The sequence below is a fragment of the Eimeria tenella genome, genomic scaffold, assembly GCF_000499545.2.
Source record: "Eimeria tenella Houghton genomic scaffold, Eth_scaff15, whole genome shotgun sequence".
In the NCBI taxonomy this organism is placed as follows: domain Eukaryota; phylum Apicomplexa; class Conoidasida; order Eucoccidiorida; family Eimeriidae; genus Eimeria; species Eimeria tenella.
The window spans coordinates 8647-139553 of NW_013541522.1; the positions used below are offsets into that span (position 1 = coordinate 8647).

Below are 130907 nucleotides of genomic sequence, written 5' to 3' on the forward strand. Positions count from 1 at the left end.
TATCCCACGCATTCGCCGACTCCTTCTCGCAACCAAATGCCGCATCACCCAACACCAAAACCGACTCCACAACATCAATTACTCAGACAGCGTCGTTAAAGCAAATGCACCTCCTCCAACTGCAATAATACCCTCGCCAGTCTCTCCGTCCTCTCTTCCCTGCGCTTCTCTCATGACACTTCCGCCGCCGCTTTGCAACCACCAATGCACCGCAGCACAGCAGAAGTCGCGTTACTCCAAACACCCACGCGCCTCCTCCCAGGTCTACCCTTCTATCCATCAACTGCATCTGCGACGTCTCAAACGCCATGTCGACGCACCCATCCTTTGACAACCTGCCCTGCCACTTTCCTCCAGCGTCTACCGCTACAGTCTCATCACACCCCAACAAAAATCACTGCACCCACATCCCACATACCAACCATTCAACATCTGAAACAGCCCTCATATCCCACGCATTCGCCGACTCCTTCTCGCAACCAAATGCCACATCACTCAACTCCAAAACCGACTCCACAACATCAATTACCCAGACAGCGTCATTAAAGCAAATGCACCTCCTCCAACTGCAATAATACCCTCGACAGTCTCTGCCGCTTTGCAACCACCAATGCACCGCAGCACAGCAGAAATCGCGTTACTCCAAACACCCACGCGCCTCCTCCCAGGTCTACCCTTCTATCCATCAACCGCATCTACGACGTCTCAAACGCCATGTCGAAGCACCCATCCTTTGACAACCTGCCCTGCCACTTTCCTCCAGCGTCTACCGCTACAGTCTCATCACACCCCAACAAAAATCACTGCACCCGCATCCCACATACCAACCATTCAACATCTGCAACAGCCCTCATATCCCACGCATTCGCCGACTCCTTCTCGCAACCAAATGCCGCATCACTCAACTCCAAAACCGACTCCACAACATCAATTACCCAGACAGCGTCATTCGAGAAAACGCACCTCCTTCATTTGCTACAATAACCTTGAGGTTCTCTCCGTCCTCTCTTCCCTGCGCTTCTCTCATGACACTTCCGCCGCCGCTTTGCAACCACCAATGCACCGCAGCACAGCAGAAGTCGCGTTACTCCAAACACCCACGCGCCTCCTCCCAGGTCTACCCTTCTATCCATCAACTGCATCTGCGACGTCTCAAACGCCATGTCGACGCACCCATCCTTTGACAACCTGCCCTGCCACTTTCCTCCAGCGTCTACCGCTACAGTCTCATCACACCCCAACAAAAATCACTGCACCCGCATCCCACATACCAACCATTCAACATCTGAAACAGCCCTCATATCCCACGCATTCGCCGACTCCTTCTCGCAACCAAATGCCACATCACTCAACTCCAAAACCGACTCCACAACATCAATTACCCAGACAGCGTCATTAAAGCAAATGCACCTCCTCCAACTGCAATAATACCCTCGACAGTCTCTCCGTCCTCTCTTCCCTGCGCTTCTCTCATGACACTTCCGCCGCCGCTTTGCAACCACCAATGCACCGCAGCACAGCAGAAGTCGCGTTACTCCAAACACCCACGCGCCTCCTCCCAGGTCTACCCTTCTATCAATCAACCGCATCTACGACGTCTCAAACGCCATGTCGACGCACCCATCCTTTGACAACCTGCCCTGCCACTTTCCTCCAGCGTCTACCGCTACAGTCTCATCACACCCCAACAAAAATCACTGCACCCGCATCCCACATACCAACCACTCAACATCTGCAACAGCCCTCACTTCCCACGCATTCGCCGACTCCTTCTCGCAACCAAATGCCGCATCACTCAACACCAAAACCGACTCCACAACATCAATTACCCAGACAGCGTCATTAAAGTAAGTGCATCTCCTTCAACTGCAATAATACCCTCGTAGGTAAGAACTCCACATCTCTGGTGTTCAATGTCAGCTGAGTTTCCATTTGCTGGTTTCGCATGTTATCCCTTCAAGCTGCAAAGACCATCAAACCGTCCAGACGTTCCGCGACACTCAATGTTGTCACAAAACACCCCCCAAGGCGAGTGTACGAACAGCCCCCATGCTGTTGCTTCCTCATGTGCTCCTTCCAGGCATTTTTCGAAGGATTTTGTTAATGAGCTGCCCTGTTGACAAAGGAATATCAGCTGACCGAATCTGTGCCTCTAAAAACAGCATGCAGTATCAATGTTTGGCTACTGCTGATGCAAGCAAGCATAGCGCTGCACTCCTTTTTTCTGAATGTACAATATCGGATGTGGCAGACATCTGCGGAATTCCCAACGGAGACGCGCATTCTAAAGCGTGGCAGAGGTCGTGAGAAAAATAAAACTGCCTGGCCCCGTGTGACGCCCAACAGTAGAAAAGAAGTCTCGCGTTTGTCCCTATTTGTCCCCAAGTGAGGGCAGGTACGGCGGCAATCACTAGCATCCTCTAACAATCCAAGGCTACCCATTTCGTGTTCGTAATATGCAGCGTCACATCGCAATGTGCAGTGCATGTCAAGGCAACGCAAAATGTATTTCAATAGGAAACGCTCTCTGCCAAGTTAATCGAATCGACACAGCTTACGAGGACGACTTCCCCCTAACAAAAAACCATTCTTCTAGCTTCTAAATCGCACAACACATCAGCAATGATGAAAGCTTCACGTCATCACTGCACAAACAGCTCCTCTTTAGCGAGCTAGTGCAGAAAACGTTATCCCACTTCGAAGTAAGGCGGTACTAATTGCCATACACAATATTCCCCCCTTCTGTGCGTTTCAATCGAAAGCGTCACTCTGAAAGCTAGCCGGTTTTCCACTCATAATTGCTGCAGTGAAAGTTAGTAAATATGACAAGCAGCTCTGTTTTGTTTAGCTGATAGCCCGCTACAACTCAGAAGTGGCGGTACTGAAATGCCCACCCAAGCCATGCATTTTGAATGTAGATTGTGAATGATGCTGTGGACGATAGGGCAGGACAAAGAAAGCGCCGTGACATGACAAAAATGCAAGTGATTTTCGAGCTGCTAGTGCTACCCAAGGGGCCAAAACTACGGGCAAAGGCGCAGTGCTCATGACAAGCAACTGCACGTTTCTATGCCGAAGCTAATGGGCACTGTACTACCGTAGAGCAAATAGATTCACTCAGGCTGACTAAGCCAGCAGCCGTGCTCCACTCCTCCACTCATTGTGTGGAAAATACCAGTGTCCACCCTTTTCCCGTTTCTCTCCCTATTTCGCCTTCCATAGCATGGGCAAAGAAACATACTAAGCAATAGTGTCTCTGTTCCCTCGCTAGTCGCCGACTCTTTGGCCCGCCCTCATCTTGTAACCTGGAATTCAGCGCCTTGAAGCATTGTAGAAGAACAAAGGCGATCGACGCTGCGGCAGCCAGTGTGGAGACAATGATAAGCAGCTGTGAGGAGCGCCTATGTATGTACTTTTTCGGAAAGACACTTTTACAGCGCGTAAAGACTTCACCACGCTGAGTCACTACATCAGCCTGAGAAGCCGAAACGCAACCGTCCGTTTGTGAATTCGTCGCAGCCGGTAGCACCGTCATCAACACGAAAAACCATAACCAAGAGCTCGATATTCGATAGGCAAGCATTATGGTGTTGGCACTGAGCGTATGACGAAATTCGAACATGGCCAGAACGGGGATTCAAGATTGAGATGGCTGCTCTCGCGGGAGTGTGTTGTCACGCTTCGGTTGACTTTGTCAGGTGAAAATAATGAAGTAATCCGGGTAAGTGTTTAAATTTTCAACTGTGATTCATGCCAATGTGACGTTGGGCACCCGCAGAACTTGTCTCGCAGCCACTATGATTCTGTCTTCGGCAGCCGCTCAATGTGTGTTGCGGAGCTGAACTTCCACCATCATTGAAGAGTACCACGCCAATGCAGCCCGTTTCTTAGCTGTCTGTAGCACTGGTCTCGTAACTGTTTATGATTCTAAACTCGTAATTGTTTATGATTCTAAAAGCCTTTGGGGTTTTCTCTCAAAGGTAACGACAGTTTAACTGATGATTGTTCTTGTGTAATGCAAATCCAATGTACCCAGAGAATTGAAGCCACATTGAGGGATGGCATACAAGTTAAGGTCATAAGGTCTGCCTTTTAATTGATCTTCACTTTTGTTGACTAAAGAGAAGAAAATGTGTAATAGCTGTAGCATCCATAGGCGTAGGTCTCGTATTAATAGCTTGCATTTACCGGCTCGCACAGAGTCACGTTCAACTAGACTGCTCCAAATCAATTCTGTTGATGCCATAAAATCGGCCAGCAGTACTACCCGATCATCCATGTGTACATGTTATTTGACAACTGAAGAAATGAACTGGGAAATGAACGGTTTTACCTCCAGTGCGACGGTTTGTATGTTTTTTGTAATCAGTGGTCACCGTAACCCTTCGGAGCTCCAGTTGTGCGCACTGATCTCCTACAACGAAAGCGCATTTCGTTACATGCGTCCGTTAATAATGAAATGTATTGATTTTAACAGCGTTAAGCGATTTTGTGTGGATGTAACTGTAAAATTTGGTCGTTAAAAAAAGGGCAGTAGGAAATCTGAATTTTTTGGCTGCCTGTTTTGCGTGTACAATTCCGTTGTTGTTGTTGTTGGAATCTTGATGTGTACGGAGCTTCTCCTCTTCTACTGAATGATCTTGATAAATAAAACTGTTTCATGACATATTCGCGGCAGTCAGAAAACGTAGCACGGTCCACAGTGCCTCAGGTCCCAAAATCTGTGTTAGCTGCAGCGCGAAATCACCCAATAATCTGACTCATACTGGAGAACGTTGCGCTTCTGAAAGAGCTTTGAGAGTGGTAACTGAGCCTTACATTGCCTCCTTTTGAAGATTTTACTGCTTTTTCCCCATAGTGCATGTTAGAACTGCACAATTGCAGCTACGGCAACCACCTGTACAGAGTAACGCAGGACCCAACCTTGGTACCGGAATCCCCGAGCAAAACGAGGCTCAGATACACTTCAAAAAGTAACAAACCACAAAAGTGTCTCAGTAACGCAATTAGGAGATCCTTTTCAATAAAATATCGGCACTTCACGGGTCGCAATATTCGTAACTTCGTCAAACACCACTACAAGATACCATAATTGCAAGGGTCACTAGACTTGATCGCCCGAAGAATAAGACCCTTTGCGTGTTTACCTTCTAATTACTACGTCAACCTACACATTCTGAATTGTATGACCCTAAAGAAAATATCCGAGCGGTTACGCGGTAGCGTAGTATATAAAAGGTGGTGCATCTGTTCTACGAATCTACGCAAAGATTCAGGCAACGGAAATGTGGAGTTGGGCAGGAGCAAAGTGTGATGCTTCTGCGTTCTTACAGTATTGACTGCGCGGCCTTATTTGACAGAGTGCAATTAAACAGCGGGCGAGGGACCACGCTAAGAGTACTCGGTTAAACTTTGCGACTATCGTTTCATGAGAGAAGCAGATGCCTGCGGCAAAGTTCGTGGCTTAGCGCTTGGCTAAGCCACAACTTAAGCTTTCCAGAGTCGTAACGGAAGGACCAAACACCAAGTTTTCAGGGCTCAACAGACAGAAACGGCAACAGAACTGGCAGCGATGCAAGACCCACTGGACGCACTTATTAAGTCCACATTATTAGCCTCTCGTCATGTTTCAAGTTCGTTTTACTATGACAAATAGACAAGAAAAGATCTGCCGTCGGACACGGGACCTGTAGGGTGGGTCAGCGTCTCGGAATCTTAGCCAGCCCTGATAAGCGTTTGGCGCTGCTAGCTGGTTGGCTCTCCTAGCCTGTAGTACACTGCGTTCTCTACAGCGACTACGATGCTGCACGACCCACAACTCGGGCGCTCTATGAAATCTTCTCAGCGACCGATGCATCGGTCGCTTAGCGTCTACCAATTTATTAAAAAGACCTTTTTTGGCTCAAGTTCTCAAAACCATATTTCCTGAAAGTCACTCCTCATAGCTTTTGCTTTGTTGGCCCGGTGAAGGTGTGAATCCTAGGGCATTCGCAGGCAATTATAGTTTATACATGTTAATTTGCTAATCAACTGCTTTTCTATTTCACTAGTAAGAGGCTACAGCGCTCAATCCGCGCCTCAACCTTTTAACCGGTTATAGGTCATCAGTCAGCTATCCTCTATAGCTCACCAGCAAGCCCTACTGTAGTGCATGCACACTACAGGTTGTGACCCCCACGGCTGCCGGCGTTGTCAGCAGTCTTAATCTTAAAGCGTTCGTAGATATTTCTACTTTATACATGTCATGTTGCTAATAAATTGCCTTTCTATTTTACTAGTAAGAAGTTGCAGCACCCAATCCGCGTCTCAAGCTCTGCTTATAAGTCATCAGTCAGCTATCCTCTATAGGTCACGAGCAAGCCCTATTGTAGTGTCTGCGCACCACACCTCCTCCCCGTAGGGCCAAGGAAGCAAGAACCCCTGAGCTGGGGGACTTTTCGGGAAAATGGATTTCAGAAGTTGAGACGATGACTACATTTAGTGATTACCTGGTATTTGTTTCATGAGGGATGCGTCGAAGGCAGAAGGCTTTTCATAGGCGCCCTATTCGTGGGCAAGGTAGTAGCGCAGTCGCGGCCGTAGGCGCTGTGCACTACATTAAGAGGGTAACTAGCGTTAGACATATAAGAGGTTGAGACGCTGAAAGTGCGCAGATTCGTCTTTCTGGTAACGAAGTATGGCAATTTATCGGCAAGCTAGCATGTGTAAACTGGATGGATAGGCCGGTTCAGTCCGGCAAGGGGGAAAGTTGTAGTGAGCACGCACTACAATAGGGCTTGCTGGTGACCTATTGTAGTGCACAGGCACTACAACAGGGCTTGCTGGTGACCTATAGAAGATAGCTAGCTACCGACCTACAAGGGGTCGCAACACTGGAGGAGGACAGGACCCTCCTACTAGGATCAAAGTAAGGCAATTTTTCTGCGAATTAACATGTATACACTAGAGGTGCCTGAAAATGCGTGGAGACTAGGGCTGGCGATAGCGCTGGCACCAGTGCAGGCCTCTTCCCCACAGGGCCTAGGAGGCGAGCACCCCGAGTGAGGCGGATTTGAGAATAACAGATTTTGGAAAACTAAGAATAAGTGTATTTCGATATACACAGGCTACTGTTTCAAGGAAATGGGCCAACGTTAGGTGCCGATCATAGGCCCCTTCTCGAGGGGGCAGGTGGCAGCGTAGTCGCAGCAGTAGGCGCTAAGCACTACATTTGGGGGCTGTTCCGGGACTGAAATCTTTGTTCTTTCCGGACTTGGGAGTGGAAATACTATGTTTTAATGATTCAGGCCTAGAAATGTTCGCTCGGTAAGGGATGCATCTCCGCAACGGACGCGTTATCGGCCCCACAGCGCGGGGGACTTCTACAATGTCAGTGAGCAAAATGGCGAGCGGGACGCCGGCCCATCATCGCCATGCTACTCCGAAGCCCACCGTGGCAGAGCGGCCGCATGGGCATAAGGAGGCGCCCCTGCAGGTGATACCTATGACCAATTTTATGCCAGGGGACAGTCCCTTCGCCACGTGGGACCAATTTCAGTCCGCTATGAGTGTAATAAGAACTGTTATAGGGCGAACCGTGCAATCGGGCGCAACGATTCCCATACTACCAGCAGACAGCAGCACTATACAGGCCTTTTTGCTGCGCATCGAGCGCCGGTACACCCAGATGGGATTGGAGCCGCGCGAGTGGGGAAATGCACTTATTGACCACCTTGTGGGCCCGGCTCTAACGTATTGGATGTATTTATGGAGAACTATCGACCTAAGCGACTGGGCGACGGTACAGCGCAGGCTTTTGGAGCGGTTTGACAAAACAATGTCGCAGAGTCAATTGTTAACGGAGTTGGCTAAAGTACGGTGGAATGGTAACCCGAAGGAAAACACGGACCGGTTTGTGGCTGTAGCGGAGCGTGGTTTGGGTCTTGCCCCCGACGAACTCGCTGATTATTAGTGCACCGGGCTACCTACAGACCTCCATCTTCTATAAGCAGTAACGGACAGGTGAAATATCAGTCGTGGGAACAAGCGGCGACAGCCCCAGCACGGCTCTACGAGTCCAAGCAGAGTGTGATGGAACTCCGAGAAAGGACCAGTCGAGCCATTAGGGCTGCTATCCAAGCTAATGGACCCCGTGGGCGCCAGGAAATTGAAAATTGACCTGGGGGAACTCAAGCGAACTGCTTTGAGTGTCAGGGTCGCGGACATCCGGCACGTGTCTGCCCCAGCAAAGGGGAACGTACAAGACGTCCGGGGGAAATATGCAAGAAGTGTGGCGGTGTGAGACACTATGCTCGGGACCGTCCTACGTATGAACGAGGCCAGCCCGAGCCGGCGGACAAGAGCAGTAGGGAGCCCACCCGTCCTAGCACTGAGAAGATGGAACAATTAAACGTGCGGGCCCAGGCGTGGTTGGAGACGAGCGTTCTAGGCCGCGTAGCCATGGCAAAGGGATGATGTGTCCGATAGCGACAGGCTCTAATGCCATTCCAGTCTCTCTTGAGTGGGAAACCAACTCCTCAGCACTGCGGAAAGAACTAATACGAGCGATGGGCACGCGGAAGGGACTCAGCCGCTTTCGAAAACGCGGCGGGAGTCTGGGTCGGCGTCGATCCTGAGTGAAGAGGCTCCGGAAGCGACGAAGGATAGCAGCAGGACGTCTGCAGAAGCAACAGAAGATGGCTATAGGTCAGACACCACAGATATTGTGCCACACTGGCGGAGGGAAACTTGCACGAAAGAGTCTTACGACCAAGAGGGAGCATTGTGTTATGTGGGTGCGACGACGGTACTTCGCGTTGAGCTCGCAGGGAGTCCCTGTGAGGCCCTGTTGGACACTGGGGCTTCGAGAAGTTTCATTAGTCCTAAAACAGTCGAACGGCTGCAGCTGAAGGTGCGGAGATGTCCAGAAGAGCATAGGTTCGCCGTAGCTACAGGTGAACAACTACGCATTGATCGGGTTGTGACGGGATTGACGATGTCGTGCGGACATGCACGTTTTTCCGGAGACCTTTTAGTGGGACCCGTTCCCTATGACTGTCTTGGGTTTGGATTGGCTGACGGAACACAAGGTGGCCTGGTATTTCCAGTCCGACAAACTCCGAACCTCTGAATGGGCAGTGGTGCGAGTTACCGGTCGTTCGGACTGGTGAAGCAAAGCTGCAAGGTGACAGTCCCACCGTAGTCCACCCAAGGACCCCAGCAGAGCAAGCATATGAGATATTGGCCAAACAAGTGGCGGGTATGTCAGCCGAGGAGGCAGCTATATTCCTACGCTCGCCTCCAAGGAGGTATAAGTCCCACGCGAAGACTAAGGCGAAGGCGCGGATAACGTCGCTCGTTCGTCAGGCGGTGGCTGACACAAAGAGTCGCAGGGCTCCACTGCACAGTTTACATCTCATACTGGCTTTGCTCGAAGCCGGTTACGCGGTGCTCCTAAGGTTTTTGGATGATTGGCAAGGCGCGCTTTGCTGCGCGTTAATTGGGAATCAACCCACGTCCTCCGGCTGGGTAGTCCTTTGGCCTCAACCGCCTTGGCGGCAGCGGAGAGTGACGAGGAGTCTCCCTGGCCTATGGCAAAACTCGAGCACACTCTATTCGACGAATGGATAAATTCGACAGAGGCGCAGGATATTCCGTGTGAGATTGTCCAGGTGTTGCAGGAGTATCGAACGGTCTTTCCTGATAACTTACCTAAGGGATTACCGCTCAAGCGCCCTCATGATCACCATATTCTACTTGTGCCTGGAAAACTTCCAGCGAAATCTGCAATATGCCGTATGACCCCAGATCAGCTCACATTCCACAAACAGGAGATAGCTAAATTTTCGGACAAGGTTGGATCGGACCGACCTATTCGCCTATTTACTCTCCTACGATCATGGTGGACAAGCGTGACGATGACTCCGGGGAGCGGAAGATGCGTATGGTTGTTAATTACCAGGCTCTAAATGCCCTTACGATAGCCCCTGATTTTCCACTGCCTCCCATTCAAACCATTCTAGGAATTCTGCGAGGCGCCAAGTATTTTTCCACCTTGGATCTTGAAGCAGGATTCCATCAAATACGTATGGCTAAGGAAGACCGGTGGAAGACGGCTTTCCGGTCCGTTCTCGGACTATTCGAGTACCGAGTAATGCCCTTTGGCCTTAAGGGTGCTCCCGCTACGTTCCAGGCCAGTCTTAATGCCTATCTACAACCTTCGTTGGGACAGGGCGTTATTGCGTACCTAGATGATGTACTTATTTATAGTCCCTGTCGCGCCGGGCAAGTTTCTCTCCTGCGACAAGTCTTAAGTATTTTTCTTAGACATCAATTCTGTAGTGCACAGCGCCTACTGCTGCGTCTACGCTGCCACCTGCCCCGTCGAGAAGGGGCCTATGATCGGCACCTAACGTTGGCCCACTTCCTTGAAACAGTAGCCCATATATAACGAAATACAGTTATTCTTAGTTTTCCAAAATCTGTTATCGTCCAATTCGCCCCACTCAGGGTGCCCGCCTCCTAGGCCCTGTGGGGAGGAGGCCACTGGTGCCAGCGCTATCGCCAGCCCTAGTCTCCACGCATTTTCAGGCACCTCTAGTGTATGCATGTTAATTCGCAGAAAAATTGCCTTACTTTGATCCTAGTAGGAGGGTCCTCTCCTCCTCCAGTGTTGCGACCCCTTGTAGGTCGGTAGCTAGGTATCTTCTATAGGTCACCAGCAAGCCCTGTTGTAGTGCCTGTGCACTACAACTTCCCGCCTTGCCGGACTGAAGAGACCTACCCCAAAAAATATTTTTTTTTGCCTTTTCAATATCTATGCTCTTCTAAAGCTAACGCCATGAGCGCACGCGGTGCGCAGCGCTCCCTCCCCTCCTCCTCATTGAAGGGTGTCCGTCCTGCAGGCGGCGGAGTGTGACGGACCCAAACCTCTACGCCTTGAAAGGACCAATGTTATTTCGAGCCTGAAGACGGAAACTAGACCAATGAGCGAAGAACACAGTACTCATCCGCTTCATCATGGCGTTCTGTTCGTACACCAATCATACACCTAAACCACACTTCCCCACCAGAGCCGCTTCCTTCGGGAAGCCAGTGCGGCCGCTGGAAATAATACATTCTCTTATTATCTCGTGAAAACTCCAAAACTCCATAATAATGCCAGTACTACTTGGTTATGTTAAATCGTGTCCAAGCGGTACATGCTTTAGATGAATCTCTGGGTGCAGCCCCGGAAAACCCCTAACTCCTAGAAAACCCCAGACTCTAAAGCATTTAACCCTCGGGCCTGAACCCTAGAAAAGTCTAAACTCTGAAAACTCAAAAAAAGACATGGACCGTAATATGTGAAACCTCAACGCTGTTGCTCATATTTTCCTGGCGTAAGTTAGTCATGTATACTTCAGAACAAAGCAGGTTGTTGCGTATTGCGGCGCGGTTGACCACAAAAAGCTAATTACCCGCGTGAATGTTCGAGCTGGTAAAAACAGGGGCCTTCTTACTTACTGCAAAGAATCTGCCAATTGTTTAATTAAAAAAAAAAATTGCCTCGAGATATGTCGAGGCTAACTTAGCACGAGTAGCTCTTGAAGTTCCTCTTTGAATGCTGCAAGCCAGCAATAAAGGAAGACGCGACTAAAGCATCCGGCTTACTGGCTGAAGGGAAACGTGAATGGTTGCCTATTGGCCGGAAACTGGGATGCATAAATCTCACAATTCTCTATATTAGACTCAACTAGAGCAGAAATAATGAACGACATTGACAAAGTAGTCACTGGCTGAGTGGACCCGTGACACGTTGCCAATTGTCCAGCCATTGGGGTAACTAAATCTGACAACTCCCACACGCTAGACTCAACCAAGGCAGAAATTATGAACTACATAGCCAACATATGTATTCCACAGGCTGAACGGACACGTGAATCGTTGCCAGCTGCCCAGAAATTAGGGTACCTAAATCTGAAGGCTTCCACATGCTAGACTCAGCTACAGCAGCAATAGAGAAGGCCACGATTAAAGCATTCAGCTTACTGGCTGAAGGGGCCCGTGAATCTTTGCCAGCTGCCCAGAAATTCTGGTGCCTAAATCTCACAGCTCCCACATGCTAAACTCATCTACAACAGCAATAAAGGCTGACACGCTTAGAGCACCCAGCTAAGTGCCTGAAGGGACGCCTGAATCTTTGCAACTGGACAGAAATCAGGGTACCTGAATCGGACAATTCCACGTGGTAAACTCAAATAGAACAGTAATAAATAACGGCACGGCTAAAATATCCAGCTCACTGGCTGAAGAGACCCGTGAAACTTTGGCAGTTTGCCAGAACTTGGGGAACACAAATCTGCGAATTCTGCGCCGGCCAAAGAACGTCAGAGTTATCAGGAGCAACAGTGGGAATGTGGATTACGAGACGAAATCGCTGCAAACACTCTCACTCGCCAACATGTTTCCGGCGTCTCCTTTATCCAATCAAGTAAAGGTTCGAATGTGTGCTTTTGCGTGAGCAATTTTTATCACGCGAAAGGGTGACCCCGCACGCGAAAAGCTGACCCCAAGCGACGAACGCAAAGCGCTTGAAGATGAAGCGCTCATTTGTAGAGATCTGGCAGGAAGCGTGAGCAATGGTGCATGCAGATGTAAGAATCCCGCAAAGCGGATGAAACACCGTTGATTCGAAGTTTCTCCCAGAGAGCTAAGCTTGCCATCGCTACTGAGGGTGACAGGAGCCATGCTCGGAAATGCATTACGTGATTCGCAACGTTCGTACGTCATGCTTGGGACTGCTTTCAACGCTACGGGCGGACTAGGAGTAGCACCGTTGGCCCAGTTCTGTTCTCGCGGCCGTAATAACGATGCTGCAGCAGTTGTTGTCCAGCGCGAACGGAGCTGTAGACAAGCCAGAAAGTCATTTCTAATTCCAAAACACTTCCTCTCATATCACTAGCTGCGAGTATAGCCATTTGAATTATCTTCAGTAGAAAGATACGTTTCATCTCCTGCCCAATTTTGCTACTCACGATCACCGCAACACACATGCATAGCTGGCTGGCTTTGTTTCGCCTGGACAACAAGGAGCCACCTGGCATTTTTCCATCCATAGCAAATAACAGCAACACAGCAACAGGTAAACCCAGAAGGTAGAATGTTGATGAGTAGCGCTGAGAGCGCCCTATGCATGACACAAATTACTGAAATAGACTACAAGCGAGTACAGTCGCGCTGTGCATTTAAATGTGCTAGCAGAGTGTATTTGGTAGGTTTCTGTACACGGCCACGCATTACAAGCAGAGCATGGGCGGCCTGTGAGACAAACGTCAGATACAGTGGACACACGAGCAAGTTCGCCAACACTATTTACCGCTGCTGCACAAAGGCTGTGGAAAAATCGCACTTTCTCGATGTGGTGTGAAGTCCAAAGGATAATGGAGGCAGGGTCAGAAAAACGAGGGCTCTGCGCTTTCCAACGATAACCTGCACGTTGCCAACCCCGCCAACTGCTGCTGAAGCATTGAGATAGATATGACCTAAGACTTGTCTGTAATCACAGATATAGAAACAGTTTGCCTTTGTATGTGGGCGTTCACAGAAAACACGCCCGATATTGCCTGCACGGCCGGGCTATCACAGGGCCTCAAAATTGTTGAAGACGCATCAATCTCTTGAGACCGTATGAACCCACAGGAACATAGGGATGGTGTGCAACACACAACTAAATATACCCGTCTCCAACTTAGCTTAGGAGGGTCTGTGCAGTGCGCGGGAACAGGATGCACACCCCGGCTCGTGATGCGGGTAGCCACGTAGAATCGTTTCCATCCAAAAATATGAATTAACAAGAACTGATGCGAGCAGCACGTGAGTTGGGCACTACGAAATGCACTACGTCCTAGATGTAGCTAACCGTGACGCATGACGCGTGGTTCGCTTCATGCGGCACTTCACCGGACGTGTCATGCTACACCTGTCACGTATAACAATACAGAATGTACATGCAGTTTGAAGGGCCTACCAGGCGTGGACTTTATGGGATACATGCAAAAATGCGCCAAGGTACCATATCAAGCACTGCTGTGCGAGCAGCAGGAAAATTGCAATTAAATGCGCAAATGTGGGGCTTCCTCAATGTGGAACGCACAAATGTCATCGCAAGGGACCTCAAGGTGCTTGACTTGTTTGTCTAAAGCGTGGGCCGCCAAGCAAACCGCTTATGGAGTACCCAAGGTATGTCGTTGGGTATTCCAAAAAATTCCAGAATGCATATAGCTTCGACAGTGTGTGGAAACTGCAATCCTGAAACGCGCGCTGTAAAGGCACCCATGACTCGGTTATCTATGCCATCCAAGACCCCGTTCAAAACTTAACGTGCTTGAAGGTCCACTTCAGTTAGCGAGTGAATCTCGTTCTGTAAATATCTCAGACGTGCACGCTTTGGCGAGCATGCTAACAAATGCGTATGAGACGCTCAAAGATTGAGCTGATCGTAGACAAAGCTCGGTTTTTAAAACAAGACTGTCGCTAGCACGGTGACGCATGTGCTGCAAAATTGCTGCAAATGAAGTTACAGAAAGTAACAAGAATGCGCAGCTTGTAGGATTACGGCCAAAGACGATTCTTCGTAATTTTGCTTTTAGTCGAAACACCTTTGCGTATGACAAATGCGTAGAGCCCCATACGCGCACGATGCGCAAACTAGAAGGGACAAACCTTTAAAGTGCAATCGGTCTTAATGATACGAGTAGCCGTGTGTAAGCTGTGAGCGACAGCGCAGTGACGGAAAAACCGCCCATATTGGAAGTGTTCCAAATAGTGGCCGCTGCTCCCAACCTAGAGCCCCGAGATGCAGTTCTAAACCTACTGAAATTATGAACACCCACAGGCATGCATTCACAGCCAGGCATATCCATGCCATCAGAATCGATTATGCTGCAGGAAAAGGCGCCGTCCACAATTCAACGTTGCTACGAGCTAAACCGTTAGACTTCACTGTTCCCTAGGACAACTTTGAATTCACGCCAGCTAGCCATGAGATTGCGAAGATTCCAAGTTTTAACCGCACGGAAAGGTAGGCGCGCAAACGACCGGACAACAAATCCGCTTACTTCCTACGCCATAGACAATCTTTCCCATGCACGTGTGTGCTTCCAGCTCCACTTTATGCAAGTTGCAAAGCACATTTTGGGCGATGGTAACAAACCTGTCAAGTCCAAGCGCCTCATGGACAACAGGTAGTGATGTGTGCAATAATAAGCCAGCAGGCTACAGATACAGTTGCCTTCATCACAATGCACAACTGAGCTTGAGTGAAGCAGGAGTTAAAATGGGCAACAATAAATTTACGAAAAATACGTCTTGAACTAGAGCTCAGAACTCACTGTGTGTATTCCACTATTTGACTTGCATCTTTTGGAACAGTCAACCTTTCGGAACAGTCAAGAGAATGCTCGTGAAGAAACGAATGCAATGCAAATTTCGGGATAAAAAGTTGAAAAAAATCGAATTGAAGGTTAAGATGCGTTTGCTGTTTTCTTAGGACCTACTTGGAAGTAGAAAGAAACACTAGATCGTCAATTCAAAATCACCATCCTAACAAATAGATGCGACATCATCGAAAGTGATAGTATGAATGACCTGACATCTGGCAAAGGCATGAACTAAAAGTTCTCCCGTGTCTGACACAAATGGTGTGTCATCCAAAAAACGTATGCCTCCAGTACACTTTCATTCTTTACGTTATCAATGCGAGAAATCGTGCGATGTGCACGTTCTGTGAAATGGCCAACTCCTTCCAAGTTGTTTCTGTTTGTGCCATCCCTTTCAGCAAGCCCGCATCGATTTTGTCTTTGTCAAATAAATTTGCCTCGTCTTTTACAACACGATTACCCTGTTGCAAAACGCAACTACAGAGAGGTCTTTACACTTAGAAGAATCCACTGAGGCATCATGGACTGTGCATGATCCTCACCAGAAGCTTTCCGTTGACTCATAAATTGTGAAAACAGGCTTCGCACTATCGCATTTACATATTCAAGGAAACAGCGGGTACATGCTAACATGCTCTCACCTATTAGTTCGGTAGTCATGTGAGGAAAACGCTGTTAACCAGTTAGAAAAGGAGCCCTTGTGTAAAGAGGGGTCTTGATAAGAACAAATTCAAGCTCTCCAAGACACTGGTACCATCCCATCAAACACGGCTTGCGTTTTACCGAACTCGTAATGTTGCATGGACACTCCTCGACGGACATCTCCTTTGTGGCTTTGTAGAGCTCGTCATTTGCGTTCTCTAGCTCGGCCGAACTCCGTCTGCCTTCAAACGCATGCGTATGTTCCTATGCGATAGAAAATACGGCGAGACAGTTTGTGGACCAGCTGCCGACCTATCCTATTTCTTGATGTTGGGCCTCTATATGGAACTTGCTTTCAACGCAATCTCGATTTGGCATTACGAATTGTGCTATGCTGTGCCATGGCGTTAATGCTTGGGACAGTATATTTCATGGTGTGAAGTATAGTCAAAGAAGGAAAGCGCGCTAGCCGCGCAAAAGTCTCAAAGGCGCATTCAAAGGACCTAAAGCGGAGTTCGCATATTGCCTGGAGCTGCGCATCAAAGTCAAAGGCACATTCAGGAAACCTAAAACGGAGCTCGCATGACGCCTGGAGCTGGAAGTATATGTTTCATCTCATTCCAGTTGCTTTAAAATTATGGGGACACAAATGGCTCCGAAAACATCGAAAATACTGGCACGTGCTGAGTGTGTAAATGCTGGTAAGCTATATGCTATTTCATTACGGCAGCATCCAATTACTTATACCAAGTGAACGCAATGTATGTCAAGTTCGGTTACTTGTGTACACTGACAAGATCTGTTGTAGGGTCCTCTACAGCTGCGCTGTTGTTCCTCAAAAGACGTTGAAACATGCTTATAAAGGACCCCACAAAGAATTCGCCTACTTCCAGAGAATAAGCGAACGTTTCACTCCGATGTTCCATCGCATTTTTGTGTTTTCAGCTCCAATTGATGCACTTTATCCAAACATGAAGACATCTTTTGAATAGAGATGCTGTACCTGTCAATTACAAATGTGTCAGAGACGCCAGGTAGTGGTGTGCATGATAACAAGAGTGGCCTCCATCACAACTTGCAGCTGAGCTCGAGTGACGCACAAGCTAAGATCTACGACAAACAGTTTGCGAAAGTTACAAGTCAAGCAAGCGTAGAGTTCATCGCCCGATTGCGTTTATTCACCATTCAGCTCATACAAGAATTTGAAGTGCAAGTTTCCTAGAGGGAAAATTTAAACAAAATAATATGAGCGACTTGCTGTTTCCTCCGCGTATTCCTTGGATACGAGACACATAGAAGACAAACTTTTGTACTAAAATCCTCGCTTGCTACGAACGCATGAGCAAAAACGACCCGATATACTCTGCCGTCTCTGATGCAAATGGCGTGTCATCCAAAAGGCGTGTGCCCTAGTACATTTACTTCCTTCACGTTGACCATGAGAGAAAACGTGCAATGTGCGCATGCTTGGCCTTGAGAAAGAGTTGAGAGCTGACGTTGCTTTTGAAGCTGCAGTCAGTAACACTCCCTATCATAAAAGCACCCGCTTTCCTATTGACGCCTCCGGAGCATGCATACGGTCGTATACGTGGACACTCAATTTTAGGTTTCCCTATGCATATTGCGTGACACACGTCCCGAAATGTCCAAACCTTTTGAAGCTGCTTCTGTTTTGTGCCATCTCCTTCAACTCAAACAAACCTGGATTGATTTTTCTTGTCAAGGAAATCTGCCTCGTCATCTACGTAACGATTACCCTCTCGTAAAAAAAAAGACTACGGAAGGTTCTTCACGCCTAGGAAAATCCGATGAGTCGCTGTATGGGCTGTGCATAATCCATGTCAGAAGATCTCCAGTGGCTCATAAATTGTGAAAACAGGCATGCATTCGCACTACCACACCACATTTAAAAAATCGACGGGTATAGGTCAGTATAAAATGCAAGCCCTCACCCAGTGGTTCAGTATTCATGCGGGAATAACACTGTGAGCTATTGGGAAAATAGCGCTTTTTGGTGAGGCCCTAAACAAGAATTCATCAGGAGCACATCTGTCACCCCACCAGAGGCATCGTGTGTTTTATCGAACTGGGCGAGTCGCTTGAATACGTCGCGGCGGACAACTCTTTAGTGCCTTTCTAGAGCTCTTGGTTTGCATCATCTAGCAAACGAACAGGCTCCATCTGTCTTCACACGCATGCATATGTTCCCATGCAGTTGGGAGTATGGAGAGGCAGTCTAGAGATCACTGTGTATAGTACGCGTAAAGCAGGTTGTCACCAACGAAGGGAAACAACGCCATGAAACTGATTGCCCTCGGTGTACCGTTCCTCCACCACAGTTCTTACTCAAAAATAACACAGAGTGAAAGGTTCTTTCTGCGTTTCTCATATACTGGTTATTATGCTGAAAATAAACAACCAAAGTACTAGTTGCAGGAAAAATGGGACAGAACGGAACAGGAGATTAGGCGGCCCTAGATGCAAGCACTCACCATGTCGCCTGGAGCTGCTTTTCTACGTTTCGCCGCATGTACCATCTGTGGGAACTCAAGTGATCTATAAAATATCGGGAATGCTGGAGCCTGGCGAGGATGAGTGGCTATAGTCTCAGCAATCAATTCATTACGATTGCATCCAACCGTTTGCAGCGTGTCAACTAGTACATCTAGACCACATTGCGTGCTCTGCGCCCCTCACAGGCTGATCGAAATAACTTTCAGAGAGCAAGATGCCTTCACATCTGCAAACGATTGTTACTAAAATAGTATATGCGAAAGATGATGTGGCGGAGCATGAGAAGGTCCTACTATATTCGATGAATCGTCCTGGTAAACGTGGCAGGGCAGAGACGAATGCTCCTAAACAGCGCATTCCACACTCTGCACACGTTCCAGGACCCCTATACGGTGATAGCTCTATCGTTAACGTGCAGTCGACATCTTCACCTTAGGCTCCAAATTGCAGGTTGAAGCGAGACTGTAGCATCTTGGGCTTGTAACACTGGCATGTAGGAAATCGTAGTGATATCAAATCAGACCTACACTCTGTTTATTGAGCATTCCGGCTGATATGGAAGCTCCAAGTAATGTTAATACTTAGCACTTGACTTAGCGATGATACCTCTGATGAGCGGACACTAGGTTTTACCCAAACTGGACTAAAACGTGAAACGCTAGGTATGTGGGTCACGCAAAGTACATACAGCAACAGCAACTGGTAAGTTACAGTCACGGGCCACATAGGAATACTTCCTCGTTCTCATATGTATCACATCTACACAAAGGAAAGAAGCTGTCCCGTGTTGTAAAGGCGTGGGTTGTTGATCCATTCATTCATGGCCCTTTCGCATTCTTGTGCGTAAGATGCGAACTTCAAAATGTCTCTACTGCTTTAGCTCATAGGCTGCGGAGGTTCATGACCATTCATCAAACTGACAGAAAGGCAGAACTATGCCCACACCTGTCACGACCATTCGACGATTTCAAGACCATTTCATGATTTCAAGAACGTATAGCTCCACCGAACACGATGGGCATTCTTCGAACATAAGAAGTACCAAGCAAAAAACGATTTCTCTCAAAAGGAAACACTACGGTAAACAAGCCAACAATCACTTGCCAATCACCAATTGTGTGGCGCTCTTAGCAATCTGTAACAAGTGCAATCCTCTGCGTACTACGTCTCAGAGCTTTAGTATAACGCAGTTGCCTATGGCGCTGGATCAAATTTATGGCTGGGCACCAGTAAGAAGTGGTCAAATAGAAAATACGTCGACGCATTGACCATTACGCGCCTTATCCCTTAACCCTCAACCCTAAACCCAAAAACGTAAACCCTGAATCCTAAGCTCCAAATTCTAAAACCCTAAACGCAAAACCCTAGTTTCTAAACTCCAAACCCTAAACCCTAAACCCTAGGCCCTAAACCCTAAACCCTGAACACTAAACCCTAAACTCTAAACCCTAAACCCTAAACCCTGAGCCCTAAACTCTAAACCCTAAACCCTAACCCTAAAACTTCAAATTTTATACCCTAAGCCCTACGCCCTAAGCGCTAAACCCTAAACCCTAAGCCCTAAACCCTAAACCCTAAGCCCTAATCCCTAAACCCTAAACCCAGAGCTAAACTGTAAGTCCTAAACTTTCAACAGTAAAATGCACCTAGCACTAAAACCCTCCTGTCTCTGGTCGGCGCGAAAGTACATCGCTTCAGCTAATAGGAAATGCTCGTATCACGTGGTTGCTGACTTTGTAGACCGCAGTATCGCGGTTTCTCACAACAACTTGATAACAAGCGTGAGGCAGTACACAACTGGCACGTTATGCATGAACACTACTGACTTTATGACTACATTTCTGATGAGAGATAGGTTGTTCTTCCAATCATTGTCTCGGCACTTCCATTGATCGCTCCACCGTCTTTTGCACTTAGAACTGGGCTGGGCACCCTGCGAATGCGAGAAACCCCAACTTCGCAGCTAGCAGTTGAGTCAGGAATCTTTAATTTGGCCACGGCTTCACAGAAATTGCTTTTTTTGGCAACTTCTGCGAAAGAATTTCTCAATGAATAGTTTTGGTGGGTTGCCCAAATTTTTCATTCGCTTGTACCGTAATCTATTTGTTGCCTGCAGCAGCCACATTGGCGCTTCTCGGCTGAGCGGCATTTTTTGCGCTGACTTTCTGTGCAGAGGCAGGACTCCTGTTAACGTTGGAGTGACCCTAACATTTGCTAAAAAGCACCGAACGGGAGCGTTACTCAGTGCAAAACTTGTCCATACTCTGTGGAACTGTGGCTGGAGATTAAATCAGCTCTAGAGAGCAAGTATAGCCGTGTTATCTCCAACCACAGTTCCACAGAGTATGGATGAGCTCCTGAAGATCCTTCGGCCAACGTATGCCTGCATGTCACAACGGAAGGGTCCCTCACGAGTTTGGTTATGAATGTTTTGCCACAATGAATACGGGAACATGCCGAAGAACCTTTAGAAGGCAGGGTGTGCTCATATTGCATGCGGGAAAGTCTATACCGGCGAAATCAGGTGAGAATCTTGTATCACATGAGGGGGTCTTCCATTCGACATATCAACACATGCATTCGGCTTTCCCGTTCATAGTGTTGAGGTCCTGTGAGCTATTCTGTCAAACGGCATCACAACTTTGGGTGCACATTGATTTCATTCGTATGTACACTTCACCGAAAAAGCCATACTTACTTTACGGATGACACTTGTTCAGGCGCAGCGTACTGTGCCATGCCTGGATGTCTTTCACAAGCTTTTGCCTTCTTGGAACTTCTAGCATTAACTTTACAACAGTTCTGAACTTGAAAAGGAGTGTTACCACATTAGCATGCGAGCTGCAAGCAACAGTTAATGGGCTGCACAGATTCTTGACAAACTTGGCGAATAGTTCTTACACACACAGCATTCTTTATTCTTTCGGATGCGCGCAGCCTCATGCAGTGGCGTCATGGCTGCTGCACTCCAGTACAGTGGCATATGTCATGCGACATGGCCACCCACTCTTCATCACGCATGGCCGCACCAGCCAACTTTACGTCAGGTTGGCCATATAACCAATTGCTGCCTGCCAGCTAGTGTTACCGCTCGCCTCAACCCAAAACTCCTCACAGCCCGTTTCACGAATAGGCAAACTCAGTGCTTTCCAGACAAACACTGACTAATGTCGTATTAGCATAAGAGAGCACCTAAATTAATTATCTACGTTGACTCAAGCTTCAAGCGTTGTTGAGTTGCGCACATTTCTATCTAGTCGCGAGAGTGTCATTGGAGAATGGCTCACTGAGGGTCTCATAACGGTTGCAGGCTATTGGCATTATCCCAGTGCAAAAGTAACTATGATATACACTGCTTTATTTCTTCCTTGTTAAGTGCTGGTGTCGCAAATCTGTCAGCAGCATATGAATGTTGTCTTGGCTGTTCAATGCAGCAGCGTGGAAGGCCGAACACAGGCTCAGCTGCACCAGCTGCAACAGTAACATGGTGTAAATTTCAAAACAACATTCAAATTCAGAAATGTTTCACAGCTCAGGCATGCTCGTTCATCTTTCAAGTAGCCGTTGGCCTTCAGATGTAGGCGCTTGCAGTAGTGATATGCTCGGGGCTGGGCGTAGGAAGATCACCTACAGCGTGGCCCAACAGGATAACATCCAGCGTAACCGAGTGTTGTTCACGCTTTTGTGACAGTTACTGTGAATGATAGAAGAAATCGTTTTTTTCAGTAGCGACACTGCCCGGCCTCAGGTGGTGGGTGGTCGAGGGATGGTACCAACAGGAGTTGAACGCTTAGGCTAAATGGATGAGTACTTTGTACGTGGATCATTGGCCTCATTTCCTTTTGCTGCATGTGATGCAGCCGATATAGCCCTTAGCTTTCGATCAAATGGAGGCGCCTCCAACGTGGTTCGACTTTTCCACTGAGTGCATCTATACTGCACAGAAGCACAAAAAGAATAAATCATGGAAAGACGGTCTCTGTATATGCTGCTTTGTGAGGGGCTGGGTCATCTTGAGACTTTATCCAGAAGGTGCAAGTAGCGCCAGCGAGCCGCTAGAGGAGTGGCGAATTCCGCCGGATTGCCCCGCATCTGTGGCACAGTGAGTTCTAGAAGACAGACAGCCTCTCTGCAATATTAACAATACTTATGCCATACATTTATCGTTTCTGCCGGACTTACAGGGCTCCGGTCTGTGGACATGGGAGTTGAGTTCTGAGTGTTTGCCTGTACAGGTCGCCGTTTGTGTCTATGCAGCGTATACGTTTTAAGGAATTTTATGAAGTTCCTTTTTTATTTGCTCTGCATCAATTCAACATTCACTTAGCTGAACGTGTGGACGGCGAGAAAGCACTACGACGCACACATTGGCTGACAAGTGCGATGGTTCTTTCGGCTTCCAATAATCACTGATATGTGCTGGAACCAATGCGGACGCAGGAAAGAAATCGAGTTCCAGATCCACCTGGTGCAGCTTCTGGGGAGCCCGCGACCGCTGGGATCGAAGCAGCCATTTTATGAGGCGGAAGAGGTTCAGAAGAGCTCTTTACCATCTCACAGCGTTGCCAGTGGACCGGATTTGCAAGGGCTTGCTCCACGGGGAGGAGCCAAAGCCTTGCCAAAGCGCCGCCTGCCTGGTGGGTTATTTCGGCCGAATGGTGTTTCTCCCACAGGCCCTGTGAAGCAGTCGGCCACTCAAATTCGAGACACAGGTCTTGATTACCCGCCTACTAGGGAGCGTTCATTGAATCATTTCAACAAAGAAAATCGTGAAAACCGCAGTGCAACGGGTTCATATGCCACATTTGTACCTCCCTTCCGTCAACAACCTGAAGAACTGCCATGCGCTCCACAACCACTTTCTTTTGAAAAGGCGTGGATAGTGAACGGAGCGAGAGCCACTCTAAGCAGCACATGCTTTTGCTGTGGCCAATCCCAGTGTCATTACTTGCTTTCTAGGTCAAGTGGCTCTGCCTGCAGTGCCGCAAGCTCTTTTCGTCAACTGTTTGATGGCGCCAGGAGTCCTGGCGTACTGTTACCTGAGCAGGCAGTGGAATGATCACAGGTGCCACAAACGTCCTCAGCGACTTTGATATTGAGACGAGCTGTCATGAGATATTAAACTTCACCCACAACTGCTCTTGCGCTACTTGGTCATTAACTGCTGCCTTATAGCTTCAGTCTAGCACGGTTTTGGTGTCGGCGTAGAGGCAGGCACCAAGATATAACTTTAAGCTGGTCCCAAGCAGCCTGTGCCCCAGGACCGCAGATCAGGTTTCGTGACAAAGGCTTCTAGGGGCGTGGGAGGAGGTAGTCCCATCGGTAGTCGCGCCACTCTTTACCAGAACCGAAGGTCGGCATGGCTTTCTTGTCCCTGGGTCCACTGTTACCCACCAGGGTGCATCGGCCAGCGGCCGTAGCGCAGCGTTTTTTCCCTAGATAACGGCGTCTGTGATTAATAGAGGCTGCGCGCAAGCGGCACGATTTCCGAGGCATTAGGACCATCCGAAATTGGATAGTTTCGTGTCTCACTAAGTGGTAGCAGCCTCAGCGCCGAGCGAGCAGCACCAGCTGCTGACCCAGAGACGCCAGCCTCAACTGCTTACGTTGCAGCATCATTTGATACAAGAAAAGTTAACGATCGTTATAACATCTTAGGCTCATTTTTCATTTGTGCTGTCCGAACAATTGAGCTTAGAGCGATTTGCCAGACTATGCCCCAGCAGCGTTCTGCTCAACAACAAAAGAGACACGTTTCGATGTAGTGCAAGACACTTCCAAGCATTTCTCCCTGGTTCGCAGCAGTTCTGCGTTTAGGTCACAACGCGCGGCAGATGGTTACGACTAGGCTGTCCTCTCGTTGCACTTCCCAACTTGCATATGTCTGTGCTGCTTCCCAGCAGGCATCTTCACTAGTGAGATGTCTTTGCGCTGATGAGCTAGCTATGCAGTATGAGGTATGTGAGCTGCATCGTGGTATCGCCGCAAGCAGCACTGCCAGAGGACGCTTTACGCAATTGCCGGCGTAGTGGCTGTGCGCTAACACACAGAATTGTTTCACATTGACAGTGACGCAGGCTCTGACAAACGTGCAGTTCAGCTTGAAGTTTTGTATTACAGATGTATGATTCACATCTGTCGGTAGCCCTTGCTTTTCGCCCTAGGGACAGTTGTCCCAATAGCGCATAACTTCGTGATATACGTAGAAGTACGCTGTGGTACCGTGAGTTTCTGCCAGCATGTTGCTCGCTCCATCGTCACTAATTTATGATGGCGCGGTGGTGCCATAAAGTTTAACAGAACTTTTCCTTGCGTGGCAGAGCTACCGCTAAACGGGAGCTGTACTACCATTTCGAAGAAGGCCTGTGAATCTGTGGGGTGCAAGCGGGATCCTCTTTATGAGGCGCATCACCAAGGCTTCTGACACTCCAAAGTATCAAGAAAATACATCACTCCTTGGGCGACGAATAAATGTACATTCCCAGCCGGTAGTTACTAAAGCTGGAATGACTGTCGATTTGCCCCTAGTCGTAAAATTGTTGGGTCATCCCTAAGGGAAGTTGTGGGAGTCATCTCGGAGCATGATTCAAAGGCTCCACTAAATCGTTGCCTTCTTTCCATTTCCACACACGCTTGTAAGCCGCTGGCATACGTATGTTGGCTAGGACTGAAAGCAATTCAACAAAAGCCACCTTTTGTACGTGGGCGAATTGACGGCACATTGTCTTTCAGCCTCCTCCGCATTCCGAAACATCAACTTCGTGCGCATGTAATAAATCCGTAACGGAAATCTCGTTATGACACAGTGTAACTTTTTCCGCAAAATGTGGAAGCTGTATCAGTGAACGTCGTGAACACACTGGAATTTAACAGATCTGGCCAAAATAAAAGTTGCAAAGGCAGCATCCCTACTACATCTTAGGGGCATTTCATGTTGGCCTTTGCATCATGTGGGCCTTGGGGAAACCCGGAAACACCCATGAGCTGGGATGCCCTGGAGCTATGCAATCTCGGCAACAGGGCCAAAAGCAATACATGCCCGGAACGACGGCCTTGCAATATGCTGCAAAACAGGAATACAAAAAAGCGACCTACGAACGGTGGAACTGTTAGGCTACGCTGTTGTTCGAGGCCGAACAGCCCTGGGCGCACAGAAGCGTTACCTTGCATTCTAAGGGTTTGTATCACACTCTAAGCAACCCTCTACAATGCAGTCACTATGCACGAGATGTATCTACCACTCCGGTCTAACACCAACCTGCGCCAGGAATGAGGGTTGGTTAGCAACGATAAAGTACAAGTCCGATAGCACTGTAACCGAGAAGCCCGAACAAGGCAGGAACACTCATTGGAGCTGATTACAACTGGCTCATTGCAGCGAGATCCGCACACATATCCTGTTCACTGAAATACTAGGCGAAATAGCAGCACTGCAAGAACTTTGTGCCTTGATGGAGAAAGTCATTTCGACCAAACTCGTCAGAGCGCCACAGACGCAAGCTTCCCTGCAAGTGCATGCATGATTGTAGGTATGTATGACAGTTGCAAAATTTGTCCAGTGGAGCTCAAAAGCGCAACTAGAGTGTCACCATTGACAAAACCAACCACGCCTGATGCAGGAATGAGCCCGTAACAGTTACTGCCCACCTGTTGCAGCTGCTCCCCGCCGAAAATATAAACACACAAGCAAAGCGCAGTCACCACGCCTCCGCCACATATGGCTATTCCCTGACCCTTGTAAGCGCCAGCACATTCGACGACGCCTGCAAAGCATGAACAATCTACGCCGCCGACGCGTTTCCATACCTGGCCAGCTCTGCATAAAACAACTCAAAACACGAAAGCAGTACTTCTAGGAGAAAGAAGCAACCAGACTGACTGTCAAAACGGAAACCACGGTGAGGCAAACGGTGTTGAAACGAGTATTGGTCAACAGGGGTGGTGCGTCCCTACTGTGAGAGCCTCGTTCAAAAGCGCTCTTCAAGGGGATACAATATATTTCGGCAAGTGTATCATTTAATGCAATTCGCCGCCGTTCCTGCGGCCGCATTAAAAAAAGATGTGAGCATTGTAAGCCTCGCATCCGTGTGTACTTCAAGTCAGCCTGGCCGACCGCTTTAAACAGTTGCACGCAAACCACATATATACATGTTATTTTCCGCAAATACAAAGCGGCCTCAAAAGCAGTAGCGGGGAGAGTCTGTTGGTCAACGCGATGTTGATGGGGAAATGTGGGGAGAGTTCGTTAAAACGATTTCTCCTGGGGCGCGATCCCAGCTTAGACAATCCTTTGGGTGTCTGGAATACAAAAGTGAAGGTACTTGAAGGTAATAAAAAAGTGTGGATGGCTCGAAGCGCTCAGAGTCACTCAGATGCGCTGGTCCAGCTAGTTTAGACTTTGGGCTGCGAGCACTTGCTACGACAACAACAGTCCGCGGATAGGTGCAGATCGTATATATCCTCACAAAGTGCAGATGTTACATTGCATAAGCCAGCATGAATTAATTAGGAGAGTTTGAAACACTGAAGACAACTAGATGCGAACACTTCTTTCACTCAAGCTGGCACACTAATAGCAGTCTTCTCCAGCCCCAATCACTGTTTCCTGTGCCTTGTTTGAAAATGCCGAGGAAAACTCCTACAGTTAAAGTCCCTAATGCTCTACTATGCGCTAACTTCAAAATTTACTGCATCTTATAACCTTAGTCTATGAATTCCACGCGTAATCTAATGCCGTGCACTACTCCACCTGAGAGGTCAGGACCGGAGATCATCCCCCTGCTTCACACTGTAACGTAGAAAAGCCCCAATTATGTAAGTCGTATCCCATATGCGTCATTGTGCTAATTTAAGTGCGACAAAACAGGTCTAGTAGCTTTGAACTCTAGAGTTGAATTTTCTGCCGTTGTGCTGCGACCACTGCGTCTCCTAAGCTCTCAGGACACGCGTTTTGGGGGAGGATAAGAAATAATTCTTACTGTGAAAATTTAAATCGTGTTACCATGATATTCTGTCATTATTAATTGTTAAATACGTTTTTGAAACGGAATTCTGGTATGCTTACGCTGCATCCTCCACTCCCCTTCCCCTCGTTCTTGCCCCCCATTACGGCGCCTCCGCACACTCGATGGCGCACAGTGCTGCTTTGGCGTGCTGCCTTCTACAGCAGGTACCACTTTGGGGCCTCTTTCGTATTAAGTGAAACGAATTTGGTTTTTAAATCGGTAATTAGTGCATCTTGTTGGCGTGTTAAGCTGTTTCGCCGTGTTGTGCTCGAATTCAAGCATCTGACTTGGGCCCGTAGTCGCCTCCCCTTCTGCCCCTCCGCATGTCTGCTGGTGACAGCTGCTTCACTTCTTTCTCATCGTCGGGTTCTTGCTTTTGCGTTTCGCGTTTAGTCGTGCTCACGCTTTAAGCAGCGGCAGATATCCTGTGGGCTTTCTCACCGCTGCCCTTCTGTGGGAATATCAGAGCAGCGACCACTTTGGCAGCAGCCTTGCAGCGCAACTGGCTTCCTCCCTCTACAGTGCAGCATTCCGCGGGGGTGCCTTATGGCATTTAAATGCGTCGTTGCTGCCGTGGTTTTAGGCTGAATAGCTCCGCCGCGGTGAAAGTGCAGCTGCGTGGTGTTTCGGAGGGTGGCGTGGCGGCGAGGTGGCTTGGCTCTGTTTGGGATTGCAGTCAGCACATGGGAGAACAGGGCTGAGGATCTGCTGCGTTATTACACAACAGCTGATGCGAGCGGAGGCGGCGTCTCCGCCGTCGCAATTCCTCCCAGTTGCGGAGACCATGTAATCGTCACCTGGGACTGGCTGCACCGTAATGCAGTTTCGTCTTTCCGCCTCAATAAGTCGAATTGAATTGCGCTACGTCGCTGAAAGAACAACAACACAGAAGTGGTGCGCTGCGTGGCGGTGAGGGCAGCGGCTGCTCCCATGCAGCTCTCGGGGAGGCGCGCAGTCCTACGGCTGAGAGTGCCCGTTCAAAGACACACAGCAGTTTCATCGTTCCAGCAAGCATGGAGACTACGCGTGTACCCTTCGCGCCTCAAGGCGAGACGCTGAAGTATGGCTACACGAAAGGCCACCTTGTAATGGAGCAGGAACAGCCGCAGCAATTGCTACAGCAGCAGCGAATGCTGCAACAACAGCAGCAAATGCTGCAGCAGCAGCAGCTGCAGTTTCCGCAACAATCTCAGGAGTATCAAGAAATACGACAACAGGATTCACTGCGGGAACAGCAGTATGAACAGGAACAAAGGCAATGCTCGCAGCAGCAGCGTCAACAACAACAGCAGCAAAGCCAGAAGGGATACTCCACTTGCGGGGGAGACGAGGGCGTGCTGCCTTCGGGACCTCTCTTTGTTGAGAAAATGTCTCTTCTTATGAAGCAGCTTGCCACTTCAGGAGACGAGGCAAGCGGCCGACCGAGTGTGGCGACGCGATTCGACGTACGGTATTCGTGCTGTGCTGCTAAAACTGTTGCCTGACTTGCGGTGGAGAGACGGGCGAAGCTTAGCATTTAGTCTCGACTGTATAGAGGTATGCGAAACATTTTAGTACGCGCGAATACGTGTGTGCATTTTTCAGTCAATATGCCCACCGGCTACGTCCATTGCTGCATACATTCCTCGCCTGTATCGACACTTTCGCTGCTCTGAGGAGGTTTTCGTGTTCGCGCTCATCTACCTTGACCGCGTCATCCGCGCAAACCACATCAGGATCAATGCACTCAATATTCACAGACTCGTGCTTGCTGCCAGCGTTGTCGGAGTTAAGTTTGTAGAGGATGTAAGGTACGTCCGAGATACTGAACGAGCAGCTGCAGCGGCCTTCGCAGCAGCAGCACCGGGTTGCGTGGCTTGGGCCACGTTAGAGTACTCCCCTTTCCTTATCCCCTTGTTTTGTGAAATTATTGTCTCGGGTTTTTTGTGCCGATGTTCGTTTCCGCAGGTACAGCAACAGATACTACGCCAGGGTTGGTGGAGTGAGCCTGACGGAGCTAAACCGTCTGGAGCTCGCGTTTCTCAAGCTGGTCAAGTTCGATTTGATGGTTTCAAAAGAGGAGTATGCAGTTTATCGCAGCACGGTCCTCCTCGCCTGCCCATGGCGGCCTGTATCCAGTGTACCGCAAGTGGAGGCAGAGGAACAGCAGCAACAGCAGCAACACTTTGTGGGGGCAGCTGATACAAGGGTTGGTGGTGTAGACTGCCGCAATTCCCTCATGGGTCCAACGGATCAGCAGAATTATGGAGATGCTCAAATTCCTATGGAGCAGCAAGGGCGGCTGTATGCGCTTGTGCAGCAGCAGCAGCAGCAGCAGCGGGAACAACGGCATCATGAGCAGCAGCAACATTGCTTAAGTGGCGTGGTGGCGACTTCAACAGCTTCTACAGTGTCAACCACACCTGAAGCTGGTCCTCCAAATTTGCCATCGGGCACTTCGTTTGGTTCCAGTGCAGGCGCAGTGGTAGCGGCTGCCGTGGCGGCAGCTGACCTCATCCAGCAACATCAGTTGGATAGGCTGATGGAGAGCTTACAAAGAACCGAAGTCTCTTCACAAGAGGAGGCATTGATGAGATGCCCACTCCAGCAGCAGTGGCAGAGCTGCGGTGTGCAATATGTAGGTGCTTACGAGCAGCAGCACCCGCAGCAGCAGCAGCTGTCGCTGCAGCAGACACGCTTGATGCTGCAGGCCCAGGCACAGCAAGCTCAATCACAACAGCAGCAAAAGGTCTCGAAGCAGCAAGGCCGGTTGTGCAGTCCAGAGCGGCTCCTGGAGCTGCAGCACCAGCACCACCGACAGATGATAGTGCACAGCAGCTGCTGCTGCTGCGGGAGCATCATCATTAGCAGCAGTTGCTGCTGGAGCAGCAGCAGCAACAGCAACTGATGCTGCTGCGCCAACGGCGGAGTTTGCTGCTCGTACACGGTGGGGACCTCATGGTGCACGAGGCCTCGATGTCTCGTAGTTTCGCACCCACGTCTCGTTGCTACAGTGTAGACAGTTTGCCCATGTGCGGCGTGTTTGGGATCGAGGCAGACAAGGTGATTGCAGCAGCTAGCGTGAGGAGCTGCACCTGGAAACCCCGTGAACGGCGTATGGCGTTTTGGCAGCCGAGGTCCCCTCGTTTGTCTCTGTCTTTGTTCCTTATGTCCTGAGGCGCAGTCTCAGTTGGTTTTTGTTGATTATTTTCTTCGGATTCACTGTCTTCTCTATTGAGCCATCTGAGTTGAAGCCAGCAGGGCAAAAGCAAGTTGCGGAGCGCATTCTATCGGCCGCCGCCCTTCTGTTTCTCCACTGCTCGGAGTCGAGTCCGTTTCCTCTCAGAATGCCTTCTGACACTGATTCCACAGCGCTGACTACCGGACGGGCTATGCTGCACGGTCCACACAGCCCATGATTTGCCTCCTCCGATGTTAAGGTGTGTAGGTGGGCGGTGACGCGGCTCCCGTTAGGGGGGGCAACCGTGCCGGTCTTCTCTCTCCCTGATGTGTTGCGGCGGGGTGCGTTGGGTTTAAGGGTTCAATGTTTACTGCGGCGGATATATTTGGGTCGGTGTGCAGTACCTGAATCCCAGCTTCAGTGTTGAGCAGCTGGGACGAGGGCGGCCAAGCTTTGCTTGTGACCCCCTCGCCTGACGCCCCCGTTGCCTCCTCTCGCTCTTCACGGCTTCGCATCCCATTATTCGGATTCGTGCAAGGTGATACGAAGTGGTCGTCTTGCACCGTCTTAGACACGAGTAGTTTGTCCGGTGTTTGTCACTTCGTGGGTGTCAACATTTTTTTTCCTTGCCTTATCCCTCACGCTGTGATTGCTTTTGAAACTGCGCGCCGCAGCTGTACGAACAGCGTGAGGTGCAAGCCTGCTTCTTTCTGGTGTGTGGCCCCTAATCTGCGACCTGTGCGCGCTTGACATGGTCGTCTTCCTGTATGCCAGGCCCGAACGGTATGGCTCACGGGCCTACTCTTGCTGTCGTCTCCCACATTCCATTGCCGCCCTTTCTCTCCCTGGTCTCTTTGCCGCTAGACACTTGCACCCCCACCCAGTTGACCCGATGTTTTTAAAGCCGCACGCCTGAAGACGCAGCCGCCATCTCTGCTCAGACGGCGGCGATGTTCCGTCGCTGTCGGGTATTTTTTTTGGGGGGGGCTAGCTGGAGTCAACAGTGGCCCCCACACACGTTCTTCGTGGTAGTCGCTGTGTTCTGTCTTCAAAGTGGGGCGATGCTGATGGTCAAGGAACCCATAGAGACGTGCGTGGGGCCTCCACAGTTGTGGCGAGCCCCAGGAGGAGCACAGGAGAAAATTGGGGTGAAGAAGAGCTCTTCTGCAGTCTTCCAAAAGTCTACATAGTCCTGCGCTCGGCGTAGGCGAAGCAGCAGCCGGCTGCTATCTGGGCGCTTTTTCTCTTTTAATATTATTTACTGTATTATTGGCATGATAGACACAACTGGCTCAGCAGCAACTACTCGGCGTGTCTACGGTGCCCGTCCCTATTGTTCCTGTTAAGGGCTCCACCGGCTCAGTCTGGCGCCCGACCAACTCACGTGGCAACCGGAAGATATGAGACCTTGCTTCACGCGCGCCGTACCAACAGAAGCCTATTTTGCGGGGTTTCTTCTCCGCTTTTGTTGCTTTCGGCAGTTTTCGTTTCGTTGTCTACCTGGATATTAGCTCCTTTGTTCTGGCTCTCTGTTTCACTAAATCAAGGCTGCGGCAGTAGAGTTTCTCAAGCAAGGCAGCAAGCAGTAAGCAGACTCGGCTAGCTTACAAGCTGTCAATTAGCTGGTTTCTGGACTGAGCAATTTATGTGTTGAGCTGACGGTGAAGGTGTGTGGCGGCAGCTACGCTGCATTGCGGGGTGCTTGTGCGACCCATACAGCTCGAATTTGCTTTGCGATCTGATTCGTTGGTGGTTCGGTGGTTGTGAGAGACAGCACTAGACTGTTCTCTGTGGCGTCAGTGCAGCTTCTGAGGTATGGCTTGACGATGTAGCGGGCGGAGGATGAGCTTTTGACCAAATATCTGAAGGAACTTAGTCGTGGCTTGGCCATGCTGTACTGGGCAGCATTCATTGAATCTTTCACTTGGGCAGGGTTGCCGTTCTCTACCCGTCTAGGTCTAGGGCTCTAGGGTTTATTCGTGTGAATGGTGAAGCGGCGGCAACTGAGGCTAAGTTGGCCCCCAGTCAGAATAGGGTGGTTCTGCATTAATGCATAGGCGAGTAGATAGATGACGTCCGCCAATTATTAAACAAGCGGTACCAAAAGCTGAGTGTTTCATTCCTACTGGGGGTGGGCAGCTCGTGTTCATCGGGCGACAAGGGTACGTGCAGACAAAACGTCTTTAGGATTTGAGATGTATCATTTTCTTGGCACAATAAGCCTAGTGCCACGATTGTTAAGTCGTGTTGGCGCGTAGGTTTTCGATTTTACTTGTGAGGGAGTTCTAACCCTTTTGACTTTGTCCACGTCAGTTCGATGGACAGTGTGGGTTGTGGTGCGCGAGTGTGGGGCACAGGCAAGGGAATGTGGGTACTCAGAGTAATCCCAGCCTTCATGAGAATGTGTGTTTTGGGCGGAATCGTGTTTGGGGCAATTCTGTACGACTGAGCAGGTCAATCCATTCACTGGCATTGATGGGGACTGTGCAGTCAGTCAGTCTTGTGCTATCCTTTTGGAACAAAACAAATATTTGGCTCGATGCTGGTGCAAAGAGACCTTTAACTCAAGGAAGCAGACAGCGCGCAGAGCGCTATGCAGTTTAAATCGTAGGGCAAACACAATCCAGGACGCTATTAGGGCCAAGTAGTAGGGACCCCAGGGGATCTCTGGGGATCAAGAGAGACTAGGTAGGAAAGCTTTAGAGCAGCTTGGTCTGGACGCGAATCTTGTCGTAGAGGTTGTTGCCTTGAAGCAGGTCGATGTAGACATCCTCGGTGTCGTTTTCCTGTATGCAGCGTTTCGTAACTGAGGTGAGCCTATTTAGAACTTTGACTGTTTCCTGCGTGAATCATTTAGAGCTTAATACGCCCATGGTTCGAGTGCTGTACGGGATGTTCGGTGTGTTGAGCTGCCTTCATGGTGAGTATGGTGTGCTGCTCACTGGGGTGATCGTGACTGTCACGCGTTCCACGTAATCTCCCTGTATGGTCACAACGTCTTTCTCTAGCTCTGCTCTGTTCCCTCCTGCTAGGCGGAGATTGAAGGTCTGCGTGCAGTCACTCCACATGGCCTCTGCTACGAAGCTCAGTTTCTTTTTCCGCACGTCAGTAGCGAATCTGGAGTCCCTGAATACAGTGCCTTTCTATGGTACATATAGAATGCGGCTTGATAAACAGAAGCCGTGCGATTACATTTCAACTCAGCAGCTGATTGTGCAGTCTTCCTAACCTGGTCACTTCTGGAGGGATTCACCAACAGCACGCTCTGGTTAAGTGGCTCTTTGCTGTGTGTCTTAACTGTGTAGAACATTGTGGGGAAGATCTGTGCATTTTCTTCCCATCTTGGCGTGGACATCCCCTCTGCCACGGCCGGAAGTGAAGCAGGTGCAGATAATGCAGCAAGAGGCGATGGTGGCTTCATGTATACAACATCTGCGACGATCTGATTCCGCTCCCCTTGAATTGGTTCTTTCTGTTGGTCATACTTTGGAGATTCAGTTTCTCCGCTGGTTTTATAGGGTTTGCTTCCGGCAGGCTCATTCGACTCAGGTCGTTGTTGCTTGGCTGTTGCCACAGTTGGGAGGCTGCATGGTGAGAGGTCACCTTCTACTGCATCATCGCGCTTTTTGCTTTTAGGCGACAGATGTTGCAGGGAACTCTTGATTTTATCTCCGAATTTCTTGAGTGGCATTTTTGCAGAGATATAACGCAGCGTAGTGTGTCCCTATTAACAGCAGGTGTAGCTGCAGAGCTCTGTAATCCTTTTAAGGACAAAAAAACTTGAAACGAACCTATCGGACTCTGATTTCAAGAAATCACGTGAAGAAAGCATACATGATCATGATATTTCAGTGCAGCTGAGCAGAAGGGCACTTATCGATGCCTGGGATCGCACCTAGATGCCCCCGCGCCGACGTGATCCATGGAATGGCACCAGCCAAGAACGTGCGCATGCAGATCACAACCAGCAAGCCAGTCATGAAATAATTCATCAAAATTACATTTATGATTAAAATACTCACAAATGTTGCTTAAAAGTAAAGGTAGCATTCTGGATGTACTCTAACCCTGCTGTTTCAAGCGCTGCAGTTCATTCACCTCAAGTATCGACTTGCTTGCTTAAGTAGCATTGGACAGCGAGTATTACACTTCGCTATCTGAGTGCGACTTCCACTGCGTTAGCGTCAATGCGCCCATACCTCGTCGTTTCTTGCCTTCGTCAACGCGTGCCAAACCCCAACACCTTTGTCCTCTGGGCTCCAACTCGATGCTCACGTCCTCGAATCGGGAATGTTCTCGCTGGATGTTTGCCACCTTCTCAACATATGCATCTAGTTTCCTTATTATTGGCCTCAGTCGTACAAGTTCTTTCCGGGGCGCTCCGACCTGAACTTCACAACAGGTGCTTCCCCTCTGCATCGTGACCAGGCATTGTTGCCGACCACTCGGTTCTTCCACGAGCCTGTCACATTTTGCCTGTACTCTGCACCTTAATAGCTCCTCACAATGTGGCTCTAGTTGGAACGTAACTAGGTCCGCTCGCGTCGGCCCATCATACAGATCTCCTTCTTGAGGGCATGCACCTCTTTGTGAGCCCTAATCAACTCCTTGTGAACCGTAACTAGCTGCTCTTCTAGTTCATTTTGTTGTTGACAGCGCTTGTATCTTCCCATTTCGAAAAGAGATGCGAGCACGTCAGATTTCGACACCTCAGATTCCAATTCGACGCGCAACTGGGCTGTTACTCGTCACTCCCTCATTATATGATGTGTAAGTCTAGAAATCTTCGCTCCGCATCTCTTATGCTCACCTGCAAGAGTCAGGTGGAATGTCGAAAGACACTGACCGTCCCGGCCGGCTACCCCTCTTGCTGAGGTCTGCGATTTCGCACCTGGCTATCCTTCCGATGAAACTGAGTGAAACCACAGCAATGCTCTCCCATATCATTGTCTTCATAATCGTATCTGGTACGACATGAAGACCTCGCTTCTCTGTGTTCAGTACATGCTCTACACAGACTAGATCCTCTACATCAGCTTCATCCTTTTCTGCTCCCTCTACAAATAAAGCGCCATTCACCAGTTCTGCTTCTGGCTTCTTCTCTACACTGGGAGACTGCACGCACGCTCTACTTTCTTTGTCGTCCTCTTCCCCAGTTTCAATCACAGGACCCCATCTTAGGCTTGCAGACGTTTTTCGCCCAACAGTACTAAAGAGGGCCATTGGTTTCTAAGTGATACTCCCCACAGCCGCACCTTCTGTTTCAGTAGCATCAAAGCCTACCACAATGTTCCGCTCTTTTTCTATGCTGACAGCCAAGCCGCCTCGTTCCTTACAGCCTACACCCTCTGCAGCATTCTCCATGGCTTCTGACCCGCCTGACAGAGCGTTGACTGGAGCAAACGCGATGCTACATTCTTCTTGTACAGTACCACGCTGTACTGTGCCCTCCTCTGAACCTTCACTTTCAGTTGCGTTAACACTACCCTGCATCTCAACCGCCGGGTCAAAATCATTTCTCGTCCCACAGCGGGGCGAAACTGACTTTTCCTGCAACCCTGTACCCCGACGAACGTTATTACAATTTTCCTTAACCTCAAAGGCACAAGTAAATACGCCACCACTATGTTTCCCCTGTTGAGTGTCACTTATGAACCCTTCACTTTGCGACCTCATCCCACTTTCCTCTCCCTTTATTCCGTCGAAGACCACATAGTTTGCCCAAGTACCACGAGCGTGTCTCCCTTGTACAATATCTGACAAGTAGTTGTCCCCTGAATTTGTTTTATCATCAGTGGAACTATTATTTTCTTGTCCTGGGCTGGTTAACAGTTTGTAAAATGACCCTCCACCGCGTGCCCCTCGTCCCCTGCGTGATTTGCCTGCATGATTGTTCCTTCTTCAAGTGGCTCAAAGACATGAGAATTTCCCACAAACCAGACACCCGGCTCCTCCTCTGCACTCTGAGGCCGTTGCATCCACTGCCATGCTCCCACAGAACAGAGTCCAGCGATCCAAATCCGACATGCAAGATGCACTGTAGAGACCCAACATGAGAGAATAAAGTTTCAGTCTCCTAACAAACAGCATGCACGTCCGAATCGCCACACACGCCGGCGTCAAACGAGCTCGTCTCAACACACGGCCTGGCTATTCTCCGAAACTCATGCGCGAAATACTTAGAACACTTCAGTAGCTCAATAACAACTCCATCATACACTTGTGCATCTGTCCCAATCGCTGAATAGTAGCAGAGGAGGTTAAGTACACTGTGCCGCGCTGCCGCAAGGCCTTCTTGCGTCGATTGACGGACAGAGCACAAACGAAGAAGGCTAAATATAGATAAATTTGTCAAGCCCTGCCTAAGTTACCTACATGAAAATATGGAATCTTCATCACTGTAAAAACATTCCACGGAAAGCTGCCCTGCAATAATTACAACATGGGCGCACCCACAAGAGTTGGCGCTCGCGCGAGGTGTGTTGCACAGCGCTGCGTTTCGCTCGCAACGCTACTAACCACGGAGTCCACAGGTCAGTCTGTTGAGAATATCAGGTCCTTTTGCTTATTTTTCAAATAAGTGTGAAGCTTTTTAAGAAATAGAGTGGTGGCCGGAGATAATAAAGACAACACGATCGCATCCACAGTCGTTCGCGCTCGTGGGAGGTGTGCAACAGCGCTGCGTCCTGCGCGCAACGGCACTTACCACAGAACGCACCGGTGAGTTTGTGCAAAAAAAAGTCACTTTTCTCTGCTAAATTTTGTAATAAAGGCGCCAGATTCAAAACACATGCACGCTTTCGTACGCTCGCACTCATGTGTAGCATTGCCGCCCCCAGAAGACAGAGTGCCCAGACTGGGGCTCCTCGTCTCACTTTTCAGTGTTACGCGGTGACGTGGTGCGGCGCCGCTCAGGTGGCTGCATGCATTGAAGAAAAATAAGCAAGAAAAACAGGGATATTCACTTTCCATGTATCGCAAGGCATGAAGCGCTTTTTTGCGGTGCACACCACTACTAGATCGTGCTTCGATTCCGAGGCCTACAACGTAGTCCAAGGTGGCTGTAGACTTCAAGGCTTCTTTTCTACGCTCAAAATATCTACTTCACCACTTGTATTGTATTTCAGTTGCAGAAAATTTCGGATGCGTCAAAGAATGAGTGTGACGCGGCACTGCCCATGCCTGAGGCGCCTGAACGGGCGGCCCACCGTCAATGGCAGGAAAAAAGTAACTGCCATCGGCGCACATTCTTCAGATAAACTTGCTACTACATCTTTTGTAAAAGTTTCAAACATACGGAATCTGAACTCAGAACTAAGATTGACTTGCACAAAGTAGACTGACGTTCAGACGCTGGAGCATGCACGCAATGCGGGCAAAAGCAGCACTGAGGAGCACTTTGATATACAAGATTCGTATTTGTTGTGAGCCTTATTTTTTCAAGTGCTCTTTAGGACGAGACAATTGTTTGCACAGTCCAGGGATTACCGACGCGGGCTACGCAGTATATCAGAAGATTACGCACGTTGTTTGGAGCACCGCGACACAAGTAAAACACCTCGGATTCTTGGAGACTACTTGGATGCGCTTCTATTGTCTCATATACACAACTCAGTTCGCTCCGATGACTCTGCCCAGCACTGGTTCCATTAGTGTGCAACTTCGCGTCATGCACGTTAAAGCGTCGAGTACGGTTAAAAAAAGGCCACGACAAAAAATCACTCCCAAAGTTGTTGGGAAAACTCGCATAAAACGAAAACATACTTCATGAGGCAGTATTAAAAAAAGTGCAGGGCACTACTAATGGGCTCCGGTGTGGGCAGCCTTGTGCCACACAACGCGGCAGCTTCACAACGCGGCAGCTTCGTCACCGCATGCGCTTCCGCAGTATACACAGCTGCCTGTCCAAATTATTTAAGTAGAAGCCCAAGGCCACTGAACTGCGATGGGGAAAGTACCTCGATGTGGTAACCAGTCCTCAGCTCGATAGATTAAGTGTCTGTCGTGTGGACCATGCGGCGCTTCCGTCGGCGTCTTCTTTCCTCAAGTGTCTTCTCCAAGTGACACGCTCTGCAAGAACAAAGTGAAATGCTATGCGACCACCTAAAAACTGTGGGTGCCGACAAATCCAACAGGGAAGCAACCCATAGGCACAACCGAGTAGGAAATGCAGGGAACCGCCAGACTTCTTTGTGCCAGCTCCGTTCACACTTCCTCATTTACTGTGAAGCATTATGGAGTTCAGACAATTCTTTCGTATCAAAACGTCCTGAGAACCTGTTCCACTATCCGTGGGAGCGTGCCTAGCCAACTTCTGCCCTCACTTGCAGAGTGTCTGCACAGCATCAACTGTCGCCAGCCCTCCACCCTCCACAACAGGCTGCCTGTGATCGGCCTCCCAGGCACAGCTCGCAGTGAGGACGGATGCTAGTCGTCGGATCAACGTTGGCCACGGACGAAACTGTGAACCCACACAGCGCATTGGGCAACACAAGCCAGCTTGTTTTTCCTTAGCTGGTCACAGCCAGCAACAAGGGAGAACTCATTAATGACAATGACAACACCGTCGTAGGTCGGCCACGGCCTTTCAAATCAGCCTTCGGAACTCCTGATCATGGGCCCTAACCATCAAAATGAACGTTCCACACACCAGGTTCTATTATCACCTGAATATGCACGATGAACACGTCGTTGGCTGCAATGGAACAAACGGCTGCACTGGGATTTTGTCGGCCGCAGTGACCAGTCTTAGCGCTGGCGAAACACAAAAGCAGAACTCACGCTGGGCGCTAGGCGTACAATTTCCTCCTCAAGCCGCCACTGAGGCTCGCCTGCTGCATGCAACATTCTAAGAGCTATGAGCAACTCTCCGCAGTCCAAACCGCACTGACTGCAAACTCCACCGTCATGCCGCTCGACCTGACATACATACCAGCTGCTGCAATCACTCTGCCCTACTAAATGCTAGCCACAATATTTACAGCATTTAGCTGCACGCAAGCAAAGGCCTCACAAAAAAATTCTAACTCAGGGTGCGCAAAGATCTCGGTTCACCTGGCGCCTCAACGCCCGCCTACGTCTTCTTGCGCTGTATGCATCTGCGCAGCGGCCACAGCAGGTGAGGTCCTGTTCACTGCATCGAATCAGCCAGTGCTGCCTGCCGTCGATTGCGAAATTCTGCGGGGCTGTCACAGTCTCAACTCCCGTTTGCAGCCTGGAAGTCTCTGTGTAACTTCTTGCTGTTTGTGGGGGCGCATGTTGTGAACAGGTAAACTGGGAGCTCTGCAGCCGCTCTCTGTTGTTTCGCTCATCTGCGGAGATGCTCTCTGACCCAGCGATCCCGGCATGTGCCCCACCCGGTTGGGGCTGCGACAAAGATACACTCTTCCCACTGCTTTTGTTGAAGTCCTCGAGTTCTCTGACTTGGAGAAAGGTGCGTGTTGTGCTGACGGCTGAAATCGGCTTCATGCAGGAGACACACAGGACCTTTTTCAGCTCCACAGAGAATGGCTGCAGGTGTCTGTAAACTCCACCAGACTGCGAAGCAATCCCAGCTGTTTTATTGGTGCTGAGGATCACAGGAACTAGCACCACACGAGAACAAATGCCTGCATTAACTCCAGACGATGCTGTTTCGCCTGGCAGCCGTGCGCTACCACTCTGGTTTCTTCCGTCTCTCCTAAAAATTTTTTTTGGAAGAGACTTTCCCATTTGCCTACAAAAATACCGTGAAGAGACAATGTCACGCTCTGGGTCATTATCTATCTCCGATGCCATACCACTGCTCTCTGCGCTACCTCGCCTCGCGTTGCAGCTGGCCACAGAGCTTCTGCAGCGTGGTGACGTTTCCACGATACGTTCACTGAAGATCCCATCTCCGCTTCCTTGTATTGAAGCAGGATCTCGCACCCGTTGGTGCTCTTGCTGCTGAGCTGCTGACTGGAGCAGCAACAGAGGATCGGTTGTGTGACGCGGCAACAGTGTTGCAGTGACAAGAACTCCTTCCTGCTGCTGTGGCGATTCGTTGCCCCTCCTTCCAACGTCAGCTTTGTCGAAGCCTACTTCAGAGTCCGCGATTCCTCCGCATTTCTGCTGTATTCGATGGCGACTTTGCAAGTAAACGTGAAGGTCGCGCACCGTCAACGCCATTTCCCTTACTCTTCGCTGCTCAAAAGATGAAAGCAGGCGGAATAGTTCCATATATTGCCGCGCTGCTTCTCTCGCGCATTTCATCGCGTAGTCATTTGTGCAGTCCCCTAGTCTGCCCTGCTGCTGAGGCAGCAGCTGGTGTTGGTCCTGTTTCTGCTCCGTCGGGCAATATATTGTCCTCGAATTCACCAACTCTGCGCGTGAAAACGATACGCCAAGTGGTGAAGAAGTGGCATTTGTAAATGCATGCAAGCGCTGGGTATACTTTGACACACGAAACCGAATGCGTTTGGCAACGTCTGAAGGACCAGGCGGTCCCGACAGACTCTCCAACAGACACTGTGGCCTCTGGAGAGGCTGTGGTAACGAAGACAATGAAACATTGGATGAATTTGCCGTAACTGAATCCACTGAAGCTTCCTGCGGTATGCTATCAGTGGAAAAGTTCAGGCCAGTGGCCATCAGCCCCTCTTGCTCCTGCACCTGGTGATGGCTTGGGTTTTGGCGTTGCTCCTGTTGCTGCTGCTCTCCATCAGCCGTGAGCGAGTGACCTACACGTTCCAAGCGTGGGACCATTTGTCGCCTGCACTGAGGATATTGCCCTTCTTCTTGCTGCGGCTGCTGAGTTTCTTCGAAATGAGACAGCTTTGCAAGGGGACCGTCAATTGTTCGCTGTACCAGCGCAGATTGCTGCCGAATTCTGTGCCACGCTGCCTCCTCTGTGGCTTCTGCCTCTCGCAGGAGCTGCATCACGCATTTCTTTAATTCTTTGCGAAAGCTCTTGCAGGGGGTACGGGTTTTCTGCAATGTTTGCCGGCTGCTCCTGTAACTACTAAAGGGAGTTGTCAATGGACTCTGCAGGTCATCCTGCTGCTCAGCAGAACTCTTCATGTTCGCTTCATCGCATTCAAGCTCTGTCTCACTGTTAGAGATGCCAGATACGGAGCTCCTGGCCAATGCAGAGGCACGGGCAGAGGTAGAAACACCGCAAGTTGCTGCCGCAGACGGGCCACAACGGCTCAACAGAAAGTATGTCGTCACCAACCGGCGCTGCCCGCGCCGGTGCAGCCGCGACTCGGCCTGCAACAACTCGTGCTGCTGGGGTAACAGCTCGAGGAAAACGCAGACAGAGGCACCTGAAAAATCCAACTGCAGCACAAACACGAAGTAACACCACATTTCAGGTGCCAACACTCATTAAAAAACTGATGTAGCATGTGCCTTTTTTCCAGTGCCCCGTGTCTATATGGTTTGTACGCGCCGGCAGCGAAAACGCTCGCAAAAACAGAAGCAGCAGACGAACTTGTCTGGTCATGACAGCTGGCTAAAGGAGTCCAGCATTATGAAGTTGTACTCCAAAGAGAGGATGGGGCTCATGACTACAGTGCCCTAGAATTGCAGGTGTCAACAAGAAATGTTGAGTAAAGCATGAACATAAACATCGCCAGCAGTTACAACTTACCCCATGGGAAGAAGCCGAGATAGAAATGATTGCCAAGTTGCACGCTGGGTCACTTAGGAAAAGTCGACGCCGCCTGTTTCTCTCCTCCTCTGGCACTGACCCGTCGATGCGCACGAAAGCCTGTCGCTTACGAATACCCGAGAGCCCTTGCTCTGATGTGTTCAGACAACCCATCCGGAGCTCCCGCAGCCGGGCTGCCAGTGCGTCCAGCACGCGCCGATGGTGTGCGAACACGACAACCTTCGTCGGGGCCTCTGCAGGAACAGCGCAAGTGCAAACTCTGATTTCCCAACCTTCAGTGGAACTATTACATTCGGTCTTGCAAATCCACAAAACATGACGCAGAAATAGCACTTTCCCAATTCTCTCGCTCTTGCTTCCCATCCTTATCCGTCCCTGCTATCTCAACCTGTCGCAACTACTGAGTTCATTTTGGCTGCCTTGTCACAATCTCAGCGATCATCACAATGCCATTCGTACAACACAGAGTCGACACGATACAGCAAGAGCTCATTAGGGGGCTGCTTATCGATCGAAGAAGATGGTGGATAGCTGGATAGGCCACCTTCTGCGTCATCAAGCCAGGAGACAGAGGCGTCTCTAAAGAATTTTTCAAGCAACCATTCGGCAGCAGGCAAGACCTTGCATAGGCCTGCGCGCTCTGCTGGTGTTGCCGGGGGTTGCTGAAGAAGCTGCGCGGCGACGCCTGCGACGCCGCTAGAGGTGTGGAAGTCCGCGGCTAAGCAAACGACACAAATGGGACCAGGAACGGCAATTTCTAGGCAAGTAAATGCATGCAAACGACTGTAGATATGATGATCTCCGTGCCACTGGCTGCACCCTAAGCGTGACGATGAGGGGCAGCTGTAAGCGCTTGAGACAGCAACAAAACAGTACCATGGTGGAAAACATAAAAAACAAGCCGACAAGAAGCGGAGCAAGAGGAAATGAAAAGAATACAAAACAAGAAGCTGCCAGAGAAAGACGGCAGATGCCACCGAGACGAGACGCAACAGCAAAACTGGTACGCCCTACTGCCAAAGCCGTAGTCGCTGTCGCCACTGCTCGACCTAGAAGTCACCGCTGTCTTTCTCTCTTCTATCCGTATCAATGACTTATAAGCAGGCTTGCGCAACAAAAGTCCCTCTGCCATGGCGGCGACCAGCTTGTTGTTGCAGTGCAGCTGAAGAAGGTGCATAATTCGCGTGCACGGTGGTAGAACTAGAGCGTCACAGTCTTCCGGGGCCTTTGACACCCATGGAATTCCCTCCACAGTGTTTTCTGCTTCTTGCACAAACAGCAGCAAATCAGTAGGTTCCAAAGGAGAAGCTATTTGCTCATCGCCTGCCCTTGCAGCTGCAGGCTCCGTCTCCGTATTTGAAGAAGACACCCTGTGAAAGAAAATCCCGGCGGAGGCCGAGGGTGGAGGCGGTGTACCCGCTTTCATTTCTCCCAGCATATCCTGCGCGCCTAACTGAGTGTTCAATGTGCCTTCAGGAAGCCCTTGTAATGCGGCCTCTGCGGACGCTTGGGATGACATCCGAGGTGACGCTGCCTGAGGAGCCACTTGTGACGGTCTCTGGGAGGTTACTTCCGGGGGCATTCTCAATGTATCTCTAAGCGTCTTTCTTCTGCGTACGAGAACGGCTCGCGTAAGTAGAAGGTGTAGCTCCCAGCTCCTAAGAGAGGCCCCGAATCTCCTCCAAGAGCCAAAAGCCCGTGACGAGCAGCAGTACTCTTCTGAAGTAAAGAAAAATAAGGACATGGGATATCAAACGCAGCTGAGTACTAAACTATGTGTGGAAAAGCCGTGGAAACTACATTGATCAAGATTAGTCACTGGGAGCAGGCACCTAGCAACCACAAAAAACAAAGTCAATGTGCACCAAAGGCCGACTACAGCACAGCCACCAACACGCCACTCAGTTTGGCCCTGCATGCATTGAACATCAGTAGCAGACCCCTCAAAGCCATCGACGGAACTGGCCCTGGTACTAGCAGCCGCTGCAACGAGAACAAGACACGAGTGCAGCAGCATCAACAGAGGAGGACTAAGCAGCAAGCGTAGCAACAAAAGGCGTGTCACAGTAAGGCTGTCACCAGCAAACTGTAGGCGTTCCTCTCTGAGTATATTTCCCACTCGCCGCCTCTCCTGTGCCCGCTCAGTGAAGGAGACGAGCGAACTCTTGTCACATATTTCTGAGGTAGCTCCGGCACTTGAACCTAAGGGCTGTCCATACGTCTCAGGAAGTGCCCCTGTAGCTGCAAATGATCGTGTTGTTGCTGCTGCTGCTGAGGCTGTCCTCCATGCCTCCGTAGCCTCAAACCAGGGCGACCGGACGAGCGCACAAGAAGCCGGCTCCGCTGTTGCTTTGGTGTTCTCAACTCCAATCTCCTCAACCAGCAGGTCCTTTGCATCCGTAGCTGAGACACGGGAGCAGGCAGCAACGGCACCCGCAGCAACAGCCGCAGCCTTAGCAGCGGATACAACAAGCTCATTCCACTGCTGCAGTTGCTGGTGTCTCCTGTCTGCAGCGTCCTGCTGCTCCAAAGGAGGCAACAAAGCATCGACTAGGGGAAACAAATCCGCAGGGAGTTTTACAGATGGAGTGCCTGACAGAAGCAAAGCATGCCTGCTGCTTCTCACGAGGTCAAGCACCTTTTTATTCACTTCGTGGCCACTGCCTTGGGGCTTGCAAATTTTCCGACCTCTGAGAACTCTCCCTTTGGAATTACCAGCGCATCCAGAACTTTGTTGCTCCTTCTGTTGCCGATGCTTTTGCTCCCGTTGCCGTTCATGTGTTGAAAAATACATAGATTTGACGCTGGTTGCTGCATCAGCAGGAGCAGCTTCACTCTCTACTAGCTGTTCTTCTGCTGCTTTTATTGTTGCATCATGCGGTGTTCCAGTTGTTCCAGCAACTGCCGCCGCCGCAGTAGCTGCTGCGACTTCTGAGGACGTGTATGGCGCTGGTCTTGGAATGGCAGGCCCCCTCAGTTTGTGTGCCTCATCTACGACTACAAACTTGTACTGCGTGGCCTTAAGAGTGTCGTACAGTCTGGCAGCCATCTCAAAAGAGGATAGGCAAATCAAATGCTTTTCATCCGGAGAGGGCCGATCTCCGCTGGCAAACAAAACTCGTAATTGAGGGGGACCGCTGTACTCCGGCAGCCACTCCTCCAACGCGTCTGCCCACGCCAGACGCATAGATGCGGGGACCTATGAGAAAGTGCCAGCAGACACAGAGCCAAAATTTTATGAACAATTGGAACTTTACTTCGTGCTCTGAAGGTTGAACCATCGACTTGGCGGCACCCTAGGGTCGAGGCAGCTGCGCCCACGCACCACTATAAGACATGGAAACTGTTTGTAAACAGCAATGCACGAAATCGCCTGCACTGTCTTTCCAAGTCCCATCTCATCCCCTATCAACGCTCGACCTCCCCGCTGCAGTCCGTAAGCCACTCCCTCCCACTGAAAAGGCAGCAAGTGCTGCCGCAGCCGAGATGGCAGCAACCACCACGCAACTCTCAGGGCAATCTGTACACAAAAACACAACCGTCACTAGCAGCGGGGCTGCCTACGCTAACGGCAGTAATAGCAACAGATTCCGCAAAAGTGGCCGCAGCAGCAGTAGCAGCAGCGCGACCTTGTCGCCTTCTTACTTCCTTTGACGTCACAAGAAACTTGCCCGGCCCCCAAGCCTCTTTGAAGAAGCGAAGGGTAAGTGAGGGGATGGGAGTCAACGTTGCCCAGCCACAGACAGCAGCTGCCGCTTGCAAGATATAAGGATAAGCAGATAAGCGGAAAACACAACCATCAGTGTACTTTAGGCCGTCCTTGGGGGATTCAACAGCTCCTTCAGTCCAGTCCTTGAAACGAAAACCTTGACGCTTCCATAAAGCACCTAATTTTGAAGTGCTACCGGTAGGAGCAGCAGGAACAGTAGCAGAAGTTCCATATGACTCCCACTCATGCTCAGAGCACCCTTCAGCTGCAGAAGCGTGAAGAGCAGCTGCGCTACTAAACTGCAACCGAACAGATTCGTCTGACTTTATGCGGTCACTACGCGGCAGCCACGAAAGAGGCCGCAAAAATCCAGGGATGCTCAAACTGTCTTGTTTTTGCTGTTGTTGGTCCTGTCGCTGGTGTCTAGCATAAGCCTTGGCAGCAGTGTCAATGATTCGAGGAAGAGCAGTTGTCAGCATCTCCCCGGTCTCTGTACAGCCGGCTGCATGCAGACGAAAGGCGTGTGGGGTCTCAAACTCGCAGAATATGCGCACTCCATTGCTGCTGTTGCTGTTACCGGTGCAGCAACGCCATTTCTCCACCTTCGAGCCGCTCACTTTTCCACGACAGGTAGGGTACCGAGAGCACCCCAAAAACATGCCTACAGCAAACAAATGCAGTCTGAGTAACAGCAAAGAGCTTCACGAGCGTTTGGAATGTGAAGAAACAGCAGTGATATCAATGCAGAGAACAAAAGACGCCGCCGTGAGTCATACGCGCAATAGTGCGAATCAGACATTGTGTCGTTTGTGGTTAGTGAGTTGGCTTGACACAGTCCATACAACTCATTGCTACTGTCGTTGTTGCAACTGCTGTTACGACTGCTCTTGCTGAGTGTCCTTCCACACGACGCCTTCTGCGCTGCCCTGTTTCTGAGGCTCACCGTAACGGCCCGAGCGGAACTCCATCCCAAACTGGTGACAAAGAGGACAGCGAAAAGAAGCAGCAACCTCAGAGCTGCTGAGGCTTCGTCGTCTCTCTGCCTCAGCCAGCCACTCCAGGGAAAGCCGTACTCCAGGACTCAGTTCAGATTCAGCCTGCAGTTCATACGTGCGCGTGCAGCTGTAGCAGCTGCTGCTGCTCACTCCGCTTACCATGCTGGTTTTGGTACCACTGCAGTCACAGGAGCAGCCATTATTATTGTTGTTGCTCTTGCGACTGGAGGAACTCCCCTTGAGGACGGGAGTGGTGTTGCCGCGCGTGCTGCGAGCCACCACACCTCCCCTCTTCCCCGCCACCACATTTTTCTCGGGAGTTCTCTGTGGACTTTTCGGCGCATCGAATGCAAAGGCGTCGAAGGTGCTTAACAGGTTTTCGGGCGGCCCACGTGGTTCATCAGTGCGAACTGTCCTCAGCCGTTGTTGCTCTGACATTTGAGGTAGTTTCTGAACATTCTGTTGAAGCAACTGCTGCCCTCGCAATTCTTCTGGGCGCACCTGAGGATTCTCCTGAGTCTGTTGCTGCTGAGTCCCCTGCAGTTGCGGGTATAGTTGTCGGTATTGCTGCGCAACCTCTGCCCTGTCAGCTGAGGACGGGCCAACAGACCGCTCTTTACACAATTGCAATCCAGTTAATACAGCTACAGCGACAATATACTGATGTTTATTCCCGTCAACCGCTACGTGAGAGTCCCGCAATGCGTTAACCCACCTGGTAGCATCTGGGGACCTGAGGGGGGCCCCCCAGTCTGCCGGGGGCGGTTCCCGTAAACTAGCCAACGGGCGTTAATTGGAGTGTGTGAAGAGCCTTTAACAAGTCATGTTGGACAAACGTAGTCAATGAAAAGGCGAAGGCATGGGAAGGGCCGAAGACGACAGGCACAGCTGTCACCCATGCCCAACCAAATCCGACACCAAACTTCACGCTGCGATGTGGTGCATGCTCAAGACTTGCTAAATATATTTAGTTTAAATTGTTTCCGTTATTTCCTTGTTGTCTTAGCAATGCATTTGCAGTTTGGACGAAGAAGAATCGAAGGCCCACTCTGAAGGCTGAGGACCAGAGGCAGGGCAGACCGTGGGGAGACGCTGGATGAAAAGCCTCTCAATAGTTTGTCAAGTGTTTAAGGGGACAAACCGAATATTGCTTCTATTTGCGAGCTCCAATTATGACTGTTAGCCTATAAGAAAGCTAACACGACGCCCAGGTGAACATGAATGATAAACATTGTTGCAACTTGTGTCCTTGCTTGTGCTCCAGCTGTTCATTGTTCAGATAGCTCATCATACTGTGGAAATTGGTCAGAATGCACATTCAATTTTTTTAGCCATCTTGTTTCCCCATTAGGTAGCTCAATATGTCGGCTAAAATTCACCTCTTGGCCCTAGAAGCTAAAGTTTTACCAGGGGACGCAAGCTGGCTCTGCAACGAGGAGAAAGCCCCCCATGTCTGAAGCAAGCACAACTGCAGTAAAGCAATGAATATCTTGAAAGTAAAAGCAAAGCCGTAGAAGTAAGGCGAAGCGCCAATCGAGGCAAAACAGATGAACGTCGCCCGCACACGGAAGTATAGTGCTCGATCCAAATATTTACAAGCGTATGCACACGTAACTGTATGAATGAGTATGCAAGCGTATGAATGCAAACGCAAACGTATGAATGCAAGAGTTCGCCTAAAGCCCGCATTCGTCATGGCCTAAACAAAACATTGGTAGAAAACCCGCATTGCTCTCTGGGTGGGTGCTGAATAAAGGAACACGAGTAGAATACGCATAGAAGACTGATGGAACTGCAGAAGGCTACTAAGCGGCTAAGTTCACCAACTGTCTGCGGATGTGCGCGCTGTTCTGTTTGCCTTTTTTGGACGGTCCTTCAATGTGTACTGTTTGAATGCTTCCGCTTTGGCTCAAGCTCAATCGTAGACTCCGTGGTCACTACCTTTTTATCTGTCTCCTTTTTGCCGAATTTATGCAGTTTTTGTGGATTCTGAGCTTTGTTACATTCCTGATTCTATGTTTGTGCTTATATCTATATCCAGCTGTGCTTTGCCTTATGATTACAGGTGCACCCTTATCTGCGCTCTCTGTCTTCATGTATCCTTTCATACCCCTATGCATGCTTCTTTGGCTTGCTTCCTCGGCATGTATGCCTCAGGCAAAAAAAGAACTAGTATTAAATACAGAGATGAACAAAGTTCCATGCCCTTTCATATGCATTTCAAAGCCTGGTTGCTTCGGCTTCTGTATGTTTCAAGGTATGAACCCTTCTTGCGTATGCGCCTTAACCTTTGCCAACGCCATTCTCTATCTTGCATGCTGATAGTATGCCACAGCCCCTCATGAAGAACCAAACTCTGCCTGGTTGCAGAGAACTTTCACTGTGAGCACTCCATAGGTTTAATGACCCTGCCTAGCCAGAACACTTCATGAATATCGGTTGCTCAACATCGGTTATGCGAGTTTGGGCTTTACTGAGAGCGGTAAACGTGCGACTGAAACAGTAGCAGCGAAGCCACTATGTATGCATTGCTGCACTAGCAGCATAAACCGCAGGGTTTCTATGCATGTATAACAATATGTGAGCGCACGTGATCGTAGTACATGCATGTACATATTTAGGAACAGGGGAGAAACGCCCTTAAAGGTATCCACTAGCTGTCTTCTTTTGTCTGTGCATTGTGGGCTGCATCATGATGCGATTTTTTCTTCTCTTTGTCCTTTTTGTCCTTATGTTTTTCAGATTTCTCTGCCTTGTCCCCACGGTCTGCCTTCTCATGTTTGTTTTCTCTTTCTAACTTTGCGTGTTTGTCTCCCCGTTCTGATTTTTCATCCGCTCTCTGTGCGCCACTAAGCAAAGCATCGTTTTCTCTCTTCTCCTGCGCGGCCGCTTGCTTGTCTTTCTCCTCTGCCCGTTGCTGGTCCGCTTCTTCGTGGCCGTAAAGCGGAGCAGCATGGGGCTCGTATCTTACACGTACAGTGGAAGGATGGGGAGGTGCGCATGGTCTAGGATTCTGCTTGAGTTTAAAGACCAAAGCTGGCTGCCTGCTGCTGTGCAGCTCCACCGGCGCAGGTTCTTCTGGTGTCAGTATAGTGCGCTCCCTGTACTCAAGCTCGTAAGGGCTCAAAGGTACCTCTGTCAAGGCCAAAGCCACATCATATAAACCGTATTCATACCACCCGCAGCTAGTTCTTGACAGCGGCGGTCTCCGCACGCTTCGGCCCCGGCTCCGCGAATACAAGTCCTTACAGGAAACAGAGGCTCTTCCTGCTGGTCCCGGCAAAGGGTTACCGGAGTTCGATAATAAGCGGAAATCCGCTGATCCAGAAGTAGGCCTTATCGTCATCAGTACGCAGAAAATATGCTAGCGGAAGAATAAGAGAGAAACTAGAGCAGTGCGAATAGTAGAAAACTGAGCTACTGGCTGCATATGCCTGCTACAGTCCTTGGAGCACTGTAACCCTCCAAAATCACTGGGAGAGCTCTGTGCAATACGGTAAGCATTCCGCGTGTTTCTGTTCTTGGTTTCTTCTGGATGTGGAAGAGAAGAAGGCACTACGGATGCTCATCGATTCACTAAATGACCCAGCGCACCTGGAGTACATAAATACCAGCACCATTTGTTGCTCGAATCGCGCTGATGGTAGCATGAGGTTACACTGGAGATCATAGATGAGCCATAGAGCGCCAAAAAACGCTCCGCGAAGTGGCACTGCGAGTTCCCTTCAGCTTTTATGGCTCAGGCTCCACGCTGGTCTGCAGAGAGCCTAGCATGGCAGCCTGCTGCTATTCTGAACTGCTAAGTCGCCTTAAATGCACATGAGTAGCGTGACTCCACACAGCAGGAGCAACATTGCAGTTCAGAGGCGAGCGTTGTCACGCGTGCAGCAGAACCAGCTGAGCTAATGCGTTGGGTCAAAGATAAATTCCTTCCTTATGAGCCTCTTCCCTTATACTTCTTGGTAGGCTTCACTGTCTGTCATTGTTTGCCACAGTAGTTAACTGCAGTACTTAACGGCGCTGCACCCCCAGCCCAGCCCCAGGTTTATGTTCTTGAAGGAGAGTAGCCGATTCTGCGTTTCGTAATGTTAAGCAGTGTAAGAATAGATCCTATTTAAAAATTTTCCATTCTTCGTAATAATACATGATGTGGTTACGCACTGCCTACTGCAGAAGCTCTCAGGCTGTTGAAACCCTACACATATTCCATCGCAATCTCCCATCGTTATTGGCTACACGTGCCTAGTCGCCGTTGTTTGCGCCCAATCGGTATTTTTCGGGCAGCAAAACAATACTGATCACTAATTTTTGGGGCAGCCTTCTGTCTCTTCTGCGTACACCGCACGAATCCTAGGCCAGGATCACAGTCTGCTGCTGTTGTTTCTGTCTCCTTTGTTGTAGGAATTAGCCCGTGGACATTTCCTTTTCCCCCTTACATGGCATTGAGTGACATTTGGGTGAGTGCGTATGAGTATACTGCATGCTGGGCCCAAGCGCTGGTTCACCCGCTGGAGAAACAACAAACGGATCTCCTGGGGCCTCCACTACAGCAGCAGCTGCTGCAGTCTGCGGGGAAGCAAGCAAAGCATCAGAGAACCTCCGTGTGAAGGGGGGCCTTCATGTTCTGGTCACGGTTGGAACCACTTCGTTCGATGACCTGGTGAAGGCTGTGGATTCTGATGCATTCTTAGATGTGCTTAAGAGTCTAGGAAAAGTCTCTTTGACAGTGCAATTAGGTCGGGGGCAGTATATGCCTTTCGGGATATCTGCAGAAGATCCGGATTTGACTGGTGTTGGGGTGTGGGCACACCGGCAGGGTCTGCAGTGCGTGCGGGTGGTGCGCTACATCCACGGTCTTTCACTTCTCTTGCCTTCCTTCGACCTCGTCGTGTCTCACTGTGGGGCAGGAACGCTTCTCGGTGCTCTGCGGGCGTCCCGGCGGGTTGTGGCTTGTGTCAATCAAAACCTGCAGCAGAACCACCAACTAGAGCTGGCTAGTGTTCTGGCTGGGGCTAATCACTGTGTAGCAGTATTCGACCTCAAAGTGCTGCCGCAGAAGACGGTAGAAGCGTGGAGAAGGCCTTTTTACACCGAAGCAAGAGAAGTGATAGCAGCAGTAGCAGAGGAAGAAGAAAGGGCATCGAAGGAGAGGCAGCAGCACGAGCGGCCGCTGCTACCTCTGCCTTCCCCGAATGTCCATCGCTTCGTTGAAATTATGAATGAAGAAATCGAGGAAGGAATGGAGACGGAAGAAACAGTGGAAGTGCCATATAAGATGTACTCGGAGGCCACACAGGTCAACAGAGACGAATATTGATAGACCAGGGCAAAATACAGAACACGCAACCTGGAATGGGTCTAGGAAGGCATGGTGAGGCCTACAGGAACGGATACGACGGCAGAAACAACGACAGAAACAAAAGAGAAAAATGAGGAATAAAACTGCCCTTGTTTCCCTGTGGTCTCCTGTTTTTCGAGTTGCCCCTCCATCAGCCCGTCAAAGGCATGCACAGACAAAGAGTCAACACTAAATAAGCTGCTGAAAGCAGGAACGGGAGAGCAAAAATAAGAATGGCAATGTAGACAGGGACATAAAAGACTGAAAAACAAGGAAAGGAGTAAGAGGACAAACACGCACAGACGAAAAGACAAGAAGCAGAAGTAAGCATCTACAATAGACAAAACTACAATAACAAAACTACAATAAGGCCAAAAAGAAACGACGGAGAACGGCCAATACGCAGAGATGGCGGACCCCACCCCGTACATGCGCCTGACCAACCCTCTTGGCAATGCCGCGCGCAGCATGCAGTTTGTAGGAGAAGGGGACTCTCTTCTTTTGGGAGACGATGGAGGCCTTTGTTGCCTCTTTGATTTGAAGTCCAGACGGAGCGCGTTTGCCGTATCGCCTTCGAGCCTCACCTGCTTGAAGGCTGATGCTGTTGCTCCGCCCATGGCGGCTGCAAATTTCAGCAGCACCAGCAACAGCCCTGTGCTGCACATAGAGCCGCTTTATTGCACTCGCAGCAGCTGCTGCAGCAGGGTGCTAATACAACAGAAAGACTCGCGAATCTCTGTGTTTGATTTGGAGTCCCAGAGGTTCACTTTGTCCTTCAAGACTGGCTCCTTCTCATTTTGCGAATGCGCATCCCCACAGCCCAAGAGCAGCAAAAGCAGCGATGCGAGGAGCAGCAGTGGCATCAACTGTGTGGGTGAAGAGTGTGTAGCGGCCCCAGTAGCTGAAATTGACACAATCGGTTTGTTTGATGCTAGGGCCTCGACCTCGTGGCATAGAGAAAAGAACCATATGAGCGTAGTGTCGCCTGCGCTTAAGCTTAAGCTACCGCCGAATTCTGCCTCTCGTTTTGCATCACAGGAGCAGAAGCTGCAGGAGCCAGGTAACTGTGGGTCCGTTCAAGGCCTGGGCTTCGCAGCATCCGAATGCCTGCTCCTAGCTGCGTACGAACTGCCACTTCTGGCCCTGTGGGACGTTAGAAACAATGGGCAACCGCTTGCACTTCTGCCTTTGGCGACCACATCTTCTCCCCCCGCTTATGTTGCGACAGTTCGAAACAGAGTATGGACTGGATGCATTGAAGGAGATATCTTCATACATCGCGTGGCAAGCCAGAAAGGAACAGACAGTCAATCATTGGCAACAGCAGCACCAACAGATGAAATAACAGCTGCGTTTCTATCCATGTCCAGCGAGAGGAGGGATGACGCAACAACCATGGCTTGCGGCAGCAGAAGGGATGACGAAGATTGTTTTGGTATCCTTCCTTGCCTAACCGGTGTAGCCCATGTGAATGCAATCGAGTCTGTTCAGAGAAACCGCGTCCCTTCCTACAGCCACTTTGATCTGTTTAACAACGTAAACTACCTAGAGTCAATGGGACCTAGCAGCACACACCTTACTTGTGTCTCCGTGCGTGGAGACGGCCTCCTTGGCGCCTGTGGCACTACTGACGGAGCTGTGTTGTTGCTCGAAGGCAAGCACTTAAAGCCGCTGGGGAGCCTTGGGGCCCACCACTCTGGTGTTTCCGCTGCTGCCTGGTGCAGTCACTCTGGTGGACTAGCCACGGGGGACAAACAAGGGGTTGTTTACCTCTGGAGTGTGTATGCAGATAGTTACACGTCGAGCTTTTAACTAGGCTGCCTCTGTACAAAACATTAATGCCATTTGTCTGTGCTCACGTGCTTATGGTGTACTTGTTCCCCTAAATTCCAAGCGGCCGACGCAGACAAAACAAGAAGCAAACAACCTCCAACCAGCACGCAAACACCTTGCTAGGCTGTCCCACCTCCCCTCCTCCCAATCTGAGAATGGAGACGCGGAGGCACAACCTACACAACGTGTCCTGTCATGCCCTTTCTTGCTCCCCTACATCATTTCTTCCGCAAAAAGCACCAGTACAACACCCACATCGATACACACTCATACGGGTACTAAGCGCCTAACGCGCAACTACGCTCACCGCCACCCGTTCTGTAAAACCACCACTGGTCGTCCCACCTCAGTCCCAAGGATGCCTATACTTAAACATAGCAGGGACGCCTTCGTTTTCCTCGAACACTAGAATGTCAGCAACAAGCCAACGGTGCGCCTGCAGGCGCTGACTCACTGTTTTCTGTTTCCTCGGCACTACAATGTTCCCTACCGGTCAATAGCATGCCTTTCGTTCTTAGCTTAACCCTTTGCCTGCCCCTCAGACCACAGACGCTCGCGCTTGAATTCCACCGAGACGTGTGGAAAACCTATACAAAAGCGTCTCACCTTCTACAGTGCGCCTTAAAACAACGATGCAGTTGCCCAAACGGCGCCAACTGGGGAACTGCGTAACTGCTCTACTCTACGACGTTTCTGCAGTCCTTAACACGCTTGACAAATGGCAGCGCGCGAAAGAAATGGGCATGACTTAATTCCCCAAACAGTCAATGATGTTTTCTTGAAGCCAAGTAAGGGGCCGCTCGCAACCGCACAAAAAATCCCACAAAACGAACAGGCAGGAAAAAAAAGACGGGCACCTGTGCACTGTACGTGTACAGAGAAGTAGGAAGGTTTGCAGAAGCGGGCTTGCCTGTAAATCTTGCTTGTATTCATTTGCTTTCGCAATTTGGAGCAATGGAGGCAACTGTGTGCGCATTCTTTACTCCGTAAACAATACCACTTATAATATATACACTATACTTGCATTATATTCCAACAAAGATACAAGTACTTGCACAATATGAAAAGCACGTCTTCACAGGCGAGGCATTTCCAAGATACTCTGATGTTTGATTATAGCCATGCACCCCAATTGTTTGCAGCTCTATGCAATTATGCTTCTGTTTAACTCTACATAAACAGGAAAAAGCAAGATATAAGAAAATATAAACCAACCAGACCTCTGTCGACACGAGCTATATTGTTTCAGATGTAAACGGATGTGAAAATGAAAAAAATATTCCATTTCCCCTACGTGTATGCAACGAAAATGAACTGCATCACCCACACGACCAGGAAAAATATCTGCAGTTTACTACCATTAAGACACTGTCATGTATTCGAAATGCAGATTGTGCCGAAAATGCAAGAAATAAACATGTGGGTAGTACTTCTGTGTACACCGGCCATGTACGTATAGATACATGAAGCTATATTCGTGAGCATATAAATACTGCACATTCCTGCAAAAAAATGTACGTAGGCATCGCTAGGTGCACTTCTCTGCACCCGAAGCCGAAAATTGGTCGAATTGCGTCAAATATGGAGCAACCAAGAACAGGCTCCACTAAGAAATCACGGCTGATACTCGTCCCAAGAGCGGACCTCCCAAAAGCGCTTCCTTCCCCTTTCCCGCGAGATCTTCTTGGACAGGCTCTCCACAAAAAAGGAAGCCAACTTCAAGTCCGTTAGCAGAGGCACTGCGCATGCAGGAGAATACACACACACAGCAGAAACTGCATCCATACACAAAAGCACGCAAAACTCGAAAATTCAATTGTCATACAGGAAAGCACGAACAACGCATATAAACAACTGTCGTACATATGTTCGTGCTCCCTTGAGAAATCCCTTCACACGAACAAACGCATCTTCAGAAAGAGACATACGCGCCACACTCTATCACCAATCTTCAATCAGCACTTTGTGTTCGACCAGTAACAACACATGAGCACCCAATAGTAAATTGTGATAAGTAAATGCACTGCCACTGGTTGAAACACAAGCGAGAAAAAAAAACACTACAATCTGCATGTACGGATGTAGGAAACAATTCCTACCACATACCACCAGCATCGACGGCCGTTCTTCTAATAATATAACCCGCAGACACGGATCGGTGGTGCGCGCGGCCTGGAACGTTGATAACTAACTCTACAAGACCTTCAAGCAGACAGAAACATACAAGGCCTGGATGTATTCTAAACCCATTGTTAGCACTGCAGAACACAGGCGCTGGAAGCAGCATGCAACCACACGGCCCCATCCTCTATTTCTGCTGCTCATTGATCCTGCGCGTGCTCCACTGACTCTCAGAACTACAGACGAATTCTTTCCCCCCCTTGGCTCTCTCCGTCCACTTCCATCTGCTTTTCTACGCCCTAGGCTCCTGTTCCACTTTGCTCTGTGCGCTTTTGCTCTGCCTGTCCCTTTGCCATTACTCTGTGTTTACCCCCTACCGCACACAACATCTGCCCTGTTCTGCCTGCTGCCTCCCCGCCACACCCTACCACTGCCTCTGCTCTTTCCAGCTGGAAGTTCCCGTGCCTGTTCAGAAATTCCCCCTAATCTCCCCGCCACGCTAGTTTGGTGCCAATATCTCGAAATGCCACGAGACCTCTCATCGTGATGACTCTGCTCACCCCTCTTGATGACATCAGTCGCAGTGAGCAGATCTTGGCCTCCTGCCTCGGCACTGTTCCCGTCTTTGGAGACTGAAATAATCTGTTTTTCTATCTCACTGAGGACCATCTCTCCAGGCGGTGTCTCCAATTCCTCGCCACTCTCTACCGGAGCTGCCAAACTGCTCCATGGCTCCGTATTCCTCTGCGCACTCCCAGTCTCTTCAGAAACCGCTTCCAAGCATCCTCTTAAGCTCTTTCGCAAAAAGTTGTACGTTCCTATGATTGCCAAAAGTCACACTGTAAGACCCCCACCAGTGTGCCGCAAAAATACACGCAACCAGAAGACCAAGTCGAAGGATCAGCAGCCAGCAACAGATAGTTGAACACAATAGATCATTTCGAAAACCGCAATACAAAAATCTGCTGCCATGCCAAAAGATCATGGAACGATAATGAAACACAACGCAACAATAGGATCAACAACGCCAGCAACACTACTCGCAGCACTTGCTACGTTACAAGATGCAGGTAAATTGCCCAGAAGCCACTTGTTTCGTGAGCCCCTCCGTCCTGCTGAAGTGCAGCCAAACAAACCTTCCGTTGCGTAGATTGTGAACCCAAGCTTGACAAGCTTAAGGGCGAAAGGGAAGAAGTCTACCTTGGACCAACGAGGACCTGTGAAGGCGAAGTCAGCGCAAGCAATACATGGTCACCTCTGTCCCACCTACTCCGGATGAGCTCAGATAGTACTTCAGCAAACCATATATTTCCCCCTAACACAAGTTACTGGCTAACAGTTTGCCATCGCAAGCGTTACTCACGAACCTGTTACGAGCATTAAAGAACGCCTCATTAGAGGTAGCCGCAGGCCTGCAGAAACCATTGCTTTCAGAAAGGCCTCGTGCTTGTCTGCCCCGAAACAAGCTACCTGAGAGTACGTACACACACTAGAATACGCGCTCCGCACCGGTGGAATTCCATCCACTCACATTAACATGAGCGAAACGTGCCGGCCATGCAAATGTACGGGGTCGTTGCTGTTGCTTAGCTTAGCTACCTCGCCTGTGCTGCGCATTTCTACACCGAGGAGAGGATCACAGCCTCTAAGTCTGCTGAAGGAGAATACCGGGACCTTCACACAGACAAACTCCAAATCCGTCAGATGAATCGATTCTGCTGTCACCGGCGCTCCCACCATCACCCTAGAATACAAAAACACAAGCGGCCCAACAACCACAATTTACCTTCACCTCATGATCTAATGCCAAAGCTCCTGCTGTAGAATCAACGGCCGCACCAGCTCCAGACGCTGCAGCTGAAGCTAGCTGAACTCGTTGCCTGCCACCAGACAGCCATCGCTGTATTCCGCCCTTCGTTCTTCCCCGTTTCAAAGTGTTCATACAAGCCTGCGCTTACTTTGTGGCTTGTTCAATGAAGTCCACGCCAAAGCACTTGCTGATGAATGGGAAAGTGCGAGACGCCCTCAAGTTGCACTCAATGATTTTCACTTCGTTGTTCTTGCAGATGAACTGGATGTTAAATGGACCTTTGAACCTCACCCACGCCGACAAACATAACCGTACACTTGAAGCGACAAACACAATGTCATCAAATAAAGCTTGACCAGCCGTAAACCCTGACATGCAACCAACAGCCAGCAGCAGAAGCCACCAGACCGAGACCCGTCGTCCAAACAAAAAGGCAACAGCAGCGTGCCCTTCTTACCTGACACACGCAAGGCCCTCGCAAGTTTCTGGGCTATCTTCTTCACTCGCCTGCGAAACGTAGCGGCAGAAGTGCTGCTGCGAACTACCCGGCTGCTGCTCGCGCCTCCCTCATTACAGCAGCAAAGAATAATGTAAAGCTCACCGAATTGTCTCCACATAGAGTGTTTGCGCCGGTAGGATCAAAGTGGCATCTCCCGAATGTGTGCCTGCGAAGCAACGCGAGTTCTCATAAAAACGATAGTACAACATAAATGGTCGTGAACACCAGTTCACTTGAATCTCCTAGTAGTACGAAGTGTTACAGACCCGCATTTTCGACGTGCTCGCTAATAGCGTAATTGAGGATCTCGCCGTTGTTAGCAACGCTATCGAATTCTACCTAAGGAAAGGAAAGCCACAGAGATAGCGCCACCGCGGATTCCAAAAAAAAAGCTACACTGCGGGAGGACTCGGGACCTTCGAGGTATTCAAGACAAGCCAAACTCTAGAAGCTCAGCAAGCTGCACTTCTGCATACCTCTTTTGCGTTGCTGACAAATTTGGATATTACGACCGGATTGTCGCCAGAAACAACAGCTGCGACCTACGCAAAGTAAGGTCCCGCAGAGGTGCTACACAGTAGAAACTCGGGGAGCACCGGACGTGGACCTTAAAGAACAGGGGGTATACGCACCTGCAAGAATTCCCTTAACTGCTGATCGTTCGTAACCACTCGCATCGCCGCACCACTCAAGACATAGGAAGGCCTCACAAGAACAGGGAAGCCCACCTAACACATACATGCATACACAGCTCCAGTACTAGAACTAAAACAATGAAGAGCATGCCACGCAAGCAATGTCACATTGTCGCCGCGGTAAACGTTACAGCAACAGTAAAGACCTATGCGGGTTTACATGTTCCATGATTGCGTATGGAGTGGGGAGAAGCATCACAATGAAAGAATATATATAGAGGAACATCCCACAATCACGCTCCAAGACAAGTCAGTCGTGGCCCAGCAGTAACTACTGTTCTGCATGAAAGTGGTGCCAGCGAGGGACAGCTCAAGCTGTCCCTCGCTGGCACCACGCGCTCTACAGTCACCTTGCGACTCTGCACAAACCTTGTTGCTGAATTCCCTCGCCGCTTCAAGCGACGAAAACTCGCTCCAGCCCGGCTGATCTAGCCGTAACTCGTCACATAGCCTGCTAAACTTGTGTCGGTCTTCACAGCAATCGATGGAGCTGACATTCGTTCCTGGTTAGAAGCAAAGATATCAACACACAACACACAACATGGCTACGGACACACACAAGCGCAGGGCCTGACTGTCTCTGCGGCTCTGTGAGCTGCACCGCCACTTTTAAAACAGGACTGGATGCTGACTTCAACTTAGGTACCTATTATACCAACGCCCCTCCTTTGAAGTGCGCTGCACAAGTTGTTGGCCGTTTGACCTCCAACAGAAATGATCATCCCCCGCGGCTGCTCCAGATCCCTTAAGAGACACAAGAGAAAATGTAATACGCGTCTGAGGAACGGGATAAAATGGTCCTGAGCAGCCTCTTGCGCACGATGTTTCTGCAACTGCGGATGTGACTAAGTAACTGCTGAAGCGTTCACGCCCCACCTCATGGAAAGCTTCCTTCATGTCTACGTTTGCGAAGAACACTTACCAAATGGTGGAGACGGTCTCAAGCGTCAAATCCTCGAAATACAGGCGGTCGCTGACGTCGTAGTCTGTGGACACTGTCTCTGGGTTACAGTTAACCTATAAATACATAACAAAATCTTCTGCCAGTGGCAACACACATACTGATGCGCCTCCTCTGGCCCTGCCTACGCAAGACATCTGGCACCCCTACTGTTAATGGACCTCCCAGAAACCATTTCGCCTCTGTGCGAGCATGGATGCCTCCTTGCTGTTCTGCTTTGCGTCCCGCCTGCTGCCTGCCTGTTCCCTATCTCTGTGCCTCTGTCCCGTCGTCTCTAGGACCCCCCACGCACCACGATGGCCTTATGACCCAACGAACGAAGCGTTGAGATGCAAGACACTGCAGACCAGTCAAACTCCACGCTGCTGCCGATGCAGTAGCAACCGCAACCTGCGCCATATCAAGTAGGAACACAAAGGCCACGAAATACACCGAAGTTGCCACTGCTCCGGAACACCCAACTGCGGCAACGGCGAGTGAATCAGTCACGACAACCTCACCAACAGAACATGAAACGCTGCGCGAAGGGATAACCTGCGCTTTAAGACATACCTAGCACGACGTAACAGCATATGACAGGTCCTTCTACTTGCTTCGTTGTCACCGTCTGTCTTGAGCTGCACAGGCTGCCCAGCACTGAACCCTGCCCGCGCTCTGCTCCGGGCATTAACCTCAGTGTATCCCTAGAAGGCTCAGGAGGCGGAGATTGCAGTGGCTGCTGCGTTTGCTGCCCAAGAGCTCGGGGCAGGTGCCCCCTCAACTCGCGCAGCTCCTGCAGCTGCTCCCGGACTTGCTGCTGAAGTTGCTGCTGGATACCTTGGTGCAACTGTTGATCTAGGTCGTGCCCCTCACGCTGCTGGTCACCAAGCTGTTCAGCTTCACGGAGCTGCTCCACAGGCTGTTCCTCCTTTTTCTCCTCAATCTGCCCATCCTGCCGCCCTGCGTCCCCCTCCCGGCCATCAGGCCGCTGTTCCTGCTGCTGGCTCTGGGGATGAAGCAACTGCTGCTGGCTCTCCAGCTGCTGCTGCCCATGCTGCTGCTGCCACTGCTGCCAGAGCACCTGCTGCTGCTGCCGCCACTGGTATTGCCACTGCTGCTGTGACTGCTGTCGTTGTGCTGAAGGCGCCGTAAATTGTGCGCTTTCTTGGTGGCCTCCACCCCAAGGACCAAGGACTGTGCACACATCGTATGCTTGAGCAGCCTTTTACGCCCCGGATCAGGTGCCAGCTACTCAGAGCGGTGGACGCACAGAACGGGTTTCCCTCGAATACCGCAGGCAGCTGCCCACACATGCAGGCCTGGGCTTACGTGAACCAAGCTTACAAGACTGTATGTACAGCCCGTACGTGCACGAACGCATACAACCCATGCACCCCACATATTTGCATGCGCGTCCACTCATGCTCGCAGAGATGCGCATGAATACGGAAAAGTAACAGCAGGAAAAGTGCAAAATACATAAGCAAAGCATCTGCACTTCTGTGAAGTAGCAAACACAGGGAGGGAAGATCACTACCTATGATTTTGCTGAGCGCCCATCTGGCCTGAGCATACCTGGCGGCAAATCGGTGGTATTCAGGGGCTCCACATCATCCTCAACACCGTGGTAGGTCAAGTAAAGGTAGTTTGTCTGCGCTGGGAACTCTGCAGCCAACGTGTCGATCTGCTTTATATATGGCTCCACCACCAGCGCCTTCCTGTATCTCCACACATCCTCCTCTGTCACCCGCAGGCCCTCCACAGGGCCTCCACCTACATAGGATGCTATTTGGCGGTCGCTAAACCCTGAAGACAGAAGCCGCCCTACCTTCCACAGTACCATTACGTTCCCCCGATGAAGCTTCCGTGTGCTCTTGGCGCATAGAACTTGCAGGCCTGCGATTCTGATAGGTTAACAGGAGGTTCTCGACATACCGTATTTCTTGACATAGAAGAGGTCCGCGCTAGTCAGCTGTGCTAGAGAGACTTTCGATAGGCTTTCCTTTAACTGCTGAATGTGCTCCAGTTTAGAAAGGAACCAAGGGTCTATGTGAGTGAGCTCATGCAGTCGCTCCACACTATAACCTCGCGCTAGCGCTTCTGCCAAAGCCCAAATTCTGCAGACGAACCCAAGTGACCCTCCAGCCAACAGCTCCCCTCATACGGATCTCCCGTCCGTACCCAGTTAGTGTAGATGACCAGAAAGTCACGCGGATACTGGGTCGGGACAGTTAAACCGCGTCTGCAGTACGTGCATGGTGTTCAAGAAAAAGAGCGCACCGATTTGCAGAAGGCCGTGCCAGCTCTTGTTCCAATCTCCCCCTACTCGAAAGCAACTCAGCCCCCTCCTGCAAGCGGCCACACACTCCAAAGAAACGCACAAGTTCCTAAATGACCCGCCAGGTAAATAGGTTCATGGCCATAACAGACTGCGCATGACCCCGACAAACTGAAAACGGGTGACACGTATATGGACAACGACTGCAAAAGATAACACAACTCACCCGACGGGACATATCAGGGCACAACTTCTCGTCAAACCCAGTAGCGTCCCCGCTAACCATCCTGCAGAATAGCAAGGGCAGCACATACAGTGCGGTGCGTTATCTTCCGTGTGCCAACCAAATACAGTACTTTTCTTCCCGTTCGATGTGGCTGTTCTAGTCATGGCTGTATGTCCGCACTAGTGTTTTCGTTGTTGCGGGCACTTGGGCACTAGCCTTCTCGTCCTCGTAATGATGAGGCAGTGTCTACAGTTCACCTCAGCGCTTTCTGCAGCGATTCCTCAAATGTCCGTCCAATCGCCATCACTTCGCCGACGCTCTTCATTGCTGAGCCCATGAAGGGATCTGCGTCGTCAAATTTCTTCATATCCCATCTGTACAACCGCATTTAGACAAAAATGAACTCTGAGCTCTAAGCCCTGGCAAGTAGCAGCGCACTCCACTCGCAAGTCCAACGTACTACGAATGAAGATCCATTCTGCTGCTGATTCATTGGCAAACGTCTGAAGTGGTTTTCCACTCATCATATGCATGCAAACCAACACATGCCTTTTCTCCCCCATCCGTGTTCCTGTATCTGTGCCCTTGTGGTTCAATGTATCTGCATATGCGGGCTGCACTCTTTCACTCTCTACCTAGCTACTTGCGTCTCCACACTCTCCCTTGCCTATCCATTCTGACCTGGGCACTTTTGTTACGATATAGTCAAAAGCGGGCTCGAAACAAGCAGTAGTCCCCTTCGTCACTTCATTTTTGAGTTGGAGCAAATCAAGTCCTGAATAAGCACAACATGGAACAAATGGCAAGCTCTCCCTAGACAGCCTTGCCTCTGCAGTCTATGTGTCGGCGTCTGCAAAACCCGTCCCTTCATCCGCATATGTACGGACAGAAGTGCTCAGGCAAGTCTGCGCTCCAAACCTCCTACCCCATGAGAAGAGGCGTAAGCCCTCATGAACATAATTAAGAATACACACACGTTGCATGTGTACTCAACGTGGCCTCGATTATTGACACAGAGAACTCCATACATAGACGAGCACTAAAGTACATAACGCATATCCTTGTGAGTCAACCAATATATACACCACCCGTGAGAAGGCTTATGCCCAAGATTCAAACGAAATCTAATGCGTATGCAACGGCTACTTAGTACTTCTGCCGCTTCTCACGATATCTGCGAGACCTAAACGCCCTCGTCAAGAGCCAGCATGGTTGCAAGTTGACAATTACCTAGTGCAAGCTTCGCGGCAATGTACGCCAGCGGGTACCCGGAAGCCTTGGAGGCTAGCGCGCTGCTGCGAGACAGTCGCGCGTTCACCTAAGAATACAGTTCCCAGTAACTGGAAAGTCACAATCGCTTGTAGATATCATTTCACCAGACACTGCGGCAGACAGGAGCTTCTCCAGGCAAGCTTATCTATGGTCTACACAAGAATTCTCAGTTCCACACCATAAACCCGTATGACCAGAAAATTCGCTTGTGCATGTACCTCCACTATGTAGAATTTGTCAGACTTCGGGTCCACAGCGTACTGGATGTTGCACTCGCCAACAATGCCAAGATGCCGAATAACCTTTAGGGCGCACTCCCTCAGGCGAAAGAAGTCGTCGTTGCTCAATGTCTAAGCACAGCGGACGCATTTAATACAATGGACACCTAGCTACAACGAGAGCTAACCAGGGCTAACCACGTAAGCACTTCCAACTTGGGGATAGATGGTGTGCAAATAACAGCACAGCACGACCAGGTACGGAATCACCAACGCTCCCAACAACAGCTGTTCGTGAGATATTTGTTCCAGGCCCTTCGTGTCTGGGCACCTGGGAAGGAGCAACAACAATGGAATCGCCTGTATGGATTCCTGCGTAATGATTGCAGCACACGCAAACCGATAAAAAAAATAATGCCGCCGCTTGCGCGCCTGTTACACTCCCTAATGTCCTAGACGTCTACGTACAACGCCGTCGTACGTCTACGCAAACTACCCCTCCAAACAATGTTTTTCAGTATCCACATTTACACCTCATCTTGGCATCTCATCCAGGTTGTGTTGCTCCGCGCGCTTAGCCAGAAATAGCCACAGACTAACATACCTACCGCTCCCCAGGCCCCCTAAGCATTCCCCCGAAAGCCGTAGCCCTTTACTACGGTATAAACCTAACCCCTGTCCTACTAGATGCTGCTCGCCACTATCGCTAGTTTTGAGAGCATCGGCAAAGAAAGTAAGCTGTGAAGCAGCAGCAATAGTCGAATTCACCTAGGGGGTCTAAATTTTCCATGTTGCAGATGGTCACGCAGTTGTCCTTCGCATCCCTAACAACTTCATACTCGATTTCCTTCCAGCCCTTCAGGCTCCTGTCTATGAATACCTGAATGCCAACATTCAAAAATATGCTCCAAACACGAAGCACCTCATCCAGAACACTCAATGAAGAACCCTAAATCCTTCAAAACAAGTATGTGCATTGCGAATCCACACTTGGCTCGAGTGTGCAAAAGCATCCGTGCACAAGCGGCGCAGAGAAGTCTCGTCCTCAGCAAAGCCTGACCCGAGGCCACCTGCAGACACACTGACGCCTCAAGAAGTCGCAGTATTACGCCCCTGGGCTGTGATATGTGCTTACAGCGGCATCTGTCCCGCACGGAACAATAAGGGTGGGGCGTATTTACCAAGTGCGAATGCCGCGCGTATTAGAACTGGGTATCCAAGCTGTTTTGCTGCTGCAACTGCCTCCTCCAAATCCCTAGCTGCTGCTGATGGCGCCACCTCCACCCCTATCTCTTGGAGTTTTCGCGCAAATAGCTCCCGGTCTTCGGTAGCAATAATGGTCTGCACGGGATGAACACAACTGTCTCCCCTCCAGGTACTTCCTCTGCGCCGTTTGTGGTTGCTAAGGTGTTCCTCCTTGTCTCCACTACCGCTCACCTCTATTGGAGTTCCGAGAACTTGGCAGTCGTACTTCGCCAAAATCCCGGAGCGGTACAAATCGACGACACAGTTCAAGGCAGTCTGCAGCAATGTAGGAAGCATTCATGCTAGCCTGGTGAGTGGAAAAAGCTATGGTGCAAGCAAGTGTAGCACCCGCGAGAGCACCGCCCACCTGTCCTCCGAAAGAGCATAGGACTCCTTGCGGTCGTTCCCGGTCAATCACTTCCGTTACGAACTGTGGCGTCACCGGGACAAAATACACCTGAATGAAAATTGGGACCAAAACCAAGATCAAAACGAGAACTATAACAAAGGCGTAATATTGCGGTTGTTGGTGTAGTTGCAGCTTCCGTCCCAGCAGAGGAAGGGACAGCCCCCATAGTCCTACCGGCTCTACGAAAAATCAAGCAAGCCCTAGCCCCCGATGAAGCTGACCCTGTGAGCCATTTGCCTGGAGGTCTGGACTGTGGCGATATTTGGGTTGACTAGCACGACGAACACGTTGTGCTCCTTGAGGGCTTTTATAGCCTGTGATCCCGAGTAGTCGAACTCCCCCGCCTGCCCTATGCTTAGGCCCCCGCTGCCTGTAACACCCATAGCAGTACTCAGTAAGCAAACAATATGCGACAGAAGGAATACCAGGAACCCAACACACAGAACACACACAACCATTTCCGGGCAGCAGCTGGATTTGCTAACGGCTACCCAACTGCACGTTGGAGCACATTTCGCCATGTAACTATTTGGCACTGGCACCATTCCTGAGTGTGCCTGACTAAAGGTATAGGTGCCGTTCTCACCAAGCAGCAAGACCTTCCTAAAGCCACCGGGGAACTGGTATGGTATAGTGTACAGCGACCTTGCAACGATGCGCTGCTGCTGTCTCCGCAAGGAGTCGATGAACTCTTCAAAAAGAAAAAACGTGTCCGTTGGACCCCCTGAAAAAGATCCAAACAGCACAAGAGGTCTGTTGATCCGGCTGCCACTCCACGTCCCCTTTCAACCGCGTTTCTGACGCCTTAGCGGTGATATTACAGCTCCCGGCTCTCCCCCTGGTGCTCAGGGAATCGCGGTGTGAATGCTACAGTTGGAAATCGCAGCTCCAAAGGCCGGTAACCCAATGATTGGGGTCCGGAGCAGGAAGCTCCTGCTCCGTGAAGCACAACGCGATGACTTCACGAAGACCTAGTTCCCAAGCGCTGGCATTGGACGACTGACGTGTCAGCAAAAAAATTCGACACGTTGACGCACGAATTACACCTGCACTTTCGATAAACGACTCTGACACTGTAAAAAGCACTACTGCGCGGTCTAGAAATCGGCCGCCAGAAATTACCGGACGCCTCCGGGTGAAACTGAACAGAGAAGTAAGGCATAAAGCGATGAGAAATTCCTTCGTTGCTTCTGTCGTTCGCGTTTACAAATAGTGGTGTGAAATCTTCGGGGAGAGTCGCTGCGACAAAATGGACAATCACGAATGGAATCAACACATATGAGTAAGCAATATACATAAATTCACGAGCCGGAACACAAAAGATATACGCATACATCCGTTCACACGTACAAGCACACCCACTAGAAATTATCATCAAGAAAAAGCGGAGACACTTAATGCGTCCCATGCAGCAGGAAGAGCCAGAAATGGAGGCAATGTAGAGTCTCCACTCCTGACTGTTCATACAAAAACGAAGACTTACACGCAATCAGAACGCAGTGGAACCAGTTCCGTAACCGCTCATGCACAGGCGAACAGTCACAAAAAAGAACACGTCGCAGCCAACTCCACAATGCTTCCACCGTTTGGACGTAAAAAAGGTCCCGCATTGTAATAACTGCGGAATGAACCGCAGGAAACTGATTGGTACAATTGTGTCCACTGTGCACGGGAAACTCAGGAATGTTAACACTACCTGTATCAACAGCGTAGCCATGATTCTGTGCTGTCATGTAGCAACGCGTCGTGCGCAAGTCGACTACGGGCTGGTTCATGCCTGTGGCAGAAGAAAACAGAAAGCACAGAGTCACATACAAGAAGAAGACAGTGGACCGACACTCAAAGAAACCTCAAAGAACATGCCTGCACAGAAAAAACAATCCGGACTAGAACGCCTAGGTAGGACTTGCGACCACAACGAACCACGGATAACCCGAGAAGTCATGATGATAGACTGCGCCACGAAACGGAAAAGACCAAGAAGAAATCAAAATGAAAACGGGAGTTACTAGATGAAAACAGGAGTCACTACAAGTGGATATTAGCTTCACCCAGTGGCGCCCAGTGCCACCATCTTCACCAGCGACTGCAGTGCTGCAGAGGGCAACTCACCCCTGTTCCCAAACTTCATTTTGTAAGTCTTCGCCCCTGCAGCCAGGGCCAGTAGCTGATTCCCAAGACAAATGCCGAACACAGGCTTCTCCTGGAGCAAAGCCTTCCTGCAAGAACACCAGCTAACAACCTCAGCAAGTAGCAATAACCGGCGTAATAGCAGCAACAAGCAAGAATGCTCAACTGGGCCGAACAAACAGCATCCCTGTAACTCAGCACGTCCGCCGGAGCAGATATTAACACGTCAGCCAAAGAAACCACATGGGGGATGGCATCAAATCGAGAAACCACCAGCAGAGGCAAAATAAGAGGCAAAGCAAACCAATCCATGCACATAAGGTGGCAACGGAAAACAAAACGTGCGAAAACTAGTTAAGTGCGGCCGAACATGCAATACGGAGACTGAAACCGTGAGGCGATACACTTACTCGCAAACACACTCACGTGCGAAAGGCCAAAAGGCGAAGATACAGAGGCACAGTGCATCTTACGCGATGTTATAAATGGTCGGTCGACATAGGGAGGGATCTCCCGGGCCGTTGCTAATAAAAAGGCCGTCGTAGTCATCCGAGGTGAAGTCATAGTCCCATGGGACAACCTGCGTGCAATCCGCGGTAAACGCATACCCGACACTCCGTGGCTGCCTGCGTTGGCAGCACCAAGGATGGTCAAAAAGATACGGCAACTGTACGATGTCGCTTAACATGCTTAACATTGTAGTCAACGACCTCATACAGTAGCAGGGAATGCTGTATCATCAGCAACAGACATCAGCAGACAAATGTAGCTTCAGACACCTTAAGGACAACGTTGCATCCTTTGAAGTCCGTGTACAGGAATTGCCTGTAGATGTTCGTCTTCATACCGCAATCTACAGCCAGAACTTTCACCTGGTGGCACTGTAGCAGCAACACACCCGGAACACCAGCATTATCTACAGTGCACCAAGGCCACTAAAATCACAGTCACTCTAGGATCCACCACAGTGTGCACAATGCACCTACGCAAACAATCGAGGAAGCAGTGACAGCGGTAAAATCCGCAGCAGACCCAACAGCTGGACGCCCTGCCGAAGCGCCTATATCCAGATCCATCGCTTGATGACACTCACGAAGGGGTTCATCGGAGAGACATAGACGCGAGGCTGCCTGCAGGAGACCTCGGCCACCAGGTTTCTGCAGTTGGGATCGTCGAATTCCAGACGATCCCTTGCTGCCTCAAGGGCAGTGACCCATGCCTCCAGTCTTGCTGCTCTTTCCACGCGCTGCTGCAGCAGTGCCATTAGGGCATCCGGTGAGCTGGCACGCGACAGTACAGCCTGTACCGCCTGATGCGCAGTTACTCGTGCCAACAGATCTGCCGCTGACTGCTTCGCAGTGTCAGACCTCAGATATTCCTTCACCGTCCGCTCCTCTGATTCCGTCAACACTACGACCTTGCCTAGCATCGAACCGGACTGCACACGAAAAACAGCATATATAATATGTACCGCACTGCTACTCGTGTTGCATCCGCAGTACTCCTTCAATACACTCATGGACCCAACAATGATAGCCTCATCGTTCAATGGAAGCGCCGTGGCTACTGCACGCCCTGCGCTTCACGAGGCGACATCTCCAGCGTCATATACCACATCCAAAGAGATGTAGCAGCTAGTGAAATACAAAGAGGAGGAGACGGGCAAACCAGGCATGCCAGAGCTACAGACAAAGCAATGCAGCCAGAAACTAGTCACGCCACCTACACGCAATGAATGAGTTCCACGGGGATGAATACCACAAGTGACACGCATCACGCAGTATGACAAACGAGCAAGCGTCCGGGAAGCGGGGCATGCGAACGGCAAGCGCCCTGCGCACGCCACGCCTTCAAAATGCCAAAACCACAAAGAACCAAGAAACACTGCGTACCTTCGTGCGAGGAACACGCTGCAAAGAGCATTATACAAACATTCAAAGCAGGAAGGTGCTGCAACATATACATAAACGAGGAGCAACCAAACGTAAATGCAGCACCGATGCGGGGAGTAAGAGATGATTCAGAGAAGCACGTCCTGCCATAACAAATGGGAGCTAGGCACACACGAGAAGTGCACTAAACGAGAAACTGGACACACGACCATCCAATGTGCTGAAAGAAAAGTTCGGATGTTGAGCACACTGCATTACTGTAGCTTGCAAAAGCCGTGATAAAGCGAAAACAGGACTCAAAATAAAAAGAAGAGGCAAACAAGACACAGTTCATCAGCCCACCACTCCCCCACTCCCCCACTCCCTACCCTAGCTCCCCAACGCCCGACCCTTTCACCCATTCATCTCAAAAAGGCACTGACTTCTCTTAAGTGAATTGTAAGCGCTCTGGTGTCCACACCCCACAGCGCTGGTACTCGTTCACTCTCCAGCCACTCGCCCAGCCTTTTCTCCGCCTTCCAGTGAGAGAGAGCAGCCGGAACGTAATCGGCTGCCAACAGCGCCATGACATGTATACGGCGCCCTTCAAAGTGCAGTGGCAAACCCAATGAATCCTATAAACAGCGCCAGTAGAAGCAACTACGGCAGCTGTCAAGCATTTTAAACTGCTCCATGCATACAATGAGTCAACAAACGCCCCCCCATCAATCCGGCGAGCAGCAGCACACACGGACGGCAACAGCAGCGAGGCGGCTAAAAGAAGCAAACGGAACGATGGCTTTGGCAGGAGCTGTGCACGCCCCACAACTTCACCAGACGGCACTCCATAGTTGCCGACAAGAGGATAAGTCAGCGTGAGAATCTGCCCAGAATAAGAAGGGTCTGTCAGGGATTCGGGGTATGCAACCATCCCTGCGGCAGCAGTAACGACAGGATTGGCTGTATGAAACGCAAGATTGCTGCTTTTTCTGGCCACCACGAGGTGCAGCTGAACCGGGGAGGATCCTTAGCGCAACCACTAGAGGTTAAAGACGTCGTTGCAACACTGCTGTTTACCAGTGTTGAATACAACCTCCCCCGCAACAGATGTTTTAAATCCAAAGGAAATCCCGCCAAATTGTCGACCGTCCTCCAGCTGTAGCACTCCCAGGCATCCCTCATCTATGAAAAAAAGGCAGAAAAACCTCCGCAGTCCATGCGGCATGCGGTTTTGGCGCTGCGCCGCTCCAGTAGGTAGCTTCTAGCCAAACTAATTTTGCACGGACTATGCAATGCGAGCTGTTCAGACGCATATCGCCTGTTGTTGTGGGTTTCAAAAACCACGGGAAACATGCGCGGACCTACAGCTCCCATTCACCTTTCAGACGCCCCATAACCACTTGCCGGGAGCGGGGCGCCAAACCTGGCGAGCACTGCTACTTCACTACCAAACAAGCACCACATGCTCCCGAAAATGAAACTGCCTTTTGTGCCTCGAAATAATATAGATCAGCTGGAGGAAGAGTTGTTTGCTGGCACGGTAGTCCCCAAGAATCGATGCACTGGAGACGAGCTAATGTGTAGGCAGATGTGTGGGGTGCCGCAGGACTTACCGTTGAGCCCAAGTGGCTCCCTCAGCCACTTTGCTGCTTGAGGAGATTCTTGTATCAGAGCCTCCTCTACAGCTGCGGCAAAAGCAGCAGCTAGCGGCTGCCCCCGCTCCTGTTCTTCGTGTTGGTGTTGCTGTTGGTGCTGCTGTTGCAGCATCAGTAGCTGCGGTGGGGAGTTGTTTTGCATTGTCGAAACCGCGTGGAAAAACCAAAGGAAGTGGGCCCTGCTGCTGTTCCTGCACCGGCTGCCCGTGCGGATCCTGCCTGCCGATGAAGGGGGAGGCCCTCGTTTGAGACGGACGGTGACTCCGGTGCTGCAGCTGTAGCAACTTCGTCCCTCGTGGTGTTCAATCCTGCTATGAGGCCGCCTTCTTGAAGGAAGGCGCTCCAACGCCAAGCCTACAAAGAAGAAGCAGCAAAACCGCTGCTGCGACCTCGTACCGCGCCGCCAGTAACTGCTGAGGAGATGCGGAAGTTGTAATGGTGAAAACTTGATCCTACCGCACACTTGCTCTGTGCGGCACGTAAGGCACAGAAACCTGTCTCCTATTGATAAGCGTTCTTAATGTAAGCCATAAAAACCAAAGGCAATTTTGTTTTGGGTGGAAGGCACCGCTCAATCAGCACATGGCGATGAGGCGCCGTGGGGGGAAAGCAGCAGCAGCTCCCGCTGCTGCAGACACCCCCCCTGGAGCAGCAGCAGCAACAGCTCCTGCTCCAGCCCGGTGCAGACGAGGCACCGGTCAACACCAGCGTCGTCTCATGCGCAAGAAACCACCAACCGCTTCCACACACGGATTGTTTTTTTCCTGAATATCAACTGCTTGGCTTATATTGTGCCCCGTATGTTCTTCCGCGGCAGCTGCAACGCCACAGTTCACGTCGCCAACGGCTGTGCCACTGAGGCTGAGCCACGACACTGTGTGTTGCTGCTGCTGAAGCAGCGGCAACTGATGATGGCAGACCATCTCATTCTTAGAGCTTTATTATTGGTGTAGTGCGCCAATTTGTAGTGGGAAAGACGCAGGTACGCCGCGGAAGCAGCAGCGTTAGCTGCTGCGGCACTGCCAGGAGCAGCAACTGCTGCGACGGGCCGTGCCGGCGGTGCAATGCGCCGTCCTTTTAGCCAATGGAAGGTATAGGGGGTTCCGCAGCATCTGCTGCATCAGGAGAAGCAGGAAGTGCTGCAGGAGAACCGCCACGTGAGGAGGAGAGAGTTGCAACGGGGATTCCTGCAACTGCAACTGCTGCCGCGGCTACGGCAAATGGTCGGCAGCAGGGGGACTCAACTACCGGAGGAACTCGATTATCTCAGCCTTTTCTGTCGCCTTGCTCCACGCAAGCGACGCAACGCTGCGCACCAGCGGCAGCAGCGGAAGCGGCGTCATCACGACCTGGAGGGTCCACAAGGGCGACGCCGTCAAACACCCCCCGAATGCCTTCCGAGGTGGAACGGCTTCGACACTTCTTGGTGGATGAAAGCGTCCGGCAACAGCAACAGCAGTTTGCGGAGCTATGTATGCGACTTGCGGCACGAGCAGTGCAGCAGGCCCACACGGTGATTGCAGCGGCTGCACATTCATCCGTGGAAAGCGACCCACTGCAAGCAGCAGCGGCAGCAAGCAGCACCCTTGAGATAAGCAGGTCACTGGCTTCGGGAGGTATCGCCTGCACAACCCTTGGAGTGCGACTGCGCGCTGCTGCTGCATCTTTTGACTGCGATGCGGCGGCAGCATCAGCGGGGGGCCAAAAGGGGTTCCACGAGGTGGGGACGGCCTCGGGATCGGCAGACTCGACTTCGGGAGCAAGGGGCCCTACCCATAGCCCTAGCTGCAGCCACAAGAACGGTGGAGGCAGCGGCAGTGGCGGCGGCAGCGGCAACAGCAGTGGCAGCGGCAGGGGGGGCAACAGCCACAACTGTGGCAGCAACGGCGGCTGCTGCTGCGGTCTTGGTAGCGGCAGCGGCCGCGACCGTAGCCATGGCAACCTTTTGGGCGATCTAACGGACGGCTCGGGACGCGCCTTTAGCAGGTCGGCGGGAGCAACAGTGCAGGGAGCAGAAGGGGGAACGTGCACAGTGGATGCCGGACCCAGTGGGTCTGATGGAGCAACACAGACAGTAGCTGCACCGGTAGAATTTGAGACGGCATCAGTTGCAGTACATAGATCTTCGCTTGCCGGGGGCTGTCGCCGGATCTCGGTCAACAGTTTGACATCCGCTGCAACTGCATGTGTGGAGGCCGCAGCAGCTGCGGCGGCAGCCGCATCTGAGAAGCGCCTTCAGCTCAATTTGTTGCGACTAAAGAGCAACAGCAGTTTGTTGATGACCGGATCCGATATTCGGGTACTGCTGCAATGGCGACAGGAAGATGTGCTGCTGTACGAGCAGCACGAGCTGCTCAGGCAGATCCACGAGAGGATCCTTCGGCTGCAACACGGGCGGAGGCAACGTCTTCATGCGCAGGAGCGCATGCAAGAGCAGCGCGACAGCTTCCTTCCACATATACTGCTGTTGGACAGCCCAGTGGCTGTTCTGTCGCCTGTGAAAGAGGCAGCAGCGGCAGCAGCAGCTGTAGACCAGCGTCAGCAGCAGCTGCGCCGCTGCCGCGAGTACCGCATGCTGCATTCCTTTGCTGTGCAGCAGCTTCTGCAGCTGTTACTGCTATTGGGCCTACCACAGTTTGCGGCGAAATTGGCACTTGCAGATTTGTTTGAGGAAGCTGGGCTCTGCGCCTTGGGAGCCATTGGCCAGAGGAGACTAGAGGAATGGGAAGCAGCACACGCGATAGTCGCCGCCGCTGTTGCAGCTGCCGTTACTGCCACTGAAAAGACGGCTGGCATTTGCCCTAGGGATGCCCTGGCGACAGGCCCTCTGAATGGCCGCGAGGAGGGCAGTACTGAGGCTGCCCCCAACAGCAGTAGCAGCTGCAGCACCTCCAGTGCTCCAGCAGCTGCGGCGGTGAAGCCGCCGCGCAATGCATCAGATATGGCTGCAGCAGCAACAGCAGCAGCTGCCGCTGCTGCCACTCAGTTCGGTGGCTGGAACGGATCGTGGTTCATGCCGGAGTCAGCGGCAGCAGCGGCTGCAACGGCAGCAGCACAGGCAGAAATCGCAGGTCTTACGGAAGCTGCAAGAACTGCAGCATTGTCAGCGGCGTCGGAGGGTGCGGTGTTGCGTTGCTGCGCCACAGCAGCGAGATTGGCCGCAGCAGAACTAGGTGGTGGGACTGGGGGAAAAGCCTTCAACAACAGCAAGCTTACGTTACCCCTAATGCTGTCGCGCGTGTCTTACGTGCATTACCACTCTCTGCCACTGTCCGCTCCATCGGATTGGATGTCTTTGCAAGACGTCGCGCACTTGGTAAGCAACTGCAACTTTCACGTCGGCATCGGCAGTAGCAGGGTGCTAGTTGCGTCATACGGAGACGTTGTCTCAGCTTTTTTATCAAACAGTGGTAGTGGCGAGTATAGCAGAGCTATTTTTTATACTGGCCGCAATGGGCGGATAGCAGCGGCAGTTGTCTTGTTGACGAGAGGTGCGCGCCACGAAACGTCAACAGGGGCTTCACTGTGCTTTGTACAAAAGCTGTAGGATTGCTTAGGCAGCTCGGTGGGAAGCAGCTGTAGCGCTCGTAGTGTAGCTGGGATTTTTATGTGCACAACCACTAGAGCAGCATCGCAGGCGGGAACGGAGCGCAGCAGCAGGTGAAGCGTCAGGACTGGCAAGGGCATGCGGGTAGCATGTGGTAGTTGGTAGAGTAGCATAGTGGAATGAAAATGGCAGAGGAGGAAGGGGAGCAGTAGCTAGGGTCTTAACTGTGCCTATTAGAAATGCTGCGGCATCTTGGCGAGCAGGGACAAAGGCAGAAGCAGCAGATGCGACAGTAGCTGTAGCTAGCTCCGCAACCGCTCTATGTGTTGGCGCTGCGGCAGCTTGGTGAGTAGCTGCAGTGGCAACTGCAGAATGCTGCATGGCGGTGGCCACAGTTCGGCAGCAGCAAAGGGTATAGCGGTAGCATGACATGTGGTGGAACGGCAGGGTAGCATCGGGGCCAGCAGGAACACAAGAGCAGCAGTCTGTGCTTGTGGGCATGTGGGTGTCGTGTTGTTCCGCTGCAGCTCTCCTCACCGAACGAACCGTCTCTCGAGCCGTTGATGCTGGTCCTTTTGCCTCGCCGGCTGAAGTACCCTTGTCAGCATGATGATACATCGAAGTATGTTCTCATTTTTGTGTGCGCGGGTTCACCCGTGACGCGCTTTGGCCTTTTCTTGTGCGTTAGTATGACTTATCGCACTAGCATGATGCGTCTGGGTCGCCGATTGCCGCGGTGTCTTAATTACTAGTCAGAGCGCCAGTTGCAAGGCTTTTGCGCAGTAGTGTCACTACCGAAGGTGTCATCATCTTGGCGACCATTGTTGCTGCGGATGTGGATTTGCGCAGACAAGCCGTGGTGGTTGCCCACGGTCAGGCTATTTGTTTGGCTTCACCCCTGCTGGTGGAGGCTGTGGAAATCGCAGCAGCTGGAGGAGCAGCGGGGAGCGCATTGATTGATGAAGATTCTGCGGATAAGGCGCCTGTCTTGCTACCCGGTGTCCAGCCGCGAAGCCGCGGGACAGCGGCGGCGGGACGTGGTGTGTGCAGGTGCGGCAGCTGCTGTTTATGCAGGAGGAACAGCAACGGTTGGCGAGTTTTGGGCCCAGGCACAGCAGCGGTCGAGAGCAGCAGTATCAGAAACTTGATATCCCTTGGTGCGTGGGAGAAAAGTTATCCCACTTTCTCGGTGAGGGGACTCTTGGTTGTTAGTCTGATGGCTCAGAGGCATCTGCTGCTGAAGGCAGCGGCAGGAGCAGCAGCGAACTCGCTTGCGGCAGTTGCTGCTGCCGGGCTGCGCTCGAAACAGATTGTGCTGCAGTCCAATGAGCCCCCTCTGCGTCGCTTTTTTAGGCTGCGGCGCTTCTTGCAGCAGCAGCGTTCGCAGCGGCGGCAGAGGCAGCAGCAACAGCAAGAGCAGGATCGCCAAGAGCTACAGCAACAACGACAACGCCAACATCAGCAGGGGCATCAGGCGCAACGGACGCAACAGCAGGAAGAGCCACAACACCAGGGGCAGGGGGATCAACGCCAGCCGCTGCAGCAGCAACATCAGCGGCAGCTGCAGGAACAACAGCAGCAACAGCCGCAGCAAAGGTTGCAGCAGCTAGGTAACCAACTGCTGCCGCAGCAGCAGTTGCAGCAGCAACTACATTTACAGCCGGCAGAGCGACGGCGGGAGCAGCAACAATCGCACCAAGAGCTGCAGCCACAGCAGCAACAGCAGCGGCTGTCCCAGCAGCAATCAGAGCAGCAGAATCAACGCCAACAGCGGCGACGGCATCAAGAATCGGACACACCTTCGGGGGACGAGGAGACCTTGCTGGCTGCTGACATAGGGACGGCAGCCACAGCTGCTGCTGCGGCAGCAGTGATGACAGATAGGGACTTTGTCGGGCGTCCTTCGCGGATGCATTGTGATGGCTGCAGTTTGATGTGGCTCCGGGTTATCCCCGAGAGCAGTAGTAGTAGTGACCACGGTTGCAGTTGCTGCGCCGCAGCTGGGTGCAAGGGGGGGACCCCTGGAAGGGCTGCTGTGTGTCACGAAGAGTGACAACCTGCCCGGGATCCCAGGGGCTTTGGGCGCCAGTAGCAGTTGCAGGAGGGACAACAGCAGCAACGGCAGCGCAGCAGCAAGAGTTGCAGCAGCAGCGGCAGCGGATGTGGGGTCGTCAGAGCTCGACGCTGCTGCTGCTGCGGTGTTTGCAGATGCTGGAGTTGCCGCGGCACATCCAGTTGCCAGCGCAGCACCAGGCCGTGGGCTGTCGCAGCGAGCAACGTCGCAGCGCCTGGGCGATGCAGGCGAACCAACGCAGGTCGCGGGGGACACTGCAGCTCGCAGCAGGAACTTTATTATTCCCAACAGACACGCTGTTTTGTTTTCATTACGTGGCCGTTGCATTAGTAGCAACAGCTTGGCGAATACTAGCAGTAGCCGCGGTAACTCCAACCCACGTGGGGGGATGGTGTCAAGTGGTGCTGGCAATAACGCTACCTGCTTCAACCCTTGCGGCTGCATCTACCGTTGCGTCAGCGGCATCAGCGGAAGCTACTGCGAGGGTGTCTGCAGCAACATCGAGAGCTGCTGCAACGATACAGATGCCAGTAGTGCCCTTAACTTGAGCAACAGTAGGGCTGGCTGTAGCAGTGGCGTCAAGGTGTTGGTTGGCTTCGGCCCGCCATTCCCTGTAAGCGTCCAAATTCACTTTACACGAGAGACTGAAGGGTCGCGGGTGCAGAAGCGCTTGGCTGTGTTACTGCGTCTGCAGCAACAGCAGCACCGGCAACAGCATGTTCAGATGTCCCAAGGGCAGCTGCAGCCAGTCCATGAGGTTCAGCCGCAGCAGCGCCGTCGTGAACTCTACCAGCGCCACCAGCATGAGGAATTCCACCAGCAGCAAGGGCTTGGTGCTCGGGGAGAGCAGCAACGCAGGCGTTTTTTACAGGCCGTGGTGCAACAACAACAACTGGTACAGCACCACAACCACATGTTGGATCAAGAGGAGCCGAGAACACTGCACGAGGCTATTGCACTTGTCTTGAGGCAGCAGCAGCAACAGCTGCTACACCAGTACATGCAGAGCGAGTTTTGGGGGTCATGCGTTTGTGTGTATGCGCCAACTAACATCTTGCTTCCTGCAGAGTTACAGTTGCAGCTACGGCAGCAACAGAGGCTGATGCAAGCCACGGCAGATGCTTTGGGGATTAGAGGCCGTGGTGCAGGGGCTGCAGCAGCAGCGGCTATTGCAGCCGCAGCAGCTGCAGGGGGACGTCCGTTTGTTCCTAATGGGTCTGCAGAATCAGCAGTAGAAGGGATGATCACGGCAGGCATCCCAGGCGTCGCGATCTTCCGTCCCGTGCTTACAGCTGCTGCGCTGGCGGCTGCTGCTGCGCCTCCCGTTGATGCTTCTGAGGATCCCGATGGAGCTCCTGCCGCTCTCGGTTCCATTGGCGGAGCAGGGAGGCGGCGTGCACCGCCTTTGGATATTTTTGGGGATGTCCAGTCGGGGTTCGCTGCTGCTGCTGCACTTCTCCAGCAGCAGCGTATCAACGTTTTCTGCATGGAGTCTTTCAAATTGCTGCCTGTCACTTCGCTGTCGTTACTTTCTCGGCAGCAACAACTGAACCCACCACAGCAGCAATGCCAGCAACAACCTCTTGACTCAAACGGGACCCAGATATTGCCTATTGCTTCGGCTGACGACCAAGAGGACTGCGAAGAGCAGCAGCAAAAGCTGCAACGAGTGTTACAGCACCTGCTGCACCACATGCAGGAGCAGCAGCAGATGGTCAAGGAGTTGGTTTCTTCTCCCCTGCTTCTTGATATGTCTGACCGTAGCAGTTACCCTCCCGTAGAACAGCAGCAGCAACAGCAGCACCTCCATGAACCGTCTCTTCCCCGCACGCACCCGCGAAGGATGCAACGATGGCCGCGACAAGAAGCAGGCGGCAGGGGTCGTCGCAGGCGCACGAGTAGCCATAGGTGCAGCAGCCACAGCAGCAACAGCAGCGCGGAGCAGCAAAACGAGATGAGCCCGAGCATATGGAGCAGCAGTAGCAGCTGCACAGCATGCAGCGACAGTGATACTAGCCCCTTCTCCATTACGATGGAACCCGGCGGTCCCTCACCCAAGGGGAGGGCAACCGCAAAAGCAGCGGCGCCAGCGCAGGGATGTCTCCCGTCGTCTTTAGTGCTGCCATTGCGGCCCCGGGCGCAGCACCAACAAACTAGGATGACAACGGCAGTGGTGGCCACGGCAGCTGCAGGACAGGGTCGAGGCAGCCCAGAGGACCAGGATTCTCCACTGGGTAGTGCACCGGCAGGGGGGACCAGGAAAACTCACAGGACAGCTCCGCCTCCTCCCCAGTCGAAGTGTCTGTCAACTCCTGAGCCTCCGTCGCCGCTGGCATTCCCTCCAGCAGCACTGGCAGCGCGGAAGCGGCTTGCTGCTGCAGTACTTGCTGCGGCAGCGGAGCTCAGCAGCAGCAGCGGCAGCAGCAATAACAACGGCACTAATACAGCCACAACAAACTCTCGAGAAACCCCGCCGTCTCCAGCCTCCACGACAGGCAACGGATTATGCAGTGGCAGCAGACCAAAGACACACCGCAACAGGGAGGGCGGGCAGGTCCTTCAAGACGAGGTGCAGGAAAAGAAAGAAGGGGACATGCGCCAGCAGGGGCAATCGCAACGTGAGCAACAGCATCATCTACCGTGGCCGCATGCTTGTGGTGGCAGCAAGCGTGAGTGCGGTCTCTCGTCTTTTCCAGTGCAGCAGCAGGAACAAGGAGAGCAGCATCGGCTGGTGCAACAGCAGCAGCACACTGTGGTCATTCCCCTATGCAGGAGATATGTTCATGTCCCACTGCTGCGACAGAAACCACTCTTAACCTTCACAGATACACGAGAGGCCATGCTAAACTGCTTGGGTTCAGAAGCGCCCAGCGGACAGCAACACTTGACGGGGAGGCAGCAGGAGCAGCAGCAACAGGGATCTAAGCGATTAGGTTTGTCTGCGGCTCTATTGGGAGAAATTTGTTGCTTCTTGACGCTGCCAGACTTCTTCGTTTTTAGACAGGTAAGCACGCAGCAGGTGCAGCGTCGCAGCAGCAGCAGTCGCAGGAATGCGTTTTTTCGCTTCATGTGTGCTGCTCACTTTTAGTGTCAGTTTGTCTTGTGTGCTTCCGTGCGGGTATGCGTACGTGCCCCGTGTGGGGGCTGTGGCGGGTGCTTGCTGTCAGCAAGTTGGGTTCTTTGTATAAACTGATTGGGGGACGTAACATCGTGGGCCCTCAAAATCTTGGCCATCCTCCATGGAGGCCTCATATTGTTTGTTCTTTCAAAGCTATTCTCTGTCGAAGTCGTTCACATGCACCACTGGTTACACGTCCATCTGTAGCTTTTTGAACCCATTCTTTTCCGTCTGTCTTCTTCAGGTCTGCCGGGCGCACTGCAGTGCGGCGGTTTTGCATCGCTACACGAGTATTTTGCGGTTACGGGAGGAGGATCTGGAGCTGCCACGCCTAGCAAGCTACCTTCCACTACTGCAACTGGCCAGAGAGATTGACTGCAGCCTAATCACCGTACCAGGTTCCGTGTCGCCACTAGTGAGGCTCGCATTGAACCCGACTGGGAAGCCAATTGTGCTCGTTACTATTGTAGCAGTAAGCTGTTGGCAATTCATCTATTGTAGTGCTTGTTGTGACAGCTGCTGTTAGTGCTACTGCTGTTGCGTCTGTAGGCTATTCAGTTTGTAGCGGCAGTGAGCGAAGAGGCGCGGAAATTTACGTTTTCGATCGCTGCTTATTCGAATTTGGCCAAGTCAGTGTCGAGAGCCTTTGGTGAGACCAGCATCGAACACGGTGCAGCATGGCTGTCAGACTTCAGCGTTCTTCTCCTCCTTTCATTCTGTTGGCTGGTTATTGAGTTTCTCCACACTTCGCGCGACCTTGCGGGCGTATACTTATCCTTTTTGCGATGCCCTCACTTCCGCATCATTTTGCCGGCGGGCTCTGTCGCGTCAATTTTCTCCTTGTTTTTCCGATCCCTTTTACTCCTCTGCGAACGCGCTTGCTCCCCCTCTTGATTTTATCCTTCCGCAGTTCCTCGTGTGCTTTTACTGGGGTTTGTAATTGTTTCATCGTGTTATTTGGCTTTTTCGCGTGTTCCCATGATTTTTGCCTCCGTTTCCTGTTGCCGTCTGGCCATTCCTTGTTTGCTCCACTTTATCTTGGGATATGGTCCGCACCAGTGTGTTTTGTGTGCTATCTGTATTGGTTCCTGCTTTCATTATCTGCATACCCTCGTTTTTGGTGTTGCCTCAGCTTGTATGTCTTCACGTGTCGGCATCGGTTTACATGGTTCCCATTATGCCACCTTTTCCCTTCACAATTCTCTTCGTCTGTATTATGGAATGTTTTGTATTTTTATACTTTAATGCTTTGGTGTATTGCTTTCTTTTTTCGTATGCCTTATTCCTGTGTTTATGCCTGTGTCTTCACGCTTTTGCGTCTTTGTAGTTCTCCTCGCTGTGGCTAATATCTTGCTCGAGACAACATCATTTGTTCTATTTTCTCGGCATATCTGTTCTTGCCGCTGCTTTCTACAACGTGTGTTTAGCGGTCTCTGGAATTTGCCTGGTTAGTGTCCATGCTGCTGTAACAGACACCAGCCGCATTGTGTCGAATTGCTGGCCTCTTCGCGTGCATCTTTCTTGCTTTTGCTGATGCAGGGAGAAAGCCAGAAGTGGTTATATTGAGTGAAGAGCAGCAGCCGAGCCCCCCTTCGGCGCCCACTTACCCGGGAGGGGAACACCATTCCCCGCAGCCTCCTCCGAACGATGAGCAGTTGCAACGCCTATCTAACGTGCAGCAAAGGCATGGGCAAGAGGAAGAGCTGCCCCAAAGCGAACGATACGTGCAGTTGCAGCAACATTTGCGGAGGGAGCAGAACGAGCGACAGCAACAGGGGCAACAACGGGGACACCAGCAACAACAGCACGAGCAGCAGCAACAGCAGCAGCAGCCGGTCGTGCAACGGCAGCACGACTATCATGAAGTTGGGGAGAGTCGACGCCAGCAAGGACAACCCAGTCATATCGAGCACCAACAACAACCGTGGCAACAAGAGCATCTAGCACGGCAGCAGCACCTTCAGTGGCAGCACCAGCAACAGTATCACCAGCACCAGGGTTACCGGCAGCAGCAGGAGCAGGTAGGCCAGGGCAGCACTCCTCACCAGCTGGGAAGCTGGACACAAATCCCGGCGCAGCCTCAGCAGCAGATAAACCCAGCACAGCAGCGGCAACTTCAGCAGCTGCAGTACCTTTTGCAGCAGGAGCAACCACCTCAGCCGCAGCAGCAACAGCAAGAGTCAGTTAGGAGTAGTGTCATGTCAGCGCGCGAGCCAGGGTTGCAGCGACAGCAGGAAGTACTGCCGTTGCCTGTCGTTGCTTCACACAGCGAAATGCAGCAGCGTCAGCATTCTCGGCAGGAGCAGCAGCAGCAGCAGCAAGAGCCAACGGACGCGCAGCCGCAGGCCTCGCCGTTGGTGCATGAACAGATGCCGGTGGCTCAGCAACAAATACAACAGCGCGGTGTACAACAAGCAGAGGTGCCGGTGCCGCACCACATGTTTATGGACCGTTTGCGCGCCTCTCTCTTACTTCCCAGGCTAGCGTCCCTGTATGCGCCCGATACAGCTGCGGCAGGTTCACCCTTGGCGGCAGCTGCCGCAGCCGCTGCAGGCGCCACGGCAACAAATTTTCTGCTACCACTCCTCAGGCGGATAAGTGAAGTCGGAGGTTCTCATGGTGAGGTGGCTATTTAGTTGTCTGCCCTCTTTTTTGTTGTATCGCCGTTGGCGCGTCAGGGTGTTTATTTAGCGTCATTTTACTGTATGTTTTTGGGTTTGCGTTACACATGCGTAGACTGCGGTGCTGCAATTCGTGTATTTCCCTGCAGCGCTGCAAACACTGTTGCTATTGGAAGTTTTGGAGGCGCACCATATGATGAATCACGAGCCACATCAGCAAAACCCGTTTCATGATGAGCAGCAACAGGCTGAATTCGCCCAGCAACATATTCAGCTCCAGCAGCTGCTACAGCAGCACTTGCAAGAGCAACTCCAGCAGCAGCTGCAGCCGAGCGCCCCTGCCCTGCCAAGGGAGGCAGCGACAGCGCCAGATCAGCAGGAGCAGAATTCACAGCAGCAGCCACAACCTGAGCAGCATCTGCAGCGACGGCGGCAACAGGGGCAGGAGGAGGAAGCGCCTGGTCTGGCGCGTCAGGCAGAACAACCGTCGGGAGCGGCGGATGCCAGGCCACATTTTCTTTACCAACAGTTTCTAGTGACGGGTCAAAGGCGTGCCCGGGTCACGCCATCATCGCTGCAGCAGCGGTTGCAGCAGCAGCATCAACAGCAGGAGCCGGAACAGCAGCAGCAGCAACGGCGGCAGCAACAGCAGCAGCCGAGCAGCCCTGCAGCAACAGAAGAAGCTTCTCCGTCCCCAAGCGGTTATAGAACGCCGGCAAGCGAGACTCAGCGGCAAGCCGCAGCAGCAGCAGCTCGTGATGCTTTTCACAGTGCTGTTGCCACTGCTGGCGCGGGAATAGCAGGTGATGTGCCTGCAGGGATACGAATGTGGGATGATCGAGGATTGGTTGGGGGATTACTTGGTCCTTCGTTGGACGGAAGGAGTCTACCTCCAGACATAGCAGCGGCAGCAGCTGCAGCAGCTTTTGCAGGGCATATGGCTCAGCTCGATGTTTACGTACACGGCCTTACACCAAATCCCCTCACTTATCGGATGCCACTAGCTGTGCCATTCAGGTCAGTAGATACGCAGTGCATAGATATAGAGCGGGCTGAACAGTAACGTGCCAACATGCATGTGCTGGCGATGTCAAGGCTAGTAGCTGAAGAGGCAAGCTTGCTCTTCAGTGGGAATAACGGTTAATGAGGAGGACATAAAGAATGGCTCAAGAGTGCCATTTCCCATGCAGGAAGCTGATGAGGTACTACAAGGACCAGGCCGGCCTGCGTGACGACGTTGTAGAGTTTTTGTGGGTCAAGCGAAAGATCGTCACGAGAGTAAGTGCGTTGTCCGCAGGCTCATTGTCCATTTATATGAGCTATGGGTTCACCTAGCGCCGAGGCGTCCTTAGGGTTCTTAGCAAATAGAAAACGGTGTTTGCACTGCTCGCAGCCGGGTCGAAGTTATCAGAATGGGCCAGTAATAGCGTGCATTTGGCTGTTAAGAGGTATGGAGCTCAGTAATTTGTTATTAGAGAGTTCGTGTATGCTCTCTCAGCTCTTGCCGGATTTGAGTCCCTTGGATTATGGTATGCAGCGGGGTCAGCTGCAGCTCTATGCTGAGTCCAGGCCATCTCTACAGTATGCCCAGAAGGTTTGGATATCGCTTTTTATTGAAGGTAGGTGAGGCCAGGGCTTTTTGGCAACGCGTTGAGTGGCCATAACTTGTAGGGCCAGAGATTGTAATGGAGGGATTATTCACGGTTTATATTTTAAATCTCGGACACGGATGTTAAGGGGTCACGCTTGAGGGTTGAAGGCTGACTGTTTGTGATTTGAAGGCTCTGAGGAAGCACCATATCTTCCGCGTCTTCGTTTTAATGCAAGCATGATGACGCCCTTCTCGTAAGTCCTGAGCCACTTATGTATAGGCGCATTTGTATGGACGTATAGCTGTGGGCGGTGTTTGTGGCCCAGCGGCTCAAAAAGTTTAAGAAACTAGCCAGCTTACCCCCCAAGATACCCTACCTCTTCTGGTGCTCCCTTCTGTGGTCCATGTTTGTACAGCCGTCTATCTGAGAGCTATAGCAGGAATGTAGGCGTCGATGAGGGAGACTTACTGCTCTTCTATTCAGTACGTTGCCTAGTGCGAGCAGTGCCCATGCTGGATACGTTGCAGTTGCTGCTGGTGTCGGGATGTAGCGAGGAGAACGGCTTGTATAGTAGCGCATGGCCGGCACATTGCGTCGTCTGCAGCTTTATTGTTCTTACCCCTTTTTGTGTTGCAGCGGGAACAGTATACCGTGCAAATAAATTTGAGCAAATGCCCGCTGGACTATGACATCAGGGAGAACGACGTGGTCAAGGTTAGTCCGCTACGGTAGCATCGACGGTGTAGTGTTCGTCGGTTGCATTTGTATTTTGTACTTCTTTTGTTATTGATGGTGTTAACTTTGATGACATAGTTTCAGCTGATGTTGCAGGCGGAGTTGAGGCCGGGCGCGGCTATTCCCACGGCGCTGGCTGAGCAATATGAACAGGCCCGGCGCCAGCAGCTGTACCGCCAGCTACGCTAGCTGCAGCAGACTGGGGCAGCAATGACAGCAGTGTTTTTGGCTGCATTAACAAAGATTTTGGCATCCCTTGTGACTGACGTGGTAGTACTCCGGCTACACCAGCAGCAGCGGCAAAGGGATTCTCTTGCCGGCAAATTGCAGCGGCAGTTTTTGATACCGCGGTTACCGCGTGCAGAATTGCTATTCGTGGAGTCCCGGAATCGCGCAGGTGTATGATTATGGCGTCCCTTTGTTGGTTGATTTTTTTAATGATCTTTTGATTTTTTTGACTTACTGTTTGTCCCAATTCCCACTTTGAAGCGTTGAAACCAAATCGATGGTCGCTTCTTTTTCAGTACAAGGAAGGCCTGTTGCAACAATTTCAAACTTTTGGCTGCAGCTCAGTACTGTAACTGTGTTATCGAAATATAAGTTTTGAATTGGCCGCAGAGACGGTGAAAGCAGGGGCGGAAAGAAGCTTCTGAACAGGCGTGGGAGAACTGTATCATCGGCAGCAGACGTAGCAGTGGTAGCGTGTGGGGGTTTCATGCAGGCGTTGCCAAGCGTTTTCGTTATTTTCGTTATTTATCGAAGTCGGAGATGCCAGTTAGTACTTGCTAATCGGTAGCCTTTTCAGCAGTTGCCCTCTTCCCCTCTCCCTTAGTGCACCCAGGGCTTCAGATAGCTTAGAGGGTTTGCAGGTTTGCACCTGCACCTGGGGTGGCTCGACGAACTCTAGCCAATAGAAGACTTACTGAAGGACCTCAAAGTCTGGTTTAGTACATGAGTATGTCTGCGGCGGCGAAGGAAGACATGGCGAGGCGACCACAGAAGCAGCAATGTAAAAAGTTACTGCTTTAGAACCAGCTGCAGCCTTAGTGGTTCAGTTAACAGTGGCGTCAGTGCTAGCCACAGCGAGACCGTGGCAGTAACGGTAGGAGCAATTGTAGTTGCTACGGCAGTTACTTCGGTGATTACTTTAGCACAATGACAGCCTTGGTAGTAACTTCGGCTGCTTCAGCGACGGGATCGCGCGGTGTCAACAATAGTTGCAGCGGCTGCCAAGCTCAGAACAACACATCACGAGTTTACTACAAGGATTTTCAGTTCGCGATTTACTTTTGAGTACACTACGTTCAGTTTCAGTTCCCCTCTAAGGTCCAAGCGGCTGCCTCCGCGGCTGTTACCGCCAGCGCGCTCTGCCTTGGCTGGGAGCAAGCTCACTGCCTCCCCAATCATGAATACTTAAACTAGGTGCCTGTAATGCCGAAATGCACTGGTAAATGGTTCTACTGTTGGAGCTGTAGCGGCTGTTGTTGCATGCACCAAGAGCAGCAGCAGAGGCTTCTGGTGGCGCTTGTGACTGATGCTATTTGGCTGTTGCTCAAGCTTTTGGCAAAACCGGATTGGCGAAAACAGCGTAACGATATATGTGAAGGACGCGGTTTCATTCGTTAACTCTTAACGAACATCAGCGGCAGAAATCAGCAGCACTTCCTGGCGCCGCCAGGTCAGCGGCAGCGACTGCAATGGCCGATGCCCCAGCAACAGGAAAAATGAAAGCTTGAACAGTTGAGGAAAAAGCTAGGAGGCTGACAATCCGGCTTGTCCCTGCAGCAGAATGCTGACATGCAAATCTGAGACACAGTGGCGCTCCCTCATGCAACGGTGTTCGGTGGGAGTAGCAGCAGCACCAGCAGCTGTTTCCTAGGCGCTCTGGCGCCTCTCGTTGCAGCTGCTTTCTAGTGCTGAGATGATTCCGCTTGGCGAAGCAACGAGCCGCTCCCTTCCACAGCGTCAGCGGTAAGTACAGCAGCAGCAGCAGTAGCAACAGGAGCATAGTGTTAGCCAGTTGCCTAAGCTTTGACGAGCCAAAATCTGTATCTTGCTGGGTATGCTTTTGCTGCAGAGGAAGGGTGAATAGACGCCGTGTTATTCGCAACGGCAGCAGCTATAGCAGAAGCAGCTGCAGCAGCAGCTGCAGCAGCGTCCGTAGTAGCAGCAATGACAGCTTTGTCAGCAAATTCAGCGGGGAGGCCGCATTTTCGCTTGAAGCTTGCAACAGCAGCAAGCTTATAAATCGATTTTGTGGTAATGAGCTGCAGCAGGATCACCAGCAGCAGCAGAGCACAGACTCTGAAGCAACGGAGACTCTGTGGCCATCCGATCGTCGGCAGCGGTTGCGACACGAAAAGCAGCAGCTACTAGCTGGGGTTTCCTCAGGCAAGTCCAGCCCACTGCAGCAGCAGCAATCCCTGCAGCAGTTGACCCTGAAAAAGCAGCAGCAGAACGGGTGTTGTTTGCTGCGTTGGTTGCCTGTACCTGCTGACGGCCTGTCCGTGTTTGTTGTCACCTACTTGGCCTACGCATCTCTTTACAGCACTCGAAAGCCCTTTAGTGTGGTCAAGGGGGCTCTCAATGCTTCGGTTGGTCTCTCGTCGCAGACATTAGGTTGCATTGACACCGCTTTTCTAGGATGTTACGCAGCAGGGCAGCTGCTGCTGCCGCTGCTGCTTGCTGCAGTGCCGCACAGGAAGTTTGCCGCTCTAACGGCGGCATGCTTCATGCTGTCTGCAGCAGCGACAGCAGCTTTTGGTTGCAGCAGTAGCGGACTTCTGTTGTTGCTGCTATGGGGATTCAATGGGCTTGTTCACGCTCCCCTTTTCCCGCTGCTCCTGCAGTACGTCTCTGCTGCTGTTACCCCGGAGAACAGAGGGGCTGCTCTTGGTTTGTGGACCACTTCCCAGCAAACAGGTATGGCAGTTGCTTCTGCTGCTCTTGCTGGTGCTGCATCTTTGTGCTAATATTGTGCCCCGTGCTGCTGGTGCGAGTGCGAGTGTGGGGGCATTCACTTGCTCTTAGAGTTGGTGGTCTTGTTTATGGGCGTTGCTGCTGCAGGAGCTATGGCGGCGACCGCCGTTGCTGCAGTAGTCGAAGCAGCATTTGGATGGAGGCAAGTCTTCTTTTTTGCTGCTGCAACAGCAGCAGTTACGTCGGTGTTGCTGCTGTATCTTCTGCCATGGAGCAGCAAGAAAGCTATGCGACGGCAATTGCAGCAGCAGCGAGAAGATGAGCAAGGCCTCGAGGATTTGGCGGCAGCGAAGGAGAGCTCAGGTTCCCAACAGGAGCAGGAAGACTACCAGGACGAACAGCAGGGGGACTTGCGGCATCTGCGCTTGCATCAGCAGCAGAAGCATAAGTTACTGCTGCTCCAGCAGCACCTACACTCACCCGAATGCCTCGTCAGCTTCCAGCCTCAAGAAAGTGCATGCAGCCAAACAGGAGGAACCGGCGATAGTAGTGGCAGCACAACCAGCACTGCTCGATGCGCTGAGCTGGCAAGTTGTGCAGATGCATGCAGCAGCAGCAGCAGTAGTAGCAACAGTTACTGCAGCAGCAACAGTCCAAGTGGCAGTCTCACAAGCAGCCCTTTTAATAGCTACCATTCCCCAGCGGTAATGACCTTCAGTTCGTCAGTGGCAGCACCTTGGGCTGCTGGAGTTGCTGCTGGACAACCAACGGCGGCAGCAATGAGCCGCAGCAGGAGCATCTTGCTTCCGTCTCTCCGAGCAGAAGCAGCACCAAGATGTGGACCGGCAGCAGCTGAAGCTGAAGTAGTACCAATTCCTTGGGAGCGCCGTGTTTCCCGCGGAAGCGAAGCAGCAGCAGCAGCTGCGCATCAGATGCGCCAGCTGCTGCAGCTGTTCTCGGTCTCATCCCTCAGCAGCAGCAAGAGCCAGCCACGTCGACTGCCGGATCTGCGCAGCAGCAGCAGTTGCATCACTCTCAAAAGCAACGGCAGCAGCTGCAGCTTGCGTCGCGGTAGCAGCAGCAAGAAACGCGACGAAGCCAACGTGGGCTACAAAGGCGCTGGCTATCTTATCTGTCTGTGTGGTGCTGCCTATTTCTTCATTAAGTTGATTCGCTACAGCTTGCTGCTGTGGCTGCCTTTCTTCCTTGCCAAGCAGGTCCAGATGTCTGCTGCTGCTGCTGCTGCTGCATCTATTCCCTTTGACGTTGGTGGCATGCTTGGTGCCGTCATTGCGGGATTTGCTGCAGACAGGCTATGCGCAGGTACGTCATGCTGCTGTTGCTGCTGCTGATCTTGTTGGTTGTTCGTGCTGCTTCTTACGTTACAGCGGCTGCTACAATTGCTTTTGTGCTGCTGCTAGCGGCTGCCGCATGCTGTTGCTGCGTGGACTCCCATTTTTTGCAGCTTCTTCCCACCACTGCAGCTGCAAGGTGCTAGGACTGTTCATTTTATGGCAGCACCTCTCTAATTTGTGTCCGCACTTCACTGTCTGCTTCCCGTGATGCTGCTGCTTCAGGGAAGAGGCTCACGTGCGCTGCTAGCATGAGTTTAGCCACGGGGTTTTGTTTGCTGCTGCTGGCGCTGTCTTGCCAGCAGCAGCAACTGCTGAGAGAACAACACCATGAGCAGCAACAGCAGCAGGAAGCCTCCTTGCAGCAGTTGAAACAGCTGCAGCAGCAAGCTTTGCTGCTGCTAGAACAGCAGCACAAACGTGCGAAACAGCAGCTGCCGCTTCAGCTGCAGCAGACACTCGATAGGGTGCAGGTCCTTGAGCAGGAATTGCAGAAGAAGCAGCATGAGGCACACCAATGGCAGCAAGATGTGCAACAACAGCAGAAAGAGGAAATGCAGCAAGAACAGGAACAAGCGGTCAAGCTGGAGGAGGCTGAGCAGCCACAGCAGCAGCAACTGCTAGCGGGTCAGTCGATGCAGCGGCAGCCGCTGAAGCAAGAACCACCGCAGCAGCAGCAATTACCTCTTCAGGAGCAGTCGCAGCAGCAGCGGCCACAGCAGCAGGGGGAATCACCGCAGCAGCAGTCATTGCAGCAGCAACAGCTATCGCAGCAGCAGCCCCTGCAGCAGCCATTGCAACAGCAGCCAATGCAGCAACAACAGTCGCAGCACCAGCAGCTGCCGCTGCAGCAACAACCGCAGCAGCAAGTAAGGCAGCAACAAGAGCAGAGGCCACTGCAGCAGCAGGAACTGCTGCAGCAGCAGGTACTGCATCAGCAGCAGCCACTGCAACAGCAGCCACTGCAACAGCAGCCACTGCAACAGCAGCCACTGCAACAGCAGCCACTGCAACAGCAGCCACTGCAACGGCAGCCACTGCAACGGCAGCCACTGCAACAGCAGCCACTGCAGCAGCAACAGTCCCTGCGGCAGCAGCTGCAGCAGCCGCTGCCACCACAGCTGCAGCAATTGCCGCTGCTGCAGCAGTCGCAGCCACTACATCAACTGCAGCCACCACAACAGCAAGTACTGCTACAGCAACCGCAGCCACTACAGCAGCCGCAACCGCCCCAGCAGCAACTGCCGCTGCAGCCGCCGCGGCTACCACAGCAGGAGCTACCGCTGCAGCAGGCGCAGCCAATACAACAGGGGCAGCCACTGCAGCAGCAAGTACCGCCGCAGCAGTCTCATCCACTGCAGCAGCCACAGTCACTACAGCCGCAACTACCCCTGCAGCGGCTGCAACCACTGCAGGAGCAGCAACTACCGTCGCAGCAGTCGCAGCCACTTCAGCAGCAGCAATTGCCGCTGCAGCAGCCGCAGCCACTGCAGCAGCTGCAGCCACTACAGCAGCTGCAGCCGCCACTGCAGCAACAGCAGCCAATGCGAGGCCAGCAACCATTACAGCAGCATCAACCACCGCTCCAACAACAGCAGCCACTGCAGCAGCTGCAGCCACTACAGCAGCTGCAACTACCGCTGCAGCAACGGCAGCCACTGCAACAGCCTCAGCCATTACAGCAGCAGCAACTACCGCAGCAGCAGCAGCAGCCATTACAGCAGCAACAACCACTCCAGCAGCCACAGCTACTGCAGCAGTCGCAGTCATTGCACTTGCAGGATCCGCTGCAGCAGCATTCACTGCAGGAGCTGCAGCCACTACAGCAGCAGCAGCCACCGCAGCTACAGCTCTTCCAGCAGCCCCAGCCGCTGCAGCAACAGGAGCCGCTGCCTCAACAAATAATGCACCAGCAGCAACAGCGACAGGAACAGCAGTTGCAGCCACTGAAGCAACAGGAAGTACTGCAAAATTCAATTCAGCAGCAACAGCCGCAACTGCAGCAGCCAGAGCAGCAACAGCCACCTCCGCTGCAATCCATACAGCAGCCCCAGCCACCACAGCTGCAGCAGTTGCCGGCCCAAACACTCCAGCAACCTCAAGAAGAGTCCATACAGCCCCAGCAACAGTTGCAACAGCCGCAGCAGCCACAGCCACAGGTCGACCAGCAGTTACCGCAGCAGCGACCAGCTTCGCAGCAAATACCGCAAATGCAGCAACAGCGGCCGCTAGTGCAACCGCATACAGAGCCGGAGCAGCAGCAACAGATGCCACAGCAGCCACTGCAGCAAGAGCAGCCGCAACAAGCTTTGATTCGACAGCAGCGAGAACCACTAGCGCTTGACCGTGTGCCACAGCAACAGCAACCCCTGGCACAGCCGTTGCAGCAGCCGTCGCAGCAGCAACCAGAAGTGCAGCAGTCATACCAGAAAAGGAATCAGCAACCCTCGGTGCAGAAACAACAGCCACAAACACAGTTGCAACGGCAAGAGCCTCAACTCCAGCAGCATGAGCAGGCGTCCCCAGCGCAGCGGCAGGAGGACCGGGCATCGCTACACCAACTACAAGAGCCCTGGCTGCAGCAAGGAATACAGAGCCAGCAAGTGCAGCCACAACACCAAGCAGCGGCCTTGCCACGAAAACTTGCTGAGACAGTTGCAGCAGCGGCAGCAGCAAAGAGCTCGTTAGATACGCAAGGCGAAGTATCTCTTCAGGCGGTGAGGCAGCAGGAACAGCAGGTTGAAAAAGACCAGAGCACAGAGGACCGCGGGGAAGCGGCAGCAGCTGGTGCTGCAGCTGCCGAAGCCGAAGCTGCAGAAGTAGCAGCTGAGGTGGAGGGAGATGATCAGTGGGCACTGACGCTGCTGCGGCTAGAGTTACAGCAGCAGGAGGACTTGCGTTTGCTGCAGCAGCAGCACGCGGAACAATTATCTGCTGCAGTTTACTCAGCAGCAGCAGCAACAGCAGCAACAGCCGCAGCGGAGAAACAACAGGTGCAGGTGCTACTACTGTGTATGCTACTAGTTGGCTTTTGTGTTGCCGCGCCGGACTCCATACTTGGTGCATCTGCAGCACAAGAAATCGCAGATCTGAGAGGCCTACCACCCGCTGCTGTTCCCTCCACTGCAGCACTCATCAATGCGATGGGGGCGGTTGGGGCACTGCTCCAGGTAATGCGTTACTGCTGTGCGGTAGCATAGAGAAAATATGAACAGGCCGTGCAACTAAGCAGTTGTTTGAGTGCAAAGAAAATTTCTTTCCGGTACCAGTGCTGCTGCTGCCTCATCATATGTGCACGCTACTTTTTGAGGCGCCGTCTGCTTTTGTGCTGCAGGGGAACTTGACTGCTGCCGTGTCGGATGCCTACGGCTGGGATGTGCTGTTTGGGGTATTGTGCGTCTTCGCGGTGTTCAGCGGTTTGCTTCTCCTTCCGGCTACGCTGGCCGAGCTTAAGAAGAAACCAGCGCAGTAACAGCAGCAGCTGCAATTTTGAGAGATGCTGCAACACCAGCTCGTGTGCTACGCCTGCTTCTGCTGTGCGAAATTTCCAGGATTAGGCCCTACCTTACATCTACACAATGAAGGAATGGCTGTTGGTATATACTATGCAAATACGAAAAGCGGTGCACGTGGACCTCAGTCCTGAGCCCAGGAGCGGCATGTGCAGCTGCCGAACCGCCGCGTGTACGTACCTGGTTTTGCAGCATCTGCGCAAAACATGAAATACACTCTATCGGCGGTGCCTGTCGTGTGGAGGAACAACGAGTGTTCAGAACGAACAGCTGCAGCCACAGCACCACTGCACCTGCTGCTGCGGCTGTCGCGGCAACAGGTTCTGGAGCAGCAACCGATGTTGCGTAAGCAGGGTCCGCTGCTGGTGCAGGTGGTGAGCTGCCCGTTGAAGACGATTGGGTTGGCGGAGTGCTCACATAGCTCGTGTGTTTACTAATATCTTTTGTTTCTCTGCGGTGGTGTTGCTCTGCCTACTTTATACAGTGCGGTGTCAAAAGTTGCAGCAGCACTAACAAATCTTACGTCTGCTGCCACAACAAAGTGAGGAGCTCCCCCAGGGGTGCATACAGGGTAGCAGTTCTGCTGTCCTTGGATTGTCTACTTCCCGGGCCATGCAGCAGCAGCACAAAGGCAGGAGAAAGGAGGGGCTGCAGCTAATCGATTTTTGCTGCTGCTGTTGCCCTGTTGCAGTTGGCACTTCACATAAGTTAAAGTATATCGGTTCGTTGGCTTGCCTTGAAATGAAATCGACGGTAGAAACAAAAAAGACAAGGAAAACACAAAGCTACACAAAGACACAACGAGACAAAAAGAGAGAGAGAGCATCTCATGTCATGAAAGAAAGGCCCACGGGCCGCTGGGCGCAGCAGCTGTTTGTGCTTTCGACTGCTCCCCACAACTGACTTCCTCAGTTCCCTTTATTTGTTTATGCAGCTTGGGGCATCAGTTTCATTCAGAGGGATGAGATAGCCGTGCCTGCTTTGTGTCTTTTCTTTTTGGGCAGCCCCATTGAGACTGACACTTGCTGCTTCAGCAGCTGTAGCGCATCACGACTGCTGGTGCTCACGTACCGCAGCAGCACCCCCATCGCGGCGGCGTTAAACCGCAGGGCATCCTAAGACACCAAGAGCAGCAAAGACAACAGCACCCATCGGGGACTAGGCACCCATGTTTCCCGATACACAGGTGACGGCACGCACGCAAAATGGCACGGTCGGCAGTTACAAAGAGTAGGAAACAAAATAAAATCGGCCAAAAAGCCAGAACGGGGAGGCCAGAAGAGAAACAAGTAGAGGTCGCGGTGAGCCGAAAACGGAGGCAATCAAAGACAAGCAGAGAACGAGATGGGGAAGATACTCGCAAGGAAAACAGAGACTTTAGCCCGTACCCTTTGTTGCAGCAGCAAAGGCCTCACGACAGACCGAAGTCTGACGACAAGAGCCCTGTGCTTCTCCGACGCTATAAACAGCCTTAGCACCAATCGCGCAGCCCACAACACAAAGAGGCACCTGTTGCTATTGCTGCAGCTGCTTTGACGCCTCTACTCATCTACACGGCTGCTGTGGTTGTTGCTTATAGCTTCGTCCCACCTGAAGTGTAGCTGGACAAGATGTAGCGCTAGGCGCACCGCTAACTCTGTGGGTCCAGGAACGGCGTGCTTCAGCAGTTGCTGGGGTACTTCTGCACTGCCCTCCGGTGCGTTATGGATAGCTCGTCGTTCAGCTTCCTTCTCCAAAAACTCTGTCAGGAACTGCAGTAACTGTGTAACAGCAGTAGCAGCAGCAACTTCTGCGTTAGTTCCAATGCTAGGCATGCGAGGCTGCAGCTCGGGCTCGGGTTCAGAGTGCACCCGAATGAACTGGCTATCTAGCTACCGAGGCCAAAAAGTGCAAGGCGCTGCAGATGCAGGCGAGAGCGGCTACATCTGCAGCTGTAGTATCACACCTGGAGAGCGTAGTCCACAGGAAGGGCCAACAGCACTTCTGCTGCCTCCGAACTTCTAATGCTATATATACACTTCAGTAAATGCTCGTTTGCAGAGCGCCCCAGAAGCTCCGGCCGTGTGGCCGATGGTGCGGGAATGGGGTTGGCAGCAGCTGCTGCTGCTGCTCCTCCCGATTTTTTTGCTGCGCGGGCAACAGTGTCGGACCACCGTTGAAAGCAGGCCGCGTAAGCCTCGTCTTGTGACCACTGATCACGCGCTACTTGCAGCGCCTGAAAAATGCAAGGAACCACCCACACATCGCATAGGCAGCTGCAGAAATCACTACTCGTGCTGTGACGCAGCAGTTGATAGCACAACACGCGCATGCTGTTAAGCTGAGATTTCGGTTGGTTACTGTTACAGTAGCGGCGCCGCTACTCGCGCAACTCAACATGGCAGCAGACCTCAATAAGTTTGTCAGCTGTCCTCAACACCTCATCTGTCCGTCTAGTAGGTCTATCTAGAACGACAGTGGCTGCAGTAGCAGCAGCAGCAGCAGCGGTATTTGCCGCTGCTGCTTCGAATCCCTCTGAATCTAGCAGCTGCCGCTGCAGCAATCGCTTCTCCTGCTGTTCCTCAGCAAACACCTGCTCCTCCGTGCGCCGCCATAGGTGCAGCTGCCTGCTGCTGTCGCAGCAGCAAACGTAGTCCCCATCCGCTGACAAGCAAAAAGCCAGCAGGGGAGCACCCCCAAGTCCTCCTCCCTTCGCGGCAGCTCCACATGCAAACACCTTAATTAACACCTGCCGGTCTGCATCCCACTGTTTTATAAAGCCGTCTAGAGACACAGACAGCACATAATGAGTCAACGGCAGGAAAGAAACCTGAGCATGATGCAAACAGCAAATCACAAACAGCGAACCAGATATGGTGAATTCCAAGGTCTGCTTTGCCGACCAAAATCGTGCATTTCAGCCATGAAACTCTGGATTCAATTCCTTCAAAGAGAAGCATTAGTCCTGAGACCCAAACCCCAAACCCTGGGCCTCAGGTTGATACCCCTACTTTTGTGATTGCTTCATCGTGTGCCCTGAAGCTCTTCCGTATATCACCAAAGTCTAGTCCCCATATTTTAAGTGACTTGTCTACAGAGCCAGAGGCTAACAAGACCCCAGATGATGCCACAGAAATGCTTGTTACTGGCAGCTTGTGACCGTATAGTGACAAACGAATGCGGCCTGTAAAGGAAACAGCACCAAAAGCAAAACTGCCAATGAATCAGACGCAGAGCATTCACCGTACAGGACAGGGCAGCACAAATAGGGCAGACAAACAATATAACAGAAGCAGCAGTGCAAGCATCGGGCGAGGGAGCGCATTGTGCACTGCTAGATAGTCACATTGACGGCGACAAACAGCAACGTGAAAACAACAGTTCCACTTTTGGCCCCTTGAGCAATACGATCATTAGCGGCGACGGCTGCTTTTTCTGTTGCTTGCTTTGTGAAGGAGAGCTTAGCTTGAAATGAAAGCAACAGTAGATTGCTACACTGCCAGCAGCAACACGTTGTTGAAACTCCAGTAACGGCGGTACCAGCAGCAGCTGGTAGTGCACCTGTGTCTGCATGAAGCACGAGTATAGTATGATCAATGAGAGCAACGATCAGCAAATTGCCAGCGGGGTCGAATGCTACATCTAGAGCTTCGTCAGGCACAGAGAACGAGCCTTCGCAACGGACACAAACTTGCTGCTGTTGTTGTTCTTGTTCGTGGTGCTGCTGCTGTTTCTCTTTCTTTTTCCCTGAGAAGGCACTGTCAATGTCTTCCAGGTAAAACGCAAACAACTTAACCGTCCTATCACTAGACGCTGACGCAAATCTGCAGCAGCAGCAACAAGTAGCGACGGCTTGCAAAATGTTACCAGTTTTGCAACAGCCGCTGCTGACACCGCTGCCCCGTGGCTAGGCGCTCTCTGCCCATGGGACAGTTTTGCAGCCTCGTTCAGGACGACGGCTGTGTACGTGTTCTTCAGGTCTCTCACTTGGTAATACTGTTTACAGCGTTGGCTTGTGGAGTTTAGACGTACCCAGTGTGCTTGGGATGTTCAGCTAGTGCATTGATTGCTGCTGCATGTGCTTCTGTCCGCTGCAGCAAGGCGGCAGCCCCCAAGTCAAAGAGCACCAGCTGCCCGTTCCTGCATCCTAGCACGATATGTTCATTACCTGCGCACAAACTCTGACTGTCAACCCCGAAACCTCATCTTACAGCCTCAGTTCTTGGGCTGTCACCGTGGACTTTGATATGCTCGACAAATCGTGACGTTTAAGCCTTGCACCCGGAAAAACTGAGCTCTTACCGGCCACAACGAAACCGCACTGCGGCTCTTCACACGGCAGCGTCTTTACACAGCGCGCTCTCGTAACATTCCAAATCTTGGCTCCCTAAAAAGAGCGTCAAACAATATGTCACTCTGAGAACTCTGCCATAGTGCACTACTGATTCCTTGCATAGAAAGAAATTTGGCCTACTTAAGATTGTCGAAAATTCTCCAGAAGCACCAGCAGCCACAACAAAGCTGTCAGTTGCAGCAGCAGCTCATGAAACGGTAGCCCCGATATAAATAACACGGCAGCCAGGCCGCAGCAGCAGTCGCAGCAAGACTGCCGCAGCAAAACCAGCAAGGCCGTAGCACGTGCAGCAGCAACAATGCAGCAGCACCATCAGTGTAGCTGCGGCAGACCTCATCAGCCGTCGACAGGATATATCCGTCGTCATGCGATATGCTCAGACTTCTCATTTGTCCCGCGTGCCCTCCAGAGGATATGAAAGACACCCGTTCAAACGCGGCCTCAGAGTCCAGCTGCACAGATCCACAGATACACCAAGCTCTAGGCCGCAAGCCCTTAATGGTGAGTCCCGAACTCTTCAACCTGCGCCTCAGTGCGATGTCGCACGGCGACAAAGGAACAGGTGATGCTGAAACGCTGGGAAAACCGGTGGGGGCCCTAGACGCCATATCCTTCAGAGTTAGAAAACGAACTAAGGTCGCACCTTAGGGCATACGATCTACTGTTTACCGTGTGCCACTTACGCTGTGCTTGCGCAGCAGCACTGGATTTGCTTTCCACAGCTCCAGCGAGTTGTTGCTGAGGTTTAGGCAAATGCGGACACACATGTGACTCCTGCTGCTGGCCACGCGAGCGTGGAATCCTTTTATTGACGCATCAGCATGCAGCGAGCCCACAAACAGCACTTCACCGAACCGCTGCTGCTGCTCTTCCTCCTCCACGCCGGCCTGCTGCTGCTGATTTGCATCGTGGCTATCCTGCTCCTCTTGCTGTTTCTGTTTCTTCTTAAGTCTCTGCAGCAACCGCCTCTCTCTCTTTTGTTGTTGCTGCTGCTGCTCAGCTGCATTGTAGCAGCGGAACACATCAACAATGCGAGACCCTCCGCTGCAGCATAGCAGCAGGCCTCCAGCAAGCACCGGTGGGCTTGCTGCTACTGCTGCTGCTGTGGCTGCAGCTGCAGAAAGGGGCTCTCCACTCGGCACAAACTGCAACTGGCGGATACGCTGCTTTTTGCTGCTACGGTTGGGGTGTACAGACCCCAAGTATGTAGTCATGGCCCAGATGCTTTGTGCTGCTGCTGCTTCCACACCTGCTGCTCCTGCTGCTGCTGCTGTTTCTGCTGGCGGCGTTAAGTGCAGGGCAAAAACCCGAACCTTGTAGTCTCCTCCGCCCACAAAAAGACGAGTCTGCAGGCACCGAGCACAGAAATCTAAACTGGGAAACCCGGTGCGTAGAGCGCCTAACACGCGCACTGGCAAGCAGTGGTGGGATAGGGGAAGCCGCGCCGAACGGCGCAGCGACGAGAGCAGCAGCAGCAGCAGGAGCAGAAGGCGCAGCAGCACAATTAACCGCGCTTGCAAGAAGAAAGTCGCAGACAACCACAGCAGACAGCCCAACAGCAACAACAGCACAGGGTCACCTGACACGTGTTGGCTGCTATTGCCCACACTTCCGCAGCCTCTGCAGCTTCCACTGCCGTGTAAAGACACATCTGCAGACAGACATCCCATATTTTGATGAGGCCGTCCTTCGACCCGCTAACCAGCAGCAAACTGCCGCTGTTGCTGCTGCTGCTGCTGCTGCTTGAGTTGCTGGTGCCTTCCGCTTCGCGAGAGGCAGGCTCCTTGCGTTTCTTGCTCCGCTGTTCCTCCGGTGCATTTCCATTGCCCACTTCTGGGGCGTCTGCTGCGGCTGCCACTGCATTGGGCTGCAGTGCTAGCAGCGCAGTGACTGGCTGTGTGTGGCCACGTAGGCGGCAGCGGCCGCTGCCGCTCTCCACATCCCACACAATGATGTCTCCATCTGAACCCCCTGACAACAGCAAATCTTCTCTATTGCTACTGCTTCCGCCGCCGTTGTTGATGGCGCTGCTGCTGCTCGCCGCCCATTGCAGTGCGTTCACATTGCCTCTATGTCCTTGCAGCTCGAGGGTTGGTGGCCCTATCTCGGGCTGCTGCTGCAGTAGCACTGCCGCAGCAGCTGCTGTAGTGTCCACTGACCAGATACGGATGCTGCCGTCGCTGTAGCCAACGGCAACAGCAGCAGCAGCTTCTGCTGCTGCCACAACTGTGGCATGCTGTCTGAACCCCTCGACATCTCCATCTGGAGTCACTACTGGGGGTACCCGTAGCCGCAGCAGCCGCTGCCGCTGCTGCGTGTGCCACAGCACCGCCTCGCTGCCACAGCAGCACCAAACCAAATCGCTGTTTGTGCTACTACTGCCGTGGGGCCCCACGCCTGGGAGCAGCTGCAGGTTGGCCGTTGGTGTGGCTGTTAAGCCAAAAGCAGCAGAATGCTCATAGTTGAGGTAGGCCTTAACCATTGCTGCAACGGCTGCTGATGAGGATGCATGTGAAACGTTGCTGTAGTAGATGCGTCTTCGTTTGCCCTGCTCGGCCTACTTGTTGCAGCTGAGAGGACTCTACGCGCGTATGCTTTTGCAACTGATTCTGCTTCTGCTGCTGGGCAGTCCTCCAGCATGGCCGATGCTTCCTTGCTGCTACTTCGGCTTTTCCTGCAAGGAGTTCGGGTGTGTTTGCGGCAGTGCTAAGCCGTTATATAACGCCCACCCAGCTTACACTTTCAAGAAATTAAGTAAAACGTTGGGCACTTAGCCTCTAGATACCGGGCCTTAGCAGTAGTATCCAGGAAGCCGAGTAATACATGCGTGGGGCCTCGATGGTAGCCCCGCAGAGACAGCAGCAGCAGGTTCGACGTAGTACAATTATCGCCTGCTGTAAAATATCTTCCCAGCAAATTAGAAAAAAAACCTTTGGCGTCTTGGCCTGTGTAGGCTGTGATGGATCTTGAAGTCGAAGGTCTAGTGCTTATACATACGATACAGGGCTCCATGCAGCCTTCTCAGTGTCTAATGGCATCTTCCTTCGATATTTTTACTTTTCTGAGTAAGCATTAATCAGCCAACACACCTAACTGCGGCCTGCGACAACTGTTGTTGATTTTACAGGCGGGCAGGCACCTTCAGCGTAGCAGCGGCCGCAACAGCAGTTGCAGCGAAGGGTGCAGCAACTACTGTTCCATACGTTGCAGTGCCTAGACACCTCGACAGCATCGAGGTACATTTTGGTCGGCCTGAGGCTGTTTGTCATCTAAAGCGCTACGCCACAAGCGCCAAAACCCGCAAAGACGGCCATACGGACCACAGTAGCAGCAGCAGCAGTAGCAGCAGCAATGGTTCAGGACTCCTATAATGGTGCAGCAGCGCCGGCTGCGCTTGTCTATGAGGGTCACAACTGCCTACGGGAGCGTCTTTGTTTGTCAATTTTGTCCGGTAAGGACATTTGGGTGAGGCACATTCGGGAAAATCCTTCTGTTATTGCTGCCACTGATGGAGCCGCTGCCGCCCTACCTGGGCTGCAGCAGCACGAAGCCAGCTTTATTAGACTGCTGTGCAAGGTTACGGAAGGATCTGAGGTTTACATACACCCGACGGGGACGTCGCTGCGATTCCGGCCGGGGTTGCTGCTGGGGGTGCGTGCTGCAGCAACCCACACAGCAGTAGGCCAGTCCAATGCTGCTGCTGTTGCTGCTGCTGCGCCTGTGGTGCACAACTGTCACGAAAGCAGAGGCATCAGCTACTACCTCGAGCCGCTGCTGTACCTTGCCCCCTTCTGCAAATATAGAATGTCTGTCCTGCTACGTGGCGTAACTGATGCAGCTGCAGCAGACGCTTCTGTAGACTTCCTGCGGCTGCAGCAGATCCCGCTGCTGCAGCAGCTGCTGAAGCAGTCGGGCGGTGCAGTTGCTGCTGCTGCTGCTGCTTCTCCTCCAGAGATAAAGGTACACTGCAGGGGGCTTCCAGGCTCTCCCTTTGGCGTTATTACGTTCAAGGGGCCAGAAGTGGCGCGCGGAGATTTGCAACCATTTACCCTTGCGGGTGCTGTTGCTTCTGCTCCCTTCAAACGTGTTAGGGGAGTGGCTTTTGTGGCTGGAGCTTCTGCTGCATTCCCGCGACGCGCCGTTTCTGCAGCTAGGGGCCTCCTCAACATGCTGCTCCCTGACGTTTGGGTGTACGTTGAGGACGCATTAAAAACAGGGGGCGGCGGCATCAAAACAGCAGCAGCAGTGGCTGCTGCTGCTGCGGAAGGCAAAGGTGACACGCAGCAGCACCAGCTGCAACAACTGTTGCAGGAGCAGAAGCAAAAACTCAAGTCCAGTAAAGTTGCTGCTATGGGGATGGTTCTGGTGGCTGAGAATATAAAGGGAGGCTGCAGGGCAGCGGGGGACGCAATGTTCCTGGACCCAGTAGCAGCAACAGATGCAGCAGCAGCACCACCAAGTGTCGCTGATACAGTGGCAGCAGCTTCCCGGTCGACAGGCAATGTCAAGCTACAGCACCTGCTGCAGGCTGAAGCTGCAACAGAAGCAGTGGCATCAACAAAAGCAACACTAACTACTCCAGAGGAGCAACTGGGATTGCGTGTGGCGAGGCTGTTACTACTGCAGCTGCTGCTAGGAGGCGCTGTGCCCCCACGCGGCCAGAAGATGGCTCTGTTGTTTGCTGCACTAGCCGGTGACCATGCCCCGTCGAAGGTGAGTTCAGGTGCAACCCTCAAGCCAGATATATGCACGAATGCCAGACTCTGAGGAGGTCTGTGTAAAATAGTGGATAAAGCTTAGAGTGTACATCTTTGTTTTCAGGTTTTGCTCTCTCGCTTGACTCCATCAACTGTTGGTTTTCTGCGGCTGCTGCGGGACTTCTTTGGAGTTGCCTTTACTTTTGAGCAGCAGGAGCAGGGAACGAAGGAGCAACTTCAGCAACAGCATTCAGACGAAGATGATGAGAATTCCTCCAACACTGAGCGCGACGAGCCCCTAGACCTTTCGTGGGCTCCTCAAGTACTCGCTAGCTGCGTCGGTATTGGCTATAAGAACACGAACGTTAGCAGCTTCTAGCAGTGGCTACTGCAGCTGCTCCTGCGGGAGCGGTGCTGTCTGTGCCGCCTTCACGAGCGGCCCGCTGGTGACTGCTTTTTTAAACAGCTAGTTTGCTGCCCAGCTGTCTAGCTAGGGAACTGCCGCCAAACACCGTGCCTCCTTTGGCTCCTTGTTTTCATAAGTTCAGTAAGTGCTTCTTTGTACGCGCATACGTGCCGCCCCGCTGCACATCTTGCTCCTTTAGCATTTCCGTTCCTTCGTTAGCCTCGCTGGCAGTGTCTGTCTGCCTTTGCCCGTCGGTCGCCCTACCCTTTTTGATCGTTTCCCAGTCAGTTCTTGGTGAATTTCGGGACTTATTTTCTTTGCCATAGTCCCAAAAGTCAGCAAGAGTAGAGTGATGGTCTTTGCCTGCACCTGTTTGCTTTTGGGTAGCGGTGGCACAGACGGAGAATAGAAAAACGCAACAGCTTTATATTTGTTTGTCAATCCCTCCCTCTATGCGTGTGCGAACGCATTTGTTCGTCTTCTCCCCAATCTCTCATTACTTCACTCTCTATTCTTCGTGCTTGCCCGTCGCTTTCAGCGTCTGCTTGTGCCTGTTTTTGCTTATTGGTTTGGATGCCATTTTTGACGGATTTCGTTTACGTAAAAAACGTCAGATGTTACATCAGCTTCCCCCCAGCTGCTGCCGCTGCAGCGGGCAGCTGCTGCTACGGGTTCTTGCTGCTGCAGCTGCTGGTACGGGTTCTTGCTACTGTAGCAGCATGCTGCTGCTGCTACTTCTGCTGCTCCCGCTGCGTCTGTTTGCTGCAATCACTACTGCAACTGGGGCTGTTTCTGCCCCAGCTACATATGAGCGGTAAGGGCGGGTCCCTCTTAATGAACAATGCAACCCAACTAGATGCTGGCTAGCTAGCTGAGTCCGCTTAACTAGCTGCAAAGGGGTGGCTTTACTAGCTGTTTGGGTAGCTACTAAGCTACCTAGGCACTTAGCCTTCACGACGCACAAGAAACCGGTCAGCTCCAAACTTCGTGTTTCTCCAGTCCCATCTGCAATGCGGAGAAACACAGATAGCCGAGTGACACGCCAGCTGTGTACAAGCTGTCCCCTGTTCGTGCTGCTGCACCCCAACTATGATAAATGTGCTGAAGGAACTGCACCTTACCACATCTTGGGCCTATAGTAAGTGCGCTGAAGGAACTGCGCCCTACCACAGCTTGAGCCTCAGCAGAAGGCCATAATGAGGCCACTCCTGACTGTCTATAGTTCGCCTGCTGGTCCACTAGCTATCTACTCATACATACAGCTAGCTATGTGCATTAGTGGCTGACCTGAGCAAGGCTCGCTCTCCTTCGTCTCTGCCCCCACTAACTTGGAGGAACTGGGCGTCCCGCCCGTCAGAGCCAACAACTACCAAGGAGGGGACGCCAGCGCGAGGGCCCTGGCCTTGGGTGGGCACACTAGCTTCCTTCTCAACCTGCGGACACACAGAGACAGATGCAAAAGGAAAAAGGAGTGGGCACACCTAGATACATGAACAGGAAATGAAAAAAAATAAGGCCCAGTATTGACATACTTTTGCACAAGAGGTGGAGAAACACAAGTAGCGATTCAAGCTTATGAGAATTCGCTGCTTTTTGGCTAGCGGCTCGCGAAGTGTTTTACAATAGCATGGCGACAGCATTCCCCGGGTAAAACAAGAAAAAGTAAAAGCGTGTTGCTAGCTGCTGCAAAGCCTAGAACAGAAACCCAATGCTATGCCCCAAGCCTTAGTCTAAAGGAGCTGACCAGTATGTCCTTCACGCCACACTGAAGCCATCGGCACGTAAAAAGCGAACGGCAGCACGCTCTGTTTTCCATAGATAAGCTAAAGCGTAGTAAACGGAGCACTAACGCTTACCCTGAAGTGTCTGAGCAAGATCGTTCTCAGGGGGTCGTTGAAGTCAATGACGAGCCAAGGCATGTGCTTAACGTGATCTTGAAAAGCCCTTTCGTCCTTGTCCGCTGACACGAAAACCACTTCGATCTTCTGGTGAGAGCCTCCCTCGTTGACCGTGCGGTAAAACTGTACAGAGGAACAACACCGGTAGAAGTAGCAGGAGGGAACTTCATTCAACACACTTCAGTGGACTGCTCATTCTGCAGCTGTAGCAGGCCTTGGGCAATAGATTCGAAGGCTTAGCTACTGGACTCCTCGTTTACGGCGGAGCGACAGGTACATGGTCAGGCTAAACACTGTCCCACCTGGAGAAGGAACGGCAGGAAGCTGCTGCACTTCGGGCTGCTGCCATCGGCAAAATAAAGTCCAACAGATTTGCCTATGAGGTGCTGCTGGGACACCACGTTGCCATTTGAGTCCTTCAGGCTGCCCTCCGGGAACAGAATTAGGTCTACAGCAGCACAACAATAACACAGCCTAAACCCTATCCTCCTAAAATCTCACTTCTACTGAATACAAACCGTAGGTGTAACATGCAAACTAAACTTGTGCTCCTGCCGAACTGTTGCATGAAATAGAGGACGAGGATATCGGGGGGACGAAAGCTTGGCCAGCAACGGGAACACTATGTATGACCTGGAGAACGCTGCAAGGTGCAGACTTCACACTATGCGGCACTGTCAACAGGCGACCAGCGGCATCTCCCTGTAAATAACCTTCATCTTGCCTATTGATAATATCTATGCACTAAACTCGTAAGGCTCGCGCTCTCCAGCTCGAACTAGCTGTTGAAAGTACTTGGTGTGGATAACTTGGTCGTATTTTTCGCGAGTGGTCTCTGGCGTAGGAAGCATTTAACGGAATTAGGCTCTATTTGAAAAGGCCTCTCTTACCCATATCTCTGTAGGCAGGTGGCATTGGCATTGCTGGGGCAGCGGCGCCTTCCTTGCCACCCGCAGCGAGAATCTGCTCCTCATTAAAACGGCGCTTCTCGGCATTGTAGGGAGAGCAGTACTGAGGCAGCATCTTGAGAAAATGTGAGTGAAAAGGGAATTAGATTGTGAAAAATTAATATTACCTGCTGCTAGGGAAGAAAAATAAATGTGGCAGAAGCATAACCCTCTTCTGAAGGCCGTAGCAGCCGAAGCAACAGCCCACTGGGCGCTTAGCCAGCAGGACCGCTGGCTCGGAGGCTGATTCATGCAAATTTGAGATAATCCACCACAACAGAATGGATCAATTTATAATGCGGATTCCAGAATTGTGTATACTTTAGTTTTCTTGACGCTACAACAGCTTTCTTTTCTTTGCATGCCCCTCAGCTAGGCTCAACGATTGCGAAAGCAACAGGGAAGTAAGGGACAATGTGTGGTCAGTGGAGGAGACTGCCTACTCTTCCAAATCGTAGAAAACTAAACATGTACTGCGCACACCTAAAATCAGATACTTTAGAAATTTATTTTTGCGCCTAGAACAGCTTGAGTGTCTGGTGACCGAGCAATAACCCAAGCGCAGGGACTCCCCCGGCTAGGGGCTGCGGTTCCTAAGTGCCCTGACTAGACTGTATCATTGGTGTTATCTAGTCCCACCGAATGTTTTCCTGATAAAATGCCTAACTGCAGTCTGCTGTCGTACTGCTGAACCTAGCGTCGACAAGTTGAGGGGGGAGGAAGGTTTTGAAGTAGTCGAGGAAACACAGAGGAGCGCAAATATGGATCTATGTTTTTAGAGGTTCGTTCTGCCATAGCCTACGAAATTCATCGAGTCACATGCAGTCCAGGGTAGTGGCGAGTTACGCGAACTGCTCAAAGGCTTTCCCGTCATGAAAGTAGGGATTGTGCTGCATTGTACACCTGAAGTATTTCCGCTGCGCAAAGCAAATGCACACAAGGGAAGTCCCTCCTCCTTCATGACAAGTCTGCAGAAAGCAAGCAGGAGTGCAAATGCAAGCCAACGGATACGTAGGGCTCACTCATAGATCCATGTGTTGGAGTACTCTCCCAATTTAGAACCATGATGACAATGCAAGTGAACTATTAGGTCTATGCAAACAACGCTCTCAATGCCTCATCAGTGTTCCGAACTCCACGATGATCCTAAGTCTCACGCGAAGATACAAATCTTCTCTCCGCTGAGACAAGAAACCCACTTCCACCAAACGGCCAAAACGGGGCCACTATACTGCTCGACGAAGTGAGCACTCCCAGGATCTCACAATTTTTCCAAAATGCCGGTGCGTTTCCAATGATCATATGATCTGCCGAAAGTACGCGACAAAAAATTAAAGCAAGTCCTTTACTACGAAAGTTCGGCACTGCGATGGATTAACATTGAGCTTTTGGTCGCGTCAGCTGACCAGCTGCACGACGTGGATTAAAACCGTGCGTTTTAGGAAAACAAACGAGTCACTTGGACCAACCCTGAAGGCACTAGCTCAGCGCCTCAGTCCTGCAGTGTAGGGCGCAAATTCGTTTGATCGAGGAATGGAGATAGGAGCTCAAGGCTTCTCCACCGCATTTTCGACAATGCTGAACAGCGCAAGACGCTCAACTGCTCAGCTTTCCTGAAGAAACGAGTAGCGCACCGATTTCCCGCTCCGTTTCACCCAACCTAATATCCGCACGTCCTCACGAGCGAAAGCGATGTCTCCGCCGCCTACTCCATACACACATTCTGCTAATAACTTGCCTTTGTTAACTGCCCTTTCACTGCGGAACTATGTAGATCCTACAGTGTCAAGTATGCACAACAAGCGCCTCCTTAGCAAAAGCCTGGTTCCGTTATCGGGTGTGCAATTCCATGCTGAGTTGGCTTCTACTTTAGGCGCAGCCTCAATTCCACAAGCGCTAGCGAGACGTGATGGAACATTCGGCAGGAACTTACCACTGAATGCGAAGCTCCCTTTTTCTACGCTGAGCCCTTCGATAGATACCCACTGGGCGGCGTCAGCGTATTTACTGAGGCTGCTGAACATAGCTGCATCGTCGTATTTCCCCTCAGTTCAACTATAACACTGAGAATTAAACTGACTGTACTACGGAAGCTCAACGAAAGTGGACTGTAGCTCACGTGCTGTCAGCTCGCGCTGTCTCAGGAGCCTGCTTCAAAGGGATGGCGCCCTGCAGTTTGTCCGTCTTAACACTTCAGGTCGTGGACGTGTAGCTGAAGACCTTTCACTGCCAGATTTGCATCTGACGAATCCATAGCCCTGCGACGCTTACTGCGCGAGCGAGTTGCGAGCCCACTCACCCGCGACCTACGCTTTTTTCACGAAGTCGTAGAACGCTGAAAACGTGACAGCGTGCCTAAGTAGCGCAAACGGCGCATCGAACTCACCCCAGTGAGGAAGGCGCTCAAGGTAACCCTCGAAAGTTTGTCTTATTGGGTCTCATAAGCATGCTAAGGGCGGCTGTGTGTATGTGACGAAGGAGATGCCTTGAACTGGTTTGAATGCATATTCATCTCTTGCGCATACAAAGAGGGCATTTTTGCTGGTGACCCACTCGAGCAAATTCAGGAGCACGTACTGCGTTCGATCAGTTTTGTACGAATGTTTTGTTGAGGTAGATTTTGGTGCGGAGTCTTGGCAAGCACCCAGTGGCAGCGTGAGCATATATATGCGACGCTAAAGTAGACCGCCGTGAGAATTCAGGTGTTATATGGTTAAAAGCTGTCTCTATATACTCAACGGCTCGGCTGAGACATGCAAATGGTCTCAGCAAGCTCCAAGCCGTGCGCCCGTGTCTTTCTGACTTGAGTCTGAACGCGAATTCAGCAAAGAACAGTTACGTAGTTGAATTATGCCTTGCTTGTAGCTGTGGCAGATGCTGTAGCGGTCAATGCAGATCCGGTGCTCGTTGCGGTGCTCGGTTTTACAAGTTTTCTGCTTGAGCACTACGGCTGTTGTAGGTTAGACGGAGAGAGGAGCACGTAAGAGTATTCTTGTGGACTTGCTTCTGCGCAGCTTTATTTCTCAGCGTTTTACACCTTGTATTGGCGCTTTGTATAGCAGCACTGAGCAACTGCTGGCTGCGGGTGCCAGCAGGCGGTCGCGAATATGCGCGTCAACTACGCGCAAGACATGCTCCGAACCTCCATTTTGCGCTAGGAGCCAGAGACTCACAACTTTTCAAAAAGAGTTCCCAATCAGCTGTAGAGCATGTTATACAGTGCCCTGACAAACAAAACTTCGGCATTTACTCGCAGCTTCTTGTCAATTTGGGGCTGGCCAACTCCAGCGCGTAGGACCGAAGGCGAGTGTTTGCTACAGACCGCAAGAGTTACTAGGCACCAAATGCAGTGCGGGACAGGGGGGGTCCTTCCACAAATCCACGGACATCAGTGTCCAAACGAATTACGGGAGGTAGTCGGACAGAAGTTCCGTCGCCGGGACTTGAACCCGGGTCGCGCGGGTGAGAGCCGCGTATCCTAACCACCTAGACTACGACGGATGGCCCTTAGCCCTGAGACACGCTGCTTCCTCCCGCACGCTACACACTTTCAAACGTGCATTTCATGGACTTGTTCAGGCACAGAATCAACACAGCAAACGCTTTGCTCTAAGTCTATTCTTCTGAATGAGATGATATTCCAGAGGCTACTGGCATTTGGGACTAATGCAGAGTGGTGCCCTCTCGCTCGAACGCTGCTGCTTCCTGCACACGATACCTTGCAACTGCCCTACATTATGATGCCGGCATCATAATGCAGCTTGCACTGGGATGCAGAGCCCTCGTACGCGCAGTTGAGATGATGCACCCTGTCGAGGGCAATTCGTTGCGTTGCGGTTGAGGGAAAGGGTGGTTTGGGTGGAACAGATTTTTGATAATGCTCCGCTTCGCGTACTCAGCCGGCATCTGTGCGCGGGTTCAAGTCTTGGGAAGCTTTAGAGTCTACGTCTCAAACACTGGGAACGGGTGCTAGAAGCTCAGTCGAAGGCTCTGAAGAAACGTCACGAGGATGCAGTCGCTTTGTGGAGCCGTTTACGAGGTCTGGGGTGCTGGGAGGGAAAAATTCAGAAAGCAAGGGAGTGTTCTTACATGCCTCAACGCAGTGAACGTTGGGGTGTTCCCCTGGCCGTATAATCTGCCGAACGCACGCACTGGAAGACATGCATCCAGTTCCTACTGAGAACATTCCCTGTACCTGAAGCCAAAGTTATTATGAAGATGGTGCTCTGCAGTGGCGCAATTTTGAACTTTTGGTCGCGTCAGCTGACCAGCTGCACGACGTGGATTAAAACCGTGCGTTTTAGGAAAACAAACGAGTCACTTGGACCAACCCTGAAGGCACTAGCTCAGCGCCTCAGTCCTGCAGTGTAGGGCGCAAATTCGTTTGATCGAGGAATGGGGATAGGAGCTCAAGGCTTCTCCACCGCATTTTCGACAATGCTGAACAGCGCAAGACGCTCAACTGCTCAGCTTTCCTGAAGAAACGAGTAGCGCACCGATTTCCCGCGCCGTTTCACCCAACCTAATATCCGCTCGTCCTCACGAGCGAAAGCGATGTCTCCGCCGCCTACTCCATACACACATTCTGCTAATAACTTGCCTTTGTTAACTGCCCTTTCACTGCGGAACTATGTAGGTCCTACAGTGTCAAGTATGCACAACAAGCGCCTCCTTAGCAAAAGCCTGGTTCCGTTATCGGGTGTGCAATTCCATGCTGAGTTGGCTTCTACTTTAGGCGCAGCCTCAATTCCACAAGCGCTAGCGAGACGTGATGGAACATTCGGCAGGAACTTACCACTGAATGCGAAGCTCCCTTTTTCTACGCTGAGCCCTTCGATAGATACCCACTGGGCGGCGTCAGCGTATTTACTGAGGCTGCTGAACATAGCTGCATCGTCGTATTTCCCCTCAGTCCAACCATAACACTGAGAATTAAACTGACTGTACTACGGAAGCTCAACGAAAGTGGACTGTAGCTCACGTGCTGTCAGCTCGCACTGTCTCAGGAGCCTGCTTCAAAGGGATGGCGCCCTGCAGTTTGTCCGTCTTAACACTTCAGGTCGTGGACGTGTAGCTGAAGACCTTTCACTGCCAGATTTGCATCTGACGAATCCATAGCCCTGCGACGCTTACTGCGCGAGCGAGTTGCGAGCCCACTCACCCGCGACCTACGCTTTTTTCACGAAGTCGTAGAACGCTGAAAACGTGACAGCGTGCCTAAGTAGCGCAAACGGCGCATCGAACTCACCCCAGTGAGGAAGGCGCTCAAGGTAACCCTCGAAAGTTTGTCTTATTGGGTCTCATAAGCATGCTAAGGGCGGCTGTGTGTATGTGACGAAGGAGATGCCTTGAACTGGTTTGAATGCATATTCATCTCTTGCGCATACAAAGAGGGCATTTTTGCTGGTGACCCACTCGAGCAAATTCAGGAGCACGTACTGCGTTCGATCAGTTTTGTACGAATGTTTTGTTGAGGTAGATTTTGGTGCGGAGTCCTGGCAAGCACCCAGTGGCAGCGTGAGCATATATATGCGACGCCAAAGTAGACCGCCGTGAGAATTCAGGTGTTATATGGTTAAAAGCTGTCTCTATATACTCAACGGCTCGGCTGAGACATGCAAATGGTCTCAGCAAGCTCCAAGCCGTGCGCCCGTGTCTTTCTGACTTGAGTCTGAACGCGAATTCAGCAAAGAACAGTTACGTAGTTGAATTATGCCTTGCTTGTAGCTGTGGCAGATGCTGTAGCGGTCAATGCAGATCCGGTGCTCGTTGCGGTGCTCGGTTTTACAAGTTTTCTGCTTGAGCACTACGGCTGTTGTAGGTTAGACGGAGAGAGGAGCACGTAAGAGTATTCTTGTGGACTTGCTTCTGCGCAGCTTTATTTCTCAGCGTTTTACACCTTGTATTGGCGCTTTGTATAGCAGCACTGAGCAACTGCTGGCTGCGGGTGCCAGCAGGCGGTCGCGAATATGCGCGTCAACTACGCGCAAGACATGCTCCGAACCTCCATTTTGCGCTAGGAGCCAGAGACTCACAACTTTTCAAAAAGAGTTCCCAATCAGCTGTAGAGCATGTTATACAGTGCCCTGACAAACAAAACTTCGGCATTTACTCGCAGCTTCTTGTCAATTTGGGGCTGGCCAACTTCAGCGCGTAGGACCGAAGGCGAGTGTTTGCTACAGACCGCAAGAGTTACTAGGCACCAAATGCAGTGCGGGACAGGGGGGGTCCTTCCACAAATCCACGGACATCAGTGTCCAAACGAATTACGGGAGGTAGTCGGACAGAAGTTCCGTCGCCGGGACTTGAACCCGGGTCGCGCGGGTGAGAGCCGCGTATCCTAACCACCTAGACTACGACGGATGGCCCTTAGCCCTGAGACACGCTGCTTCCTCCCGCACGCTACACACTTTCAAACGTGCATTTCATGGACTTGTTCAGGCACAGAATCAACACAGCAAACGCTTTGCTCTAAGTCTATTCTTCTGAATGAGATGATATTCCAGAGGCTACTGGCATTTGGGACTAATGCAGAGTGGTGCCGTCTCGCTCGAACGCTGCTGCTTCCTGCACACGATACCTTGCAACTGCCCTACATTATGATGCCGGCATCATAATGCAGCTTGCACTGGGATGCAGAGCCCTCGTACGCGCAGTTGAGATGATGCAGCCTGTCGAGGGCAATTCGTTGCGTTGCGGTTGAGGGAAAGGGTGGTTTGGGTGGAACAGATTTTTGATAATGCTCCGCTTCGCGTACTCAGCCGGCATCTGTGCGCGGGTTCAAGTCTTGGGAAGCTTTAGAGTCTACGTCTCAAACACTGGGAACGGGTGCTAGAAGCTCAGTCGAAGGCTCTGAAGAAACGTCACGAGGATGCAGTCGCTTTGTGGAGCCGTTTACGAGGTCTGGGGTGCTGGGAGGGAAAAATTCAGAAAGCAAGGGAGTGTCCTTACATGCCTCAACGCAGTGAACGTTGGGGTGTTCCCCTGGCCGTATAATCTGCCGAACGCACGCACTGGAAGACATGCATCCAGTTCCTACTGAGAACATTCCCTGTACCTGAAGCCAAAGTTATTATAAAGATGGTGCTCTGCAGTGGCGCAATTTTGACCTTTTGGTCGCGTCAGCTGACCAGCTGCACGACGTGGATTAAAACCGTGCGTTTTAGGAAAACAAACGAGTCACTTGGACCAACCCTGAAGGCACTAGCTCAGCGCCTCAGTCCTGCAGTGTAGGGCGCAAATTCGTTTGATCGAGGAATGGAGATAGGAGCTCAAGGCTTCTCCACCGCATTTTCGACAATGCTGAACAGCGCAAGACGCTCAACTGCTCAGCTTTCCTGAAGAAACGAGTAGCGCACCGATTTCCCGCGCCGTTTCACCCAACCTAATATCCGCTCGTCCTCACGAGCGAAAGCGATGTCTCCGCCGCCTACTCCATACACACATTCTGCTAATAACTTGCCTTTGTTAACTGCCCTTTCACTGCGGAACTATGTAGGTCCTACAGTGTCAAGTATGCACAACAAGCGCCTCCTTAGCAAAAGCCTGGTTCCGTTATCGGGTGTGCAATTCCATGCTGAGTTGGCTTCTACTTTAGGCGCAGCCTCAATTCCACAAGCGCTAGCGAGACGTGATGGAACATTCGGCAGGAACTTACCACTGAATGCGAAGCTCCCTTTTTCTACGCTGAGCCCTTCGATAGATACCCACTGGGCGGCGTCAGCGTATTTACTGAGGCTGCTGAACATAGCTGCATCGTCGTATTTCCCCTCAGTTCAACTATAACACTGAGAATTAAACTGACTGTACTACGGAAGCTCAACGAAAGTGGACTGTAGCTCACGTGCTGTCAGCTCGCACTGTCTCAGGAGCCTGCTTCAAAGGGATGGCGCCCTGCAGTTTGTCCGTCTTAACACTTCAGGTCGTGGACGTGTAGCTGAAGACCTTTCACTGCCAGATTTGCATCTGACGAATCCATAGCCCTGCGACGCTTACTGCGCGAGCGAGTTGCGAGCCCACTCACCCGCGACCTACGCTTTTTTCACGAAGTCGTAGAACGCTGAAAACGTGACAGCGTGCCTAAGTAGCGCAAACGGCGCATCGAACTCACCCCAGTGAGGAAGGCGCTCAAGGTAACCCTCGAAAGTTTGTCTTATTGGGTCTCATAAGCATGCTAAGGGCGGCTGTGTGTATGTGACGAAGGAGATGCCTTGAACTGGTTTGAATGCATATTCATCTCTTGCGCATACAAAGAGGGCATTTTTGCTGGTGACCCACTCGAGCAAATTCAGGAGCACGTACTGCGTTCGATCAGTTTTGTACGAATGCTTTGTTGAGGTAGATTTTGGTGCGGAGTCCTGGCAAGCACCCAGTGGCAGCGTGAGCATATATATGCGACGCCAAAGTAGACCGCCGTGAGAATTCAGGTGTTATATGGTTAAAAGCTGTCTCTATATACTCAACGGCTCGGCTGAGACATGCAAATGGTCTCAGCAAGCTCCAAGCCGTGCGCCCGTGTCTTTCTGACTTGAGTCTGAACGCGAATTCAGCAAAGAACAGTTACGTAGTTGAATTATGCCTTGCTTGTAGCTGTGGCAGATGCTGTAGCGGTCAATGCAGATCCGGTGCTCGTTGCGGTGCTCGGTTTTACAAGTTTTCTGCTTGAGCACTACGGCTGTTGTAGGTTAGACGGAGAGAGGAGCACGTAAGAGTATTCTTGTGGACTTGCTTCTGCGCAGCTTTATTTCTCAGCGTTTTACACCTTGTATTGGCGCTTTGTATAGCAGCACTGAGCAACTGCTGGCTGCGGGTGCCAGCAGGCGGTCGCGAATATGCGCGTTAACTACGCGCAAGACATGCTCCGAACCTCCATTTTGCGCTAGGAGCCAGAGACTCACAACTTTTCAAAAAGAGTTCCCAATCAGCTGTAGAGCATGTTATACAGTGCCCTGACAAACAAAACTTCGGCATTTACTCGCAGCTTCTTGTCAATTTGGGGCTGGCCAACTTCAGCGCGTAGGACCGAAGGCGAGTGTTTGCTACAGACCGCAAGAGTTACTAGGCACCAAATGCAGTGCGGGACAGGGGGGGTCCTTCCACAAATCCACGGACATCAGTGTCCAAACGAATTACGGGAGGTAGTCGGACAGAAGTTCCGTCGCCGGGACTTGAACCCGGGTCGCGCGGGTGAGAGCCGCGTATCCTAACCACCTAGACTACGACGGATGGCCCTTAGCCCTGAGACACGCTGCTTCCTCCCGCACGCTACACACTTTCAAACGTGCATTTCATGGACTTGTTCAGGCACAGAATCAACACAGCAAACGCTTTGCTCTAAGTCTATTCTTCTGAATGAGATGATATTCCAGAGGCTACTGGCATTTGGGACTAATGCAGAGTGGTGCCGTCTCGCTCGAACGCTGCTGCTTCCTGCACACGATACCTTGCAACTGCCCTACATTATGATGCCGGCATCATAATGCAGCTTGCACTGGGATGCAGAGCCCTCGTACGCGCAGTTGAGATGATGCACCCTGTCGAGGGCAATTCGTTGCGTTGCGGTTGAGGGAAAGGGTGGTTTGGGTGGAACAGATTTTTGATAATGCTCCGCTTCGCGTACTCAGCCGGCATCTGTGCGCGGGTTCAAGTCTTGGGAAGCTTTAGAGTCTACGTCTCAAACACTGGGAACGGGTGCTAGAAGCTCAGTCGAAGGCTCTGAAGAAACGTCACGAGGATGCAGTCGCTTTGTGGAGCCGTTTACGAGGTCTGGGGTGCTGGGAGGGAAAAATTCAGAAAGCAAGGGAGTGTCCTTACATGCCTCAACGCAGTGAACGTTGGGGTGTTCCACTGGCCGTATAATCTGCCGAACGCACGCACTGGAAGACATGCATCCAGTTCCTACTGAGAACATTCCCTGTACCTGAAGCCAAAGTTATTATGAAGATGGTGCTCTGCAGTGGCGCAATTTTGAACTTTTGGTCGCGTCAGCTGACCAGCTGCACGACGTGGATTAAAACCGTGCGTTTTAGGAAAACAAACGAGTCACTTGGACCAACCCTGAAGGCACTAGCTCAGCGCCTCAGTCCTGCAGTGTAGGGCGCAAATTCGTTTGATCGAGGAATGGGGATAGGAGCTCAAGGCTTCTCCACCGCATTTTCGACAATGCTGAACAGCGCAAGACGCTCAACTGCTCAGCTTTCCTGAAGAAACGAGTAGCGCACCGATTTCCCGCTCCGTTTCACCCAACCTAATATCCGCTCGTCCTCACGAGCGAAAGCGATGTCTCCGCCGCCTACTCCATACACACATTCTGCTAATAACTTGCCTTTGTTAACTGCCCTTTCACTGCGGAACTATGTAGATCCTACAGTGTCAAGTATGCACAACAAGCGCCTCCTTAGCAAAAGCCTGGTTCCGTTATCGGGTGTGCAATTCCATGCTGAGTTGGCTTCTACTTTAGGCGCAGCCTCAATTCCACAAGCGCTAGCGAGACGTGATGGAACATTCGGCAGGAACTTACCACTGAATGCGAAGCTCCCTTTTTCTACGCTGAGCCCTTCGATAGATACCCACTGGGCGGCGTCAGCGTATTTACTGAGGCTGCTGAACATAGCTGCATCGTCGTATTTCCCCTCAGTTCAACTATAACACTGAGAATTAAACTGACTGTACTACGGAAGCTCAACGAAAGTGGACTGTAGCTCACGTGCTGTCAGCTCGCACTGTCTCAGGAGCCTGCTTCAAAGGGATGGCGCCCTGCAGTTTGTCCGTCTTAACACTTCAGGTCGTGGACGTGTAGCTGAAGACCTTTCACTGCCAGATTTGCATCTGACGAATCCATAGCCCTGCGACGCTTACTGCGCGAGCGAGTTGCGAGCCCACTCACCCGCGACCTACGCTTTTTTCACGAAGTCGTAGAACGCTGAAAACGTGACAGCGTGCCTAAGTAGCGCAAACGGCGCATCGAACTCACCCCAGTGAGGAAGGCGCTCAAGGTAACCCTCGAAAGTTTGTCTTATTGGGTCTCATAAGCATGCTAAGGGCGGCTGTGTGTATGTGACGAAGGAGATGCCTTGAACTGGTTTGAATGCATATTCATCTCTTGCGCATACAAAGAGGGCATTTTTGCTGGTGACCCACTCGAGCAAATTCAGGAGCACGTACTGCGTTCGATCAGTTTTGTACGAATGTTTTGTTGAGGTAGATTTTGGTGCGGAGTCTTGGCAAGCACCCAGTGGCAGCGTGAGCATATATATGCGACGCCAAAGTAGACCGCCGTGAGAATTCAGGTGTTATATGGTTAAAAGCTGTCTCTATATACTCAACGGCTCGGCTGAGACATGCAAATGGTCTCAGCAAGCTCCAAGCCGTGCGCCCGTGTCTTTCTGACTTGAGTCTGAACGCGAATTCAGCAAAGAACAGTTACGTAGTTGAATTATGCCTTGCTTGTAGCTGTGGCAGATGCTGTAGCGGTCAATGCAGATCCGGTGCTCGTTGCGGTGCTCGGTTTTACAAGTTTTCTGCTTGAGCACTACGGCTGTTGTAGGTTAGACGGAGAGAGGAGCACGTAAGAGTATTCTTGTGGACTTGCTTCTGCGCAGCTTTATTTCTCAGCGTTTTACACCTTGTATTGGCGCTTTGTATAGCAGCACTGAGCAACTGCTGGCTGCGGGTGCCAGCAGGCGGTCGCGAATATGCGCGTCAACTACGCGCAAGACATGCTCCGAACCTCCATTTTGCGCTAGGAGCCAGAGACTCACAACTTTTCAAAAAGAGTTCCCAATCAGCTGTAGAGCATGTTATACAGTGCCCTGACAAACAAAACTTCGGCATTTACTCGCAGCTTCTTGTCAATTTGGGGCTGGCCAACTCCAGCGCGTAGGACCGAAGGCGAGTGTTTGCTACAGACCGCAAGAGTTACTAGGCACCAAATGCAGTGCGGGACAGGGGGGGTCCTTCCACAAATCCACGGACATCAGTGTCCAAACGAATTACGGGAGGTAGTCGGACAGAAGTTCCGTCGCCGGGACTTGAACCCGGGTCGCGCGGGTGAGAGCCGCGTATCCTAACCACCTAGACTACGACGGATGGCCCTTAGCCCTGAGACACGCTGCTTCCTCCCGCACGCTACACACTTTCAAACGTGCATTTCATGGACTTGTTCAGGCACAGAATCAACACAGCAAACGCTTTGCTCTAAGTCTATTCTTCTGAATGAGATGATATTCCAGAGGCTACTGGCATTTGGGACTAATGCAGAGTGGTGCCCTCTCGCTCGAACGCTGCTGCTTCCTGCACACGATACCTTGCAACTGCCCTACATTATGATGCCGGCATCATAATGCAGCTTGCACTGGGATGCAGAGCCCTCGTACGCGCAGTTGAGATGATGCAGCCTGTCGAGGGCAATTCGTTGCGTTGCGGTTGAGGGAAAGGGTGGTTTGGGTGGAACAGATTTTTGATAATGCTCCGCTTCGCGTACTCAGCCGGCATCTGTGCGCGGGTTCAAGTCTTGGGAAGCTTTAGAGTCTACGTCTCAAACACTGGGAACGGGTGCTAGAAGCTCAGTCGAAGGCTCTGAAGAAACGTCACGAGGATGCAGTCGCTTTGTGGAGCCGTTTACGAGGTCTGGGGTGCTGGGAGGGAAAAATTCAGAAAGCAAGGGAGTGTTCTTACATGCCTCAACGCAGTGAACGTTGGGGTGTTCCCCTGGCCGTATAATCTGCCGAACGCACGCACTGGAAGACATGCATCCAGTTCCTACTGAGAACATTCCCTGTACCTGAAGCCAAAGTTATTATGAAGATGGTGCTCTGCAGTGGCGCAATTTTGAACTTTTGGTCGCGTCAGCTGACCAGCTGCACGACGTGGATTAAAACCGTGCGTTTTAGGAAAACAAACGAGTCACTTGGACCAACCCTGAAGGCACTAGCTCAGCGCCTCAGTCCTGCAGTGTAGGGCGCAAATTCGTTTGATCGAGGAATGGAGATAGGAGCTCAAGGCTTCTCCACCGCATTTTCGACAATGCTGAACAGCGCAAGACGCTCAACTGCTCAGCTTTCCTGAAGAAACGAGTAGCGCACCGATTTCCCGCTCCGTTTCACCCAACCTAATATCCGCTCGTCCTCACGAGCGAAAGCGATGTCTCCGCCGCCTACTCCATACACACATTCTGCTAATAACTTGCCTTTGTTAACTGCCCTTTCACTGCGGAACTATGTAGATCCTACAGTGTCAAGTATGCACAACAAGCGCCTCCTTAGCAAAAGCCTGGTTCCGTTATCGGGTGTGCAATTCCATGCTGAGTTGGCTTCTACTTTAGGCGCAGCCTCAATTCCACAAGCGCTAGCGAGACGTGATGGAACATTCGGCAGGAACTTACCACTGAATGCGAAGCTCCCTTTTTCTACGCTGAGCCCTTCGATAGATACCCACTGGGCGGCGTCAGCGTATTTACTGAGGCTGCTGAACATAGCTGCATCGTCGTATTTCCCCTCAGTTCAACTATAACACTGAGAATTAAACTGACTGTACTACGGAAGCCCAACGAAAGTGGACTGTAGCTCACGTGCTGTCAGCTCGCACTGTCTCAGGAGCCTGCTTCAAAGGGATGGCGCCCTGCAGTTTGTCCGTCTTAACACTTCAGGTCGTGGACGTGTAGCTGAAGACCTTTCACTGCCAGATTTGCATCTGACGAACCCATAGCCCTGCGACGCTTACTGCGCGAGCGAGTTGCGAGCCCACTCACCCGCGACCTACGCTTTTTTCACGAAGTCGTAGAACGCTGAAAACGTGACAGCGTGCCTAAGTAGCGCAAACGGCGCATCGAACTCACCCCAGTGAGGAAGGCGCTCAAGGTAACCCTCGAAAGTTTGCCTTATTGGGTCTCATAAGCATGCTAAGGGCGGCTGTGTGTATGTGACGAAGGAGATGCCTTGAACTGGTTTGAATGCATATTCATCTCTTGCGCATACAAAGAGGGCATTTTTGCTGGTGACCCACTCGAGCAAATTCAGGAGCACGTACTGCGTTCGATCAGTTTTGTACGAATGTTTTGTTGAGGTAGATTTTGGTGCGGAGTCTTGGCAAGCACCCAGTGGCAGCGTGAGCATATATATGCGACGCTAAAGTAGACCGCCGTGAGAATTCAGGTGTTATATGGTTAAAAGCTGTCTCTATATACTCAACGGCTCGGCTGAGACATGCAAATGGTCTCAGCAAGCTCCAAGCCGTGCGCCCGTGTCTTTCTGACTTGAGTCTGAACGCGAATTCAGCAAAGAACAGTTACGTAGTTGAATTATGCCTTGCTTGTAGCTGTGGCAGATGCTGTAGCGGTCAATGCAGATCCGGTGCTCGTTGCGGTGCTCGGTTTTACAAGTTTTCTGCTTGAGCACTACGGCTGTTGTAGGTTAGACGGAGAGAGGAGCACGTAAGAGTATTCTTGTGGACTTGCTTCTGCGCAGCTTTATTTCTCAGCGTTTTACACCTTGTATTGGCGCTTTGTATAGCAGCACTGAGCAACTGCTGGCTGCGGGTGCCAGCAGGCGGTCGCGAATATGCGCGTTAACTACGCGCAAGACATGCTCCGAACCTCCATTTTGCGCTAGGAGCCAGAGACTCACAACTTTTCAAAAAGAGTTCCCAATCAGCTGTAGAGCATGTTATACAGTGCCCTGACAAACAAAACTTCGGCATTTACTCGCAGCTTCTTGTCAATTTGGGGCTGGCCAACTCCAGCGCGTAGGACCGAAGGCGAGTGTTTGCTACAGACCGCAAGAGTTACTAGGCACCAAATGCAGTGCGGGACAGGGGGGGTCCTTCCACAAATCCACGGACATCAGTGTCCAAACGAATTACGGGAGGTAGTCGGACAGAAGTTCCGTCGCCGGGACTTGAACCCGGGTCGCGCGGGTGAGAGCCGCGTATCCTAACCACCTAGACTACGACGGATGGCCCTTAGCCCTGAGACACGCTGCTTCCTCCCGCACGCTACACACTTTCAAACGTGCATTTCATGGACTTGTTCAGGCACAGAATCAACACAGCAAACGCTTTGCTCTAAGTCTATTCTTCTGAATGAGATGATATTCCAGAGGCTACTGGCATTTGGGACTAATGCAGAGTGGTGCCCTCTCGCTCGAACGCTGCTGCTTCCTGCACACGATACCTTGCAACTGCCCTACATTATGATGCCGGCATCATAATGCAGCTTGCACTGGGATGCAGAGCCCTCGTACGCGCAGTTGAGATGATGCACCCTGTCGAGGGCAATTCGTTGAGTTGCGGTTGAGGGAAAGGGTGGTTTGGGTGGAACAGATTTTTGATAATGCTCCGCTTCGCGTACTCAGCCGGCATCTGTGCGCGGGTTCAAGTCTTGGGAAGCTTTAGAGTCTACGTCTCAAACACTGGGAACGGGTGCTAGAAGCTCAGTCGAAGGCTCTGAAGAAACGTCACGAGGATGCAGTCGCTTTGTGGAGCCGTTTACGAGGTCTGGGGTGCTGGGAGGGAAAAATTCAGAAAGCAAGGGAGTGTCCTTACATGCCTCAACGCAGTGAACGTTGGGGTGTTCCCCTGGCCGTATAATCTGCCGAACGCACGCACTGGAAGACATGCATCCAGTTCCTACTGAGAACATTCCCTGTACCTGAAGCCAAAGTTATTATGAAGATGGTGCTCTGCAGTGGCGCAATTTTGAACTTTTGGTCGCGTCAGCTGACCAGCTGCACGACGTGGATTAAAACCGTGCGTTTTAGGAAAACAAACGAGTCACTTGGACCAACCCTGAAGGCACTAGCTCAGCGCCTCAGTCCTGCAGTGTAGGGCGCAAATTCGTTTGATCGAGGAATGGGGATAGGAGCTCAAGGCTTCTCCACCGCATTTTCGACAATGCTGAACAGCGCAAGACGCTCAACTGCTCAGCTTTCCTGAAGAAACGAGTAGCGCACCGATTTCCCGCTCCGTTTCACCCAACCTAATATCCGCTCGTCCTCACGAGCGAAAGCGATGTCTCCGCCGCCTACTCCATACACACATTCTGCTAATAACTTGCCTTTGTTAACTGCCCTTTCACTGCGGAACTATGTAGGTCCTACAGTGTCAAGTATGCACAACAAGCGCCTCCTTAGCAAAAGCCTGGTTCCGTTATCGGGTGTGCAATTCCATGCTGAGTTGGCTTCTACTTTAGGCGCAGCCTCAATTCCACAAGCGCTAGCGAGACGTGATGGAACATTCGGCAGGAACTTACCACTGAATGCGAAGCTCCCTTTTTCTACGCTGAGCCCTTCGATAGATACCCACTGGGCGGCGTCAGCGTATTTACTGAGGCTGCTGAACATAGCTGCATCGTCGTATTTCCCCTCAGTTCAACTATAACACTGAGAATTAAACTGACTGTACTACGGAAGCTCAACGAAAGTGGACTGTAGCTCACGTGCTGTCAGCTCGCACTGTCTCAGGAGCCTGCTTCAAAGGGATGGCGCCCTGCAGTTTGTCCGTCTTAACACTTCAGGTCGTGGACGTGTAGCTGAAGACCTTTCACTGCCAGATTTGCATCTGACGAATCCATAGCCCTGCGACGCTTACTGCGCGAGCGAGTTGCGAGCCCACTCACCCGCGACCTACGCTTTTTTCACGAAGTCGTAGAACGCTGAAAACGTGACAGCGTGCCTAAGTAGCGCAAACGGCGCATCGAACTCACCCCAGTGAGGAAGGCGCTCAAGGTAACCCTCGAAAGTTTGTCTTATTGGGTCTCATAAGCATGCTAAGGGCGGCTGTGTGTATGTGACGAAGGAGATGCCTTGAACTGGTTTGAATGCATATTCATCTCTTGCGCATACAAAGAGGGCATTTTTGCTGGTGACCCACTCGAGCAAATTCAGGAGCACGTACTGCGTTCGATCAGTTTTGTACGAATGTTTTGTTGAGGTAGATTTTGGTGCGGAGTCTTGGCAAGCACCCAGTGGCAGCGTGAGCATATATATGCGACGCCAAAGTAGACCGCCGTGAGAATTCAGGTGTTATATGGTTAAAAGCTGTCTCTATATACTCAACGGCTCGGCTGAGACATGCAAATGGTCTCAGCAAGCTCCAAGCCGTGCGCCCGTGTCTTTCTGACTTGAGTCTGAACGCGAATTCAGCAAAGAACAGTTACGTAGTTGAATTATGCCTTGCTTGTAGCTGTGGCAGATGCTGTAGCGGTCAATGCAGATCCGGTGCTCGTTGCGGTGCTCGGTTTTACAAGTTTTCTGCTTGAGCACTACGGCTGTTGTAGGTTAGACGGAGAGAGGAGCACGTAAGAGTATTCTTGTGGACTTGCTTCTGCGCAGCTTTATTTCTCAGCGTTTTACACCTTGTATTGGCGCTTTGTATAGCAGCACTGAGCAACTGCTGGCTGCGGGTGCCAGCAGGCGGTCGCGAATATGCGCGTCAACTACGCGCAAGACATGCTCCGAACCTCCATTTTGCGCTAGGAGCCAGAGACTCACAACTTTTCAAAAAGAGTTCCCAATCAGCTGTAGAGCATGTTATACAGTGCCCTGACAAACAAAACTTCGGCATTTACTCGCAGCTTCTTGTCAATTTGGGGCTGGCCAACTCCAGCGCGTAGGACCGAAGGCGAGTGTTTGCTACAGACCGCAAGAGTTACTAGGCACCAAATGCAGTGCGGGACAGGGGGGGTCCTTCCACAAATCCACGGACATCAGTGTCCAAACGAATTACGGGAGGTAGTCGGACAGAAGTTCCGTCGCCGGGACTTGAACCCGGGTCGCGCGGGTGAGAGCCGCGTATCCTAACCACCTAGACTACGACGGATGGCCCTTAGCCCTGAGACACGCTGCTTCCTCCCGCACGCTACACACTTTCAAACGTGCATTTCATGGACTTGTTCAGGCACAGAATCAACACAGCAAACGCTTTGCTCTAAGTCTATTCTTCTGAATGAGATGATATTCCAGAGGCTACTGGCATTTGGGACTAATGCAGAGTGGTGCCGTCTCGCTCGAACGCTGCTGCTTCCTGCACACGATACCTTGCAACTGCCCTACATTATGATGCCGGCATCATAATGCAGCTTGCACTGGGATGCAGAGCCCTCGTACGCGCAGTTGAGATGATGCACCCTGTCGAGGGCAATTCGTTGCGTTGCGGTTGAGGGAAAGGGTGGTTTGGGTGGAACAGATTTTTGATAATGCTCCGCTTCGCGTACTCAGCCGGCATCTGTGCGCGAGTTCAAGTCTTGGGAAGCTTTAGAGTCTACGTCTCAAACACTGGGAACGGGTGCTAGAAGCTCAGTCGAAGGCTCTGAAGAAACGTCACGAGGATGCAGTCGCTTTGTGGAGCCGTTTACGAGGTCTGGGGTGCTGGGAGGGAAAAATTCGGAAAGCAAGGGAGTGTCCTTACATGCCTCAACGCAGTGAACGTTGGGGTGTTCCACTGGCCGTATAATCTGCCGAACGCACGCACTGGAAGACATGCATCCAGTTCCTACTGAGAACATTCCCTGTACCTGAAGCCAAAGTTATTATAAAGATGGTGCTCTGCAGTGGCGCAATTTTGACCTTTTGGTCGCGTCAGCTGACCAGCTGCACGACGTGGATTAAAACCGTGCGTTTTAGGAAAACAAACGAGTCACTTGGACCAACCCTGAAGGCACTAGCTCAGCGCCTCAGTCCTGCAGTGTAGGGCGCAAATTCGTTTGATCGAGGAATGGAGATAGGAGCTCAAGGCTTCTCCACCGCATTTTCGACAATGCTGAACAGCGCAAGACGCTCAACTGCTCAGCTTTCCTGAAGAAACGAGTAGCGCACCGATTTCCCGCTCCGTTTCACCCAACCTAATATCCGCTCGTCCTCACGAGCGAAAGCGATGTCTCCGCCGCCTACTCCATACACACATTCTGCTAATAACTTGCCTTTGTTAACTGCCCTTTCACTGCGGAACTATGTAGGTCCTACAGTGTCAAGTATGCACAACAAGCGCCTCCTTAGCAAAAGCCTGGTTCCGTTATCGGGTGTGCAATTCCATGCTGAGTTGGCTTCTACTTTAGGCGCAGCCTCAATTCCACAAGCGCTAGCGAGACGTGATGGAACATTCGGCAGGAACTTACCACTGAATGCGAAGCTCCCTTTTTCTACGCTGAGCCCTTCGATAGATACCCACTGGGCGGCGTCAGCGTATTTACTGAGGCTGCTGAACATAGCTGCATCGTCGTATTTCCCCTCAGTTCAACTATAACACTGAGAATTAAACTGACTGTACTACGGAAGCTCAACGAAAGTGGACTGTAGCTCACGTGCTGTCAGCTCGCGCTGTCTCAGGAGCCTGCTTCAAAGGGATGGCGCCCTGCAGTTTGTCCGTCTTAACACTTCAGGTCGTGGACGTGTAGCTGAAGACCTTTCACTGCCAGATTTGCATCTGACGAATCCATAGCCCTGCGACGCTTACTGCGCGAGCCAGTTGCGAGGCCCTGTGGGGAGGAGGCCCGCACTGGTGCGCTGGAGTTGGCCAGCCCCAAATTGACAAGAAGCTGCGAGTAAATGCCGAAGTTTTGTTTGTCAGGGCACTGTATAACATGCTCTACAGCTGATTGGAAACTCTTTTTGAAAAGTTGTGAGTCTCTGGCTCCTAGCGCAAAATGGAGGTTCGGAGCATGTCTTGCGCGTAGTTGACGCGCATATTCGCGACCGCCTGCTGGCACCCGCAGCCAGCAGTTGCTCAGTGCTGCTATACAAAGCGCCAATACAAGGTGTAAAACGCTGAGAAATAAAGCTGCGCAGAAGCAAGTCCACAAGAATACTCTTACGTGCTCCTCTCTCCGTCTAACCTACAACAGCCGTAGTGCTCAAGCAGAAAACTTGTAAAACCGAGCACCGCAACGAGCACCGGATCTGCATTGACCGCTACAGCATCTGCCACAGCTACAAGCAAGGCATAATTCAACTACGTAACTGTTCTTTGCTGAATTCGCGTTCAGACTCAAGTCAGAAAGACACGGGCGCACGGCTTGGAGCTTGCTGAGACCATTTGCATGTCTCAGCCGAGCCGTTGAGTATATAGAGACAGCTTTTAACCATATAACACCTGAATTCTCACGGCGGTCTACTTTAGCGTCGCATATATATGCTCACGCTGCCACTGGGTGCTTGCCAAGACTCCGCACCAAAATCTACCTCAACAAAACATTCGTACAAAACTGATCGAACGCAGTACGTGCTCCTGAATTTGCTCGAGTGGGTCACCAGCAAAAATGCCCTCTTTGTATGCGCAAGAGATGAATATGCATTCAAACCAGTTCAAGGCATCTCCTTCGTCACATACACACAGCCGCCCTTAGCATGCTTATGAGACCCAATAAGACAAACTTTCGAGGGTTACCTTGAGCGCCTTCCTCACTGGGGTGAGTTCGATGCGCCGTTTGCGCTACTTAGGCACGCTGTCACGTTTTCAGCGTTCTACGACTTCGTGAAAAAAGCGTAGGTCGCGGGTGAGTGGGCTCGCAACTCGCTCGCGCAGTAAGCGTCGCAGGGCTATGGGTTCGTCAGATGCAAATCTGGCAGTGAAAGGTCTTCAGCTACACGTCCACGACCTGAAGTGTTAAGACGGACAAACTGCAGGGCGCCATCCCTTTGAAGCAGGCTCCTGAGACAGTGCGAGCTGACAGCACGTGAGCTACAGTCCACTTTCGTTGAGCTTCCGTAGTACAGTCAGTTTAATTCTCAGTGTTATAGTTGAACTGAGGGGAAATACGACGATGCAGCTATGTTCAGCAGCCTCAGTAAATACGCTGACGCCGCCCAGTGGGTATCTATCGAAGGGCTCAGCGTAGAAAAAGGGAGCTTCGCATTCAGTGGTAAGTTCCTGCCGAATGTTCCATCACGTCTCGCTAGCGCTTGTGGAATTGAGGCTGCGCCTAAAGTAGAAGCCAACTCAGCATGGAATTGCACACCCGATAACGGAACCAGGCTTTTGCTAAGGAGGCGCTTGTTGTGCATACTTGACACTGTAGGATCTACATAGTTCCGCAGTGAAAGGGCAGTTAACAAAGGCAAGTTATTAGCAGAATGTGTGTATGGAGTAGGCGGCGGAGACATCGCTTTCGCTCGTGAGGACGTGCGGATATTAGGTTGGGTGAAACGGAGCGGGAAATCGGTGCGCTACTCGTTTCTTCAGGAAAGCTGAGCAGTTGAGCGTCTTGCGCTGTTCAGCATTGTCGAAAATGCGGTGGAGAAGCCTTGAGCTCCTATCTCCATTCCTCGATCAAACGAATTTGCGCCCTACACTGCAGGACTGAGGCGCTGAGCTAGTGCCTTCAGGGTTGGTCCAAGTGACTCGTTTGTTTTCCTAAAACGCACGGTTTTAATCCACGTCGTGCAGCTGGTCAGCTGACGCGACCAAAAGTTCAAAATTGCGCCACTGCAGAGCACCATCTTTATAATAACTTTGGCTTCAGGTACAGGGAATGTTCTCAGTAGGAACTGGATGCATGTCTTCCAGTGCGTCCGTTCGGCAGATTATACGGCCAGTGGAACACCCCAACGTTCACTGCGTTGAGGCATGTAAGGACACTCCCTTGCTTTCCGAATTTTTCCCTCCCAGCACCCCAGACCTCGTAAACGGCTCCACAAAGCGACTGCATCCTCGTGACGTTTCTTCAGAGCCTTCGACTGAGCTTCTAGCACCCGTTCCCAGTGTTTGAGACGTAGACTCTAAAGCTTCCCAAGACTTGAACTCGCGCACAGATGCCGGCTGAGTACGCGAAGCGGAGCATTATCAAAAATCTGTTCCACCCAAACCACCCTTTCCCTCAACCGCAACGCAACGAATTGCCCTCGACAGGCTGCATCATCTCAACTGCGCGTACGAGGGCTCTGCATCCCAGTGCAAGCTGCATTATGATGCCGGCATCATAATGTAGGGCAGTTGCAAGGTATCGTGTGCAGGAAGCAGCAGCGTTCGAGCGAGACGGCACCACTCTGCATTAGTCCCAAATGCCAGTAGCCTCTGGAATATCATCTCATTCAGAAGAATAGACTTAGAGCAAAGCGTTTGCTGTGTTGATTCTGTGCCTGAACAAGTCCATGAAATGCACGTTTGAAAGTGTGTAGCGTGCGGGAGGAAGCAGCTTGTCTCAGGGCTAAAGGCCATCCGTCGTAGTCTAGGTGGTTAGGATACGCGGCTCTCACCCGCGCGACCCGGGTTCAAGTCCCGGCGACGGAACTTCTGTCCGACTACCTCCCGTAATTCGTTTGGACACTGATGTCCGTGGATTTGTGGAAGGACCCGCCCTGTCCCGCACTGCATTTGGTGCCTAGTAACTCTTGCGGTCTGTAGCAAACACGCCTTCGGTCCTACGCGCTGAAGTTGGCCAGCCCCAAATTGACAAGAAGCTGCGAGTAAATGCCGAAGTTTTGTTTGTCAGGGCACTGTATAACATGCTCTACAGCTGATTGGGAACTCTTTTTGAAAAGTTGTGAGTCTCTGGCTCCTAGCGCAAAATGGAGGTTCGGAGCATGTCTTGCGCGTAGTTGACGCGCATATTCGCGACCGCCTGCTGGCACCCGCAGCCAGCAGTTGCTCAGTGCTGCTATACAAAGCGCCAATACAAGGTGTAAAACGCTGAGAAATAAAGCTGCGCAGAAGCAAGTCCACAAGAATACTCTTACGTGCTCCTCTCTCCGTCTAACCTACAACAGCCGTAGTGCTCAAGCAGAAAACTTGTAAAACCGAGCACCGCAACGAGCACCGGATCTGCATTGACCGCTACAGCATCTGCCACAGCTACAAGCAAGGCATAATTCAACTACGTAACTGTTCTTTGCTGAATTCGCGTTCAGACTCAAGTCAGAAAGACACGGGCGCACGGCTTGGAACTTGCTGAGACCATTTGCATGTCTCAGCCGAGCCGTTGAGTATATAGAGACAGCTTTTAACCATATAACACCTGAATTCTCACGGCGGTCTACTTTGGCGTCGCATATATATGCTCACGCTGCCACTGGGTGCTTGCCAGGACTCCGCACCAAAATCTACCTCAACAAAACATTCGTACAAAACTGATCGAACGCAGTACGTGCTCCTGAATTTGCTCGAGTGGGTCACCAGCAAAAATGCCCTCTTTGTATGCGCAAGAGATGAATATGCATTCAAACCAGTTCAAGGCATCTCCTTCGTCACATACACACAGCCGCCCTTAGCATGCTTATGAGACCCAATAAGACAAACTTTCGAGGGTTACCTTGAGCGCCTTCCTCACTGGGGTGAGTTCGATGCGCCGTTTGCGCTACTTAGGCACGCTGTCACGTTTTCAGCGTTCTACGACTTCGTGAAAAAAGCGTAGGTCGCGGGTGAGTGGGCTCGCAACTCGCTCGCGCAGTAAGCGTCGCAGGGCTATGGTTTCGTCAGATGCAAATCTGGCAGTGAAAGGTCTTCAGCTACACGTCCACGACCTGAAGTGTTAAGACGGACAAACTGCAGGGCGCCATCCCTTTGAAGCAGGCTCCTGAGACAGTGCGAGCTGACAGCACGTGAGCTACAGTCCACTTTCGTTGAGCTTCCGTAGTACAGTCAGTTTAATTCTCAGTGTTATAGTTGAACTGAGGGGAAATACGACGATGCAGCTATGTTCAGCAGCCTCAGTAAATACGCTGACGCCGCCCAGTGGGTATCTATCGAAGGGCTCAGCGTAGAAAAAGGGAGCTTCGCATTCAGTGGTAAGTTCCTGCCGAATGTTCCATCACGTCTCGCTAGCGCTTGTGGAATTGAGGCTGCGCCTAAAGTAGAAGCCAACTCAGCATGGAATTGCACACCCGATAACGGAACCAGGCTTTTGCTAAGGAGGCGCTTGTTGTGCATACTTGACACTGTAGGACCTACATAGTTCCGCAGTGAAAGGGCAGTTAACAAAGGCAAGTTATTAGCAGAATGTGTGTATGGAGTAGGCGGCGGAGACATCGCTTTCGCTCGTGAGGACGTGCGGATATTAGGTTGGGTGAAACGGAGCGGGAAATCGGTGCGCTACTCGTTTCTTCAGGAAAGCTGAGCAGTTGAGCGTCTTGCGCTGTTCAGCATTGTCGAAAATGCGGTGGAGAAGCCTTGAGCTCCTATCTCCATTCCTCGATCAAACGAATTTGCGCCCTACACTGCAGGACTGAGGCGCTGAGCTAGTGCCTTCAGGGTTGGTCCAAGTGACTCGTTTGTTTTCCTAAAACGCACGGTTTTAATCCACGTCGTGCAGCTGGTCAGCTGACGCGACCAAAAGTTCAAAATTGCGCCACTGCAGAGCACCATCTTTATAATAACTTTGGCTTCAGGTACAGGGAATGTTCTCAGTAGGAACTGGATGCATGTCTTCCAGTGCGTCCGTTCGGCAGATTATACGGCCAGTGGAACACCCCAACGTTCACTGCGTTGAGGCATGTAAGAACACTCCCTTGCTTTCTGAATTTTTCCCTCCCAGCACCCCAGACCTCGTAAACGGCTCCACAAAGCGACTGCATCCTCGTGACGTTTCTTCAGAGCCTTCGACTGAGCTTCTAGCACCCGTTCCCAGTGTTTGAGACGTAGACTCTAAAGCTTCCCAAGACTTGAACTCGCGCACAGATGCCGGCTGAGTACGCGAAGCGGAGCATTATCAAAAATCTGTTCCACCCAAACCACCCTTTCCCTCAACCGCAACGCAACGAATTGCCCTCGACAGGCTGCATCATCTCAACTGCGCGTACGAGGGCTCTGCATCCCAGTGCAAGCTGCATTATGATGCCGGCATCATAATGTAGGGCAGTTGCAAGGTATCGTGTGCAGGAAGCAGCAGCGTTCGAGCGAGACGGCACCACTCTGCATTAGTCCCAAATGCCAGTAGCCTCTGGAATATCATCTCATTCAGAAGAATAGACTTAGAGCAAAGCGTTTGCTGTGTTGATTCTGTGCCTGAACAAGTCCATGAAATGCACGTTTGAAAGTGTGTAGCGTGCGGGAGGAAGCAGCGTGTCTCAGGGCTAAGGGCCATCCGTCGTAGTCTAGGTGGTTAGGATACGCGGCTCTCACCCGCGCGACCCGGGTTCAAGTCCCGGCGGCGGAACTTCTGTCCGACTACCTCCCGTAATTCGTTTGGACACTGATGTCCGTGGATTTGTGGAAGGACCCCCCCTGTCCCGCACTGCATTTGGTGCCTAGTAACTCTTGCGGTCTGTAGCAAACACTCGCCTTCGGTCCTACGCGCTGAAGTTGGCCAGCCCCAAATTGACAAGAAGCTGCGAGTAAATGCCGAAGTTTTGTTTGTCAGGGCACTGTATAACATGCTCTACAGCTGATTGGGAACTCTTTTTGAAAAGTTGTGAGTCTCTGGCTCCTAGCGCAAAATGGAGGTTCGGAGCATGTCTTGCGCGTAGTTGACGCGCATATTCGCGACCGCCTGCTGGCACCCGCAGCCAGCAGTTGCTCAGTGCTGCTATACAAAGCGCCAATACAAGGTGTAAAACGCTGAGAAATAAAGCTGCGCAGAAGCAAGTCCACAAGAATACTCTTACGTGCTCCTCTCTCCGTCTAACCTACAACAGCCGTAGTG

At 51.6% G+C, this 130907-nt stretch overlaps 15 protein-coding genes across 15 annotated transcripts; 8 read left to right on the forward strand and 7 right to left on the reverse strand.

The window, feature by feature from the left end:
- Nucleotides 1-889: 889 nt before the first annotated feature.
- ETH_00029960 (uncharacterized protein) lies at nt 890-1399 on the forward strand (the record flags this gene model as incomplete). The annotated part of the gene is made up of 1 exon (XM_013373454.1): nt 890-1399. One exon carries the CDS (start codon nt 890-892, stop codon nt 1397-1399), a length of 510 nt encoding a protein of 169 aa, XP_013228908.1.
- A 5967-nt stretch (nt 1400-7366) lies between these two features.
- ETH_00029965 (uncharacterized protein) lies at nt 7367-7951 on the forward strand (the record flags this gene model as incomplete). Its single annotated transcript, XM_013373455.1, has 1 exon — nt 7367-7951. The coding sequence occupies one exon, from the start codon at nt 7367-7369 to the stop codon at nt 7949-7951; it is 585 nt and encodes a 194-aa protein (XP_013228909.1).
- A 20621-nt stretch (nt 7952-28572) lies between these two features.
- On the forward strand, nt 28573-30446 carry ETH_00029970 (Cyclin like protein 3b (Fragment); the record flags this gene model as incomplete). Its single annotated transcript, XM_013373456.1, has 3 exons — nt 28573-29004; nt 29144-29349; nt 29507-30446. 3 exons carry the CDS (start codon nt 28573-28575, stop codon nt 30444-30446), a joined length of 1578 nt encoding a protein of 525 aa, XP_013228910.1.
- A 2972-nt stretch (nt 30447-33418) lies between these two features.
- On the reverse strand, nt 33419-34410 carry ETH_00029975 (uncharacterized protein; the record flags this gene model as incomplete). The annotated part of the gene is made up of 3 exons (XM_013373457.1): nt 33419-33505; nt 33662-33766; nt 33949-34410. 3 exons carry the CDS (start codon nt 34408-34410, stop codon nt 33419-33421), a joined length of 654 nt encoding a protein of 217 aa, XP_013228911.1.
- A 1115-nt stretch (nt 34411-35525) lies between these two features.
- On the reverse strand, nt 35526-35942 carry ETH_00029980 (uncharacterized protein; the record flags this gene model as incomplete). Its single annotated transcript, XM_013373458.1, has 1 exon — nt 35526-35942. The coding sequence occupies one exon, from the start codon at nt 35940-35942 to the stop codon at nt 35526-35528; it is 417 nt and encodes a 138-aa protein (XP_013228912.1).
- A 2768-nt stretch (nt 35943-38710) lies between these two features.
- ETH_00029985 (WGS project CAEQ00000000 data, annotated contig 31, related) lies at nt 38711-47780 on the reverse strand (the record flags this gene model as incomplete). The annotated part of the gene is made up of 12 exons (XM_013373459.1): nt 38711-38789; nt 39044-39180; nt 39501-39638; nt 39774-42017; nt 42331-42584; nt 42896-43069; nt 43366-44070; nt 44431-45550; nt 45677-45871; nt 45997-46721; nt 47004-47645; nt 47771-47780. 12 exons carry the CDS (start codon nt 47778-47780, stop codon nt 38711-38713), a joined length of 6423 nt encoding a protein of 2140 aa, XP_013228913.1.
- A 1928-nt stretch (nt 47781-49708) lies between these two features.
- Nucleotides 49709-50401, reverse strand: ETH_00029990 (uncharacterized protein; the record flags this gene model as incomplete). Its single annotated transcript, XM_013373460.1, has 1 exon — nt 49709-50401. The coding sequence occupies one exon, from the start codon at nt 50399-50401 to the stop codon at nt 49709-49711; it is 693 nt and encodes a 230-aa protein (XP_013228914.1).
- A 1134-nt stretch (nt 50402-51535) lies between these two features.
- Nucleotides 51536-52372, forward strand: ETH_00029995 (uncharacterized protein; the record flags this gene model as incomplete). Its single annotated transcript, XM_013373461.1, has 1 exon — nt 51536-52372. The coding sequence occupies one exon, from the start codon at nt 51536-51538 to the stop codon at nt 52370-52372; it is 837 nt and encodes a 278-aa protein (XP_013228915.1).
- A 429-nt stretch (nt 52373-52801) lies between these two features.
- Nucleotides 52802-54205, forward strand: ETH_00030000 (glycosyltransferase family 28 C-terminal domain-containing protein, putative; the record flags this gene model as incomplete). Its single annotated transcript, XM_013373462.1, has 1 exon — nt 52802-54205. One exon carries the CDS (start codon nt 52802-52804, stop codon nt 54203-54205), a length of 1404 nt encoding a protein of 467 aa, XP_013228916.1.
- A 1635-nt stretch (nt 54206-55840) lies between these two features.
- Nucleotides 55841-71737, reverse strand: ETH_00030005 (carbamoyl phosphate synthetase II, putative; the record flags this gene model as incomplete). The annotated part of the gene is made up of 43 exons (XM_013373463.1): nt 55841-55965; nt 56333-56428; nt 56908-57165; nt 57484-57564; nt 57715-57817; nt 57947-58091; nt 58306-58435; nt 58615-58664; nt 58759-58822; nt 58923-58995; nt 59133-59198; nt 59289-59384; nt 59721-59854; nt 60007-60095; nt 60274-60368; nt 60605-60702; nt 60865-61485; nt 61867-62097; nt 62227-62408; nt 62572-62639; nt 62796-62856; nt 63053-63169; nt 63477-63570; nt 64026-64113; nt 64286-64417; nt 64617-64657; nt 65054-65165; nt 65276-65355; nt 65467-65626; nt 65723-65806; nt 65898-65987; nt 66161-66309; nt 66526-66663; nt 67062-67178; nt 67636-67716; nt 68052-68158; nt 68543-68649; nt 68849-68950; nt 69163-69507; nt 70384-70544; nt 70775-70873; nt 71018-71122; nt 71554-71737. The coding sequence occupies 43 exons, from the start codon at nt 71735-71737 to the stop codon at nt 55841-55843; spliced, it is 5559 nt and encodes a 1852-aa protein (XP_013228917.1).
- Nucleotides 71738-72679: 942 nt separating this feature from the next.
- ETH_00030010 (uncharacterized protein) lies at nt 72680-85471 on the forward strand (the record flags this gene model as incomplete). The annotated part of the gene is made up of 14 exons (XM_013373464.1): nt 72680-74911; nt 75670-75764; nt 75992-77087; nt 77143-80220; nt 80579-80749; nt 80884-80983; nt 81874-82953; nt 83105-83972; nt 84146-84233; nt 84454-84574; nt 84737-84800; nt 84963-85029; nt 85184-85261; nt 85379-85471. 14 exons carry the CDS (start codon nt 72680-72682, stop codon nt 85469-85471), a joined length of 9231 nt encoding a protein of 3076 aa, XP_013228918.1.
- A 1732-nt stretch (nt 85472-87203) lies between these two features.
- ETH_00030015 (uncharacterized protein) lies at nt 87204-93025 on the forward strand (the record flags this gene model as incomplete). Its single annotated transcript, XM_013373465.1, has 5 exons — nt 87204-87253; nt 87360-88204; nt 88349-89524; nt 89779-92723; nt 92888-93025. The coding sequence occupies 5 exons, from the start codon at nt 87204-87206 to the stop codon at nt 93023-93025; spliced, it is 5154 nt and encodes a 1717-aa protein (XP_013228919.1).
- A 993-nt stretch (nt 93026-94018) lies between these two features.
- Nucleotides 94019-99880, reverse strand: ETH_00030020 (WD-40 repeat protein, putative; the record flags this gene model as incomplete). The annotated part of the gene is made up of 12 exons (XM_013373466.1): nt 94019-94180; nt 94454-94535; nt 94656-94825; nt 95011-95280; nt 95455-95874; nt 96056-96228; nt 96606-96868; nt 97077-97212; nt 97347-97431; nt 97731-97850; nt 98082-98744; nt 98978-99880. 12 exons carry the CDS (start codon nt 99878-99880, stop codon nt 94019-94021), a joined length of 3447 nt encoding a protein of 1148 aa, XP_013228920.1.
- Nucleotides 99881-100749: 869 nt separating this feature from the next.
- On the forward strand, nt 100750-102474 carry ETH_00030025 (rna 3' terminal phosphate cyclase, putative; the record flags this gene model as incomplete). The annotated part of the gene is made up of 2 exons (XM_013373467.1): nt 100750-102111; nt 102220-102474. The coding sequence occupies 2 exons, from the start codon at nt 100750-100752 to the stop codon at nt 102472-102474; spliced, it is 1617 nt and encodes a 538-aa protein (XP_013228921.1).
- Nucleotides 102475-103445: 971 nt separating this feature from the next.
- Nucleotides 103446-105422, reverse strand: ETH_00030030 (uncharacterized protein; the record flags this gene model as incomplete). The annotated part of the gene is made up of 5 exons (XM_013373468.1): nt 103446-103506; nt 103789-103934; nt 104358-104522; nt 104702-104847; nt 105290-105422. The coding sequence occupies 5 exons, from the start codon at nt 105420-105422 to the stop codon at nt 103446-103448; spliced, it is 651 nt and encodes a 216-aa protein (XP_013228922.1).
- Between the last annotated feature and the right edge of the window lie 25485 nt (nt 105423-130907).